General features: G+C 40.2%; 6 protein-coding genes across 10 annotated transcripts; 4 read left to right on the top strand and 2 right to left on the bottom strand.

The window, feature by feature from the left end:
* Positions 1-33979: 33979 nt before the first annotated feature.
* On the top strand, positions 33980-40614 carry TEX30 (testis expressed 30). 2 transcript variants are annotated; one of them, XM_031613730.2, is made up of 5 exons: positions 33981-34304; positions 35052-35282; positions 36716-36767; positions 38267-38475; positions 39195-40614. In XM_031613730.2, exons 1-5 carry the CDS (start codon positions 34287-34289, stop codon positions 39366-39368), a joined length of 684 nt encoding a protein of 227 aa, XP_031469590.2. In that variant the 5' UTR covers positions 33981-34286; the 3' UTR covers positions 39369-40614. The 2 variants fall into 2 exon arrangements, with proteins under 2 accessions (XP_089985283.1, XP_031469590.2); XM_090129157.1 differs by lacking the exon at positions 36716-36767 and having other exon boundaries at positions 33980-34304; positions 38263-38475.
* A 418-nt stretch (positions 40615-41032) lies between these two features.
* POGLUT2 (protein O-glucosyltransferase 2) lies at positions 41033-51015 on the bottom strand. Its single transcript, XM_031613728.2, has 10 exons — positions 50557-51015; positions 48574-48779; positions 47920-48125; positions 47092-47169; positions 45322-45494; positions 43460-43697; positions 42680-42889; positions 42126-42215; positions 41482-41586; positions 41033-41267 (listed from the first exon to the last, which is right to left on the bottom strand). The coding sequence occupies exons 1-10, from the start codon at positions 50733-50735 to the stop codon at positions 41250-41252; spliced, it is 1503 nt and encodes a 500-aa protein (XP_031469588.2). The 5' UTR covers positions 50736-51015; the 3' UTR covers positions 41033-41249.
* A 3535-nt stretch (positions 51016-54550) lies between these two features.
* On the top strand, positions 54551-77429 carry BIVM (basic, immunoglobulin-like variable motif containing). Of its 4 annotated transcripts, none has more exons than XM_031613709.2 (11): positions 54551-55067; positions 56099-56693; positions 58129-58255; positions 59135-59230; positions 59326-59430; positions 61226-61320; positions 62119-62251; positions 71649-71720; positions 72478-72561; positions 74393-74489; positions 75561-77429. In XM_031613709.2, exons 2-11 carry the CDS (start codon positions 56204-56206, stop codon positions 75849-75851), a joined length of 1590 nt encoding a protein of 529 aa, XP_031469569.2. In that variant the 5' UTR covers positions 54551-55067; positions 56099-56203; the 3' UTR covers positions 75852-77429. The 4 variants fall into 4 exon arrangements, with proteins under 4 accessions (XP_031469569.2, XP_031469568.2, XP_031469571.2 ...); XM_031613708.2 differs by having other exon boundaries at positions 54551-55139; XM_031613710.2 differs by lacking the exon at positions 54551-55067 and adding an exon at positions 55150-55691.
* LOC149920098 (uncharacterized) lies at positions 67213-69952 on the bottom strand. The gene has a single exon (XM_090129089.1). It carries the CDS (start codon positions 69508-69510, stop codon positions 67489-67491), a length of 2022 nt encoding a protein of 673 aa, XP_089985215.1. The 5' UTR covers positions 69511-69952; the 3' UTR covers positions 67213-67488.
* Positions 77430-77757: 328 nt separating the features above from the next.
* On the top strand, positions 77758-92650 carry ERCC5 (ERCC excision repair 5, endonuclease). The gene is made up of 16 exons (XM_090129078.1): positions 77758-77949; positions 78053-78153; positions 79160-79335; positions 79841-79956; positions 80046-80138; positions 80770-80830; positions 81721-81864; positions 82782-82989; positions 83247-84188; positions 84654-84886; positions 85237-85356; positions 86747-86960; positions 88412-88556; positions 89591-89793; positions 90589-90671; positions 91996-92650. Exons 2-16 carry the CDS (start codon positions 78066-78068, stop codon positions 92533-92535), a joined length of 3366 nt encoding a protein of 1121 aa, XP_089985204.1. The 5' UTR covers positions 77758-77949; positions 78053-78065; the 3' UTR covers positions 92536-92650.
* Positions 92651-92739: 89 nt separating this feature from the next.
* Positions 92740-112340, top strand: LOC116242757 (methyltransferase-like protein 21E). Its single transcript, XM_090129135.1, has 5 exons — positions 92740-94880; positions 96586-96702; positions 107152-107309; positions 110880-110997; positions 111916-112340. Exons 2-5 carry the CDS (start codon positions 96615-96617, stop codon positions 112338-112340), a joined length of 789 nt encoding a protein of 262 aa, XP_089985261.1. The 5' UTR covers positions 92740-94880; positions 96586-96614.
* The last annotated feature ends 27789 nt before the right edge of the window (positions 112341-140129 follow it).

Genomic DNA, 140129 nt, shown 5'->3' with positions numbered 1-140129 from the left:
TGCTATAATGGGACGATAATGGCAGAGTGGCAAAGTCGTTGGCTACAACAAATGAGAACAAGCCCAAATGCAACAGCCACAGATATAGAAAAGAAGGAAAAGAGCTGCTTATCTTTGGAAGATCTCAGATAGACAGAGATCTCCAGCAAGTAATGCCTCTCTTTCCCTGCCAACCCTTAAATGAGGTCTGGGAAGAGGTGGATCCTGGCTCCACCCCATTTAGTCACTCAGGTGCATTGCATGCAGCTGTGCTCCCCTGGTTTGGCCCTGCCTTCCCACCAGGTGCTCAATCACTGGTTCAGGCCATCACTTACCATTTCCACTATGTTCTGGAATAGTAGTCGGCTTAAATATTCATAAAGGTGCTTTGCCATTTTTATTAAAGCCCTTCTTAAAAGGGTCAAGAGATCTGAAAAATAACCATCAATTACACTGGTGGGCCTGGTCTGGCCCTGAAGTCCCTCAGGTGCCCAAGTTCTCAGATGGCAGTCTGGGAGAAGAGATTATGCACTCTGCATTTATTCATAGTGATAGATACATCATGCCAGGCTTCTGGATGCCACAGTAACATCATTCATATCTTTTGGTAGGTGTTGCTTTTGCATAATAGGAAGTTATTATTTCATGCATCCTAATGCCACAGCTATTAGTGATTCATAAATTGAAGGGGTTTTTTTAGTTGTTTATTTGTTTTTTGCTACAAACTACATTTACTCTGGATTCAAGTATATTGATGTATGAACAGCTTTTGTTTATTACTGTAAATGACCAACTCTACCTGAGAGCTGTGGGCACAGGTCACTACTGGGTGCTCTTGTTGCATGTGGGCAGTATCTGCATCATCATGTGCAGGATGGTCAAGTTGCTGCTGTCTTACTAGAATGGATATTTCATACAGTTTTGACAGTTTTTCTGATCCATATTTCACTGAAAGTGATACATCTCTTATAAACATTTAATTTGGGGAAGACAGTATGGCAAGCAAAATCTGTTCCCTTAGAAACTGCTGGCTCTTTGTGGTGGTTAACAGGTCGTTTATTGGCAAAGTGTTTCTGAAGGGTATCATCACCTAAATTCTGTGGTTTTCAAAGAGTTTAAACTCATGGGGGCTACACTAACAGTCTTTGACTTTGCTGCCAACAAAATAAGTTGCAACACCACATTTGATTTCTTCAGAACTTTAAAAAGATGGAATAAGTCACAAAATTATATCTATCTGACAAGGTAATAAGATGCTTCAGACTAAATTGTAAGATGGTAATAAACCTTATGGTAACGCTTTAAAGAATCATAGAATCCCTCAGGTTGGAAAAGACCTTCAAGATCATCGAGTCCAACCATGACATAACCATACTAGTCTAACAACCCTCCGCTAAATCATGTCCCTGAGCACCACATCCAAACGGATTTTAAACACAGCCATGGATGGTGACTCAACCACCTCCCTGGGGAGCCTATTCCAGTGCTTAACAACCCTTTCTGTAAAGAAATGTTTCCTGGTATCCAACCTAAACTCATCCTGGCTCAACTTAGGGCCATTTCCCCTCGTCCTGTCACCAGTGAGAAGAGACCCACCTCGCTGTCGCTGTAAGCACCTTTCAGATTTTGGAAGAGAGCAATAAGGTCTCCCCTCAGCCTCCTTTTAGTTTATCAGCTTTAGCTTTATTCAGCTTTTAGCTTTATTCAGCTTTATCCCCTCTAATAAATTTTCTGCCTCAACTCCTGAGATTCATGGCTTGGAAAGAGTTATGGGATCTGACCGCATGGCCCGAAATAAAAAAAGTAGGTTACTGAGCAGTAGTACTGTGTCACTCGGTTCTTAGCTGTGAGCACAGCTCTACTGAAAGGCTTCTCCCTTTTCTTGGCACAAGGTCACACTGCATTGCTGGTTGTAGTCAGAATTACCAGGCAAAAGTCACTTCCATCTGCTCGAAAGGGAAGCGCAGTTGCACTGCAGTGTGAGTTAGGACTGGGCATGCACTCTGTTTCTGAGCACTCGTGCAAAGTTCCCATACACTGCCTAATATGCACGTGTGTGTGTATGTATATATATGCCTAGAGCACTGCTGTACGCCCTTATGATATTTGAGCCCACAGGGTACATGCATCCAAATGCAGAAAACCAATGGGTTAGGTTTTCTTGGGCAGAGCAGGCAAGGAGTGCAGAGCTGAGTTCCTTTGTTAGTCAGCAGGAAGCAGCCACGTTAGGGTTAGGGCAGTGGAGCAGTGCCATTACCTGTTGTGGTGCAGGGTGCTGGGAGGCTCCCGCAGGCCGATGCCTGCTCCAGAGGTTTTTATACTGCCGCGCACCTGGAAGCAGCCACGCTGCCCGCCAGGGCTGGTGGGTTATTTACAGCAACATGACCAGGCAGCGTGCGAAGGGCTCGCTGCCCCGTGCTCAGATCTTTTCCACTTGCGGCACGAAACAAAAATGCTCCTGAACCTCATAGTCCCGAGTGCTGCAGCCTCAGAAGCAGAACTCTGGGGCTTTTCCAGCCTCTCATTTTCCAGGCTGACTGTGCCCTGTTAGGATCTCCAGTCTTGACCCAAGGGAGCAGCTGCGTGCGGGGGGGAGGCACAGCCCAAGCGTGGAGGAAAGTGAGGGGTCGGAGGCGGCTGCGAGGGAAGGTCAGGGCCTGGCGGCCTCCCTGCAACAATTCCTGCAGCCAGGAATCGGGAACAGCAGCGATTTGCACAGGCAGTGCCTGCTAGCAGCGATGGGAGCTGTACTCCCTCAGGGAGCTCTTGTTGCTCTGCAGCACTAACAGGAGTTATAGACGTCAGACATACACCAGATGTGGGTTTCTTGCACACGTTAAGAATCGAGCAGTTGTGTGCATTTTCTGTGGCTGCCTTTCTGTTATCTGTCCCACCCCCCACCCCACCCCCCCCGCCCCGAAAGGATTTTTAAGGAAAAAAAAATCAGAGTAAAAATGTTCAAAAGGAGCTGTGAAAGCCAAAGGGACGGAAGGCAGCTGCAGGATGGAGCGAGAGAGGAGGGCAGCAATGCATATTTGGCTCAGCGTGTAAGGATGGGCACCTTTTGGGGGAACAGCCTGTGAATTTGGGTCTCATTCTCCCATGTAGGGACCTGAGATGAGCCCTTTGGGGCTGTGCATTTCCCACCTCAGCCACAGGAAGGCTCCAACAGTTGCACTGAGTGCGGGAGATGCCTGGATGCTTGCACCAAGGCACCCTGATCTCCTTTCTCTGGAATACTGAAAAGAATATATCTATTTATTTATTTATGGATCGAAGAGACAGAGCATTAACTTAACTAAACTATGTCTTAAATACTGCGCCTGGTCCTTGAGCACTACACAGCCCCCCTCCATTTCCCCTCACTGTGGCCCTGAGCTAGGTGAGAAGCTGACAGCAGAAAGAAGGCAGGTATGTCACTGTTGGAGTGACTGTCATCACTGTTGGAGTGACTCTCGTCCCTGTTGAGCTGGGTTTTTGTTGTTGTTTTTTTATGACATGATCTTTCAAGCAGGCATGTTCCTGGCTCTCGTACCAATGTTCTGCCATCCACAGATGGATGTAGCTCAGGCCAGTACTGCTGCCAGTGCTCTGCCTTCAGCTTTGGCACTGGGATTAGTGCTGAGCACAGGCACTGCACTTTTCAAATCAAACTGAAGGAAAAGGCACGCTCCTTGTTCTGTCTTGTGAGGGCAGTTGAAAAGCAGCTTTAGGATCAGTGGTACAGCATGGTTAGAAATAATTTAGGTGTGGCTTCACTTCTTGCTTATAAGTTATGCAAGTAGCAACACTAGATGCTTGAAATACAGGCGTTGTTCAAATATACTTTTTTGATTATTTCTACAAATGCTTCTACAAGTGCTGCAGTCTTTCTCCAAGCACCTTTTGTTCAGTGCTGCAAATGAGCCTCATCTGGTCATCTTCATGGCCCTCCTCTGGACTCAGTCCAATAGCTCTGCATCCCTCCTGTGCTGGGAGCCCCATCCCTGGGTACAGTACTTCAGGTGGATCTTAAATGGGCAGAGTAGAGGAGAAGTGTGGCTTAAGGTTCATTTGCTTGTTTGAGTTCTATTTATGTGAAGCCCTGCTGGTTGTGTGGGTCTTTTCCCTTTGCTGTGCTTTCAGACTGCCAGCAGTGTAGGCAGTTTCCTTCTGCTTGTCAAGGAGATTGGTCACAAACTGCCAGGGCGTTGCAGGGATGTTACCAGCTGCCACCTGGAGCAGGGCTTGGCACTGAGGAGCAGCAGTGCTGGTGGGAGCTGATGAAGGCTTCCTGTGGAAAGGGAAAAGGATTTAAAATGTCATAGAATCATAGAACGGTTTGGGTTGGAAGGGACCTTTAAGACCCCTTAGTTCCAACCCCCTGCTATAGGCAGGGACACTTCCCTCCAGACCAGGTTGCTCAAAGCTCCATCCAGCCTGGCCTTGAATGCTTCCAGGGAGGGGGCATGCCTTTCTGGGCAACCTGTTCCAGTGTCTCACCACCCTCACAGTAAAGAATTTCTTCCTAACAATGTCCTGTGAAAGGGTCATCAACCTTGTAGTTTAGCATCCTGCATTTAATATCATGGCCTGTGAATTTTCACAAACTTTTGCAAAGGTACACGCTAAAGATCCTTAAAGAAATTGAACTTTGGTGGGATGAGAAAAGAGTTATCTTTTGGTTTGATAATTTGTTAACAATGAGGAAGCAGTAAGTTGGCAAGTGTGCAGTACATCATGGGGAGCGGTGCTGCTGAGAGTGCCCAGGAGATGTGCGAAGGAGATGGCATGGTGATGATGTAATGTAATTATTTAGGATAGTGAAATTAAAAGTAAGCTGAAGAATTGCAAAGGGATCTCTGATACATTGTGAGAGGTGCGAAAATGATAAATCAGGCTCTGTGCTGACAGGCACAGCATAATGCATACGGACAGGCTTGAGCTTGGTGTCACTTAGGAAAGAGATATTAGTGGCACTGGCAACTGCTATACTGCTTTCCAAAGTATATCAGTAGTCAAAAAGATAAGGGAGCTGTTGGGTTCTTATAAGGAGGGGAAAAAAAGATTAAAAAAAAATATTGGGAAAAAAAAACAAAAAACAAAAAAACCCACCATCATTGCAGTGCTACTGTAGGAATCCAGATTCTTGCTCCCTTTGAGGGTTTGCTGGTGGTCCTTCATAGAATCATAGAATTATAGAATGACCTGGGTTGAAAAGGACCACAAAGATCATCTAGTTTCAACCCCCCTGCTGTGTGCAGGGTCACCAACCACCAGACCAGGCTGCCCAGAGCCACATCCAGCCTGGCCTTGAATGCCTCCAGGGATGGGGCATCCACAACCTCCTTGGGCAACCTGTTCCAGTGCGTCACCACCCTCTGTAAGAAGAACTTCCTCCTAATATCTAACCTAAATCTCCCCTGTCTCAGTTTTCCCCTTGTCCTATCACTATCCACCCTCGTAAACAGGCATTCCCCCTCCTGTTTATATGCTCCCTTCAAGGCCACACTGGAAGGCCACAATGAGGTCTCCCTGGAGTCTTCTCTTCTCCAAGTTATGCTGGGCAATGGCTGAACTACTGAAGAAGAACGGCAGACACCATCCCAAAAACAGATTCTCATCTTTTTTGCTGTAGGCACCTGCTGAGTTCTTCTGGAGATGGGAAGCATGTCTTTATTCTCCAAATTGAAGGGCCTCCTTAGCTGCTGACAAGCAGCCAACTGCCAGCTGAAGCTCACTCCAGGTTAACATCCTCAGAGGGCCACACTCCCTATTCCCATGGCAGTGGGATGAGCCCTCAGCACCCAGCTGTACCAGTGGCCTTCCAAATCAGCAGCAGTCACAGGAGCAGCATGGAGGGAATCCTTAAAGTAACCCTGGTATTTTTATTATGTTTTTAGAATGAAAAAAAAACCTTATCCTTGACACAGGCCTTCCATTGAGCACCTAACTGAAGGGGGTGCATTCCTTAGTGACAAGGGTATGGCTTCTTCAAAGGCTATTGATATTTTGACACCAGCTTCTGTAAGTCTCTCCTATCATGGCAAAGGCCCGTTAAATGCATCGTAGCAATTTAATTTGGTAGAACACTGATGTTAAGGAGTTGGCTGGAGAGGGAAGGTGGTGGTGAGTATGTGGGGAGGGAGGTCAAATACCTGGTACAGCTGGGTGTGCAGAGTGCAGTGGGCTGCGTGAAGTTTCTGGTGAACCAGATCATTCAAGTTTGTATTGGCACTATTGACAGCGGAGAAAAGAAAGATGCCTGTGGCGCTTGTTGCAGCTGATGATGTCCTATTTACTGTGTAAAGCCACATACTCATGCTTCTCTCAGCAATGAGTTATGGTGATGTCTCCAGTTCTTGCCTAGGCAATTTTACAAAAGTCGAAGCTGTTTGCACTTCCTCATTGATCTCAGTTCTCTATCACGCTCCCTCTGTATTTATTGGGGTGGCCCTGTCCCTCACAGGACATCTTTCTCCCCCAGGGTCACCTTCTTCTCATTGTTTGTTCTCCTCTTTGCCTGAAGATACACCACTCCCTGGGGAGGAAGTCTGGAGCTGGACTGCCTGTTGCAATTTTTAAGTGAAGAATTCTACCCCTTCACCAAGGAGCTCTCAGCCCTGCTGCGGGCAGAGTACTGCCTTACTTTCTTGGTCTCCTCTGCCATTTCTCAGCTGGTGTCTCAGAAAAAGACCCAATGCCATCTGCTATTTTTTCCTTATGGCAAGGGAAGAGATCATGAACTAATTCCACAGAGCTTTTTATAGAACAAAGATTGCGATGGTCTTAATTTACTGAACTGGAAGTTTTACAGCAGGGCTGATTTATTTGATCTGTTTGGGGCTGGTTACTATATACATAGATGAGGAACCAAATAGAGCTAGTTACATTAAGGGTGAACACACCATTCACAGCACTATAGGCTTTGGTCAACTGCAGCCAACACCACATGGAGATGAAGCTGGCAGGGTGTTTTAACAATCTTTGTTTGGCATGGGATGCACGGTTATATTCTGTTGTAATAGTATTTGCCTGAGATTAAATTAAGCAAGTCCTTATTCAGTAGAAGTTACTGAAGTCAGGGAGTTTTGCTGTGGTAAGAGCTCATGGAATTGTTCATTAGTGGAACCCAACCAAGATGCTCATTGCCTAACTGTTACTTGTGAAAAATGTGGGGTTTCCTTGAAAGGAAGGCAAAAATGGATTTGAAGTAGTTTCAGTACAACAACTAATGAGTAGCTCAAGCAACATTGTAATTAAGCAATTAGTTCTGCAACAAGAGTTAAGTTTAGAAGTTATGTTTTCTGCATACTAGTAGGAGTAACTTGGCCTTATTAAAAAGCAAATCAGATGGAAGGAGCTCTATTGACTTGACAGCCACCTGAGTGCAGTGTTTTTTAACAAACCCAGCCTTGGATGAGCTTGACTACAAATTCCAAGAGCAATAGAAGATCTCTTTCCATAAATACTGTGCATTGAAATAAAAAATCAACTGGAAGTCAGTCAGATCAGCTCTGTGCCTGAGTTAGTCCTCCAGCCTGATGATGGTATTGATACTGAAGTGATAATGTTGTACTGTGACTGTGAGGTAAAATATTGTGTAATTTAGAGTCAGTGTGACTTTTGCCTTGAACTCAAGGAATGTAAGACCTCAGACACAGCTGTAAGATGGTTCTTGTGTATCTGGTATTTTGTTTTACTTGTTGTTTTGCTTTGCTGGTTGTTTTTGTTGTTTTTCACTTGTACATGGGCCTCCAAAAGTCATAGAGTCATAGAATGGCTTCGGTTGGAAGGGACCTCAAAGATCATCTATTTCCATCTCCTCTGCCACAGACAGTGTTGTCAGCCACTAAATCAGGCACTAGACCAAGTTGCCCAGGGTCCCATCTAAACTGGCCTTGAAGACCTCCAGTGATGAGGCATCCACAGTATCTCCGGGCAACCTATGCCAGTACCTCGCCAACATCTTAGTTAATTTTTTTCCTGATTTCTAATCTAAATCTCCTTTCTTTTCATTTTAAACTGTTCCCCCTTCTCCTGTCACTATTGACCCCTGTAAAAATTGAATTTCCTTCGTGTTTACAAGCTTCCTTTAAGTCTTGAAAGGCCTGAACTGTCTCTTCTCAAGACTGAGCAAGCCCAGCTCCCACAGCCTGTCTTCACTGGGGAGGTGCTCCAACCCTCTGATAATCCTCGTGGCCTTCTCTGGACCCACTCCAACAACTCTATGTCATTCTTGTGCTGGGGGCCCCAGGCCCTGATGCAGTTCTCCAGTTGGAGCCTCACAAGGGCAGAGTGGAGGGAAGGAGAACCCTCCCTCTCCCTGCTGGCTACCTCTCTTTTGATTTATCCCAGGATATAGTTGGCCTTCTATGCTGCAAGCGTGCATTTGTGGCTCATTTCCAACTTTTTGTCTTCCAGAACCCCCAAGTTCTTCTCCACAGGGCTGCTCTCAAGATGTTTTTCTCTCTGTTTGTACACATACCTGTGATTGCCTCAACCCAAGTGGAAGACCTTGCACTTAGGCTCATGTGAGCTCACTTTTCAAACTTGTTCAGGCCCCTTGGGACGGCATCCCCTCCTTGTATAGCATCAAGTGCATCATTCAGCTTAGAGTCATCAGCAAATTTGCATAGGATGCACTCAGTCCCATTGTCTAGGTCATTGATAAAGATGTTGAAGAGCCCTGTTCACAAGATGGATCTCTGTAAGACACCACTCATGACCAGTCTCCACCTGAACGTAGAGCCATTTACCACAACTGTCTGGCTGTGGCCATCCAACCATCTCCTTATGCACTGAATAGTCCATTCTTTGAACCTGTATCTCTCTGATTTGGATGTAAGGATGTGGTGTGGGACCATGTCAAAGGTCTTGCAGAAGTCCAGGGAGATTGTATCATTTGCCCTTCCTTTGTCCACCAGTGCTGCCACTCCATCATAGAAGGCCACCAGATTGGTCAGGCACAATGTCATGAAACAGTGCTGGCTGTCTCAGATAAGCTGCTCATCCCTCATGTGCCTGAACAACTCTTCCAGGAGGATCTGTTCCATGATCTCCCCAGGCACATACATGAGACTCAACAACCTGTAGTTTCCCAGGTCTGCCCTTCTCCCTTTTCTAAAAGTGGGAGTGATGTTTCCATTTTACCAGTCCCTGGGAACTACTCTGGGCAGCTGCAACTTCACAAATATGATGGAGAGTGTCTTGGCAATCACATCATCCATCCCTCTCAGGACCCCGGGATGTTTTCTATTTTATTGTATCGGCCTGTGATGTCAGAATTATATGTTGGTATGGCAGTAAAAATTGAACCTTCCCATCAGTATTCCATTCAGTTGTGTTGCTGTGTGACAGACGGAGCAGAGGGGCAGTCTGACAGAACGGCGTCTGACATTCCTCAGCTCCATTCCTCCACATAGAAAAAAAATTGCACCCATTAACATTCACTGATGCTTTCTGAATGTTTATGGAGACCAAACAGTGGATGTGAGTACAGTGCAGTGGTGGGTGGTGCATTTCAGCAGTAGAGGCAGCAACAGCGGGTCACCTCCGCTAGTGCAGATTTTTATGAATGCAGCATGCAGGCTTCTGTTAACCACTGGTGAAAATGCACAGCAGTGGTGGTGACTGTGATGAAAAGGAGTGTTTTGTAGCTGGGAATTTGCTCTATCAAACAGTGTTACTGTGCTCTTTGTATCTGTTGAGGTTTTCATGGAAATAAATAGCAGGGGACTAAGACAGATGTTGTGAAGCACCAATTGGGCTATGTTGCCTTTTGGGGACATACAGCAAGGTCTGAGTGTTTGAAAGGAAGGGAGAGTTTGGGCATGGTTTCTATCAGTGGGAACCCTTAATCTGGGTGAGTTTCCTTGGCTTGCCCTGTTGCAGTGTGTGCAGGTGTGAGGTGAGAAGTCCCAGTAGCACAGCTTCAGGAGTACATTGGGATTGGCAGAGCTGTTGCTGTCCCTGCAGTAATGCTGTTTTTTCTGGCCTGGAGAATACAGAATTACGTTATCTGGAGAGTACCAGTAATGCTTAAAGCTGTGAAAGATTTGCCTGGCAGCTTTTGTAAGGTTATTCAGAGACATTATTTTGACATGGCTATTGCCACAGGATTAGAGCTGCTTCCCACCAGCAGTGCCATATAGAAGAGGGAATCACTTCCTTCATTTTAGGCCCAGCAAATTGTTTGCCTGCTCAGCCCCAGAGAAGGCAGTCCAAGGCAGGTAGAGATGATGGTGAAGGGTATTATTTTTTTCATCCACTCATCCTTCATATAAATCACTCAGTAGATTGGCATTCAGACAAAAAGCAATGGCATTTAACTATTCAACATAAGCCATTGGTCAAATACTGAAATGTGTTACTAGAATGGCAAGCAACCCTCTTAAGCTATTTTATATGGAAACAGTCATTGCAGATGCTGTATCATAAATGGAAGGAAGGAAGGAAGGAAGGAAGGAAGGAAGGAAGGAAGGAGGGAGGGAGGGAGGGAGGGAGGGAGGGAGGGATGGAGGGGGGAAGGGGGAGAAGGAGGAAAGGAGGGACGGGAATGGAGGAGAAAGGAAGGAAGGAGAGGGAAAGGGAGGGGAGGGGAGGGGGGGGGAGGGGAGGGAAAGAAATTGGACTAGGTAACTACTAAGGGTCCCTTCCAACTCAAGTGATTCTATGATTCATTAACTACTGAGGATTCATGTAGCACTGATGCAGGCTGAGGAGGCTCTGCCTTTTTCAGTGCATCTTCCTGTGGTCAGCAGTAAGCTGCCCACTGGCAGATGCTGAAGCTTCCCCAGCACCTTGTCTGGCCTCTATATGATGCTCTCATTTCCTAAGCCTGTACTGAAGAGTCACCAACATAACTTCTAGGGGAGGCATCCTTTAAACAATCCGACCATAGCTGCTGAAATTTTCTGAAACACCAAATTAAGGAATTTCTTTCTGAAGGAGTTGCTTCTTCTTTCTTCTCCAAGGTGGTGATAAATTGTGGTTTGGTTTAAATGAACCAAGTGCAAAGAGAAAAACAATCTGCTGTCCCAGAAATCCTGAGCATAAACAGTATGTTTTTGTGCTTGCATCCTCCTAGTTTGAACTAGAACTTCTCTTTTTGTTTGTATTTTTTTGTTTGTTTTTAAATGATGCATCTGAGTTCTTATGTCATAATGTCCTTTGACATAAATGCCATGTTGCAGCTGAAAGTGGCAGAATTTATTCCTTTTAGTTAATTGATTATTTTAGCGATACAGAAGATAGGTTCACTTTTATCTGCAAATAGGAAAATACTTCCCACGTCCATTGCCTGTCACAGTGCAAAGTGTTAATTGAAAGCTTCCATTTTTGAAGCAGCTGGGATAGGGCCCAAGGTTCTCAGGTAACAGGTTTCTCCACACTGGTCCCAGCTCAGTTGTTGTCTTTACAACCCCATATTGCTCAAATGGTTGTGCCTGGATCTGTCAATGGAAAGTTTTCATCACCTCAGCACTGAGATCGCCTTTTATCCCTTTGCCAGACACGAAACAGCAACACAGCATTAAGGGCTTTGTTGGAGTGAATTTGTTATCCTCTCACCTGCTTGGTGAGATAAAATAAGGGATCAGAGCTGTGTGAGCTACTATCACAATGGAAAGACATGCTCATAAGCAAGAGTATGTATGAGTGCTTATATGCACAGAAAATCGTGTGTATTTGCCAAGTAAATCTCACTGGAAAGTTGCTGAAGACATACTGTGAATAACAGTAAACTAGGGTGAGCCATTCCTGCTCTCCCTTCTCATCCAGGGTTGACTCCTGTTATTTTTACATCCTCTGTTTCTTTTGTCACAGTGTTAATAAAGCCACTTTAACAAGATCACTAGGTTTAAACAAAACAAATAAATAAATGGAAAATTGAATTTTCAATACCAGCTACCAGTACGCTTTTTTAAAGTAGACAGTGGTGTAAATGGCACAAAATCGGCATGGAGAGACAGTCAAGCCACCCCAGACAGCAGGCACGACAAAAGACTTCCGCATGAAACCAGCACACTGCTGCAGGATAAACCTGCCCTTCCCACCCCAAAGACATTCAGGCTGCTCTGATGCTGAGCATGCTGACCCACAGCCTTCTCAGCAGTGGCTGGGATCCTGTTGGGGCACCCAGCATACCCTTGCTGCTGTATTTCAGCCACTTATTCCTGCCAGAAGAGGAGACTGAATTCCAGCTGATAACACTGGCATTCAGGTAAAACCAATGAACATAGAAATAATTCCTCTCTCTAGAATCAGGATTGTGAAACATTCCTCAGTCTAGCACCATAACTGCCACCCTGTGCAGATGTCTCACTTATCCTGGAGTACCAAATAGCATCAAGGAGCCTATGCTAAGGAAGTGTCTCTATACTGCCTTTCTCTTATCTTCCAAACTGGTTGTCCAGTTTTCAGGCTGATTATTATTTTTAAGTCAGTTTTTTATAGTCTGCCCTGATGTAACCAACGCCCTTGTATGAAGAGGCTCAAGCATCCCTTGTGGGCTAGAGGTGGGTGTCAGAGCACGTGTTCAACCAGGCAGCCAGGGAGAAGTATGAAATAAAGCAAAGGTTAGGCTTAAAAATAGGTCTTCAAATGTGCAATAGCTGGGAAAGCATTTCTTTAGGAAACCCTGTGGTCTTGTATTCAGACAGAAGTATTTGTATTTGTAACTATGGCCTGCACTGATGAGACAGAGACATGTGGAAATGGAGCTACATGGTAGATTTTGCTTAGTGAAATAGGCAGCTTAGAGCACAACTCACAGGATATACATTTTGGATTTAGCTGCCCAAGTGGGACTTAAAATTGCCATTTTTGCTTTAGATTTTTTCTGTCTAGGAGACAGAACCCTTGGGAGAGATTACAAGTAAAAAGAGACAGAAAGTTTTCTCAATCAGTAGGTTAAAAAAGCAATTCTCATTCTTGCAGTCTCCTCTTCTTGGAGAAGCTATCTAGAGAAACTTTGAAAGGCTGAAGAGCTTCAGAAAAATCTGCATAATAAATGTCATTGTTTTTAATTATGACCAGTAAGTTAAGTTGTAGCTGTATTTGTCATTCATGTAACAATATGACAATTACTTAGTGTAATTTCCTAGAAACCACAGCAAATTGGATTGCAGTTGCATGTAGAAAGACATTCTTCCAGCCCAAGGCAGAAGCAACCATTCTTAAACACGACTTAGTCTTCATTTTATTAGGGTCTACAATAAACAGTGGGTTACAGGTGCAAGAGTCAGATCAGATTTGGAAAGTCTTGTACAGCCTCTTGTTGAAGCTCTACATTAGAAGATCACTCAATGGTAACACAGTAATTAAGGGCGTTCAAAATCTAATTAAAGTCAATAAAATTAAATTGAAAAATACGTGTTAGTACTTTGCTGAATGACAGCTACAGATGTGTTTGAGCATAGGGCAGCTTGCCACCTTATCATGTCACTAGCCTCGATATCTAGCACTGCTAGATCCAAAAGGCAAGTGGCAAGTATTTCCAACACCTAATAAGCCAACAAGTTTCACAGGGGATGGTAAGTGTTGAGTGTTGAGTGTCCTCTGAGTTGAACAGTGCTTCTTGGCAGTATTATATAGAAAATATTCATTTAAACAGAACAAATTATGTGGATAGATAGATACACTATTCTATTCACATTTCCCACTGTGTTTCAAAACTGCAATCTATTTCTAAACTAAAAAGTGTATATGTTGCCTACTATTGTAGACATCTATGCTGTCAGAAGACTGCATGGCAGGAAACATTGGCAAGTTGTGTTTTTTTTCAAACTGCAGCTCTGAAGACCGGACAAGAATGTGCTCACTCTTCAGTCTTGGAAGGAGACTCTGCAAACAGTGCTATATCCAGCAAAGTTTTATAGACTCAGGATTATCTCCAGCATCTGTGCAGGAAACATGAGAAAGGACATTCTCTCTGGTTTAAGATGTTGCTAACGAGGGTAAGGTTGCTCCCATTCCCTCACATCAACTCCCCCAGGCACATTCAGTCTATTTCATCATTTCAAGCCTCCCCCTTCAATAACAAACTGCAAAGCACTCTTTTCTGAAGTCTACAGTCTAAAGCATGGGATGTATTGTAGTGTGCTTGTAAATGTGAAAAAAAAAGACTTCTCTGAGAGCATTCTCTGGCATCTGCTGCAAAGATCCCTTCTCCATATCACTGGTTTGTGTCTTACCTGACCAGAAAAATGTTTCCCTGCTCCTCTACTGGCAGAAGAAATTGGGAACAGTAAGTTCCAGGGTGATGGAATACATTTTCAAAGATCAATGCTGGCACAACTTTAGGAGTATTGCAGCACAGATCTTTTCAGCCACTGTTATCTGGGACCAGAATGGCAAGAGTAGATGACCAGAGTCAACTGGAAGCAGCAAAAAGAACATGAAATCCTTTCAGAGAATACCACTTTCAATTTTTTTTTTTTTTTTTAATGACTGAAAAAACAAATATAACCTCAGTTGAAGGGGACAACTTTCACAAACATACTTCTTAAGTCATAGAGTTCTAAATGTTTACTTCTGCACTGCTCTGAAGACTTGCTCCTGTGCTCAGAAGCTCCTTGAAACAGGTTCTTTGATTTGCTGGTTTTAAATTACCACTAACAAAACATCCAAATTCTTATTTGCTTCTAAGTAATAATTAAGAAACAGCAAAGGAAAAACACATATACAGCAAACTTCGTTGTTTGTAATATCTTTTCATTTAAGCTCACCAAAACTAACATTATTTAGGAGGATGCCTTGCTCGTATTTGCTAATCACTCTTCTTTACTGTAACAGATATCCTGGGTGGCCCAACAAGTTGTAAGCTAATCTTCAGGTTGAGTGCAAAGCAATATCCTGAAAGAAAAATGACTTGGACACATTGTGATCAGCAACTTGAATTACAGCCCTGATACTCCGAGCATCACACAGTTTCATTTAAAAAGCATGACCACATGTTTGCAAACTGACGACTGGTTTTTGATTTCATTGCAGAAGCCAAGTTGGAAATTGTAAAGATAGCATGATAGCAACAGCTTGCCACATCCAGAAGAAGAAAAATCAAAACCTATCTTTTGCGTATGAGAGGAAAATGCTGATGTTTGTGTAATGAAATATAATAATGATATCCAATGTTTATGTTTTTAATAATTTTTCTATTGTGATATATAGTATACATTATAAGGTATTTTATATGTCATGTATATAATACTAATTATAACATTGGTCTGATGGGCTGCTTAAGAAAAGAGTTTTGTACTCATTTCATTGCTCTGATCTCTGAATACAAATGTGGTATTCAGTATTTCCATTAAAGAAACCAATTCCTATATTTTTACTGGACACATTTAAATGATTGGTGACACCTATCTCCAGCTAGGTCCTTTCATTTCAACTTGAGCTCTGTAGAATTGATCAAGACCAATACAGAAACAAAGACAGGACCAGGAGCTGCCCCACCTCATCAGCTCCTGCTGGTGATAGGAAGGATGATGCTAACACAGCCTGGTCTTACCTCCACAGCTAAATTTAGCTCAGGACATGGAATTAAACCAAACAGTGCCCAGCGTATGTTTCTGTGATTCTTTTGCAGATAAGCCAGGCTCAGGCAGGGAGAAACCTGGATGAGTTGTGAGCAAATTAGTGCAAATTTAGCAGCTTTTGCTCAGTGAGCAGCAGATTCAGTCTCTCAGTTCTAGATCTGGCCTGCTAAATCCATCATGGAACATGAGAAAAGAACGTCCACAGATGACTGAGTTTGTTACCAGTGGCTTGGCACTGGAGTTTGAGGGTATGTCAGCAGGCCAGGGCTCATAGCACCAGTCACCACCACATTCAGAACCTTCTCGTAGAGGAGGTTAGGCTCTCCACATCTAGGCCTGCCTCCCCAGTCAGCTCCTGGCCAGTATGTGGTTGCTTGTGATATCGCCCAACTTTCTAACCCTCTCCCCACAGGAGAAGGTTCACACGTGGGCACTTGAGTGTGGGCAAGCAAAAAGCAGGACCATGTGGTGGGAAACAGAGTGAAGAGGAGCAGAAATAAAGCAGGAAGAAAAGGCACATCTTCCCTCTCTTGTTTTCTGCAACTGCCTGTTGCTTCCATTTACCATCCTGTGCTGGCATACAGACTCCAGTCTTGCCAAGAGCCCTGCAGCTGACTCATTTAAATCAATTAAATGGGACACTCATGCACTGGAAATGAACCCTCTGTTTTGAAGGCCCTATTTGTGTTTTGCAGAAATGGTGCAGCAGGCTTTTCTCCAAATGGATTCAGGAGTACATGGATCCAACACATTAATGTACATGGAAAGCAATAGGGATGTTAGGAAGTCATCTCTCTCACCCATTTTTCCCATCATCCCCCTTACTCTGTTGTGTTTTCAGAACACATTCCTTACTTCTTGGCTAAAAAAAGTTCATTGGTGTAATTATGCATTTTTAAACACTTACTTACCTAATCTTGTCTTCTTCCTGCATAGTTGCACCTATACCTCTAAGTGCCTAGTTAGTTATGGCTGTTACTGGATTTCTAGGACAGCAAATAACGCACACTGTCTTTTCTTCTGGACTGCTGGACCAAGAAGACATAATCCGTTCAGAGATGCAGACACAACACCCAACCTTGGTGCCGTGTTTTGACCATGTCAAAAAATTGGATAATGCAGCCACCACAGTCAGTTTTCCCTATTTTGAACAGGGAGTCAATGCTGGAAAGCCCCAGCCAAGAACTAGTCACAATTTAACATAAGCATGCCTAAGAGATGCCCAACTGCACTTCTCACTGCACATAAAATTCAGCATGGCCTCAGCAGATGAGAGCAGACTTTGGCCCTTCTAAGCTTGCTGAATTGGTACCTAAGCAATTTCTTTATTTATGTTCATCTTTCTACTGTCAGTTACTTTTTCTTATTGACTCAAATCTACTGTTGAGTTTCCCAGTGTGGGACCATATCTGTTTGCCTGCTAACACTTAGTACAGTGATCTTTCCATGGTTGACAATATCAGTAATACTTCACATACTCTATTCCCCAGTTGGCTCTGGTTTTAAGTTTTTTCCATTTTTGTCCTCACAAACAATGTCAGAAGGCATTGTGGGCATCAGACTGGATATGAATCAAGAGCTGGAGATGTCCACCACATCATGTATACATGTGAAGAAACCATTCCAACAAAACTTAATAAGACAACTCACTATGCATCATCTACGAACAAAAAGCAGTTAACAGACAAATATGCTATTGTGCTAAGTCACTGGATAGGAAAAATAAATTCACTGATGATATTATACCATAATGGCTATTCCTGCAGTAATTCACAGATGCAGCTGCTATCTCAAGGAAGATTTACGAGTTTCCTGGCCTCTACCTGCACTGGAGCTTGTGCTTAGACAGCGTAAGAAATCTACCTAACTCCAGCTTTGTGCAACAGCTTAGATGAAAACTAGGACTACTTCCACTTCATCCCCTCAGACAAGTTAGTGAGCTCCAGTTTCACTTTTGATAATTGGTAGCCAGAAACGAACATACAGAAACTTTACTAAGCATGTTCGTGAAGCTGTTGCTGTTTACCAACATGCTCTATTGCACACTAGTTTATAGTAGGTTTTGTTGTTTGTTTTTTTAATCCCTCAAATCTTTTCTGGAAAGAGTCCTGGAAACATAAAATGAGGGCTAAAGGCGCCTTCATCTATGCTTCTAAGAGAGCAGATTCAAATGTTAGAAATCATGGATTTTATGCATGGAAATCCTTATTCAACACAAGGTATCACTGTCTAACACTATCATCTAAGTACATGCACTGCTCTTTGAAAAGCTTTTGTGTTTGCAGTCACTTGTTGAGCCCATCCCTTGTGCATTAGTTTGCAAGAAACCTTTTTAATTCTACAGTGAAAACAAAACAAACAAAAAACAGCAGATGAATATGCTCAGGCCACAGTGCATATCGCTACCATAATACCACAGGTATGCATCCCTGTGTATCTCAGATCATCTTGCTTTTTAGCTACTATAGACATCTGAAATAGAAAAGTGGTTTCCCCTTAATCCAGAAAACATTAGGAGAAGTGTCACCATGATGGAGAGGGGCCTTCGTGAACAGTTATCCTTCCCATTTGTTTCAGGAAGTTTGGCAGGGTGTCTTTTCATCTCATGCAGTTGCAGATGTCCTATCAGGATGGGGATTTCCTCTCCTCCTTCAGACCCGGGGAAGGAGGATAGGGAGGTGATAAACCCTCTAAATGCCAGATTTCAATATACAGGCAGCATCATCTTTCTGATTCAACGTAGCCCAGTGTAATGGTACCCATTCATCTTGGAACGGAAACACAATCCTGATAGAATAAAGTTTACTACAAAAACCAAGCTTATTAATTCAATGGTTTCATTTCACTAAACCTGCACCCCAACTTTTAATTCAGCAAAATTCATGGTGCCACAGGTATGACTTATCACTTGGGCGTGTATAGTAGTAAGAATCAAGCAACACGTGGTATGCTGAAGTGATACAAGAGCTTAAAAGCTTGTGGTTGACCTTAATCCCTAGAAGCAAACTCCTTGAGATCTGAAGTGGATATGATCTAATTGTAAGAAATCCCTTCTTCAGTTCAGTATCACCTAGAAAACAGCTGTTTACTAGCTGCAAATTCTGTTAGGGAAGGTCTCCACATTACTTCTCGTTTTATAAGAATGTGGGAATACTTATATTCATCAGAGTGCAGCATTTCAGAAGTTTTCATCTGATTATCTTGCTTTCTTAAACAGCTTTTTCTAAAATCGTTTGACTTCATTGTACAGAAGGGTCTTGAAAGCATTGGGGTTAATCTTCTTCCTTATGCTGATGCACTTAAGATGTATCATACTCCTGGAATAGCCCTGACATCATAGTTAACCTTCCTGTTTCTACATATGTTTAAAAGAAGTTTAGGTTGAAATATGTGTATGCTTATGTGTGCACTTGGAGTCTACACATATATATGCAAGCACAAATATTAAAAATATATGTATGAAACACATATCTATTTAAAATTGTGCAGTGATTTTTGAATGCAGGTGAATATTCAGGCTCAGCTCAGGCAGCCCCAAAACCGATCTAGATTTTTAATTCTGCAGCAGAGACCCAACAGCAGCAGGAAGCACGCAAAATTTAGCTACCTGACCTGGCCAGAGACCATCAGGCCAACTCTCATCTGATTTTTCTCCCCACACCTTAGATCAAAGAGGAAATACTCTGGCATGGTCCTTCCTCAGGAAACTGACACCTGAAGTTAGAAGCATGAGTTAAAGCATTGCCGTAGGCTGCACTGGAGATCAGTCAGAATGGTGCCAGGATGTCGTCTGTGATATCTGTCACAGTGTCAGAGAAGCTAACATCTGATTACAGGAAAAAATGAGGTTTGCAACCAAGGAAAAAGTGAAGGCTGCCTTTCCATCATTATGAGACACATTTGCTCCTGGGAGAAGGGTGGTTTTGTTAACTATACTATAAATAAAATTACTGTGAGATGTGATGTGTTTTCCATTAAATTGAAAGCTGCTTGTGTGGTTTTTGTTTGTTTGTTTGTTTGTTTTTTCATTGTGCAGATATTCTTCCAAAGATCAAGGGATATTGTGCATAGGAAGATTTTGCTACTGAACGAGGAAATTAGACTGTTCGGTACGTATGAAAAAAACTAAAATTATCTTAATCAATATCTGCGACTCACTAAGGTTTGACAACAAAATTTCTCTTACTCCATTTTTTACTGTGTTCATTTGACATATTTTTGGCAAGTTTTTTTCTACTTGCAGTTTTCAGGATTCATGGTGAGCTACGTTACATGAGCTAAAATGGCTGAGTAAAGAATGGCATCAGATTTGCAGACTGGTATTTAGGATCTCCCTGCCTCTGTGGGGATTAAGTTACTGGTGAGTTAGAAAGCCTTCATGGTCAAAAATATCCTGGGGACAGTCCACTTCCCAACTTTCCAAAATAAGCAGCAATGAAACAAAATCTGCTATGGGCACATGCAAACATAGCTGCTTTCTTCACTGTCTAATAGAAGTCTGGGGTCTCTGCCTCGCTGAGAAGTCAGCTGAGCTGCAGTTCCTTCCTTTACCCTGGGAGAAAGTGGGAGATGTTGTGTCTTGTGTTGTGTTCCCATGTGCAACCCAAGGGTGATGGAAGCTATGCTGTCCATTTGGGAATTGTCACCTGTGAGGCTAGGCTGCTCCCACTGCTCCCATCTGCTTCTGTGACAACACAGTGAGCTGATGCAGAAAACAGACTAGGCAGAAAACTAGTCCCATAGGGCAGAAAAAGTCATACTCTACTCTAGCTTTTTGGCCATTTGGTTCCCTGAATTCAGCAAGACTTCCTACAGAAACACCTCAAAGCAACACATTTTAGAAATAGAAATAGAAGAAAGCAGGAATAGGCTCAAATAGCATTCACAGAGGCAGGCAAACTGAAGGGATGATAACCTTGCATTTCCACCTTACAATAGGATACAGGCATCTTGTCTCATCAGGGGCAAAAAAGTCAGAAGAAAAAGGAAACTGAAATTTCAAAGACTTGTTCCACCAACAACTCGTTCTGTCTTGTTCTTCTTGTTCTGTGAGACCTTCACATAAGCACAAAGTCTCACTTAAGTCTTATTGTGATTAGGAAAAATCTTGATAGCTGGGCCACCTGGAAGCCCTGTGAACCAATTTAGGTTCAACATACAGAAGAGAACTTTTTCCAAACACAGAAGAAAGGATAAAGAAAGAAGGGGCAGCTGCTGGACCATTCCTTAAAATTACTTGACAAGCGAAAAGTGCCTGGCTATGGTCCTGACCTAGTGGTAACAACACTTAATGCTGATGTGGACATGATGATGCATGCTCACTCACCAAGGAAAGAAGGATCCAGCCAGGGAACCAGAGATATGGGACACGATCCAGTTGGGCTTCTATGGATACCTCAACTGCCTGGGGGACGCTTAGACATAGCTATGATAGAGGTCATCTTGTGCTCTTGACCTTCCTTCTCTTCTGCAACTGTACTCAGCACTGCTTTGCTTGTCCTTCCTGCAATTTCTTGATCATATTCTGACATCGTTTCAAAATTCACTATTCTACTGGGCCAGGTACCATCAAACTGTGATTTGGGATATTGATGTGGGATACAGTGTAAGAGGCTCCTCTAGACATTACATCTAGGCAATACAAGAAATTAGGGAAGTGGGCCTTGAGGGCACAGAAGAGAGTTGTGCTACATCTAGACTGCTGTTATCTCAAATATAGCCTCAGATATTATTTGACATCAACACTGCAAATTCTTTAGTCTGCCTACCTTCTGTCACAAGGCTGCCTACCAATACTATGTATATTAAGAGTGATCTGAGGAGTATATCTAAAAAAGCATATTCCCCAGTGAACACACAACTTGCAACTTTTGAAAGCTCAAACCTAGGACACAACTACTGTCACATGCAGCCCTGCCAAGATGCAGGCATTTTCTGAGGTTACTTGGAAAACTTGCAGTGCATGAGAGGATGTGCTGTGGTTGCATTCTTGGGATTTGGAATACACATTTTAACTAAGTCACACACTTAGATGCCTTTTGTAAAAGTGGTGTCCCTTGCACAAAGACATCTATTTATATATTACTGACTGATTGATCCCAAAGGACGGGGATACCAGGGAGATATTGGACCTGTGTTTCTTTCCTGTGAACACACATTCAAGCTCATTACACTAAGCACTGTTGGCTAGCTACCTATGGCATCATGGGTTCAGCTTGGGCTTCAGAACCTACCCCACAGATGAACAAAACAACTCAAGCTGAGCTCCATGTCCCATGAAGCATATTGCTGTTTTTATGCTACTAACCTGGAGGTGCTTCTTATGGGTTGATCTGAAATGAGGGTGCTACAGACACAGTTCTGTCTGGTTTTGCAGCACCTCTGCTCCTTCCCTTCTAAATGCTATTTTGATGGAGTTTTCTGCCCTCCAGGGAGTACCCAAAGAATAATTTTCTAAAATGAGCAGCTGACCAGCAAGAGATACAGCAATCCTCAAAGCTGTCATGTGAGATTTTTCAAAGCATTCCAGAGAGGGCACCAAAATCAGCAAGATCACACACTTCCAGGCATGGATTCCTGGTCACTCCACCTGTAACTATTAACACCAGCATTACTTCACAGTGAATGAACTCTACCTTCTCCCCTTGCAACTTCTAGTGCTATTTAAACTCTCAAAATAGGGCATTAATGGTTCAGGGGGAAGTTAATAAATTTCTACAGGCTTCACATCATGAATTAGAAAGCAACAGTTGTATAAGTTTGTTTGTTTGTTTGTTTTTTAAAAATGTTTCTTAAAACTCTAAAAAATTATTTTTATATGTGTGTATGTGTCTGTGGATACACCCATGTCCTGATATTTGAAAATGCACCCCATAAAGCTTTTGGCCAAAAATAAATGGTAGAAATATAAGCATGAAAGGAGGTGTTTGTTTTGTTGTTGTTGTTGTTTTATTTTCCTTTTCTGCTATATTTTATCATCTCCAATAAACATGATATCAGCACTGCAAGTGAAGAACAGGAAGCTCCCTGAATGCAAACATAGCCCATCAATGGGCATGCATTGCAAGCCTCCATCTGTACTCACACATTGGACAGTGTAGAAAACATTTCCAATGATGCCTGTGGTGCTGTGATGCTCAAGTTGTTCTAACTAATCCTTGCATCTTGGAAAATCCTTCTATCATTCGCTGAGAGATCTGCTGATATATAAATGTAGGTTTCTTCCAAACATGTGATCTTATTTTTACAGCTCCATTGAAATTGGGAAAAGTAAACTGGTAAAGGGAAAACCTTTTTATTAACATTTCAGTCATTTTCTTCCTTTGCTTTTATCAGCAGTTTCTCCTCCTCTCTAAGATGCAGACTACACATATTACACTCCTGCAGTTCTGGCTAACACAATAACACCACAGGATCAGGAAAGACCATGTGCTCCTGTGTCCAGAGCCAGCAATGGGCTTTCCATACGAACACAAAACTTGTAACATTTATTTGCTTTAGTAGCACGGCTGCCACTTTGGTGGTATACTTGAAGTATTATTATAAAAGGTGGCCAGAACAAAGGAGCCATAAAAACAAGAACTTAAAGGAGTAAATCTCCACAAGGCTGTGAAACCTTCATCTTCCCAGAGTCTTGGTGTTTGACTTTGGTGTTTGACCAAAGGGCTAGAGAAACCTCTTGGGAAGACCTGCAAGTCATTGCTGGTTCTACACAGTTGTCAGTGTACCCAATAAAGAGGGCTGCCACATAGTTTGGTTGCTGACTCACTGCAATTAATTTCCTTGGGACATTTCCCGAACTCAGAATGGAACTTAAGTATAAGCCAGTATTAAACTTTATTAGACATTATTCAGTACTATGAAGACAAGCCCTGTGACTGGAACTTGGCCCATAAATGCTTCAGCATACAAACACAAAAATAAATATGTAATAAGCTGCACTGTATGTGCAACTAAAAAACAATCAATTTCAAAAGAAGACACAAAGTTGCACATTTCCCCTTGGCAAGGGGAAACAAACATCGTATTAATGATGTTCTTTAAGCTTACGGGGAGGGAGAGGGCTGAAAGGACTTAACAGATTACATAGTTTGTTTGTACTGGCACAATCTCTTCCTTCCCCTGTTTGGAGATGTGTTTCTGCAAGCATGACTACTGCTGTCATAATGAAGTTCTCCACAGATACTAGAATGCATGTCAGACATCAATAGAACAGAAATGACAAATTACCTCATCAGTGATTATGTCCATTCTGGTAAATAAGAGCCTTGGGCTTTGGTTCAAAAGATAGATGAAATTATATGGAAAGCAACTATGACATTCATGTCTTTCTCTGCAAAAAGCAGGGTAACCTCATCCTCATGCTATGTCCCAAGTTATGACTGGAAGAAGGCTAGTTGGCATTAGCCAGAACTGTGCCAAGGCTCATACCAACAGTTAAACAGTGAGAATGATTGTCAGCTTGAGGGTACACACTGGTATTGCCTCATTCACTGATACAGATATAGCTCTGGATATAAGGAATTATTTAAATAGACCTATTGTGTGAGTTTCTAAGATTTTCTGTGTTACCATGATACAATGTGTTGTGGTCAAAGTATTTAAATAGTCATTTTATTTCAAAAGAGATGTAATTCTTTGATGACTTTATTTGGGAAAGAGTATATTTACAACTTTCAGTTGTATATAAATTGTATATAGTTGTATATAAATTTCAGTTTACAGCCCTTTTTCTTACATATTTTTACATGAAATATGTAAAAATAACAAGCTGACTTGATCAGTGCAAGAGTACTAAACTTTCCTTCAGTTGAAGACAAGTGCCATGACAGCAGCAGATCCTCCTGTTACTAGAGAGAGTTAAACTATGGTCATGTAAGGACCTTGTCAGTATTTGTCATCTTCTGCATGATGAAGGAGAAAACTCACAAACTCTTCATAACACAGGAAACTCACAGTGGATGCAGCTAAAATGCATGCATCAGGGCTAGGGCTGATGCATTCTGTAAGATAAAAGGACATGATCCCTGCTTTTCTCCTGGGGCCCTCTCCACATTCTTGCTGGCATTGTAAAAAGGTGATTCTCCACTCCCAATTCTTCCCAGTGCCATGCACTAGGAAGTGTGGTGGGCCTCTGCTGCCCAGGAAGGCATCTCACAGATCTCAACACATCTGGTACAAAGAGGGGCATGCAAATACTTTCCAGAGAGAAGTGCTGTACCCAGTTTGACTATGGAAACAGTAAATGGTACAAAGGCAGCAGCCATGGAATGTGCCACATCTGATATGCTGTTATGTTTAGCAGTGGGTGGAAAAAAAAAAAAAATCCTATTTAGGATTTAGATGATGTGTAGTCCACAAGATGTTCATAGCTAATAATGTCACAGCTCTCTGATGAGAGCTCCGGAGGTGTGAAAGGTGTGGTTTTAAACCTCTGAAAAAACAGAGATGCCAGCAGAGCATTGCACCAAAGAATAATTATCAAGATACCTGATTATCACGCAAAAAATCTGGTAATATGCTGTAGAAGTGGCATCATCACAGAATCACAGAATGACAAGGGTTGGAAGGGACCTCAAGGATCACGAAATCTCCAACCCCCTGCCACATGCAGGGCCACCAACCTCCACATTTAATACTAGACCAGGCTGTCCAGGGCCCCATCCAACAGCCTTGAACACCTCCAGGGATGGGGCATCCACAACCTCTCTGGGCAGCCTGTTCCAGCACCTCACCACTCTCATAGTAAAGAACTTCCCCTCCCCAACCTAAATCTTCCCTCCCTCAACTTAAAACCATTTCCCCTTGTCCTGCTGTTATGCAGTTACTCAGGGAAATGGCCGCAAGTTGTATCAGAGGAGGTTTAGGTTAAACATAAGGAAAAACTTTTTCTCTCAGAGAGTGGTTAGGCACTGGAATGGCCTGCCCAGGGAGGTGGTGGAGTCGCCGTCCCTGGCACTGTTAAGAGAAGTCTGGATGAGGAGCTGCGAGATATGGTTTAGTAACTTGTGGTAACAATGGTAATGAGAAGACGGTTGGACTAGATGATCTTATAGGTAGTTTCCAACCTTGTGATTCTATGATTCTATGATTCTATCTACCCTTTCAAAGAGTTGATTCCCATCCTGTTTGTAGGCTCCCTTTAGGTACTGAAAGGTTGCAATGAGGTCACCCCGCAGCCTTCTTTTCTCTAGCCTGTCTTCGGAGGGAAGGTGCTCTAGCCCCTGATCATCTTTGTGGCTCTCCTCTGGATCCTCTCCAACAGCTCCCTGTCTTTCTTGCATTGGGAGCTCCAGACCTTGACACAGTACTCCAGATGGGGCCTCACAAGAGCAGAGTAGGGGGGGACAATCACCTCCTGTCCCTGCTGGCCACCCCTCTTCTGATGGACCCCAGGATACCATTTGCTTTTCGAGCTACAAGGGCACACTGCTGACCCATATTAAGCTTTTCATCCATCAAGACCCCCAGGTCCTTCCCTACAGGACTACTCTCAAGGACCGCTCCTTCCAGTCTGTATGGATGCCTAGGATTCCTCTGGCCCAAGTGCAACACCTTGCACTTTGTCGTGTTGAACCTCATTAGGTTCACCCGGGCCCACCTTTCCAGCCTGTTGAGGTCCCTCTGAATGGCATCTTGTCCTTCCACCATGACAACTGCACCACTCAGCTTGGTGTCATCAGCAAGCTTGCTGAGGGTGCGCTCAATTCCATCATCAATGTCATTGATAAAGATGTTAAAGAGCACCGGTCCCAAGACAGACCCTTGGGGGATGCCACTCATTACCGGCCTCCACTTGGACATAGAGCCATTGCTGACCACCCTCTGTCTGCGGCCTTTAACCAATTTCTTATCCATTGAGTGGTCCACCCATCAAATCCACATCCCTCCAGTCTGGAGATAAGGATGTGGTGGGGGACCATGTCAAAGGCCTTGCTCAAGTCCAGATAAATGACATGATAAATGTCACCTTTCCCTTGTCCACCAATGCTGTCACTCCACCATAGAAGGACACCAGATTCGTTAAGCATGACCTTCCCCTAGTGAAGCCATGCTGGCTGTCTTGGATCACATGCTGATTCCTCATGTGATCAAGCATGTTGTCCAGGAGGATCTGTTCCATGATCTTCCCAGGCACAGAGGTGAGACTCACCTGCCTGTAGTTCTCTGAGTCCTCCTTGCTCCCTTTCTTGTAAATGGGAGAGGTATTTCCTCCAGTCATCTGGGACCTCACCTGACAACCACAACTTTTCAAATATGATGGAGGATCATGAAGTTAGTGCTGGAGATACAAGGCTTCAAAATATTCAGACTTGAAATGGGCCGGTGCTGCACTTGCAGTAGAGAAGTAGATTACCTAAGTGGTTTCTGATTCTGTGGTCCTAGAAAAATGCCCTACTACTTACAAGGTCACAACCACAGTGATGTCACAGAATCACAGAATCATAGTGACTGGAAGGACCTCTGGAGAATATCTAGTCCAATCCCACTGCTGAAGCAGGTTCCCTGGAGTAGGTTACAGACGAAAGCATTCAGGTGGATTTTCATTATCTCCAGAGGAGACTCCACAACATCCCTGGGCAGCTTGTTCCAGTGCTCTATAACCCCCAAAGTAAAGAAGCTTTGCCTCACATTCAGATGAAATTTCCTATGTTCCTGTTTGTGTCCACTGCCCACTTGACTCTCACCCATTAGATATTTATAAGCACTGATAAGATCCCCTCTCAGTCTTCTCCAGGCTGAATAAACCCAGTTCCCTGAGTCTTTCTCCATTAGAGATATACTCTCTAGGCCCCTCTCTAGAAGTTCCCTATCTTTCTTGAACAGTATTCCAGATGAGACCTCATCAGGACAGTGAGAGGGTGAAGATCACCTCCCTCAATCTGCTGCTGCCCATGCTCATTTTAATGCACTCCAAGATGCCACTGGCCTTCTTGGCAACAAGGGCACACTTCTGGCTCGTGGCCAATTTATTGCCTGTCAGAACACTCAGGTCCTTCTCTGCAGAGCTTCTTTCCAGCACATCAGCCCCTAACCTGCTGCATGTGGTTATTCCTCCCCAGGTGTAGAACTTAACATATTCTCTTCTTAAACCTCATAGAGTTCATCTCTGTCCATCTCTTCAGCCTGTCCAGATCTTGCTGAATGGCAGCACAGTCTTTTGATGCGTCAAAGCATCTACTGAGATAAAGCTCTGCTGCATCTCCTCGCATGGTTCCCACTAAAATAAACTGAAATAAAAATTGTAAGAGTTTTAACAGAATGATGCATTAGTGCAAAAGTGACAGAAAAGCATTAGTTTTTTTCAACTCTTCTTTGACAACATAGCTGACAGATCTCACCATTCACTAGTCTGATCTCATCCTGTGCTTATAAAAATTGTTATATGACTTCTGGTTTGAATTGAGTACAATCCATGTGAGGGCCCATAATCTCAGCCCAGCATTTGGATGGGGTAAAGAGCTCAAAGAAAACCCAGCATACAAAAGAATAAAAAGTTTCAAGCACAATCTGACACCACTGGATCCTAAGACCAATTTTGAAATAGTACAACACTGGTCTACCTGATCTCAGTCCAAACTGAGGACTGATAGATCTCCCTAAATCTGGAAGTGACTTGCTATCTTAAGGGGCAAAAATCTAAACTCACTGCCTAGAAACTTTTCAGTTATTCACTTTGGAAAATGAGAAAAATAAAAATAAAAACAAAAAATAAAAACACGGGGAGAAAATACTCCCTCTGGAGTATATAAAAATGGAATGACTGAAAGCAGTAATTAAACTACAAAATAAATAGCACTATAAATTCCAACCTGTAGACGATCTTTTTCCAGGTCCCCTTTTCACCACCCCTTTCATCAGTTCTGCTCCTGTCCATCATGCTATAAAGCAGAAGGCCAAAACCTTGCTGCGTGCACCAGACCAAGTTGGCACAGGCATGATGCAGTTTGCCAAGCCTGCCTCCTTCTGATTTTATCAAGCTTGCCTCTTGACTTCAGGGTCATTGTGCCTGATGTCATTGCTCAGGCATCCTCTGATTTGCTGCCATTGGCAAAGACATACAAATTTCCTATCGCAATATGTTCTTGTAACTTCAAAGTGTAATGTTACTATCCTTAGCATTTTCACAAAAGGCTAAAGTGCAATGAACTTTTTTTGAGTTGTTTTTCATCTAATGAGATTAATTGCAAAACAGACACGAGGGATCTGTGATCTTTGATACAGTCTCCAAAGATTGGGCTTAGCTAAAGTAACAAAGTGAACAAGGCAAGGCTGCTTGTCCACTTCAGAGGTTAAAACTGGGACGACTGGTCCCTCATATATAAAACCTGTGTGATACTTCTTGGATCTTTGAAGTATTCACTGTGGATGAAGTCCTGTTTCGTCTTTCTTCTAAGCATTCATGTCATATAATCTATTGATTTATAAGTGCCAAACATTTCTGAAGCTGAAAGTTGTCATGTGGATTCTGCCCCTGCAGAATTTCATGGAAGCGATTAATACCACTTGGCACTAAGCCTTGTAAAAGGAAGGCAGATTTTTTGACATGCATCCTATTACTTAAAGTAGAAGTCAGAATACCTGACACGATTAACTTCACAGAGCATTAAGCTTAAAAAATAAATAGGTCAGGACACATTCAGGGTTGTATCAGAGATACTGTTATCAGGCTTAGCTTTATGTAGAGTCTTTCCCTACTTGGAAGATGAGATAATATACACTGTGTATTGTATCTGTGGTTTGCTGAGATGGAGAATACGGGTAAAAAAAGAATGCACAGTAGGAAATGATAAAGAAGACTTAGAAGGGATAGTAAAATAGTCTAAAAGCAACAAAATGATATTCAAGTTGAAAAATTTATTCCAAAAGGATACCCATGGGAATAAGGATATTGGAAAATGCCAGTAATGACATGTGAGAGGCCATTGGGCAGTTTTCTGAGAGCCAAAGATGGTCTTTTTTTTTTTTTTTTTTGCTATTTTGAACTTTGTAGGGAGACAAACAGCATCCGCGAATAGCACTCCAGAATCTGATGAAACATTTTTGCAAGATGTATTTTTGCTGCAGTTCTGTGTGACCACTTCAGCAGCAAAAAGGCCTGCAAGAGTAACTTAATACAATAGAGATATAAAACATTTCTTGCTATGAGATAGTGCCCCAAACTGCACTTGTGCCAGCAAACAGAAGTATACAGATCTTAAAAAGAAGCAAAGTTTGTTTATTAAACTGAAAGCATTTGCTCAGTCGAGAGAGATATCATGAGAGGTCACTATCTCAAATCTTTCAGAGTGTTGTTGATGCCTCCTTTCTCACTTTGGGATCCACTCAAGGTTATTTTTATAGGTTTGCTAACACACTGTACACTCTCTTCATAAGGCCCGGTACACCTACATTTACCACTTATGGTGTGTTTTATCTATGCCTTTGTTGCCTTTGATATCTCTAAGTTTGATATAACTGCATTTCTCTGATGCCCAGTAATTGCCATCTGTGAGTTGTTTATAGCCCTGGCACTTCCAGCATTCTCCTGTCTGTGTTCTGAAGGCCCCTGCTGCCAGTTCTGCACTTCCATACACTGCACTTTAATAAAATCACAGCTCAACCTATGCAAAACAATTGTTCATCATTGCTATATTAGCACGTGGCAACAAATTTACACAACACAAACTTACAAAGCTTATAAAAAGCTAAAACAAAGTAGGTGAATGATCACTTATTTGTTTTATGCTTGTTGCTACAAGCTAAAACAAATGTCTAGGAGGTGAAGAGAAGTCTAGACAAAGCCCTGACAAGCCTTGAGTCCTGTGCCAGTAAATTAACACATAGCCTGTGGCTTGAGACAAAACACAGTGCAATTTTAGGGTTATAAGACTACAGATATATGGGGAGGTAATTTCACAGGGAGAATAATTAAATATTGGAAAAGTTGGTCAGGGAGGTTGTGCAAGTTCCATCCCTGGGGGTTTTCAAGATCTGGCTGGACAAAGTCTTGAGCAACCTGGTCTGATCTTGCAGCTGGCCCTGCTTTGAGCAGGAGGTTGGACCTCCTGGGGTCCCTTTCAGTCTGAGTGATCCCATCGTTCATGACACTACGAGAATACTCTTGGAGACGGTAGTCAGATTCTACTTTCTCTTCTGCTCTCTGCCCTCCTCTCTTCAAACCTGTTGATTTTAAATGATCCACATCTACAATGTATTACTATCTGCAGCATTCCCAAATATCCTCTTCCAGACTACCAAAGACTTTGAAGTTGCTTCAAAAGCCATTTCTATACAATTTTATATCTGCTTTGACCCATTAATCTCAGCTGAGTTCTAGCTGATTGATGCCAGCACAAGATAGAAACAGCACTGTCAGATGAGGTGTTTCAGCCTTACTCAAAGAGCATCTTTGTCTGGTCACCATATATTATTCAAATTTCTACTCACCTCTTTCATAAATTTTGCAACTAAAACTACAGAACACAAAGAAATGGAGTAGTAATCATTGATGCCATACTATTGCTTTGCAAGTAGCTGTTGAAAAACGTGAAGCACACTTGTAAGAACCAAGCTGATGGTAGAGTTGACAGGTGACATGATACTGAGAGGGGTTGATAGAGTACTTTGGATAACAGGGTTGGAATTCAGTGGTTTTCATAAATGAAATAAATGATCTGGAGAAATGGTAACTGTGGAAGATATGATAGACATCTGTAGAATGCTCAGGATTACACAGCCATTGCCTATGCTGACAATTGAGGAATAAATAAAAGGCTTTATTTTCTAATCCAAGTGATTTTGTGCGAGTTAAAGGTAGAGAGTCATACTGTCATTTTCTGTATCTTAGAATGAATCAGTTTATTAATGGAAATGAAAATGGCCTAAGAACTTACTGTGAGAAGGAAAATGTACTGAGTTCTCATGTTTAGGGTCTGTAACACAGTGTTAAAAATTATAAGTAGCAATAACATCTAAATAGGTAACTCATTTAGATTGCTGATGACAAGACTGCAGGGGGTATTAGTTTTTTTTTGTTTTGGTTTTTTTTTGAGTGAGAATTAAATGCTAAAAGGGTCTCATATCTTATAATTTTCTTATAATGTTCTTATAATGTTCAAATAAAGGTAATCCTAGCAGTGACAATAGTGTTTGTTACCATTCCTGAATGTGCTTATTTACCTGGTTAAGAAATGGAGTGAAATTTCAGAATGAAAACATGTATGGAACAGAGTTTAGCATTTGCAGATTACATGAGCATGCCAAAAGTATTAATTCTTCTGATGCAGCAGTGGGAGCAGATAAGTTTGTTCCACTGTTTCCTAGCCAGGTCAGTTTACTGACAGCCAAGGAAAGAATAGCCAGGACTACCTCCTGCCAGCAATCCCCAGCTCAGTGTACTAATGAATTGTAGCAGCTGCTACTCGAAAATGAAGTGGTTGCATTTATCAAAAAATAATCAATATCAAAAAAAAGAACACAAAATCCCTCATAGAGACCAAAAGAAAGGTATAGGGTCCAAAATTTGCGATTCCAGAAGCACATATTTTGATGGCACATCTCTACTCAAAGCATAGACCCTCTGTTTAGCACTACACTTACAAAGCCAAAAGTCTTCCCCAAGAGTTTGGTGCGGCTAATTAATGATGGATGCAATGAGTAAGCTGAGATCACAATAAAAACTAAAACAATAAAACAGTGATGTATCAGTGTTAAATGAACAAATCATCCAATAAGCACAACAGCTTGCTTATTACTTTTTTTTTTTTAACTCACAAAATTACCACTAGTAGAAAAGATTTAAGTTCAGCTTGAGTAATTCACCTTCTGATTCATCCCAAATGAAGTTCTAACCAAGAAGCCTACTGACTTTGTTGGCAGATGACATTACTACCTGCAGAAGATGAGCATCTGTGTGACGCAGTCCCAAAATTTAACAAGTCCCAGGTTTAGATTCTGGATAATGTCATTCTTTGATAAACAGCCACTGTTTTTTCAAACCCAGCTGTCCTTGGCATATCAAATCTGTCACAGGTGCCTACAGCAGTGCATATGTTATTATAACACACAACATATATTCTCAGTGACACATGTCAAACCACATATCTGAAATAATTTTCATATTTGATGATAAACTTATATTATCATGCATCATATATTGTTTTGAGAATAAACTTCTATTTCCAGAAGTGATGTAAGGTTAAAGTTATGAAATGAAATTCATATTTAAGCATGTAAAGAAAAATAGTCTAATTTTAAAGACCCCTAGTTGTGAATACTTAGATTTCAGAGGAGTTACTCAGCATACTTGAAAATCAATCAGAATCTGCTTACATGTTTCCCTAAAAACACTGGAACCTAACCTTGAGTACCTAGATAAGGAAGCGTTGCCCTATAGCACAAAATTTAATTAAAAAACAAACAAACAAACCCTTAAAATCCTTACATGCAAATGCAATTCTAAGCAACGTATTCATTAAATATACAGAAATTCATGAAAACAGAAAGCATCCATTATAAATACATATTCCCAAATTTGAATCTAATATACATGCTTCTGATTTGAGTTCCTATCCTCTGAAATACTATCAACCCTTGTGTCACAGTGAAGGATCCTTATCTTTCAGAAGGAAAGCAATTACAGAAAAAGTGCAGCAAAGCAGGTCAGGATGACTGTACTCCCAAAGGTCAGAGGCTACAGAATGGCAGCAGCCCTCCTTCCTCAGCTCGAGACTGTACTGGATATTAAGCTAGCCTACCTTGAACACTGTGTATGTGCAGAGAAGAGTTTTAAGTACTGTAATGAAGCTGGGTTAAGAAAATGATGGAGAAAATAGGAAATAATCAGATACCAGATATGGAAAGCATAAGAAAACAGTTTTCCAGTGGGAAGGAGTTAAACGTGGAGAGACTTAACGCAATAAGTGTTCCACGAGAACTGCTCTAAAAACAGAAAGCTGAATAATCAAAAGCAGGGTAAATAAGGTAGGTGGACTGAGGAGCTTAGACCAGTCAGGCTTCCTGCCTGCAGTTACACATGGACTTCTCAGGAGGACAAAATACCTGGGTCAACAGTATAGTAACGCCCAGCTGGCAGCATGGCAGTGGTGTAGAATCACAGAAGTGTTAAGGCTGGAAAAGCTCTCTAACATAATGAAATCCAACCATCAGCTCATGCCGTGGCTGTGTCCCTCAGTGCCACACACACAGTTCTTGAGCTCCTGCAGGGACGGTGACTGCACCACCTCCCTGGACAGCCCATGCGTCTGCCTCACAGCTCTTTCTGAGAAGAAAGACTCAGCACACAAGGCACAGCACGTTTGTTTTCTAACAGGTGAACGTGGGTCCATTTGGGATGGCACCCCTGAACAGCTGAGAAGGTGTCCTGACCTACATGCATTTTGTACACTGCTAATGGAAACAAACTGACCAATGATCTCTAACTTGCCAGGCAATTTTAGAACACTATTTTGAATGTATCCGTGAAATACTTAATACGTAAAGCATGGCGTTAAAAGTATTGGCCCTTTCTTTCAACAAGAAAAAACTACGGGGGGGGCCGTTCCTGCCCGCGGGCCAATCAAACACCACAGAACCACCGGTGGGGACGGTGATGGGGGAGACGAGCTGTCACTCAACGTGGGGCGGGATCACCTCAGGGATTGCTGCGCGCGCGCATGCGCTCTTCCCGCTTCAGGCGTGCGGCCGTTGGCGCATGCTCGTGCTGCGCAGTGCCGTTGTGCTGCTGGCCGCGGGCTCGCGTCTCTGCTGTAGCTTGGATCCCTTCCTTCCCCCCGTCGGAAAGGAATGAGCGGGCACGCAGAGGTATGGCAGGCCCTCCTCCCTGTCCTCTCCAGCGCCCAAGGCCCGGAGTTGCGGCTTTTGCCTTGAGCCTTTGAAATTAGTGGAAAAAGTTGAAAGGAGAAGTGTGAGGCTCGCGTGTGCAGGAGCTTTGGGAGCAGCGTCCCTGCAGAAGCGCTGGGCGTTCAGACCTCTGTCGCTGTCTGTATATACAAACGTGACCACTGACAGCCATGCAGTTCGTGCGGCTTGCCCTCCACGTGGCGTCCTGTTTATGCATTCAGGTGATGAGGAAGCCACGTGGGTCACAGCACTGTGAAGCAGCAGGTGGTCACCTTCAGTTGTCCCTCTGTTGCTCTTTGCCAAGGGAGCAGCAGGCAACAGTGCCAGTAGGGTTCTGTGGTGCAGAACAGGCTTTTCATCCCAGCCCCAGTTTCCTTTCCTTTACTTTTGAGAGTTTTAGTGTATATGGTGGCATGCATGCTCTCCAGTCCCCTTTTTGTCAGCTGGCCTTTCAAATCACAGAATCAGAGAATGATATGAGTTGAAAAGGACCACAATGATCATCTAGTTTCAACCCCCTGCTGTATGCAGGGTCACCAACCAGCAGACCAGGCTGCCCAGAGCCACATCCAGCCTGGCCTTGAATGCCTCCAGGGATGGGGCATCCACAGCCTCCTTGGACAACCTGTTCCAGTGCGTCATCACAGTGTGCAGACTGGAAAAATAATTTTTACTTCTTATTGACTTTTTTTTTTTTCTCATTTGTAGGTTAAAGTGAAAATACCTTTTGGAAGCAAACAACTGGATGCTATCTTTAATGTCCCGGAGAAGAAATTAAGATATGGAGTGATTCTTACCCATGGAGCTGGAGGAGATATGAATTTCCCTCAGTTAGTTTCTTTGGCAGCCTACCTTGCATCACAGGGAATTCTGTGCCTGCGGTTTACTTGTAAAGGCCTTAACATTGCTTATAGAACTAAAGCTTACAAAACAGTTGTGGTAAGAAGTGACCAAATGCTGCCAAAGCTTAGACCCATGGATGTAAAGAGTTTACATATATATTTAAATATATAAATGTATTTACATTCTTTCTGATTCCGAGTTTCTTAATTTACCAGCAAAGATTATTCAAGCAACAATGGGAAGATGAGAAGTGATAGTTAGCTAAATGGAGCAGTGCTAACGTGCAAAAAGAGCAGGGACAGTTCTCATATGAGCTTAAGGAGAGAAAGACAAACTTGAGAAAAGTATTTGAAGAGAGCGAGGATGTTCTGTAGGGCAATCTGTAGGTGGGAAAAATGAAAAAAAATTGATTAGGGTGAAAATGGGAGGTAGATATTACAGAAAGGTTTGGTTGAGGAGGAGAGTAAATGAAAATATATGGCTTTAGGAGAGGTTTTTCAGAAGAAGGAAGCTGAGCTGGGTATTCTGGATCTCTGAAGGTTTGGGAATGAGAGGAGAAGACTTCAAGGTGACAGATGAAGGACGGCGGATGTGTAGGGAACAGATGCAGGAGAATTTGAGGCAAGAGGTTGGGTGTAGTTGAGCGTAGCATATGAAATCCCTAAAATCTAAGTAGTTTTGATTTCAAAATCAATTTAAATTGTTATATGGCCATGTTCATCTATTCTGCTCTTCTATATATTCATCTATTTCTGCTGCTACTATGTTATTTAAAATGTTTTTCTATACCTAGCTTTTGTTAAAATGAACAATGTTTTGCTGTAGTTATATCAGCCTAGAGTCTCTTGTTCTGGAGTGTGGAGGAGGGAGTGGAAATGCTCCCCTGATTATCTGGCTACTTTTGCTAGGGCATAAGAAGGTAGCTTGGGCATTTTGTATCTGGCATCAGACACTTCCATTGTAGAACTAAGTTCAGTTAAGGAATTAATTTGCATGATGTCATTGTAATTATATTACATAGTTGTATGTTACCTTGAAGTTGGGCTTTGCTAGCTTTAATGTGGGTCTGTTTTGTATTTTTTTTTTATTTTTTGTGTGCGTGTGTGTGTGTAAACATGGTGTTGTTGAGTTTAATGCTGATGTGTAAAGATAATTTAAGGACCTCTGTTAAGATAACATCCAATTAGTTAGCACTTGAAAACAGAAAAAAATTGTTGCTGAATTTTTTCTGTTCTGTCTGACTGTATCTTAAATGTTTTTTTTTTTTTTTGTTGGAAAAATGTTACCGTAAGCCTCAGGGTTGGATATTTGTATTACCTCTTTTTTTTTTGCATTTTACTGGACTAAGAGTATGTAGGTAGGTAAGCTGATACACTTAATACTTGAATCGCTCAACATTTTGTTAACTTGATGTGTGCTGAAAGTGCTTCCCATTTTGTGTTTTAGTGTCTGCAAACAAACAAAAATGCTCAACCACTTAGCTGTCTTAATTTTTACTGTAACATTTCTTTCTTCTTGCATTTTTTTAGGAATACTTGAAGCTTTCTGATGATTATAAGCTTTCAGGTGTCTTCCTTGCAGGTATGGTTTTTGTTATCCATAATTTTCTTGTATACTGACTGTAATGAAAATGATCTGTAATTCCTCCATTCTTGGAGTCTGTCCTGCTTTGGTGAGAAGTGAAAGAACAGATGTGGGTGACAGTTTTCAGTTTTCAGAAGGCACCTAAATCTCGGTGTCTAACATAGGCACAAGCTGAAAAAACTCCCTGGTCAATATTGCTTAGGCAGAGCAGTTCAGCTAGGAGCATCTTCTTCACAGAGAATTGAATGCCCTGTAATCTTTGTAAATTGACTACAAGTCCAGTGATTGCAGTGGGAACATAGATGCCAAGCTCATTTAGAGATCTGGATTTGGGTGTCCTACAAGCTCTTTAACTGATGGATGAGCCCAGTGGGTGTACAGCTTAGCTGTCTCATGGCTGGTTTTTGAACAACACTGCTTCTTGGATCACAGGTGGGAATATCTAGCCTGATATTTTCCCAGAATTTTTTTTTAAATGTGATCATCTGGATCTATTCACTGTCCTCATGATACTGGAGATCTCTTAGAAGGATGAGGAAAAGTTCAGAAGACTTAGTTTTGCAGATAGTTTGGGAGAAAACTTGCTTATCACTTGTAACTTGCAAGGCTGTTCTCTGATAGAACTCTGAGTTCTCTGATGGTCCCCATGGACTTTCCCAATTAAACTTCTTGAAGAATCCTAGTTAACTGGTAAACAGCTATTTTCCCAAAGCAGATTTTGATATATAATTCTAGTGGCAGATAGAATATCAACTACATTGTGTGAAAATGGGAAGTAGATGGGAGTAACTAGGAATAACTTGATACTGGAAACTTAGAATGTTGTCCGACTAAGCGAAACCAAATCTGCCCTGATGCAAGTTAATCCCACTGGAATTCAACCACTTCTGACACTCAATTATAGAGCATTGTCAGCTCGTACGGTTCTTCTTTGAGGAGATATTTTGATATCTACTCAGTGTTATTAACTGACCTCATGTTTACAGGTTCATTCTTTTTTTTTTTTTTTTTTTAACCCTTTTTGCATTTAAGTTGAAATTTGTTGTGTGCATAAACAGTTGTTGGATGAGTTTTGGTAGTAAGGAGCATAAAACTTTGTTTTGTTCTATGATATTTAAGGCTGTTTGAAAAAAATCAATGGAAGGTAATTGCATTGTTGTTTGAAATTCCAGGGATCTGTAGTGTAGGACCTGTCTTTCTCTCCCTCTCCTCCACCAATAGCAAGAGTTGCTGTTCTTCTCAGTATTACAAAAGATCCCTGTCCATTTATCTTCTTTTTCTTTCTTTTTTAAATGAAATCATACTACAGCCAGACAATTATCTTTAGCAGAAATATGCTAAATTTATAATTTGTACTTTTCATAGAGTAGATAAGTATATCTACCAGTTCACTAAAATACATTCATTTTGATTGGTTTTATAAGTTGTTAACACTAAGAATGCAGATGAGGTGATGGTGAATATACTTTTTTCCTTTATTTCAACATGGGAGAAAGGCCGTTCTATGGGCTCACGAGCTGCTGCCTCTGTGATACATCAGCTGACCCAGGATGGTAATAATGATGACTTCATTCAGGGTCTGATTTGCTTATCATACCCTTTGCATCAACCAAAACTGCAGTCCAAGCTCCGGGATGAAGATTTATTATTTATCAGGTGCCCGGTGCTGTTTGTCTCAGGATCAGCAGATGAGATGTGTGAAAAAGTGAGTATCCTTGTAAATCTCTCTGTGACAGCATAGTGTGGAGAAACAGGAATGAGTCTGAGTGATGTTTGTAGTGATATCCACAGCTGTAACTTTGATTAGCAATCTTCTCTAAATATAGATCTCTGATGGAAGATTTAGGTAGAAAACTTCATCGGATTTAGAGAAACCTGAGCTGATTTCTTTTATATTTTAGCATGTCTGGATCATGTTTGATCATCTGCTTTAGGAAATTTATCTTTTTGTAAATAAATAATTCTGATTTTAATGTGTTGTCCTTTTTTATTATGATAGATTTTACAAATTAAGCAGCACGTGGAAGAGGCAAGTTATTTGCTGTTCCATTTCTACCATTTCAAGTCACAACAACTGAGTGCTGCTCTTGTACTAATCTACCTTCATCACATTTTCGTGACATTCTTCTAGCAAAGCAGTTCTACCTGCAAGTCAGCCATTTATGATAGTACTGTTTTTGTTGAGAACAGGTGTGCAGTGATCAGAATGCAGTGTTTTTCTGTCTTGATTTCTTGCGAGGTAGATATCTTTTCTTCTTGAATACTTCAGCTTGAATTTGGGACAGTGTGTAATGTACATGCAAAAAAACCATTTTGTTTTTAAAAGCTGCCTATTATGTTTTGCATAGGCAAAGTGAGAGATGTGTGCATTCTACAATTAATAGCAGCTAATTTTCTAAATTTCTCATTCTTATTTGCCTATAGCAATTGTTAGAACGCGTGGCAAGCAAAATGAAAGCCCCTAAAAAAATCCATTGGATTGATAAGGCAAACCATGGGATGGCAGTTAAAGGCCGAACAGAAGATGATGTCATGGAAGAAATAAATGTACAAGTTTTTTCTTGGCTTAGAGAGAATATTGAACTGGAGCACCAATGATTTGCAGTGGTTGAGTAATATCTTCAGTTGGCTTTTCTGAAATGCAACACATCAGCTGGAGTTGTGTTTTTGAACGCAAGTATTTTCCAAGGACTAAAATGTATATTTTTTATATTCATAAAAAATATTTACAAGACAATAAAGAACATTTTAAAGGAAAGATGGAAAATCTATCAAATTAGTCTGAACAGTACTGTTTTTAGTAACTCCATTTGAAAAGTATGTAATATTTAATGTGCCGCATTACCAAGTAAATATCGTTGGTGTCTTTTATGTATTCAAATATTATTTTAAAACCAAATTTTTTGATGCATTTATCAGCTGAATTAATACGTGTGAGCTGAAATGGCTGGGTTGGTCCTGAGAAAAGCATCTTGATGCTGTCTTCTGAGGTGATTGTCTCATCCCCATTGCCAAGAGTTCCCCAAAACCTCTTTTGGTTTTGAAAAGTTAAGCATGTGAACCAGATATAATAGTCTTTCATCACAAGATGCCTCAAGAATGCTGATAATCCCAACAATAACATGCAGTAAGCGTGGTACATATCTGAATGTTTACAGCCAATTTCTAAAGGAACATAAAATAGCCTTACGGGTTTGAAGGTGGCAGTGTTACAGAGAAAATAAATCCTCACTTTTGATGGGGGAGTTATGTTCAAACTTGAGAACTGGATGAATTTAAACTCAACTTTACATCTGTCAGAACAGAATTTGGAGATGAGGTTGGTATATTCGTAAGTTCAGCTCCTTAATATCTGTGGAAAAACAGCTCCCTCAGCCTTTTTCCATAAGGAGGGGCGCTCCAGCCCTCTGATCATCTTCGTGGTTGTCCTCAGCACTTGCTCAGACAGCTCCTTGTCCTTATGCTGGGGGCCCCAGAGCTGAATCTAAGCATCTATCTCCCACTCACCCCCTTCTCCACCCTCTTCCAAGTGATGCAGCAGAACATGTTATGGAGACTATCATTAGACCCTAACGTTTTGTTCCTTCAACTCTACCACAGTGTTTCTCTGCTCTTACTCCATATAGAGTCCCTCCCATGAAATGCCATCCTTCTCAAACTGATCCTGAGTGGGTTTCCCACAGGCTGCAGCTCTCCAGGCACTGTTCCAACATGGCTCCATAGCATGGGGCCCACTGTGCAGGAGTGGTCTGCTTCAGCGTGAGTCCTCACAGATGGCAGTTCCCACAGCACTCCTTCCCCACTGCAGGATTCTCTCCATGGGCTGCAGCTCCAGTCTGAGACTGCTCCTGTGGGGACTCTGGTTTACTTTTGCTAGTCAGTGCTCCATGTTACTTTTTTTTTTTTTTTTTACATTGTGGTAGCATCTTTGAAAAATCATGGAACTTAATTTTTGTATCTAATATGCCTATAGTGTTCTAAAGTGATGTATTTTTCCTTCAGATTGAAAAATACATTACAAACCCCACAGTCATTGTCTTTGGGAATATTGCCTCTCTCAGAAGGAACAAAATGATGGTCTGAGAAAGAGCACTTTGGATACATACACTGGGGATAGATTTGCAGGTTTCATCTGGACATTTTTGCAGAACATATTTGTAACTAGTCTCAGTATACTGAATATTCTGTCTCAGTTTATTGAGAGTATCTACTTGAAAAGTATCTCAGAAGCGTAACAAATGGCTGTTATAAACATGGTTTTTATTTAAAAAAAATATAAAAATTGTAGTGTTTTTTGAACAAGGCTCCATCACTATTGCATGATAAAAAGGAAATAGGTGGTGGCTGGTTTTCTTCCGTATGTAGATCATGACAGAGTAAACTTTATAATATCCACTGAGGTTTTAATTAAATGTTTCCTTCTTTTCTTAAGAAGTGATTTTGAATGTAGGTAAATACAAAAAAAAAAAAATCTTTCTGTCAGAGTTCATCTTTGGTCTGTAATCAAAAAAGAATAAACATTTTTCAGTTAATTGAAAACTCAAATTTCAACTGTCTAGTCCTGAAAATACAGTAATAAATGTTTCTAACCATTATAACAGTCCGGAAACTGATAAGATACTATGCGGTATCGAGCAATAATTGTTCCAGTCTGGTTGAATCTGAACTAAATACATTCAACACTGTACATTTAACACTTTATGTGTTGTACCTTTTTTCTGTGGCAAGTGCATGGAAAAAGGTCATCCTCAGGCTGCTGCACTTTCTCCATGCCGTCTCTGATTTTTGGCTCACTCACTTGCAAACTGGAGTATTCCTAGGTTTTAGAAAGGAAGGTGACATCAGTTCATAAACTTACGACATTATATACTCAATTGTAAATAATGCAACAGCTCAACTGAATAATTCCATAAAAATTGTAGAGCTACAGTCTGTTACTCCATCCACACTGTGACACAGAAAGAGTAAGCAGATACTTAACTGTTGACAGGAACCCCTTCGGGTGCCTCACTGCAGTTTCAGTATCTTGGTGCTAATGCACAGATATTTTCAGCTGTGGTTCATGGAGTGTGTGTCTGATGTGGAATTCTTTGATCATTGTGAGCAACATATTATTGTACATTACATCAAGATTTATAGGATCTGATTGCTTCTCTCACACCACCAGCATAGTCTCAAGGAGCTTCATAGGAAACAACTGCAAACAATGTTTATATACCAACTGAAGTTTTTAATTGTTGCTGCATGCTTTATGGTTTCAAGTACTGCATTGGCCAATTTCCAGCAGCTGTGTTGTGTGAATTCTCTTTCTGGGATTTCTATTTTTGTAGTGGTAGCAGTTAAAAATATACTTACCTGGAAAAGTTTGAAATAGTAGCAAAAGATGTGATCGCCCATGAGATTGTTTCTTGCAAATTCTTGTCCAGATTTTGCAATCTTTTTTGCCTGTCAAAGATAACAAAGTTTTGTTTTGTTTGTGTGTTTGTTTGTTTGTTTGTTTTTAACAATTCTGTAAAAACAGTTCTTTCAGGGTGCTTGTATTGATTCCAGAGTCATGTATAGCATTGGCAGTTCAGAATAACTTATCACTGATATTTATCTAGTGTTTAAAAGTCCCTGCTCTGAATTGTCCATGAAATGATAAATGTAAATCTCTTACTGATGAATGGAAAGGATCAGAAATTTATGCATTCTTAACCTTATAAGTAAGGCAGTCTCCAAAATACAATATAGTTTCCAAACTAAGGGCAGTATTATGTACTTTTAAAAAGTACTTTTATGCAGTTGATGACATTTATTCTGATGTCCTTTCAGAAGGAAACAATAGGGTTTTTTAAAAAATAAATGCACTTTTACTTCCTTTATTTTGTCAAGAAACATTGCTGAGTACTTCTAAACGTGTATTTTACCTCTTCATCATGCTCTTTCGCCCACTGTAGTTTTTCTAGTAGATCACTCAGGTCACTTTTAAATGGAATGTAGTGTTTCCATGGCTGCAGCTCATTATAAAAATGCTCATAGTAGATGGAGTCTTGCTTTAGCACTACACTGTTTCCTGCTAGTAGATAAGGTAATCTATATGCTGCCACTGTGCCATCAATATTAATTTGGTATTTATACTGGAAAAAAAATGACCATATGTTATTAACAGACAAGATGCAAATAGCTTGGTTAGAGTGTATTAATCTGAGGGCACTGGTATTACTGACTTGCCGATATTGAGAAATGTAGGATTGGCTAGGCAAGCAGCAGTTTTTAAGTAGCTTTTGTTATTTAGTTTGGAATTCATCACAGTGCAGGGTACACAGAGATGCCCTCTTCATCAGTTAAGTTCTCCGGAATTCTTAGACGCTCATCCTTGGATGTGAGGGTAGATGTGCCACTTCATCCACTGATTTTCCCACTATGTTAGTTATGTTAGTAGTCCTGATCGCTGAATCAGGAAAAAGAAATAAAAAGGAACTTGGAGTTATTAGATTACAAAAGGTTCTACAGAACCTTCAGATGTAAATCAAATATCATTATTCTCAATCTTAAGAGCTACACTGCAAGTTAATCCCAGTGGAGGGATGCCTATTCATGCTTGTCATTGGTGTTGTGCTGAAAAACTAAAATCATTTTATTATAACTAATATTTACAAAATTATTTGATAGTGGGAAACATTCTCCAAAAATGATTAGTGGCTTACCTTAAAAAAATCAAAAAATGAAATGTGCTTGACAATGGGGCCATAAAGGTTCTCATCATGTTTAAAAAAAAAGAAGTTTGTGAAAGCAGCATCTATAATCTCTGGATATTTTCTACTGAGCTTTACAAGTTCAAGCCTCTCTTTGCGGCTGTCACGTCCTCTCCAGAATGCTGTGGTATTCTTGTCTTCCCATGATGGGCCAGTATTTGCTTGAACTGACATCATATCCAGACTGACCCTGAAGGAGAAAGAAATGATTTGATAGTGATGCCTCTGGAATTATTTTACATGTGATTTTAATTATTTAAGTGCAGTTACTTGAAATAACTTAGGAGTACTAATAGGAAAATACCAAAGATGAAAGGAAGTCATAAGTACACCCATATATGTATTGTATCAGTAATTCTTACAGTGATAAAAAAGGTAAGGAATGTAGAGTTCATAGAATCGTCACAGAATGTCCTGGGTTGAAAAGGACCACAATGATCATCTAGTTTCAACCCCCCTGCTATGTGCAGGGTCGCCAACCACCAGACCAGGCTGCCCAGAGCCACATCCAGCCTGGCTTTGAATGGCTCCAGGGATGGGGCATCCACAACCTCCTTGGGCAACCTGTGTCACCACCCTCTGTGTGAAAAATTTCCTCCTAATATCTAACCTAAGCCTCCCCTGTCTCAGTTTAAAACCGTTCCCCCTTGTCCTATCACTATCCACCCTTGTAAATAGCTGTTCCCCCTCCTGTTTATATGTTCCCTTCAAGGCCACAATGAGGTCTCCCTGGAGCCTTCTACTCTCCAAGCTAAACAAGCCCAGTTCCCTCAACCTTTCCTCACAGGAGAGGTGCTCCAGCCCTCTGATCATCTTAGTGGCCCTCCTCTGGACTTGTTCTAAGAGTTTGGCATCTTTCTTTTGCTGGGGACCCTAGGCCTGGATGCAGTACTCCAGATGGAGTCTCGCAAGAGCTGATTAGAGGGGCACAATCACTTCTCTCTCCCTGCTGGCCACCAAATTCACAGCTTTGTCCCAAGATGGCATCCAAGACAACACCAATGACAACACTGTGTATGGAAAGAGGACCCATCAGCTGCCCAAGGAAAAAAGTGGCTAGAAGTGGATATGATTGTCAGACAGATGGGTGAGACAGGGTAATGCACTAACTGATAACGGTGACGAGGCAGCCATGATTAGTCCAAAGCAAAGTTTGTATGTAACTAGCTAAATAGAATATAATTAAATTACTTAAAAGCCCCGCTGAATTAAAGCACAAAAACTGTGGGAGTGGGGAGTAAGCAAAGGTTAGAAATCCAAACTTAATGCACTGTAGTAAGGCTAAAAATGACTAATGAAGAAACTGACTTTGTCATGTTCCAAGACAACAACAGGATTGTTATGATGGCCAGTTACCATCAGTAATCAGAGTGGGAGATGGCAGATTGCTGGTTGAGAATTCTGGCTACAAAGAACTATAAAAGACACGGTGTTCTAGAAAAATCAGGGAGAAAGAGTCCTGGCCACTGGTCAGCATGTTTCCTGAGGTGAAACAAAGGAAGCAAACAAAGTATCTGTGCTTAAAAATACACTTTCAGTGCTGTTTTCAGTGACTTGAACACATCTAGACAAATGGTTATTTTTGAAATGAAAGTGTAATAACATTTTTTGAATGAGAGTATGGTTTCATCCATGTAATTTATATGTTATATAATGGACAAATTGATTAATGCTAAGATACTGACTACATAGCTACTGCCTAACTACAGTGTGCCAATGTCTCAATGAATAAATAAAACAGTTAATTTACTGAAAAGATCTTTTTGGAAGATCATTCACTATGAGCTTTGAAAACAACTTAAAAGATTTCTTACCGTCCCATAGTCTCCAAAACCGAATCTGTTAAGTCATATGTTGGCATGACAATGTCTTTCGATTCACTGGACCCACACCATGAGAATATAGGGTGCAGGTTCTGAGGGGGTTTCTTTTTCTCCAGAGGCCAATCCCCCAAGTTAACAAAAAATTCTACATCTGGCATTTTCACCTAGACAGAAGTAAAGGAGGTACAAATTCTCAAATTAAAATATACATATACATGTAAAAATAGAATTAAAACCTACTGCTGACTCCCCACCACATATAAATATCTCAAAGCATTTCTCCTCAAAAAACACCCTTATTCTTCAATGCACAATGGCTGGTTACAGTCTAACATTTCAAAATTGTTCTTTGACTAGAATAAGTTTCATTAATTTTCTTATTAAATTTACAGAGAAATTAATCATGTGTTGAATATAAAAACCCTCCAAATGATTGACAATATTTTTCTCTAATGACTTAGCAGAGACATCCAGAAATTCCAAAGACAAAGACCCAAAACAATACTTCTTGTGTTCAGTACACACCCTGACGGAAAAGGTTTTGCATGCCTTCATTTCAAACACGGTTGGCTACACTTTCTAATTTTTAGCACTTAACTTCATTAGTACAGTGCCATCTAATGGTTATAACGGGCATAGAAAAGTGATGTGTTATATTTCATCTACATCATAAAATCATTGAATCTTTCATCAACCAGCACCCCCAAATCCTTCTCCTCAGTGCTGCTCTCAACCCATTCTCCTCCCAGGCTGTACCTGCGCTTGGGATTGCCTCGACTCAAATGCACAACCTTGCACTTGGCCTTATTGAACTTCATGAGATTGGTATGGGTCCATCTTTCAAGCCTGTTCAGGTCTCTCTGGATAGCATACCTTCCCACTAGCATGTCAACTGCACCACTCAGCTTGGTGTCATCTGCAAACTTGCTGAGAGTGCACTCAATCCCACTGTCCACGTTGCCTACAAAGACGTTCAGTAGCACCAGTCCCAGCACCGATCCCTAAGGAATGCTCAGTGACAAGCATTCAACAGGCTAAATTGGCTTCTTTAGCACAATAGATATACTGCCTTTCAGTGGCACTATCTAATAGAATACTAATTCTGAGCATATAGAAAAAATTACATTTCTTTCATTTATATAGTCTGCTAATGTGTATATTTGTCATAAAAGAAAATTATACAACTTGAAAGAAACATACTTGATTTTTGGATGATAAACCCAAGTTGTTCCAATTGCCTTATCTTTCAAGATGCTTTTAAAAATGTGTTTGTTACTTCTGAATATATTTGCAATGATTAATTTTAGGTAAACAACTCCATACTTCAATAGCTCCTGTCTCTTTCTTTCCTTTTAAAGACAAGTGCTTTGTCTTTTTACAGTCAAAAATAATAGATACTGCTCAACTCCAATATCTCGATATTGCTGTTGCTACTGACATTTCTGTGTGCTGAAACTTCAGCTCTGCTATATTCTGTTAGTATGTACACAATTTTTTTTTTTTTTTTTTTTTTTTTTTTTTTTTAACAGATATTTCCTAGAAAAGAGTCTGTACAGTGCTTTTTTGCTTGAGTTTCCCCACATGCCCTGATGGGACTTTAGTGCTTTCCAACTTAAAGGAAAATTAATCGGATCTTTCCATTATCAAGAAAATAAGAGCTTTTTAAGAGAAACAGCAACAAATTATATTGAAGTATACTTCTTAAGCAAAAGTCTAATAAATTAGAACATACAGAATAAAGGACTATATTGATATACTCACTTTTCTCGTCAAAGAAAGAAGTATAGCATCCATGAAAATTCTGAAGCCAACATGTTCCCCATACGTCTTTATATAAACCTAAAAATAACCCAAAATTTTACTGGTCTGGTATTTTCAACATCAGAGAATGGCTGACACAATTTGTAGCTTTTTTAATAACTTAGTAACTAGTCAGACTGTATGGATTTTATAGATTTATTAATCAGCTGGGACACTTTACAAATCTCTCTCTAATTCATGATGGGAAAGGAGTGTGGTGGAAGACATGTTTTGCTTGTTTTTGTAGACATTTTAGATCTGTCTCATGGAAACAGAAACTGGTTGTTCGTTTCTATTGTATTTTATTGTTCTCACATCCATAACAAACTACTGAAGTAAGTTCAGTTTTATTACAGGGAATTGTAGCTCTCATCTCAGTTGAGCTAGGTGGTATGTCTTCACCTCAGAGTTATGCACAACGTAGTTCACTGATGGATGATCATGACACTCCACGGTAATATTTCAGAGAACAGAAAACAGAACTACTATTCAAGAGACTTAGTTCTGTTCCCAGTACTCATACTGATTGCTCAGAAAGTAATTTGCCTTCACTGTGCTTCAATTGCTTTAGTTGTAACACGGACAAAAAGCATTTTTCAAAGCAGAACAGATATTAATAGCTTATATACAAACTGCAAAGAATTCAGTTACAAGGACAGAGAAGCCAGCAAAAGAAGTTTCTTAAAGAACAGATAACAAGAGGCCTTTCAGCTGGAAACAACCAAGAAGCCTAATTGTATCACTTGCCACCAAATCCCCACAATTACTTCAGATCAACCCATACTGTACCTCATTGTCTTTGATGGTGTAATGACACAAGCTCTGTCTTTGCCCAAACCTCTGTGGGATTTCTATTGCAATCTTATCTGGATCAACAACAGGAAAATTTGCTAGGTCTCTTTGAATCTGTGGAAAGACCTGAGGACAGTTCATCTCTTCCAGCCATACACTGCTCTCCTCCTGAGGGCAGTCACAGTTTTCATGGTAAACCGGTCCTGTTAAGAACATATTTAACAGTTGTTTTTTTCAGTAAGTCACAGTATAAAGCCACTGAGATCAGAAAAAGGAGTCAGGCACTAGGTGCTAGTACTTTAGGGCCAAATCTTCAGCAACTCTAAATAGATATGGGCTGTTGGCTTTTTTTTTTTTTTTTTTTTTTACTACAATGGAATCATGCCTATCTACATCAGCTTCTTTGTGAACCCTCCACATATACTTGCTTGGAATTAGATTCACAGCATTTGTTCCTTTTTACTATAGTGAATAGTACACATAGGACACTTACAAATAGTCCATAATTCCAATGGGATTTGATAGTCATCAACATTTCCAGAGAAGTGCTAAGGCCCTGCATAATTCTATGCTAATCCTTGAAAACACTCCAGGAGACAGTTTCTGAGAAAAAGCCACAATATGAAGTCTATGCAGTGTGCTGCTTCTTACCTTTTAAAATATATGGAGACTTCGCAACATGTTTATCTTTGGTTTTGACTTCTATTTTCAGGCTTTTGTAGCTTGCATACATCCTATACCTCACAATGAAGGAACCATCTTTCCTGTCCAAAACTTGCACACCAACCCGAGTGAACTGTTCATCAGGAGCAGTGATCTTCACCTGGAATGCATTTTCACCTGGTGATGAAGTGAACCTACCAAGAGAATAAGCAAGAGCTTAAATAAGAAGCAAACACACAACAGTTTTCTTATTTTTCTCCATTATTTTTAAAGTCGATGGGTTTCCAGCGACTTCACTGAGCAGTACTAAGTACTTTATCAGCACATCCTAATGTTCACAAAGCAAGCATGATTTTCCTGAAGATAATTTTTGTCAGGTTACCTCAAATGAGTCATGCTCTTAGAAACACTAGGTATCAAAACATTTCCACTCAGATATTCTTGAACATATCTTGAAAACTACTTGGTGCTCTACATACTGAACAGTGTTGGAAATATGTTTTTTGCTTTGAATACTTGGGAACAGAGTACCTTTAAAAATCCAGTGGAGAGTGGAGCTCTTGGTTAGTAATAACTCAGATGTAAAATAAGAAGGTAGAAAGCACAGAAATAAATGGATCTTGGTGAATATAAATATATATATTATATATATATATATCAGAACAAGCTTCATTTTACCAGCTTAGCAATACTGTTTTGTTGTTGTTGTTGTTTTTGTTTTTTTTCATACTTGGAAGCAAAATAATTCCAATTTATTTCTTTTCCAGATATTACTTAGAGAAGTAAAGAACGAAGTTAAACTTCTAATAAAGTTTGCAATCCTTAATCTTTATGGAAGGTTGTGAGGGGAAAAAAGGGATATCACAAATGTTGGTGTTTTTGGTAGGGAAAAAATACTATAGCAGGACCACATTCAACTACAGCAGATCATTCAACTATGTATTTGTCCAGACCTACAAGAGAGCTGCCAGTTCAATTGGAAATATTTGCTCTCCAAGATAAGTCGAATTGGCAGCTGCCAGGCTTGTGAGGTCAGGACTTATCTCCTGTAGGAAGCTGCAGAAGAGGTATGGAGAACCTTGTCACATCCCTGGACTGGGCTGAGGTGTGGCTGAGGCATCTCTCTAGACCTAGGAATTGCGAAGTCTTGGAGTAATCACTATGGAATCAGACTAATGTGGAGTCCATTACTGTAAGGATACCTGGATAAAGCCACGCAGCCCTGGTTAGGGAGGAAATGAGAAGGTACACTGATGAAATGGAAAGCCACATATTTCTCCTGAACACTAAGTTTACCTACTTACATTCCTACAAATCATAGAATTGTTCGAGTTGGAGACAGTCTTAAAGGCCATCTAGTCCAACTCCCCTGCAATGCACAGGGACACGTACAGCTTGATCAGGTTGCTCAGAGCCCCGTCCAGCCTGATTTTGAATGTCTCCAAGGACAGAGCATCCACCACCATGAAGTCACCTAATGGTCTACAGCATACACCCTAAATGACTTTACTCATCTGGAGCCACTGTGTGAGAGAAACACTCATATTTATAACAGTGGAAATAGGCAGGACAGTCACATAGCTAAACTGTAAATTAAACACCCCACGTACTTGCATTTGCTATGTATTTGATAAAGCTGATTGAACCATAAATTGTTGCCTGGACCAACGATAGACTGTTTAGCATTTTAGGTTTTTTCATCTCATCCCATTGCTAGTATACACGCAAACACATCAGAAGCTGCTCGAGGAAGGTCACACCGCCACACGCCTGGTGTGCGGAGGTAAATGCTGGAGGAGGGCAAACAGAAAGCCCTGTTTTTCCCTCCTCGTAATTTATTTCATCATCTTGACCGGCAGCGGGAAGGCGGACGGCTCCTCCGAGGTAACAAAGTAACTTTTCGACCGATCTCTCGCGCTTTTCTTCCCATCGGCGAAGAGCAAAGTCTGCGGGAACAGCTGCCGCACTTACCTCCGCCCCTCGGTGTCCACGGCCTGCAGGTAGAAGTAGCGAGCGGGCAGCACGGCCTCGGCGCGCAGCCCCGGCCCCCATACGGCGCTGCGCTCGGCGCTCAGCCGGCCCCCGCCGCCCCCGGCAGCGCCCAGCGCGAGGACCCCCAGCGCCACGCACCACCGCCAAATGCTACACATTGACAGGGCTACCCCCGACCGAACCGCACCGCCGAGGAGCCGGGGGAGCGCAGCGAGGCTGGGAAGCAGCCGGGAAGGCCGGGACCCTCGTCCTTCCCTCACCGCCGCACCGGGGCGTTCCGCATGGGGGGCGGGGAGGGAGCGGGACGCGCGGCGCCTTGTCCCCTCGCGGGTGGCTGCGAGAGCGGCCGGCCGGCTCTGCTCAGCGCAGCATCCCGCAGCGAGCGAAGGAGAGAGGGAGGGGGGCGGACTCCCGCCTCCTCCGGCGGCCACCCGAGCCGCGGGCGGGCAGCACTTCCCTGAGCGGCGCTGCTGGGAGATGTAGTCCTGCGGGCCGGCGGCGGACCGAGCCGGGATGGCCCGGAGCTCCCGCAGAGCCGCAGCGCCCCGAGCGGCTGAGCAGCTCTGCTGTGACACCAAGGGTCGTCTCGGCGGAACGAGCCGGCTTTGTCTCTGCTTTTTGTGCTGTCGTTGGGTTCTCGGCATTACACATCGAAGTCTCCCAGTGTTTGTGCTGGCTATTTAACGGTGGTGTGAGAAGTGAAAGAGTTTAGCGTCCTATAACCGGGCGCAGCTAAGGGCCATATGGTTATGGAGTCACAGAATCACACAGGATTGTAGGGGTTGGAGGCCACGCTGGAGATCGTTGAGTCTGACTTAAACTGGTCAATGAAGTCTGAGCTACAGAGGAAAAAGTTGAAATTTCTCCAAATGGATGAGCTGGTGGATCAGACAAGACATGCATTGTTGAGATGGTAGTACAAAGGTGTAAGCACTGCTAAGGCACCAGGCATCCAGGTGTGCAGACTGCGTATGTCCGCTGTGTATAAGGACAGCTGTGCCAGAGAAAGTCACAGAATCACAGAACGGCACAGAAGGGATCTCAAGGATCACGAATCTCCAGCCCTCCCACTACAGGCAGGGCCACCAACCTCCACATTTAGTACTAGATCCTACCCTATACTTCATAACACAGTAATGAGCCACAGGTGGGACTGGAACAAATGAGATCCCAGTGGATCTCATATCTGGGTTTCATAGGAATTGTAGGTGTGGCATGTACTGCTTACCTGACTGCTGACTGTGTCCTCGATGAGCTGGATCCACAAGTTTATCAGTATGAACAGCTAAACAGAGAGGGCTTGTCACATTCTCTGTGTCTGAACAATACCAGAGTTGCTTCTCCATTTTTGCCCCTGGAGTGTTTAAGGCCTGCCTCACTGGGATCATGGTCATCCTGATCCAGAGGGTGGCAACCCTGCCCACAACAGAGGGATGGAACTGTATGTTCTATAAAGTCCCTTCCAACCCAAGTCATTCTATAATCCTTTGATTCTTTAGAATAGTTCTTAACAAATACTGAGTATGAAAAACCTGGATTTCCAAATTAGGAAGACACCATGGAAAAGGTTAACAGGTATTTAACCTATCAGAGAAGTTTGTTGTTGTTGTTGTTGTTGTTGTTTTGTTGTTGTTGTTGTTTTTTTTAGGGCTTGAAATGAGGCTCAAGAGGTTTCAAAAGAATCCTCTGTTTCTTGAAAATGCTCATAGCTAATACCAGACTGAAAGCAGAGCAGCTCCATTTGCACAGAAGAGCAAGTACAGAGAGCACGAGACACTGTCATTTTATATATACATATATAACTGCATATGTGTACACATATACCAAAATGCTTTTTTTGGTCATCTATCCATGGTAATATTCTCAAAATGAAAGCTTTGTGGAAGAGCTTCAGTTGCATGAGATACTTACAATTTCTCTTCATAGTTTTTCTTGTCTTAAGGCAAGCAATACGGAACATTGAACCTCATTATTAAAGAGTCTTGAATTTTGAAGAAATTTTACATTTTGAAATACTGCAAATATGTTTGTATATTAAAAAAAAAACAAACACACACACACACAATAAATCAATTGCTTTGAGGAAATCACAGGTCATGATTTTAATAATTTTTAATGAGCATTTTCATCAAAAGATGCCTTAGAAAAATTGTCAAGCTTTAAAAATATAATTTTTACTTCCCGCTGTTCCTGTTGGCATGACTTTTCAGTATTGCATTCCATCAGCAGTTAAAGACTTCCAACCGCTAATCTAAAAATTGACTCAGTTTGCATTTTATGTCCGCAGCCATTTAGCTCCTCTCTTACCTATCTTTACCTTCTTGATGTATTTTGCAGACAGAAATCACACTCCTTCTCAGCTTACGCTTTGCTGTGTGGAAGAAGCTAACAGCCTTATGTTTATTTTAAAATAAATTTCATAACTGTAGAAATCAAAGAATGTACTGCCTCTTCTTGTAAGGAGGTACTGGCACATTAAGGAAAGCAAAACAGACACACTTTACCCCTTCTCTCCCCCCCCTACATCCCCTTCCATCTTTCTCTCCTCCAGTTTTTCTTCCTCCATACAAATACAGCTCAGGGAGTCTGTGTACAGATCTGGCAGTATTTGTCAGCACCCAAACAAGCTGTAAAATAAAATCACACAAGCTAATTTTAGTTCTGGCTGGCAAAGCCAACACTGCTGCTATCCTAATGCCTGTAATTTGGCTCAGAGAAAAATGTTTTGGAGGCAGAATTGTTTAACTCCTTCAAAAACAGTTGGCCGACTGGGGCTCAACAGGCTTCCAGCTGGCAAGAGCACAAGGGATTCTGTTCTCCAATCGAGGTACATCGCTTCTGGATGGAGCCACATGAAATCCTGAATTTGATATGGATTTTGTTGCAAACTTGGATCTACCAGCAAACATTATAAGACTTCTGCCACTATGCTCTAATTAATCACTGAAAACTACCAATTAACTCTAATGTTGGATATTTGATTCTTAGTTCAGTTATTTGCAGCATTGCTCACAGAAGCTACTACATGCGTTAGGGTTCTGTGGTCTGGGAGCACTATGCTGTAGTAGCACTGAATCTTGTCTCAGCAAAATGCTGTAACTTATGATCTTTCTGGTTTTTGTTTGTTTGTTTGTTTATTATTCTAGTTCATAGTAAGCCATGTAAGTGATCATTTAATGGTACAAATAACATTATTTTAATATAGATAATTTTTAAGTAGTTATGGCAGTGCCCCAAGTGTCTGCTTCCCTCCCCCTGAATTCACATCTTCAGAGTCACCGTATGTTGAAAATACAGTAATTGCCAAGAAGACCAGAGGTATCCTGGATTGCATGAAAAAGAGTGTGGCCAGCAAGTTAAGGGAGGTGATTCTCCCCCTTTACACAGCCCTGGTGACTCCACATTCAGAGTGCTGTGTCCAGTTCCGGGCTCCTCAGTGAAAGAAAGATAGGGAACTTCTGGAGAGAGTCCAGTGGAGGGTCACAAAGATGGATAGGGGCCTTAAGTATCTCTCTTATGAGGAAAGGCTGAGAGACCTGGGACCTGTTCAGCCTGTAGAAGACTGAGAGGGGATCTTATCACTGTTGATAAATATCTGAAGTGCAGCAGTCAAGTGGACAGGGCTGGACCCTTCAGTGGTGTGCAGCAACAGAACAAGGGGCAATAGGCACAAATTGAAATATGGGAATTTCCATAAGAATACAGGGAAAAACTTTACTGTGGGGATGACAGAGCACTGGAACAGGCTGCCCAGAGAGGTGATGCAGTCTCCTTCTCTGCAGATAATTCAAGACCCACCTGGATGCTTTCCTGTGTGACCTGCTGTAGGGAACTGCTTTAGCATTGGGTTGGACTTGATGATCTCCATATGCCCATTTTACCCCTACAATTCTGTGATTATGTGAAATATTCCCAGCACCTCCAGACAGCGCCTTCTGAAATAATCTTTTGTACAGTTTTCTCGAGGCGCTGCAGTCACACTTGTGCTGCGCTGATCTCACTGCAGCCAGAGCCATCTATCAGGAGCTCGGAACAAAAGGACAGACTGGGATGTGTGCACCTGGTTCACAGCAGGATCCCACGGTTGGTTTATGCTCCTACGCTATGAGATGCGAAGATTTGGCTGCTTTGTAAGACTGAGACAAGGGCTTCTTGCCATCTTCAAACCGATGCTGGCTTAGGGCAGCAGGAGGCCGCAACCCAAGCTCTGAGCTCAAGCACAGGCGAGCGGCCTCCACCGGACGAAACCACAAGGGCGCAGAGGCGGGGGAGGGCGGGGGGACACAGGAGCAGCGGAGGCGCCTCTCTCCGGCTCCGAGGCTCTGCCGACGCCCCGCCGGGAAACACGCGGCTCCGCCGTGCCAGCCTACAGAGCTCGCGGCGCCAGCAGTGAGGACGCCGCCATCCGCCCCCCCGGCGCGATGCGGCAGGTGGTGCCGCCCGACGGCGGCGGCGGCGGCGCGAGGAGGCGTGGGGCGGCGGGGGCGCAGGTGAGCTCGCTGTGGTTTCTCCCCCCTCCTCCGCGTCGCGCACTGCGTTTGTTTCCGGCCGGCGCCGCGCAGGTAACGGGCCGGGGCCGCAATGCCGCAGCCACGCGGCCTTTCCCCTCTTTGGCCCTCTCCGCTCTGTGCAGCAGGCCTTTCCGGCGAGCCCCGGCCCCGCGGCTGTTAGCTCTGAGCTGAGTGGAGGCGGCGCGGCCTCGCTGCGGTTGTGTCGCTGCCTTCTGTGGGGCACCGCCGGCGGTTGTTTGCGGGCGCGTTTGCGGCAGGGGAGGGCTCGGGCGCTGTCGGCTGCGCTCCGTGAGCAGACGTGGGGGTGCGGAGTGCAGCTCCTGCCTGCTGGGTGCCGGGTTTGTGCTCATACGTGCGAGTTGCTGACATGATGCATAGCAAATACAACCGATTTGCTTGTTGAAGACAGATGATCAAAAGCGATCCAGCCTGATAAATTAGGTTTTGATAATTCTTAGCTGCTATCAATAAAGCCAGGCGCTCTTCTTTTGCGCTTTTTGAAGAATGAGAGGCACGCTGAAAATAAAAGGGAGCCCTTAGTAGTTGTACGAGGAAAGGAGTGAACAGGCTGGTTCCAGTGCTGGCAGTTTGCAATAAGCAGAGGTAATCGGCCATGTAAGCTTAAGCTTTGCTTGCCTGCGAACTATGCAGAATTCTTCCAAATTCAGTGACCTTATGTTTGTTTGTGATTTGTCCATTTGTTTAAGTTGTTTTGCACTATATCCATGAGAGATATTGTGACCTTAAAGGAGCAGAAATGATCAGGCACAATTATATGTGTATTTACTCATGATGTCGTCATCATCATAGCATCACTGTAGCATGTGCAGTTGATGCTTCAGCAGCGATTAAAAAAGTACCGTTTCTAGAATTCTGGAGATGTTTAGGAGAAGACATGATGTGTGTTTGGGTGTATCTTGAAAGATGTTTCAGGTTTGTTGGGATGTGTGTTCAGAAATAAGCCTGGTGTGCATTTTTTAAGTTGACTGAGACCTCTTGTTTTCTTTCAGGTACCTCAGCTTGTGGTAGCAATGGAGGCAGTGATGCAAACTATGTGGTAATTACAAATAAACAAAACCATTCCTTGCAGTACAAGACACTTCCAATATTATTCAATGCCTCACATCTCAGAAGATGAAAAGGAGAATGGTTCTGGAAACAATGGAAACACTGAAAAGAAACCTGGGAAAGAATCCTCAGAAGTTTCTCTTCGTGATCCTATAAAGTCGTACTGCATCTCAGATGCCTCCACTGTTTCTTTGGTGTCCAGAGGAGATGGGCATTACCCATGGGGATGTCCTGTGACTCATACACGAGAGAAATTTTATACCATTTGCTCAGACTATGCTTTTTTAAACAGAGTAACATCTATTTGTAAGAGCCCAAGTGCTTCAGTTAGTGCCTGCCTGTCAGGCAGTGCTGCCTTAAATGTTGGAAATAACACACCTAGCTTGCTGGGCATTCAAACTGGTGCTTCAGAGATAATCTACAGTGAAGATGCTAACTTGGAAACCTTGTCTGGCAGCCTTGGAAAGCTTCCTCTGGCATGGGAAATTGACAAATCAGAATTCAACAGTGTGACTGCGAATCATAAAAACAAAGCAGGTGAGATGGTGATGTGTGATGTGGTAGAGGAAGGGTTGCTTTTCAGAACTTGCTTGTGAAGGGGCATGGTTAAGATATGTATTTCTTGATGGAGTGCTACGGGAGAGCCTGTACGTCATTTCAATTTGCTCATCAGCAAAAGAGAGAGTGAGGTAGGAGGAGTGAAAGCCAAATGTAAGTTGGCCATCAAACAAGACTGATTTGTACTTAACTGTTTGTGTGGTGGCTTTGGTGGCTCTGGTTAGTAGAATCTGATGAATTTTGCAGTGTTTATTTTTGCCTGTTAAATACAGTTTTGTCACTTGAATTATTGCCTGGTACTTCAGAGGTATGTTGGAAATTAAAGGTGTGCTTTATTCATTACAAGAAGTAAATGAGATCATTATAGGTATCTAGGAGAGCAGTTTCTGTTTCAAAATTGTATATGTTTTGATTCTCTGTATGTATACAGTGTTAAGGAGCCAGTTCCATTACAGCTGGCTTTACTGCCGCCTGTGTTCTTTTTGTCAGATTGCAGCTGTGAATCAAGCACCCATATCTGCATGGTTTTCTTTGTTTTGTAATCCCTCTGCTTACTTACAGCTGCCTGTAGCTTTTTTTTTTTTCTGTTGACTAGCTAGTCAAATAGCTGTGTTATTCACCTCATTGTGAAGCAAGTTTAGCAAAACGTGAACATTTTTAAGAAGTTTCTGTTGTATTTTAATATGTACAAGTAGTGTCATCAAATAAAATTAAGAAGCAATGATTACATCTTGCCGGATGGCCAATTTAGCCAAAAATAAAATACATGTAGTATGTTTTATTTGGATATGGTGGCTTCAAAATAGGTTAAATACTTCAACTATTTTTTTGCTGTTCCTCTATCTTAGTGGCTTAAACAGGGTGTAGTATTCTCTCTGACTTTGCCCATAAGTTTCATCAGAAAGAGTAGCTGGTTGTGAAAAGTAAAGTTCAAAAAAAAAAAAAAAAAAAAAAAGTTGGTTGGCTGTGGAAAGCAAATGCTTAATTATATTTTCCTATACATTTAATGTTATGAGATGGGGAGTTTGTGTTAGGCTGTCTGTTTAGTCTGGCAACATACTTTCAGCTTTCAGAGAATATATTTCTGGGACAGCTGATGTAACTCAGACAGAGAGTAATCAGATTGACTGCTTTCTCAGATTAGTTGAGCAGATAATTTTTAATTCTCTTAAAAAAAAAAAAAAAAAAGGAAGTTTCTTACATAGCAAATGGGTTCTTCAGTATTTACAGTATTTACAAACCCTTTGAAAGTCTTGATTGATTATTTGACCTTTCATCAAAGTGTTTAGTCTCAGTTTGCAATTACACAGCCAGCATCTGTTGTTTGAGGTGCATGCTATTTCTAACAATACTTAAGGAATAAGATATAAAAGGTAAGCAAGGTATTGATTTGTTTCTGGAATCTTCTTCACAGGTAACATGAAGAAACAAGTGGCAAAGAAAAAGTCCTCGGACAAAAAAAGCAGACAGTACAAGGAGTGTCCTCAGCTCTCTGCTCTTGAAGATGTGAAGGAAAGGAAAGTGTTGGACCTCCGAAGATGGTAGTATTTATGACATGTATTTAAGATTATCCCCATGCAGTTTGTTGGTAAACACTGTTGCTTATTATCTAAAATTTCTTAAAAATATCTTGTATTTTACTAGAAAGACTGTATTGACTGTGTGCACTAAGAGTATGTACTATAAATCTCATACTTTGTAAAAGAAGGAAAGAATAAGAGCTTCTCATCTGCAGAAATCCTAAAGCCTTTTCTTATTTTTGTAAACAACTTTTTGTTTTAATATGGAATCAATTTATGTGGAAGTTAAGTGCTTAAAACAATGCAACTTTGCTGGCAGGGTCAGGCAAAAACTAACTTGAAGTATAGTACTGATATATTTTACTCCCGATTTTTCTTTTAAGTTTGAAATGCTAGGTAAAAATCTGTCAATTCTATACAGTCTTTGTATACTGTATGAACACAGTTAATTTAGTGAATTCATCTGGTTCTTACCATATGTCTCTTACATGAGGGAGTTGGAGTTAGACTAGAGAATCTGCAACCCAGAATGTCATTTACTAGTAAGTAGTTGGAAATGCAGTTTACTAAAAATTCGTATCTTTAGAAAACATATGTATTGAACCTGTTGTATATTCTTACAGGATCATTTGTACAGAACTTCTGTAGCGCTGTTAGAAATTTAGCTGCTTTTTATGAGATAGGGTAGTAATATCTGACAAGCATTAGTGAATTTATTAGTCTTTTTTTTTTTTTTTTTTTTTTTCTGAAAGGATGTGCTTTTCTGTAGAAGTGAAGTAAGAGATTTAGTATAGCCTGGTCCCTCATTGGGGTGGCACAAAGCAAAGAAGTTCACATTGCTCATATGTGTAACTGGATCAAGAATGTTTACTGATGCATTTGTTGTTGCTGTTGATTTAGGTATTGTATTAGTCGACCTCAGTACAAGACTTCTTGTGGAATTTCTTCATTAGTGTCTTGCTGGAATTTCTTATATAGTACGCTGGGGGCTGGCAGGTGAGTCACACATGGACACCCATTTGCCTCTAGAGAATCTAAAATGTGGTGTCAATTACTTTATTAAATAAAACTTTTTTTTTTTTTTTTTTCAGTTTACCACCGATTACTCAAGAAGAAGCTTTGCATATATTGGGTTTCCAACCCCCGTTTGAGGAGATTAGGTTTGGTCCCTTCACTGGAAATACAACTTTAATGAGGTATACTCAGTTCTTTTGTTGCAGCCAAATAGTTATTGCATGGAAAACTAACATAATATAAACTAAATCATAAAACATCTAAAGATACAGCAGCGATTCATTTATTAAGAAAGGAAAGAAGTTGTGACTGGCATGTGTTAGATCGTAGGGCAGCAGAGAATACGTGTGTGCTCTGAGAATGTGTGAAGAATTTTTATGCTAGCTGTTATGTATGATGCGATGTTACACAGATCATGAGAACATAAATTAAAATGTTTAATTTTTTTAATTCAGTTTGATAAGTGGATACACTTCAGCAAATACAATTTCCTGGTTAGTAAATTTATTGACTCTCATTTTCCTGTTTTTGAAAATGCTTGTTAAGTGCTTATTGGTATCATTAGAACAGCCTGAAATGGCACTTGTTTTAACAGTAGCTTTATGTAAAAAATAAAATTGAGAATTGAAAATGAGATGAGTTAATTTGTTCCTTTGCTGCAACAGAACTCTACAGGATGAGTTTGAGGGGAAAGATAGGGCTGGAGTCACAGAAGCCCTGGACTTTTAAGTTCTCTTATTTCTGCTCTGCTGCTTTCTTATCTTGAGGAGTAAGGTCTAAAATCTGTGCCTTTTCTTTGTTTTATGGAACTCATAAAAACTTTTAGAATTAGATAAGGCTATGAGATTTGAACGCCTTGAAAAGACCTTGGTGTGTTACCCACATGCCAAAGACTGAAAATTTTTTATGCAAGATTGAAAAATTTTGCAGTTTTCTTAATAGCTCTGTGAATCATATTTCATCTAGTTGATATTCTTTAAAGGAGGTGTATATGATTTGCAACTGAATGTGGGTGCTGGATTTGAAAACGTGGCAGCGGTCTGTTCTTAAATAGTGGCATACTGTCTAGATCATTGAAGTGTAGTGAGAACTTCCTTCTCTGCCTGAAAAGACTCAGACCCAGTTTTTTGTTTTTTTTAAAATCTCTTAGGAATATGTCAACCTTTACAGAACAAGCTTATAGGATATTTTGCCACTTTGTGGTAACAGTCTGTACAGCAGAAAGTGTAACTTGGCATTCTTCTTTCTTTTTCCTGTGAGTGCCCAAAGTGCTACAGATAAATACTTTTTTAGTGTTTTTTTTTTTTTCCTAGTCAAATAATGTTTAAACATATGGCTGACTGGAAAACAGGAGGGCTGAGAAACAAACCCATCCTAACATAATTTTATGATTGAGATATTATCTTGAGGGAATATGAATTTGAATCTTCTAGCGCTGCAAGATGAAGTGAATATCTGAGACAGACCTGCTGTTATTTGCTGTTGTGAGGAGTTCTGGCACTGGACTCATGTAATGCTTTGGGAACACGAAGTATATGACAGAAGTCCAGTGTGATATGCAGAAAGTCCTATTGAAGCCTTTTGCCTTCTAATGTTTTAGAAGATTCTCACTGTGTGCCTTACAAATCATGGCTGGAACTTAGCAATACAGAGCTTGGGCCTTTCTGAAGGCTGAATAATTTGAAATTAGATGCAACCAGGATGAACAGAATAGGGCTAACATTTCTAAATCCAATGCTTTGCTAATTATGCATCCCATAAGAGGTCTGAAAAAGCAAAGGGAAAAGCTTTGAGTATTTATTTACCTTCCTAGAATGATTTGTTTGTGTTGTAATTTGCAGTCCATATACTAGTGTTATGGGTACTTAGTAGCACACTGTAACTTCTTTTCTAAACTGGCAAGCAGGGAAGTTAGAAAAAATAAAATTGCATTTAATAACTCTTGAGTCACTGCAATCTTTAAACTTATTGTTTCAGATGGTTTAGGCAAATAAATGATCACTTCCATATCAAGGGGTGCTCATATGTTCTGTATAAACCTCATGGAAAGAACAAAACAGCTGGAGAAACTGGTAAGTAGCTAATCCTAAAGCTTTCACCTTGCTGTATATAAATTGAAAAAAAATCTGCAATGTACTGCATTTGGCAGGGCAAATCATTTATTGCTTCTGTTTTAGGTAAGCTATCAAATAGCTCTGAATTGCCTGATTTTTTTCTGATTTCATTTTTTTTCTTGTATTTTGTGAACACTTTCATTTGAAATTTAAAAAAAGATTAAGATATCCTGTGCTGTAGAATTTTAAGGTAGCCAGGTTTCCTGTCTGTGTTTGCTGTAATACTGGAGAAGCAGCAATTTTTTTTCTTGTTATTATTTCAACAATTTGGAAATCTCTGTATGAAAATTTAGAGTGTACAGTATCAGAGTATTAATATAATAACTAAATTAAATGTTTTGTACTTCTAAAAATAATTTTCTGGAGTTGTACTCATTGATAGTGATGGTTGTATACCATGATAATGACAGGACAAGGGCAAATTGTTTAAAACAAAGACAGTAGAGATTTAGGTTAGATATTCTGAAGAGGTTTTTTCACTCTGAGAGTGGTATGATTTTGATGTATTTACATACTTTATTTCCTTAGCACAGTCTGTGGAAAGTGTTAACTTTTTTGTACCAAGACAGAAATAAAACACTAGGTCAGAAGTTTTGAATCAACACTATTTTACATGTTCCTGTCAGAGCACATACTCTAATTTATAAAAATAAGGGATGTAACTTTTTTATAGTAAGAAGTACAACTTTGTTGTTGTTGAATATGTTATGCTGGATTGAAAGCACTCTGAGCTGTAACATCAACTTTCTTTTGTAGCTGTGGGGGCCCTTGCAAAGCTAACACGTGGACTGAAAGATGAATCAATGGCCTACATCTACCATTGCCAAAACCATTATTTTTGTCCAATTGGATTTGAAGCAACCCCAGTAAAAGCTAGTAAAGCATATAGGTAAGATTGGATGCTTATGCTTATTTTAGCAGAGAAATGTACAGAAAAACTTACTGCAAGTGGATACCATTTTTCTCCTTTAATAATGTTTTAGCGTATGTTGGGAAAGCATTTATGTCTGAACTAGCAAAGCACTCTGTATTCTTAAAGAAATGAGTTAAAGCTAAAAACAACTGAGCAAGCTAGACTGAGAGTACTTAAACAGAAAACCATCAGTGGTAGTTAGAAGTTGCTTAAAGATGTGTATTTGTATGGAGTAGTTACTTACATGAAGGACAAGTAGCAAGTCTGAAAAAAAAAAAAAGCCCATAGACTTAAAAACAAACAAACAAAAAAAAACCCAAAAAACAAGGTAAAAGTGCATGTATGATTTAGGGACTAGAAGTAAAAAGCTTTACAGTGGTACTAATCCATTGTGGAGTAGACATGATGAACTCTGCAAATGCGGAAAGAACTATTTGTTTATGGTGAGAACAAGGGATCTTGTAGTACTGCATTATTGTGATTACATATGTTTGCAGTGTTGAATAAGAATGATGACAAAATTGGAGTGTAAGGCTTAGAAAAACAAGTAAAACTATCTGAATAATTTGTTACTGGGAATCTTGAAAAGAGGGATGGTGAGAAGTTTGAAGAGATTTCTGTCATAGTGTGTTTGGCTTTTATAAACAATTATTATAATGCTGAAACACTTCTTGAAGACCAGGGAAAATGTAATATGACGGTTGTTTTAGAATAAAAATATGATTTTAATTTCAGATTTGTCAGTAATTTGACATTACTCGGGATAAAATAGTGGAACAATCAATACAAGTTTCAATTAATTATAGGTTTAAATGGAAAATGATGGCATTGATATTCATACTTATATTAGGTTAAATTCTGTGCAAAACTACAAATTTCCTCAAGACTGACATTTTTCAGCCCTAGCAAACTTCATCTGAGACTTTGTAATGTTACTAACTTGCTACTATATGATATACTGAGAGTAGTTTTTCTTCTTTGTGCATCATCTACAGAATCATACTCAAATTGTTTTTCCTGTCTCTAAGTGGTTGTGAACAGTATGTGTCAGAGGTTTTCTGTTGCACTTTCTCAAGGTTCATCTGCTGATCAGTATTTAGTAATGGTATCAATAAGATACCATAAGAAAACAATCTCTGACAAAATTAGCAGATCCCAATAGCAGGAAATAAGATGTAATGAAGAGTGTAAGTCATTGGTGTGAGGTGAGCCTCAGTCTTGCACTTTGCTTACCAACCAGTCTGTGATTTGGTTGTGTTGAATTATGTAGCGTCACATCAGGAAATGAGGAAATGTTAACTCTGCTTCTAGAATTTAGAGTGGTAGCTGTATGGGTGCAATAAAACATAACAACCTGAGTCTAATCTGTTCCCAGTGTAAGGCTGTAACCAAGTGTTGCCGTTCTCTCTGCAACACTCGCTTTCCACCCCATAAGGTGCTGCTTTGCCAGCGAAACCGACCCCACACCAGGTCGGGGCCAAATGCTCACACAGACCCCAAGTATAGGTGAAGCAAAATGGCGTTTATTAAAATGTAGCAGGCACTTAAATATTCTCGTCCCTGCTTTGTCTACACCCCTTGCATTCACGCTGTCCTATCGTGGGACAGCACCTGGCAAGCCCTGAGCATAGGGAACCTGACCCCGTCACACACCGTGTCCTCGCTACGCCTACTACATCTCCCCCTCCCTATGCTCAGTAATATCCCGTAACAGCGCGAACGCAAACGCTACAATTGTTCCCGATACCCGTGATACTCTATACTCTATGCATTGGTCCCTAAGCTACTACATAATCCTTAGCAAGCAATTCTGAAAGCACATAATCACACACGGCAGAATAGTGGCAATACACACAATTACTAAAAGTGCTAATACTATGTCCTTAACGATCTTCGCAATCCAACTCCCGAAGTTGCCAAACGTCTTCTTGAACCCGTCTCCGATGGGGTCGTCGTCCACCTGGATCCTCTCCGTATGGTCTCGCAGGGCTTTCAGCGCTTTATGGATGGATACGCTGTGGTCGCTAAGATTGAAGCAACACATTCCTTCTAGGTCTTCACATTCATGCCCCTGTGCCAGGAGCAAGAAGTAGATGGCTGCTTTGTTTTACAGCACCGCATGCCGAATACTGTTTGTGTCCTCTAGCATCGCATTCAATACTAATGTTGTTAAATTCGCCTGCTTAACTGACCAACATGCTAGGTGTTCTATCTGAGCCAAGCTCTGTGCTGCAGCAACCCCAGAGTCGTTCAGAGATTTTATCAAACATGCCGTTTGGCTAGCTAGATCGGTGTTGTTACGGCAGCTGGAATGGTTTGTAGTGTACTTAACAAAGGCTTCTAACGTGTATTGAGAAATGCCCATTAGGCAAGTGCAAAAGAGTGAGGTAGCCGATTGCAAACTAAAGCAAAAGTTGTTTTGGCTCGTCTTATTTACCTAAGTAACCCGTAAATTCCCTGACAGTGACAAAAGGTGAATTCCCTCGCTCCCTGTGATAAAGCAATAACCACCACACACACTAAACATAACATTCGCCTGATAGAAAGGCATTTTCTCGTTGGCAGCAACGGTTGAGTTTCCCTCCACGCTTCTCCCGGCCTTCTTTCGGGGTTCCTGAGCTGTCTCCTTCTTCTTCGGTGTTAACAGGAGCCATACCTGCAAAACTCAGAATCCCCCGTTACTGTTCTCTTTCTTCAGATCTGGTTTGACCTTTCTCGCCGGGATCCACATGACACTTCCCGTACTGACATGTTTTACAGCAGCATACCCTCTACCCCATACTAAAATCCTCCATCCTGACTCCCATATTCCTGCCTCCGTTCTTATTTTGACTAGAGGGCCTTCCTCTAGAATTCTGGGTCGCCAATGCTTTTCTACTGGTGCCCTGCTGGCATCCCCTCTTTCATAGTGATTTAAGGCAAACTGAGCTTTGGCCAGTATCTCTCCTTGTCTTGCTGTTGGGATTCTGTTGTTATATCCCTCCCCCTCCCCAAGAACATAGATCTTTTCTTTGAGGAGGCGGTTGGCTCTTTCAACAATGGCCTGTCCTTGTGAGTTTCCTGGAATACCCGTAGTATGCTGAATTCCCCAGGCCTCTAACCAATTCTTGGTGGATCGTGATGTAAAACATGAGCCGTTGTCCGTTTTAATCTGTACTGGCAAGCCAAGGACCGCAATAGCTACAGCCCAGTGGGCCTGGGCCGAGGTAGAATTAGCTTTTCCGTGTTGGGTAGCCACGATCATCGTGGAGGCTGTGTCAACAGTAACTGCCAACCACGACCGAGGTGACATTCGCGGCTCCCATGTAAAGTCCGTCTGCCATATTTGCAGCGGCCCTAAGCCGCGGGGGTTGACCCCCGCCCCAATAGCAGGAGCTGAATTACAATGAGGGCAGGCCTGCACCACACCCCTTGCAGCTGTAATGGAAATACCACAGGCTCGAGCGAGTGCTCGGGCGCCTATGTGAAGCGTGGAGTGGAGGTCTCTGGCCTTCCGGATCGTCAGGACACGGGACCCTGCAGCCGCATCTGCGGCTGCGTTGCCCTCTGAAAAGAATCCTGGTACATCAGAATGACTTCTTACATGTAAAATTGCTACAGGTTCTATTCGGGTGCACAAAGCATCTTCTAAGATAAGCGCTGCTTCTGTACTAGGGATGCCTTCTTGGCCCATTTTCAAAGCAAGCTTAGCTGCAAAAGCGGAATCTGTGACTATGTTACAGGGAAGGGAGGGCCAATAAACAATTGCCATCGCAACAGCTCTGACCTCGAGCATCTGAACGCTGGCGCCCGGATCTGTGAAGATTATGGAATCCCAGCGACCATTTATTTCCCACACTACTGCCCCTTGCCCCGTTGATGATGATGCATCGGTAAACAGGGTAGGCCCTTCCACGGGCGAGTCTTGCACCCTGCACCGTAACGACAGCTGCAATGGTCTCGCCAGTTCAAAAATAGGGGGCGAGTCCGCAAATGTGAGGGAAGCTGACGTCCCTTCCAAAGCAAGCAAGATGGGCTCTGGGAGTGGTAAAGAATCACGAAATGATGTAGGGAGATAGATAATAGAAGGTTCTTGTCCAAAGGTTCTGACAGCTGTATGACGGCACTTACAGAGAAGCCTAGCTAATATTTCCAGCCAGGAGGAGTACGCACGCGTAGGCTGAACGGAAAAATGCCACCACAACGGTTGTGGTTTGGCTCCCAAGTCATGGCCTATAACAGCAGCCGCCCCACTCTCGCATTTACAGGCAGCCACTTCCAACTCCCTTCCAGGATCATATCGAGACAGAGCCGATTGACAACAGGATTCTGTTATTTCCTTCCATGCCTCTGCCATTTCGGGCGTGATGGAACGCGCCTCGTTCGGATCCGAGCCCTTAAGCTGCTCATAAAATGGCTGCATGAGGCGAGGAGGGATCCCCAGTGCCCCTCGAATCCATTGTAAGGCTCCTACTAGCTTCTGCACATCCCATAGCGTGCGTATCCGGGGTTTGATGTTAACCCCGACTGGGTGGACAGTTTTGTCTCCCAGCCGATATCCTAAAAACTGGACCCCCGATCCTCTCTGGATCTTTTCAGCAGAAATAGTGAAGCCGGCTGATGTCAGGAGCCTCACCACTTGGGCTTCTAATGACTGGAGCCCCGATGGGGTCGGGGATGATAGCAGCAGATCGTCCATATAGTGCAGTAGGAGGAACTGCCTAGGGGACTGTCGGACCGGACTCAAGACTCTGTCAATCACTATCTGACAGATCGTGGGAGAGCACGCCATCCCTTGTGGGAGCACTCGCCAGTGATACCGACGAGCCGGGCCTTGGTTATTACGGACAGGAACCGTAAAGGCAAAAGCCTCCCTGTCTTGCTCAGCCAGGGGTATGGAGAAAAAGCAATCCTTCAAATCGATAACAACAACCCCCCAGCCTGCAGGCACGGCTGAACTACACCAAAAGGCACTAACTGAGCGTTAACTGCGCGCAAATCATGCAGCAAGCGATAGGATCCTGACCGTTTCTTTATCACAAATACAGGAGTGTTCCATTGACTAAGAGAGGGTTCTATATGACCTAAGCGAAGCTCTTGCTGTACTAATGCGTGAAGCGCTACAAGCTTTTCTGTCGGTAAGGGCCACTGATCCACCCAGACAGGTCGCACTTCCTGTCTCCAGCGCAGTGGGATCGCATACTGCTCTGACAATTGGCAGATCGTGGCCCCCATTATAAATTTGTTATGCGTGCCGCCACACCCCGCAGAAAGTCCCTCCCTAAGAGGGTTCCTGGCACCTGTGCCACTAACGGGGTAAGCAGAACAGGCCTTTCCAGGGAGCCATCCCTGTTGATTACGACAACCTCAATCTTCTGGGCGGACCTCCGGGTGGGTGTTGTTCCTCCCACTCCCGCTATCATCTGTGTCGCCCCTGTAGGCCATGTAGAGGGCCAATCGGATTCCGCAATAACCGTCACATCTGCGCCAGAGTCTATCAAGGCAGTGACAAAGATGGACCGTGGCCCCGCTGAATCAAGTGGGAGATCAGTGATCGTAATAGTGGCCTTCACTAGAGGGCGCTCCTCACAACCCAAAGACAAAGCGACCATAGGCTGGCTCAGGTCTCCCAACTGCAAGCGGACAGGGAGGTCCCCGGTCGAACGTGGTCTCCCTCTCGATCTATTGGGCGGCTGCGATCTACTTCGAGCTCTACACTGCGGCGCCTTATGGCCCCTTTTCCCACACAACTGGCATACTGGACTTTCGTTGCTGCCTATTCTGGCCCTACACTGGGCCCTGATATGGCCCCACTGGCCACACCTAAAACATGGGCCTTGAGCCTCTTGATCCACTGCCGGATAGCCGGGGTGATGATAACCAAAGCCTCCGTGCGCCATCATCACTCCAGTCACTGCGGCAGCAACCTCGCCTGCCACAGACGGATTTGACTTTTGTTTCTCTACGATATACTTGATGGCCTCACCAGGGGTGTGAAACTTTTCCGGCGCCGCTCTTAGCAAAGCACGCACGTCCCCGTTCGACTTTTGATAAAGGCAGTCCAGAATAACAGGGTTATGGACCGCCCTAGGAAGGTCTGACCCTTCTACGGCCTTTATCAGCCTATTTGCAAAATCCTGAAATGACTCCGTGGGGCCCTGTGTAATTTCTGTCCACGGAGTAGATGGCTCTGCATTCCTTGCGAGCCTTCTAAACGCCTCTAAAGCGGCGTCAGATGTAGCAATTAATTCCCCAGGTCTCAGGTGGATAACTTGTGCCTGGGCAGTTAACAGACCTGGTGCGCTACCCATCAATCTCTGAAGGTCGGAGTTGTGTAATACGTTCGCTGGATCGTTTTGCGCTATAACCAATAACTGTCTAAGCCGGGCCTGCCACTCCTCCTTCCACAATGTATACTGCACCGGCTTCAAAACCATACGCATCAAATTCTCTATATCATAGGGCAAGAGAGGCCCCTGTGCGGTAAGGTTCTCGAGGGCATTCATCGTCAAGGGGGATTTCAAACCCTTTTTCTCAACTGCCTCAAGCACCCTTGTGATCCCTTTCGGGTCTAAAGGAACCCAAATTGGACCGTTTTCTGAGGCTACAACCGGAAACGCAGCTGGATTCGCTAAGCCCTTTTCTTCTGCTGCCTCTTTAACTTTAGCCCAGTCAGTAACCGGGCCCCCCCACCGGCGCGGGCTCCCTCCCGGGTGCGGGCTCCCACACCGGCGCGCTCCGCCTACCGCCCTATCGCGTTCTTCAAGGGGCGGTTCTGGCTGTGACGTTTTCTCCAAAGAAGGGCATAAAGACGGAGCAGGGTAAGGCGAGGGCGGGGCTGTCGGCTCACATGACTGACTCGGCGACTCCTTCTTCTCCGTCTCTCCGCCTCTGCTCTCCGCCGTCGGCGCCATCTTTGCCTCGCTGGATCTATGAGAAAGCAAAGACCCGCTCCCGGCAGCCCCCGTCGCGCTCCGGTCCACCCCGAACCCTCCTTCTGCCTTTGCCGCTTTAAGAGCCTCAAGTATCAAGCCCCACGTTTTAAGCTCTGAGGCTTTTTGGTCGGACATGGCGCGCTGGCACAGCGCCGCAGTAAGTGAGTCCCACCGATTTGAATCGAGCACCTGTTTAGGGGAGTCCAGCTCACCCTCCTTTTCTAGCCGCGATAACACGGCCGCGATCTCCTTCTTAGAAGGAACGGTTTTACCGCAATAACTTTTACAGAAATATAAAAGTACCTGAATTACTTGATCCATAATTACACACGCGACCTGCCGCCACCTCACAGGTTCCACCGCAGTGTGTCTTCCGTAGGCGACCTGCCGCCACCTCACAGGTTCCACCGCCTTACGGGCACGCCGGGCAGCTACTACTCACAGGGTGAATCACGTCGGGGTCACCATTTGTTGCCGTTCTCTCTGCAACACTCGCTTTCCACCCCATAAGGTGCTGCTTTGCCAGCGAAACCGACCCCACACCAGGTCGGGGCCAAATGCTCACACAGACCCCAAGTATAGGTGAAGCAAAATGGCGTTTATTAAAATGTAGCAGGCACTTAAATATTCTCGTCCCTGCTTTGTCTACACCCCTTGCATTCACGCTGTCCTATCGTGGGACAGCACCTGGCAAGCCCTGAGCATAGGGAACCTGACCCCGTCACACACCGTGTCCTCGCTACGCCTACTACACCAAGGGATTAATGAAAATTTCTATAGACTCATAGAATCATTAAGGCTGAAAAAGACCACTGAGATCATCTAGTTCAGCTGGTGACCCATCATTACCATGCCCACTAAACCATGTCCCTCAGTGCCACATCTACTTTTTTTTTTTTTTTTTAAACCTCAAAGGATGGTGATTCCACCACTACCCAGAGCAGCCTGTTCCAATGGCTCACCACTTCTTTGGAGAATAAATTTCTCCTAATATCCAACCTGGAACTTCCTTGGTGCAATTTGAGGCCATTACTTCTCGTTCTGTCACTGTTACTTAGGAGAAGAGACCAATCCCCATATTGCTATGACCTCCTTTCAGGTAACTTTACAGAGTGATGGTGTCTCCCCTGAGCCTCTTCCAGGCTAAACAATCCAAATTCCCTCATCTGTTCCTTTTGAGTCTTGATCTCTGTACCCTTCACAGCTTCATTGCCCTTCTCTGGTCATGATCCAGGGTCTCAAATCACTTCCTTGTGGTGAGGGACCCAAAACTGAACATAGCACTTGAGGTGTGGCTTCAGTAGTGCTGAGTACAGAGAGACAGTCACCTCCCTAGTCCTGCTGGGTTAGCTATTTCTGATGCAAGCCAGGATGCCATAGGCCTTCTTGGCCACCTGGGAACACTTCTGGCTCATGTTCATCTGGCTATCAACTAACACCCCCAGGTCCATTTCTTCCACACAGCCTTCCAGCCACTCTGCCCCAAGCCTATAGCATTGGATGGGGTTGTTGTGACCAAAGTGCAGGACCCAGCACATGGTCATGTTGAAGCTCATACAGTTGGCCTCAGCCTGTTGATCCTGCATTTCTAGATCCCTCTGTAGGGCCTTCCTACTCTCAGGTAGGCCTTCCTCCCAGCTTGCTGTCATTTGCAAGCTTACTGAGAGTGCATTCAATTTCCTCATCAGTATATGAACAAAAGAGTATATAAGGTGGTTGTGGGTTTTTTCCTTTTTTTTTTTTTTTTTTTTTTAAATTGAGGTTTCATTCACTGACATGTGATGTGGGTGAAAAGGGTGACCCAGATAGAAGTTCAGCACGTTAATCTACTTACGATTACTGAACAGTTAATGACTTGCTTACTCCATCACTTACTAAGAGTACGCACTGGAAGAGCAAAGGAGTTAAAGTAACAAATAAAATGTGCAAATTAGATTGAAAAAGCAGTTAAAAATAAGTAGTGTGATCCAGTGTGTGGAAATTGCTGATGCCTTATAAATCTAGTTTGAATTTATGTTGCTTAGTAGTGAACAAAAGCAGTGATTACGGTATTTTACCCATGATTGAAATGGATTCTCGCTCACTACCATTATTATTTTTAAGTCAATATTGGATTTCTTTTTCTTAACAACAGATCTCTCCTAAAGATGTAATATGAAGTAATGAGTTCAGGGAGCTTTTACAGCCTTATTTTAGGCTGGGACTCAAACCATAGGAGCATCCTGTTTTCTTTCTGTCTTCTAATGTCTTGCTCTGAAAAATCATGTTAGTGCTCCAGAGGTGCAACATTAGATTTCGTAGTAATTCTTGTATACTTTTTGCATTCTAGTTATAGAAAAGCTTTTGATTTACTGTAATACTAAGAGACATTTAAGCTTCAAGAGAAATGGGTAGATAGGTTGCTAGGCTGAGCTTAGTAGACAGTTCTTAGGTCAACCATAGACTTCCTATGATCTTAGGTTGCTGGATTTGGACTCGGGAGACCTGGGTTCGGTTCCCAGTTCAACCACAGACTTCCGTTGTGATTTTAGGTAAGTCAATCTATCCTGTGTCTCAGTTTAACAGGTGTGGGATGATGGAGTACATTGTTACTTTACAGGGAATGTTAGGAATAAATAAGCAAATGGTTGCAAGCAGTAAGGCCATATACTGTTTATTATCTAGGCAGGAAAAAGAGCTTTTGTTACTGTTGAAACTGAAGTAGCTTTTCATTGGATAATTACACACAGGAAGTCACAGGCCTATGTATCTCATCTGTCTGCCCTAATGTCTGTCACAAACTTTCCCTGAAGCAGTTACTACAGGCCTTGAATTTCTGGAAAGTTGCTCGCAAATGTGAATTAGTATCAGTTGAAGGGTTGATTTGCTTCGTTTTTATACATCAGGTGCTCAGGAGGAAGTGACTGAAGTTAGTATTTTCCTATATGTTATCCTATTTCTTTTAATAATAACTGTTAGGTGGGCTGTAGTTTAAAAATAGTGGAAGGAGCTAATTGATGGCTCTGTCAAAACTGGGGTATAAAGTGTTTGTTTCCCTCTCACATGGCTTTTCACAACTCCTGTTTGTATTCTTATAGGTATGTTTATATTTAGATCTTATACTAGATTGCCTTTCAACTGAGTAAAGCTATTTTGAAGATCTGTGTTTTCTCTGAATAGTAAGCAGTAGTACTTCTGTCTTGCTTAGACATACGTAAACATCTCTGTAATTTATATGGAGATTTTAATCTTTCTTTCTTTTTAGTATGCACAGTAAGTCTTACTAGCATTATATCTTCTATTGAACAGAGGTCGTGTTTTGCAGCAAGAAGTAGAATATTGGATCTTAATTGGAGAGCCAAGCAGAAAACATCCAACGATACACTGTAAAAGGTATGTTATTTCATAAGAACTTTTAAGTTAGGCATTTTTAAAAAGCAAGCAATTTGTATGTATTTCCTAAGGGCCACCTACGGACTTTTCTGCTGAATTAATTTCTACTGAATGAATATACTGTAGTTTTAAGAGAAGCAGTTGCTTTAATGGGAAGCTTCATCTTGACTTCAGGCTAGCTTTGCAATTTTAGATGTGGCAGGACAGAGGAATACCAAAGCCTGTTTCTCTTAGATGTGACAGCTTATATTAGTCAGGCAGAGAAGACATGTAATGTACCTGCAATCATATCAGTTGTGATTTATAGGCTGTGTGAACCTTGACTGAGCACTGGATATCTCAAGATCTAGTTTAGATGTAGGTACAGCCTGTAATCTGCTGCATCATTAGTTTACACATGCATAAAACCAATATATTCATGATGAGGTCTGGTCCGTAAGAAGTTGGTGAGTAAACTAGATGCATAGACTAGGACAGCTAGAGGGTTCTGTACTGAAGTTTCATGGATATAATTTATCATGGCAAATGTAACTGTAACTGTTAAACAGTTTTCTCAGCTTTATTTGATGTTCTATTTGGTAGAGCTTAGTATTAATATCTGGAAGGAGAGAACAGTGCAAAAGAACAATATTTCTCAGGAAAGAAGTTCCTTGGCCGAAACAAAAATTTTAACAAATATGCTCTGCCGTGCAGGCCAGTTTATTATGCAGTAGGGTTTTTTAAAATAAATTAGGAAAAGAACTGCTGGGAGGGTGAGGAAGTCACAGAACTACTTTTTCTTTTCTTTATTCTCTCAACTATTTTGAAAGATTATTTGAAAGAGCTTATCTGATATAGACAGACAGATTGATCTGAGTACCTGAAACTCAATTTGTCTTTTTCTTGGTTTGTGATGTGACTGTCCACAACTGTGAATAGCTGCATGTTTTGGACTGGTGAGATTAAGTGCAACAAAACAAAAAATCACACTATGTATGTGTTTCCTGTATTGAGAAGCATAACACTATGCATCCTGCTGACAAACATTGTTCTGTGGTGTATGAACTAGAAGTGGGAAATGCAAACTTGTGTAATACAACAGATGTCACTATGGTAATAACAGTCATTCTTCAGTCCCTCCAAGAGCTAGCAAAAAGTTCTGTGTATTAGGTGGGTTGGGAAAAAGGTTGGGACAGAAATCTGTTTTCTGAACTTGGAAGGTGATATGAAAGAGAAATGTGTAATTTGACATTTGAAGAACTGAAAAAGTGATGTATAGACATAAAGATGTGTAAAAATACAGGGATATTTATTTGCACTGGTCTAGAAAGAGCTATGAAACTGAAGAGCTGAGTAGATGGGAATGATTGAATTGATAGTTTATTAGAGGTGGGACTTGAGCAGAATGGAAGAGTGGGTTATGGGTAAAATTGTCTAGTAGAAACAGTGGATAAGGAAAACAAGGATTTGACTGAAATGCAATACAACAGCAAAAGGTATAATACAATAAAAGGAACTTTTCTCTTTGCCAAAAGCACATCTATCTTCTTCCTTTCAAAAGTTGGTGAGTTGGCAAGCAACACAACAAATGACTTGTGATGCCATTATTCATTTTGGAAGCTGTTAACTAAGAGCAGCACAATATCTGTGAATGCTTCAATTTAAAAAGTTAAGTTTTTATATCTAACTTGATGTCTCCAATACAGAGGTGTTTATATTTTTACACACTTGTTTATCTTTAAATTCCTCTTAAGACTGTTTAAAACCTCAGATTTCTATTCTTCTGTATGTAAGGGAGGTGCATGGTTTTGAGGCTTCAAATTCCCAGCTGAGTAGTAATCTTATTTTGTAGGTGGGCAGATATTGTCACTGACCTAAACACCCAAAATCCAGAGTACCTAGATATTCGACACCTAGAGAGAGGACTGCAACATCGGAAAACAAAGAAGGTAAGGTAAATGCTATTTAGAAGGAAGAAAATTTGTGGTAAATTTTGGCAAACCTGTTCATTCTTAACAGTTAAAAATTTTTCTATGAAGTGATTGCAGAAGGCAAAAGTCAAGTGTGTGTACTTGCATGCAGTCATGAATGTTTACTTGCAGAACAAGACATGATTTAACAGTAGCCTGGCATATGCAGGGCTGTCTGCCTATACCATATATTTGGTAAAAACATTTAACCTTGTTGGCTTAAAATGCAGCTGCAGCAAGTATGGAAATATTCTACAGATAAATTATAGACTGATCATTTGGATCCTCTTGATGCTACATGTAGTCTGGAAAGAAAATACAGTAGAGTAGAGTATCAGACAGAAGAATGCATGTGCGTCTGTTAACTTTATATATCGTTATGTATTATTTATGTATCATTATAACTATATATATTACTGTATTTCTTTCCTATAGATACACTTCTATCTTGTGTGTGGGGGAGGGGACTCTATTTTTAATTTGCGGGTTGGAAGTCTGAGATAATATGCTGGAGAGAGTATTTGAAGAGATCATTGGTTGAGAGTTGAGAGAACATATGGAAGATGGTGTCAGCATGATGACAAGAGACCAGAACAGACAATTTGTGTGAAGATGGCTGGAGAGTAAAAAGACTAGCAGAACATAGGTTATATTAGCGATAGATTGTACTAAACCATGAAGATTAAAATGGATTATTTAAAAAGATAAGAAAGAAGACAGATGAATCATAGACTGGCCAAGGTTGAAAGAGACCATCAACATTTTGGCATAAAACATGTCCCTTAGTAGTACATCTAAACATTTCTTGAACACCTCCAGGGATGGAGACTCAACCGCCCATTCCAGCACCTCTGGGAAATTATCCAAATTGATTGAGCAATGTTTTTGTATTGTGGGTATGGTTTTGTATTGCTATACTTGTTGGTTTGTTTGTTGCTGATGTTTTGTTTTAAGAATTCTGTTACCTGGAAAGATCTTTATTTCAAGTATCTACTTAAGCATGAAAGCACATTTGTAATTTATAACAAAGAACTTTTTAAATTTTATTAGGTTGGAGGAAATCTTCATTGCATCATCGCCTTTCAGAGACTTAACTGGCAAAGATTTGGTCCTTGGAATATTCCATTTGGAAGTGTCAGACAGGATAAACAATCCCTAACACAAGGACAAGGTATTGCCAAATCTGAGAGTGAAGACAATATCTCTAAAAAACAACATGGACGATTGGGTCGATCTTTCAGTGCTGGTTTCCATCCAGAATCTACGTGGAAAAAATCTAGTCTTCGTGAGAGGAGGAACAGCGGGTATCAGAGCTATAATGATTATGATGGAGATGATTAGAATGAACTTTAGGTAATAGAGTTTATAAATCAAAACTAGTTTTAATCAACACAGAGTAGGGGTTTATTAGTCCTAGGATACATATGAATAGAAAATATGGTATAAGATACAGCTTTGTAATCCTTAAATCAGTTATGAATTATATGGTTGCAGTGGATGACATCTGATACATGAACTGACAGATAAGCACAGATTATTGTACTTTTATAATCAAAAGCAGATATGACAGCTAAATCAATCACATATTTTGAAATGACTATACTATATCCTGATCTGTGAGAATAAAACAGCAGATTGAAATTAGCCAATGTAACAAACAGATTTCATTGAAAATACTTGATATTCAGAAGCATGAAAATGTATTATATGACTTTATAAAAAGGCTTATACTGCATATGGTATAAGGATAAAAGTAAACATTTGCCTTCCTTTTTAGCATTCCATTTTGTTAAGGCTGCTGATACGCAGTGAAAAGAAAGAAATTGCATAGGTTAGAAGACCTTGTCAGATTAACAAAATGAATGTATATTCTCAATCTAGTTGTCAGTAGAATTCTGTGAGTCAGATAATCCTGTTTTGTAGGTAGATCCCAGTTACTTTTCCCATAGTGAGATACCTGGTTTAGACTGAGAAGAATTGCTGGTGGCAGGGAAGGTTTGAAGAGGGACACTTGCTGCATTTGCTCTGTGGATACAGTAGCAGATTTCCTATCCTGTGAGCTCTGGTGAGCAGTGACTGCATAACACAAACTTGTGAAAATCAGTTTTATAAAGCTGCATTTAACCTGAGCCCAATGAGCTGGCTGAACAGAGTGTTCTGCTGGCAATTCTTTTCCTTGTTCAGTCTTAAAACTGCTGCTGTTTTTGTGCTGCTCTCTTAATTTTGTATGAAGGTGATGCAAGTGCCGAAAACTGCTGGCAGCCCTTATGATATACCTCTATGCCAGCAAACAATCCAAGTCTTTTCAGGTGTCCACGTGCAGTCTTTTTTTTTTTTTTTTCTTTCTGGTTCATTCAGTTGTTTGCCCAAATGCATCTCAACAGTTGTAACTTTGTGTGCAGATGTTCATACCTGCTCAAGGATTTTTATTTTTTACATAAAATGATTTGTCATGTAATGCAGGGTTTTTGTAGGTTGATGCTATTGTTAACCAAAAATGGGAGGGAGACTTTCGGACTTCTGTTCATTCAATAAAATCTGTTTTCTATTTTGTCTTGTTTCTTTTGTCTTGGGAAGAAATATTTTTGGAAGACTTTCAGGAAAATAGGTAAATGAAAGACTGGATTAGCATACAGAATGATTAAGGTTGGAAAGGATTGTAAGATCTTGAAGTCTAACAACTAGTCCATGTCCACTGCCTGCATGCTCAGGGATGCACACAGTTCTTGAGCACCTCCAGGGCTGGTCACTCCACCACCTCCCAGGGCAGCCTGTGCCAGTGCTTCACTACTCTTTCTCAGAATTTCTTCCTTCTATCCAGCCTGTTTAGCTGACTAACCCTGGGGTCAGGACCGCTTTGCTCAGAAGGCTGAATACCCTTCTACTACTTAGCATCATACAATGCTAAGTAGTATCCACCTTTCAAGCTGGTGGTTGAACAAAGCTCTTGAAAACGTAGGGACTTCCCAGCTGAACCTTTACTTCTGTAAGCTGAATTTGGACTGGGAATTTAACTCTTTAAAAGGTTGAATTCCCTTCCCTAGCGAGAGCCGTATAGGGCGGTACCGCCCCGCCCATCATGGCGCCCGGCTCCACCCCGCCAGCTGCCCTTCCCGGCGCGCAGCGCGGCAGGGCTGTGAGCACGCATGCGCACACCGCAGCGGGAGGCCGCGAGAGGGTAAGGGGTTTCTCGGCTTGGATCGCGCGTCCCCTCTCGCGTCGGACTCCGCCCCCAGGTGAGCGGTGCTGCGCGCGCTGAAGATCGTCCATAAGGCGGTCGGTCCTTCGCTGGGGTCGGACCGGTTAGGCGGCACCGGGCGGCCGCGGGCAGCGCAGAGCCGTGAGGCGCTTGACCGACATCTGGGGGTTGTCGTGTGTTAAACCTTGAGGGAGCCGTCTGAAGCGACGAGGCGGTGTTAGCGGCTTTGGGTTGTTTGTGGTAATAATGCTCTTGAGTTTTCTCTAGTAAAACTTCAGCGGTTCACACGGTTCTGGGGTTATATTTTGAATTGTGCCTCACGGATTCTTCTTTCTCGTGGTAGCTAAGGAAGGGCAATGGGAGTTCAAGGACTTTGGAAACTGCTGGAGTGCACTGGAAGACCTATAAACCCAGAAATACTGGAAGGAAAAATTCTTGCTGTTGGTATCCTTTAAAGTAAGGCTGAGGAACCAAATTTATTAGAGAATTTATTCAAGCCACTTCACTTAATTCTACGTGAAAGCTTTTTTTTAAAGAAAAAATATTTTAAATTGTGACAATACTTTGATATTTTGCCCTTCTACTATGTGCTATTGAGACCTCACCTGGAGTACTCTGTCCAAATCTGGAGTCCTCAGCACAGGAGAGATGTGGACCTGCTCGAGTGCATCCTGAGAAGCACCATAAAAATGAACCAAGGGGTGGAACGCCTCTACTACCAGGACAGGCTGAGAGAGCTGGAGCTGTTCATGTTAGTGAAAAGAAGGCTCCAGGGAGACCTGAAAGCAGCTTTTTAGGGGGGCTGTAAGAAGGAAGGAGATAGACTTTAGCAGTGTCTTCTCCTGTGACAGGACAAGGGGAAATGTTTTCAAACTAAAACCATTTTTAGTGGGATTTAGATTGGAAATAAAGAAAAAGGTTTTTATGATAAGGGTAGTGAAGCAGTGGAACAGGTTGCCCAGAGAGGTGGTGGATGCCCCATCCCTGGAGACGTTCCAGATCAGTCTGGAAAGGTCTCTGACAGTCTGATCTACTGTAAGTGTCCCTATTCCTTGCAAGGAATTGGACTAGATGACCTTTAAAGGTTCCTTCGAGCTCAAATGATTCTGTGATAATTGTAACTTTTATATGAACTTTCCTATCGTATAAACTTGGTTAAATACTGGAAAAATGTTAGAAAGATGTGGAAATAAGTTACCCTTCTTTTATTTATAAACATTACTGGGGAGATAATGCACTGCTTCACAGCAGTTTCAATTTTACTTTTTGTCCAGGGCAAGAGAAACAAGGGTTTATTCTTCTCTGAAGTTCACAAATATATGGATAACAGTGGGTTCAATAGGCCAAGCATGGAACAGTAAGCCACTCAGTCGAATTTGCACTTTACAGAAACTGTTAATATGCAGTCTCACATCTATATCATATTATCTCCTCTTAACCATTCTTTAAGATATCAGTATTTGGTTGAACCAGGCAATAAAGGGAGTCAGAGATCGTCATGGTAATACTATACAAAATGCTCATCTCCTCACTCTTTTTAATCGACTCTGCAAGTTGCTGTTCTTTCGAATTCGGCCTGTCTTTGTTTTTGATGGGGAGGCACCACTTCTGAAGAGACAGACCTTGGTATGTACCTTTTCTGAGTCACTGCAATATAAAATATGATGCATGTCTGTTGATACTGAGTAGCCATTTTAAAATTCCTTGAATTCTGTTTATACTTCTCAGCCATGAGGGTGGAGGGCTTGAAGCAAACTGTTGTGCAGATGTTCTTTCTAATCCCAGTCTTTGTCAGCTCTTGGAGCATGCAGCTTCTCCCTTTTGATTGATAAATTTTCAGGTTTGATTTTCATACCTACCAGATTGTAGAGAGGTGGATGATGGCAAAAGGCTGACTTCTACTTCAGAATGGATCTGCACATGACTATTGCAAGCATTTGTACCCACACGCTGAAAACCACTGTTGAATCCCATGGAGGACACTGACCCAGGTTTAGAGTATTTGAAGGCTATGTGTGTGTAGAATGAGTTAGGAGTTGCTCATAGGCTCAGCATGCAGAATTCTAAGTGTTGTTTACTTGATGCATATCTTCAACATCCAGCAAAATTAACTGGTGTTTTTTGTTCACAGGCAAAGCGAAGACACAGAAAAGAATTGGCTATCAGTGATTCCAGGAAAACTGCAGAGAAACTCTTGAAAACATTTCTGAAGAGACAAGCTATCAAAGCTGCTCTTACAGGCAAAAGGCAGGAATAAAAATTATTTTGCCTTTGTTTATGTTGGCAGATAAGTTTTATGTAGCTAAAAATCATTGTTGTCTTTTTTTTCCCCTAAGCAGTGAAGTCTATCCCAGTATTTCACAAGTTCGAAGAGAAGAAATTGATGATATTTATGTATTGCCCTCTTTAGGGGATGAAGAGAAGAACAGGTAGGTAGAACTAAGAAAAATAGTTTAAATGATTGTAATAAACTCAGATAAGTATATAAGATACTGTTTTTGAAGTTGTTGGAAGATTTTTGATCCATATGATTCCTTAATATGTAACATATCTTCAGTTTGTGTTTTATTTCAATTTCTTTTTGGACAGATTGGATTGTAGCTTGGATCCAGAGGCCTTCTAGTTATTTATTTTAGAGTAACTAATAGAACAAGCTTTCAGCCTGTAGATTAGATTTCTACCCTGAACACTTGTTGAGGGCTAGAAGTGCTCCCTCACTTTCTGTGGCTACATCTATGAGAGTAAATGAACCTGACTTTTCAAGTGGATGGCTGTTGTGTGTCAGCTGGATGCTGGTTCTTGTCCCCTCATCCAGAGGTGTAGATGCACTGAGCAGAAGTAGACACATTTGTCAAATATGTGACATCTTAAATAAGGGCAAGGGAGGTGACTGACCACCACTGCTCTGCCTGTGTGAAGCCCCATCTGCAGAACTGTGTCCAGGCCCGGGGTCCCCAGTACTTTTCCTAAGTGTCAGGGAGGGAAGGCTAATATCCTTTTGCTTAAAATACAAATTTAATTTACCCAAGGAAATGTCTTTTTTCTTGTTGTGATTTTTAGCTCAGAGGAAGAAGAAGAAAAAGAATGGGAAGTAAGAATGACCCAGAAAAGGCTTCTCCGGGTAAATGCATCCTAATTCCCTTGTTATTGTGAACTATCCTGTCATTTAAGTGCTATGTTTTTTTTAAATAAAAAAAAGTTTGGGCTTGAAGATATAGGTGTTACTATAGCATTACTGACCAAGTAAGCAAGTTGATTTTAAGAATGCCATGATTTCCTACAAATCTAAAAATATAAGTGGAATTTTCTTCACTTGAACACAGCAAAATAGGAATTTTTATGGTTTCCTTTTAGACAACTTTCTCTGGAATAAAAGTGTTTCTTTTATAATATCAAAAAATGAAATGTGTGCATTTTTTCACATGTGTATGCGCAGGTAAGACAGCATATTGAACAGAATTTGCATACTTATCTGAGTACAGATTGACATTGAAATGCATTGGTCCTTGAGTTTTCACAGACGAACTCTGTATTCCTTTCTGATGTACTGATTTTAGAGGAAGAGGAGAGAAGAAACACATCAGCTAAGCAGAATGTGTAATGAATTGTAAAATTATTTTTTCTTTCCAAGCAGGAAAAAAAACCAGCATTAAATAAACTCTCTTGGAAATAACTGTCAGTGTTAGAAGTAATTTGCAAAAAAAAAAAAAAAAAAAGAGAAAAGAGAAAAAAAACAAAAACAAAAGCAAAACAAAACCTCTTTGGAAGGATAAAATCAGACTTGCTAAGGCTGTAAGACTGTCTTCTGTGACTCATGCTGAATATATTTTTATAAAAAGAATGAAACCAAGTTTTTATATAGTGTGCTTCAAACAGTATAGGAAATATTAACAAAGATTTTATAGGTTTTTATGTTTTTGTTTTTTAATTTGAAAGGATGATGAAAATATTTCACTGTTTTTAGGCTGTCATACAAAATAAATGTATATATTTTTCCCGTTTTTTTAATAGGAACAATTATTTGAAAACCCTCATGCTATAGATATAGATTCAGAAGATTTTAACAAGCTGCCTCCAGAAGTAAAGCATGAGATCTTGTCTGATATGAAGGAACTCACTAAACGAAATAGAACATTATTTGAAGCAATGCCAGAGGTAATATTTAAAATAGTGTCAAGCCATTGGGGTGGTTTGATTGCAGATGTATCACATCTGGAGAGCTTTACTCTTGTATTCTATTTAATGAGAAATGTTATAATAAGGGGGAAGGAAAAGCAAGCAAGTAATGACTCCTAACAGATCCTTCCCATGTGTGCTTTCAGTGTCCTATCTCTTGATTTCTACTGAAATTGCTAGAGCTAATTCAGTTTGGCAAGAATGAAAAAAGCATGCTGTGTCTCATCCCTTAGCAGCATCATGCACAATGTTTCAGTTACAAGGAACATGCTGCTAATGCAGATAAGTCAGGCAGAATGAGTGCAGCTTGGATTATAAACCCCCGGATTGTTAGGGAAGCTCACAACTGGGAAAAGACCTGCACGTTTGTAACTTAGATGTGATACTAAAGCCATTCAGAGATGAGTGGGGAATCCTACAGTGCTACTTATAGAATAGCTTTCTGGAGCACAAATATTTTTGAAGTACAGTATCAGATGGAATGATAGCTTGTGCCTCAGTGCAAGCTAAGCATCATTTTGTGGTGAACAGCATCTTAAAACCACCCACATGTGGATTCTATTATAATTGCATTGTTGTTAAGATGGGGACTAGTTCTGTTAGCCAGCTCGCTTTTGTTGATCACATCATTTAGATCTCATTGTGTTTAACCAGCATTCAGAACTTCTTAATGGTATCTTTTAGAATTCTATTGTGTATTGCAGCAATAATAGCATTGTCACTTGTGAATGCAGCAGTCAGTAAATGCCAAATGTTACCTACTTAAAGGAAATAAGAAAATACTTCTATTAAAAGGCTTTGCAGAGCATGGTAATTACACTTGCTTTGAAGGTACAGTTAGTGTCATTTTTTGAAAAAATGACTTGGATTTTTTTTTTTTTTTTTTTTTAATTAAGGACTCCAGTGACTTTTCCCAGTACCAGCTTAGGGGTTTGCTTAAGAAAAGTCACCTCAGCCGGTGCATAGAAAATGTAGAAAAAGAGTTGAATCAGCAGCACTCGGGTCAAATCCAAACGCAGTATGAGAATGAAGGTGGTTTTGTGAAAGAAATGGAATCTAGAAGGATAATCTCTGAAGACTCTTCTCACTATATCTTAATAAAAGGTATGTCAGGTCTTTACTGTATAAAACCTTTTATTCACTGTGTGCAGTCTGCAGCTTTTAATTTTGAGAAAAGACCTGAATGTTGTTTACAGGTGTATGTAGTGAATTTTACTGTACTGTTAGACATAATTAACTGTGATTGACAAATGTAGAAAACTGGCTTATTAATCTTCAAATGATGTTTTTTTTTTTCTTATGTAGTATGGAATGCTAGTATAAAATAGCATTTTATCTTAAATAAACCAATTTTTTTTCAGGTTTTCAAGCAAAAGAAGATACTAGTAAAGACTTGGAAGCTACTGCAGGACCTTCATCAGAGAGATCTGAATTGAATAAAATAAATGAATCTCCAGCTAATGCAGAGTTAATTGCATCTGACAAGTTGCAGACAGAGAAAGATAACAGTGTAGAAACAGCACCACCCTCTCCCCAAACATTGCTTGCTATCCAGGCAGCAATGGTGGGAAGCAGCTCAGAAGAAGAACTGGGAGATGAAAATAAAGAACAACTAAACCTGACTCGATCTGTAGTGGAAGAAGGCAGTGTGTCTCCAAGAACACTGCGGGCAATTCAGCAAGCTCTGAATGATGATGATGAAAAGGAGGAAGTTGTTACTGTTAGAACTGATAGAGTGCAAACAGAAAGGTCAAAAGCGAAGGATTTTCTTCTTAGTAGCTCAGATGAGGAAGATCAGATTCCTGAAGGTAAAGAGGATAAAGAAATACTTATATCTACAATTCATTCATCAAACCAAGCAATTGTGCAGGACGTTGAATTTGGACAAAAGAGTCAGGAGTTGGGAAAAAATTGTATTACATCTGAGGGCACCAGTATGTCCACAGATAAAAATTACTCTTGTGTTGATGATACTGAAAAAGGGAAAGAAGTTGTAGACACAGAATTAAGTGGTTCAAAATTAGACTCAACTTATTTGGAAGACAAGGATGTGAACTTGTGCATTCAGAAGTCAAGCTGTTCTACTTCACAAGCTAGTACAGGGCCTTTGATTCACAGTGAAACAGCAGGATTTTCTAAAACCGAGGAAAACTTGAAAATTTGTGAAAGTACAGAGCAAGTTCATTCACAAACAGAAGAGAATGTATGTGAGGTACAAAAGGAAACTGAAATTCTTCCAGCAACAGGAAGTCCTAAGGAGGAAAGAGAAGGGACATTACAGTCTGAAGACAGTGATTCTGATGGTATGTGCATTTTAATTGAGTAAAAAGATAAAAAGATAAAGCCTTACTGTATTTGAAATCAATTGAATTTAACATTTCTTTCCTTGTAAGAAATGCTTTTAGACAGATCTATTCCTACACACACTGGAATTGGGAAGAAAATCTGAGCTATATTTTTCCTATAGTGCTGTGCCTGGGTACACAATATGGAAAAACAGGAAAGATTGTTTTTCTATACCTTGAACTCAATTAACTTATATATGGATGGTTAACTACTTGTTTGTTTGTTTGTTTGTTTGTTTCACAGTTCTTGTATCTCTTTATTTCATATAGCAAAAGCAAAAGAACAACCAAGCCAGCAAACCCAACCTCAAAACAAAACAAACAAAAAACAAACCAACCCACCACCCAACTAAAAAATAAGTTGAAACATGTCTTTTTTTAAGTAAACAGCAAGAAACTGAGCTCTTTGTTCTCCCTTTATAGGAAGCTTTATTGAAGTGGACACTGTGATCAGTAATGAAGATGAATTTTCTACTGAATATGAGGAGAGACTGGGTGATAAAACAGAACTTTCAGAAAACGGGGAAGATGGACTTGATATAGTCACACACAACTTGCTGCATGAGTCTGATGAAGTGCAGCTGATGAGCAGTCAGAATGCTGAAAAAGAAGATAATAATAAAGATGCAGAAAATGAGTGGCAAGACATCAGTTTGGTAACTTTGATGCTTGTCTTAAGCTGGTAGTGAAGTGCTCTGTCTCAAAATACTTTTCAAGGAAAACCATTAGGGAACTTTTTCATAACTTGAATATGTTTATTTAAATTCTGTAGGGTTTTTTTTTTTTAAAGATGACAGTTAAATAATATCTGAAACTGGGGGAAGTGTAAGCTTTTAGCACTCTCATGAGGAGATTTGGGTATGATCTTATAATTTACCGCATAAGAGAAGCTATGACAGTTTCCTGATATGAATTAATGGAGCTTATACTACTCGTTGTGGACATAGATATTATTAGGTAAGGTATAAAATGGTTAAAGTGACCAAACACTTGTTTTATTTTTCAGGAAGAACTAGAAGAATTAGAAAATGACCTTTCTGCTGAGCAGGAAATACTTCAGTCTCAAAAGCAGCAGCAGGAGCGTGTTGCTTCTTCTGTAACAGGACAGATGTTCTTGGAAAGCCAGGTAATTCACTGAATCATTTGACACAATATAAGACATGCCCTCCCACCCTCACAGTCAAATGTTTTCCTTTTCTTCCTCTTAGGAGTTTATTTTCTTCAGTCTGCTTGATTTTTAAATATTTAAAGTACTGAGATGAATCTTCAAGTCCAAGAATTTTAAGTAAATGTTATAACACTATAAAATAATAATAAAATTATGAGTAAATCAACATTTTTAAAGCACCAGATTTTTAAGTATGGATCAATTAGATCTTTTTAAGGAATCTCACCAATAGTATTTGCATAAGCTTCAGCTTCTGTTTGATTATTCACATTGAAAGGATAATCCAGCATAATGCAAGGACTGCTTGAATACAGTGTCTCTGAGATGATACAATATAGCATACTAGTAATGGTATCTATGATGTAATAAAATGATTAGAATAATTTCTGAAACATACACAAACACTTGTATTTTCTTTTGTATAAAAATCACCCTTTGTATAAAAGGGATAATTTGTATGGTTATAAAGTGATGGAAATTTTTCTTTCCTGTGTATTTACTCATTGTTTCTTCAGATTTTTTAAGGGTTAATGGATTGTGCTTTGTAGCATTACATGTCATATAATGGTTTTGCACAATATATGCAGCACATAGATGCATGTATTTAATATATATATATATATATATATATATATATATATATATATACATTTACCAAATATATACTGAATAATTTATATCCTAGGTTTTGCAGTGATTATTACATCTAAATTGGGAGCAGTGGTATAAATGGAAAGTATAATTCGTAGAGATGAAGTAGTCCATAACTTTTTAACTAGCACTTGCCTGTTAACCTGGTGTGTGGGTTATTTAACTGAGGATGAATAATGTATTATATAAAAGCAGATAGTGTAAAATATATCAAAATACGTGTATACCAAAACGTTATCCTCACAGAATGAGTAGTCTGCTTACTATTAGTTGCCTGATACACATATTTCTCGTATACCTTCTACTACTTCTGTGAGCTAAGTTGATGACTAATTTTTTCTTTTTTAAACCTGCATCTCTTTTTTTTCATGGACACCACAAAAATGTATTTGTAATGTATGAACTTCTGTCCATGTGAAAGTAGCAATTATAGAAAGAATGTTACTTAATTTTTTTGTATAATTAAAATAGGAGTTTCTCAGTCTCTGTAGTATCAGTGTGAACCAGCAGTGCTTGACTTGTGTGGTACTATCTGCCTGATGAGTAAGTGGGACTTTTGCCTTAACTGTGCCTAATACTTTTTAGTGGAAATATTAAATACCTCCCAACTGTGAATTTAGCTTTTTTGAGTCACGTATTAGTATATTACAATCCATTTTTCAAATAAAGTATTAACTGTTTTGTCTTCATCCTACAGGAGCTTCTCCGCCTATTCGGCATTCCGTACATTGAAGCTCCTATGGAAGCAGAGGCACAGTGTGCTATATTGGACCTCACTGATCAGACCTCTGGAACAATCACTGATGATAGTGATGTTTGGTTATTTGGTGCACGGCATGTTTATAAAAATTTCTTCAGTCAAAACAAATATGTGGAATATTACCAATATGTTGATTTTCAAAACCAGCTGGGTAAGGACCAGCGATTGTAGATACAGTCTTTGATAAGACACTTAAGACACTTTTGCCATGTATCTTTCTGAAGTTGGATTTCCTACAGAAACAGATAACATATGCATAAAATGCAGCGTTCTTTGGAAAGTCTCTAAAGTCATTCAGTTGGATTACTGTTTTTATTGCCAGATGGAAGTTTATTTTGGATATATTGACACGTAATGATTAAAAAGGGATTCAATGTAATATGTAAAAAGGTTTTGCAGTTAATATTTGACAGCTTTTTCTTCTGATTGTTCCTGAACTTCCTAATCAGATTATTGCTAATTATGTTGAACTGTTGAGCTTTAGTATTATGTAGTATATTGAAGAAAATATGAACTAATTCTGCATAAGCAAGACAATAATAAAAAACAACCTATTACTCTTTTTAAAGTCACTCTGACACTTTTAGGATAGGTCTTTGAAATTAAACCATCTTGAGACAGGTTAGTTTTACCCTACTGATGATGTGTTGTTGCGCTAGTGTGTGAAATTCAGCATGCAGTGGAAAATGTATCTCTGTTTTCTTTTCTCAGCAAAGAGAAGGCTATTATACTTATTATTACTTATTTTAGGTATGCCACTGTAGTTTACTTGGAAAGAAGTTCTATAAAAGCACACGTGTGATTTTTAATCAGTAATAATGTAATAAACAGATTATTTGTTGGAAAAAATAGCCATCATCTATCTTCATGACACATTCCTCTGCAGTTTAATGCATTGAAAAGTAGTATTAAGGTGTAATAGAAGTATAATTCTTTCTTGACAGTTGTTGAATATCATGACTAGCATTCTGATGTCTGCTAAGACACACATCCCTCCTTTTCTCCACAGAAATATTTCTTTTTTTATCTAAACTCCTGAAGCTAGTCACTGAAAATCACTCTGGCTTCGGAAGATCTTGCTGATTACCATGTACAAATGGTCTAGTCAGTTCTTCTTTCTGTCTGTTTCAGAGGCTCTTTTAGTCTGTTGGTCCAGTTTGGGAACTCTTTCAAGAAGTAGAGGCATTCATATTATGGAACTGAGGACTTGAATATTTTTATTTCTGATTTAGGAGTTACTAAATTCAGGTCAGCATTAGATGAGAAAAGGATGGCAAAATGTATGCATATAAGTACATGAGAAAAATATGTAAAATTATCTCTCTTCTTGAAAGCCATTGGGGAAATCTGAGTTTCTACTTTATAACAATTTAATTTTGGCAAGATATGCTAAACTGTGCTTAAGTAGCAAATGCAGCTATGGTGCTTGAGGTAGCAGTAGTATATTAACACTGCTCTAGAATATAATTTAGCAAATCTGGTTGTTAATGCATGTATATTTCTTCTGTTGTTTGTCTTTCAGAAAATACAGTATTTTTAATTTGTAAGAGAACATATGAGGAATCCAGTGGCTATATTTGGTTTACACACTTTCTTTTACAGGGTTAGATCGAAGCAAGTTAATTAATTTGGCATACTTGCTTGGAAGTGACTACACTGAGGGAATCCCAAATGTTGGCTTTGTAACAGCGATGGAGATCTTAAATGAATTTCCTGGACATGGATTGGAGCCTCTCCTAAAATTCGCGTAAGCTTTGCTGGATTTTGTTGATTTTTCTTTCGTATTTATCTGTAATATCAATGTTAGTGAATATACTTTCTGCTACTTAAGTATACAACAAAATGTCTGACCGTCACCAAGGAGGCTAACTTAACTATGAAATATGTAACTCCGTTGTATCGGTACTTGAAATGGCAGGTAATCAAAACGGTGTGTTGATGCAGCAACTACAGCAAGACTAGTGAAGACAATAGAACAGCTTTAAAACTGTGCAACTGCCTCTGAGTTTATTGCAGAGCTGGATCCCTAGTGGAGTCAAGGTTGTTTCTCCCTGAGTATGTGAGAAGGTGCTGTAGCTTGCCCATAGAGAAAAAGAGACTTGATGACCTGGAAAGAGACAGACAGGTAGGCTGTGGGGAAGAACAAAGTTTGAAGTGTGCCAAGCCAATTGTATTGGTAATTGTGAGGATTACAGACTCATAGAATCTTTTTGTTGGTAGGGACCTTAAAGATAATCTAGATCCAGCTCCCCTGCTGTGCACAGGGGTATACCTTCCATCCCTGGAGACATTCAGAGCCAAGCTGGATGTGGCTCTGGGCAGCCTGGTCTAGTCATTGGTGGCCCTGCACATAGCAGGGGGGTTGAAACTAGATGATCTTTGAGGTCCTTTTCAACCCAGGCCATTCTATGAATCTGTGATGCCACTAAACCAGGTTGCTCAGAGTGGTTAGAAGTTTGTTTGATCTCTGGTTTTTATACCAAAAAAACTCCAAAGAATGATTGTTACATGTATAGTATCCTTCCATTTGGCTTCTTAGGTGGAATCCAGGTGGTGTTTGCTACCTTGGCTGACAATGGCTGTGTTTACTGTATGTTTTGTCCTTTTTACTTTCAGATTTTTATGCCCGTTTGACCATTTTTATTTGAAAATCTCCTACCTCATACCTTGCAGTAGCTGAAGTAGGGAGTGTGATTAAAGCCATTTAAGATAGCACAGTGGCTCTTGGCATTTAAAGTTACATTTTATGGGAACAAGTGAATACTTTTCTCTGTTTTTCAGTGAGTGGTGGAACGAGGCTCAGAAGAATAAGAAAATCAGACCTAATCCACGTGATACCAGAGTCAAGAAGAAATTGCGGGAGCTGCAGCTTTCTTCTGGTTTCCCAAATCCAGCAGTGGCAGAAGCATACCTGAAGCCTGTGGTGGATGAGACAAGAGGCTCATTCACCTGGGGGAAGCCTGATGTAGAGCAGATTAGAGAATATCCTTTTACTATAAAACAGGAATTGCTAGCTAAAAATACTCAGGTTAAAGTTCATAAGGCTAGCTAGTGCCTCAGTAACAGAGTGACAAATTCTTAGTATCTCACTGGTGTGAGGGACCTCCTTACCCCATCTGAATGTACTTTCCTACACTGATACTAACTCTGGAATAAAAAAAAAAATGTAGATATATGTGCATGGCATTTGGGGCATTGCTGCCCTTCTGCTTCACTCTGAATACAGGGTCTTACAGCTGAACTGACTGACTAGTGACATTATAATTCTGTAACTGTACTGTCACAAGTAGATTTCAAAACCTGTTTATTCACCATATTCTCTGCAATAATGCCATTTCTTGCAACAATTGTAGCTTGAGCTGCAGTGAATTGTTGAAAAGTAGATGGCAACCTATACAGAGTTAATAGTGTTTTAAACAGTAAACCAAAGTTCCACTGTTTGTAAGTGTAAAAATATGGTTTATTTATAGATGTTGTGTTTTGTGACAGTGCTGCATAGCCAAAATGCACTTTTTCTTTATGAAGACATACTTTTGGAAATGCTGATGTTAGAGTTCTGTAACTAACAGAGATGTAATGTCGTTATGAAAATACATGGCATAATGCTAGAATCATCCACATAAGTTGGCTTTAATAACTTAAGATATTTTCTGCTTCTTTAGTAGTAAAATCTCTGAAGAAACTTTCCTCTAGGCATTGGTTATTTGAGGAATTTCTATTTTGTGTTTACAGAATAGTAGCAATAGCCATTTTGTGATGTTCCTTAGCTTTCTGCATATTCTGTAAAGATCACTTTGGCTGGACTAGGACAAAGACAGATGACATCCTTTTGCCTGTGATAAAACAACTCAACTTGCAACAGGTATGGTACAGAGCGATGTATACCTTAAGGCTAGCTGGAAAAATGTAAGAATCATTTTGAAATGAACAGCAAGGCCATATATTTCTCAGAAACTTGGATTTGGACATTTTTTATCTTAATGTATATTTATATTTTAAAATCTTTAAATGAGTCTCTAGATTTTATTTCTTTATGATTGGGTTTATTGTGAGGCATTCTACTTAATTTCAGTGGTTGTAATTTTAATAGTTGATATAAAGCTTTATCATGTACCTACCTCAAATCCTGGTTGCAGTTTGTTTTCTGGACATAAGTAGAACTACAAGTACCTCCAGTACATTTAGTGCTTTTAAAAGACACTATGTTGTCTCTTAAAATGATTCATAAGAAAGCCCCTCAGATTTTAGTAAAGTGAAATGGACCATTGGGTACCACACTCATTCTTTAAGGAGAAGTGCAGAATGAACCATTTATCAAGAGCCTATTTATAATATTATTGTTCTTCACCAATAAATGTGCTGTGAACTTACATACAACTTAAAAGTGAATAGTGATGCATGCTGTGATACTCTGAAAGTCAGTGGTAGAATGGTTTTCTTCAGCTCATATTCTTTTCTTTTGCTATCAATGAGATGTAGTCTACACCAGTCTTCTAGGCTCTCTCTGTCAGCCAAAGGAGCGAAAAGTACCACAAAACAGGTTAAATCCATATACTTTCAGGCTGACTAAGGCAACCTCTGGAAGCATCTGTCTCTTAGCCAATTTTAGGGATAATATAGAGGACTAGCATAGTCTGTACAGCAAGCCTAGCTGTAGTTAACACAGATCCATTGTGTTTGACTACTTCTAGTTCTACTCTCAAATCTGTTGCAGCATGTGATACAATAACTCCATTCAAATGACATTATTTTGTTGCAGTAGTATATGCAGATACAAAGTGCACTAATAGTATCTTCTTAATAAACATTCTGTTGTTTTAACAGCTTGCAGTTAAGCACTTTTTTGCAAGGATATACTTAAGAGCACTACAGAGATTCTCTGTATCAGGGTTTAAAATAAAATTGTGTTTCTAAGTAAAATCATGCACGCATTGTTAATAAAAAGTTCACTCATTTTGCCCATTATTTAGTTTCTATCAAAGTTCTCATTGCATAATTTATAATAAAGTGCAGTTATTACTGGAGTCATGCATCTGATTATCTACGTGCATTCTGATTTCATTAGTTTTTATCCTGTTTTAATTTATAATGCTTTGTAGTATAACTTAGGTAACAACAGTCTTTCTGTCACAAAAATGTCCAAAGCTGTTTCACTGTTTTTTTCTTTTCTTTTTTTTTTTTAATAGACTCAGCTTCGAATTGATTCGTTCTTCAGATTAGAACAACATGAAAAACAAGCTATTAAAAGTCAGAGACTACGTAGAGCTGTGAGTTGTCTAAAGAGAAAGGAAAATGATGAAATTTCAGAGGCTACTGCTGTTATGGAGAAAGAACTTACTCAGCACAAGGAAAAGAAAGGGGAAAGTGCTTCAGGCTCCACAGGTCATCAAGCTGTGGTGACAGAAATCCAAAGTGGAAAGAAAAGAAGGCATTCAGATTCCAAAAAAGTACATTTACTTGGAGGTGGTTTTGTTGGGAGTTTGCATCTTTCAGAAACTTCTAGTGACTCCTCAGCAGAAGAATCAGAAAGCAGAGATTTAGACAAGAGCAAAAGAAGGAAAATTGCCTCTAAAACAGAGACAGCAGATCACAGAAAGAGCTACAGTAGCTCAAGTGGTGAGGATGAAGAACTGGGTAACATGATTTTGGTGACTGCCAAACCTGTATTTAAGGGCAGAAAACAAAAATCACAGAGTAAGGGAGGAAGAAAAAAGAGGAGGTCTTAAAGGAAAGAAGTCATAAAAAGGCAGACTATGTAAATGGGCTTTATTACTTAAAGTCTGTAAATATTCTAATGATTTTTTGGTATAAAAACAATAAATTATCCTTATTGATCATGCATTTGTCATGAATTGTCTTTGTGTCCAGAATTTAAATAGGGATTTTAAACAAGAAAAAAAAAATACTTTCTTCACAATTGCTCAAAAAAGCTGTACGCTGGATGTCATGTAACTTTAAGTTTAGGCCCAAAATTGTATCTATTCATTTGCATTCTCACTGAGATAAAATAGCTATTAAAGTCACATGCAACCAGTTGCTCCCTGAACTTCAAACTTACATAAAACCTTGTAAATGACTTGGTTTATTTCTAGGTATTGAGAGGAAGGAAATAAGTTCAATTAGTTTTGTTTCCCTTTTTCTCTGCATTATGCCTGCTCAATGTAACGTTGATTATTGAATCATTTGTGGTACAACATAAACCCTCATAATATGTCATGGAAAATAGTACAGTAGAGTAAATTCTGATAAGCAATTATAGATTATATGTTCTGAATGTATATTACACGTTACTAGGCATGGAATTATTTAAGCATAGCCACAGATAGCATTTGTTTCCAAAAGTGATGCTCAGAGGTAGTATGGAGTTTTTCATACAAGTCCCTTAGATTTCACCTTAGAGCATTTATGTGGGTGTGTGTGAAATATTTCCATTTGCTTTCCTGCCCAAACCCTTTGCCATATCAGTTGCTCTTTCTGTTGGTCTTCTCTGTAACTGTCTTAATTCAAGCCAGATTTTTTTCTTTATTCTTGTATTTCCACACAGCAGGATTCTGTCAGCCTGCACCCCACCCTGTACTCAGCATTTCCCTTCCCTGCCCACCCTTGCTTCAGTTTCATCCATGGAGAGGTTTTTTTTAAAAGTGCAGGGCTTCTTCCTGGAAGACTATTTTCTCGCTAATGCTTCAACAACCCAGCATACAGATCCACTGGTTGCAGCACTCTTGTCTGGTTATTTTATGAGATAAATAATTTGTTAAATGCAGACTTTCTTTTTCTCTTGCCTCTCTCTGATTATAGAACTTATTTATAGCTCCTGTGGGTTAAGATGGAAAAACAGGGATTGCTGCCAATCACACGCATGTTCTTAGATTACGTTTTAGTCCTTTTTGCTTTTTGATCTCTCAGTTGTTATTTCTTTGTAAGTTCTTACTGTTTCGTTGCCTGAAAGTCCAATTCCATGCAGCAGAGTTGTGAAACATCAGCCTTTCCTGAAAGGATGAAGGGTTGAGGTGAACTAGGTAGGATTTGGTCCTTCTAGCTGCAAAGAGTCTAATGTATAATGGACAATGTTTGCTGGGTGAAAAAATATCCCTTTTGATAGTACCTTAGTAAAAGATTGTCATATTGTATGAGTAGTCTCAGTCTGGACAGCCAGTTTAGAGCTTTATTTTGCCAATCACTTGGGTGTTGCTGTTTTAACTTTAAAGGGTAGGTCAGGCCTTGTTTAATAGCTTCTAGATGTAGAAATATGATAAAATACATCTTTGATTTCTGTCAGGCTTGTTCAGTATTCTTGTACAATAAATTATTATTCTGTGTCACCTAGAAACATCAGCTGAGGTTGGAATCCTATTTGGCTGAAAAGTGGTAAAGAGGTAGTTTCTATCCTGAATAAATTGTATTCTAAACGAAGAGAGGTCTTACAAGAGGTCTATTTGTTCTAGTGGCAGTAAGTGGTTGCAATCTGTTGAGCAAATCTACATCTTGTATATGTGAAAAGAAGAGTGATGCATTTATATTTATGTCCATTGACAGCTATCTGAATTGAATATTCAACTGTAGGTTTTGTACCTTGCTGCTGCTCTGCATTTTTTTTTAATGAGTATGTGTTAGCATATGCACAAAATGCACTCCTCCTGCTTTGTAAATTGGCCCTTTGTGCTTGGAAGAAGCCTTTGTCTGTGAAGAATTACTTTTTGTTCTTCAGTTCCTTTTTAGTGAAAATGAGAGGTTACTAAAACAGTGCTACTGTCTTGTTACTGCCAAAACTGTTTGGAAGTTGGTTACTTTTTTGGTTGGAGCTCCCCTGTCTAGGTACCTACTGCTTAACCTACTGTTATGAGATCTTCTGTACCCTTACATAAAATAGCCATGGTGCCTTGTGCCTACTTTTGGTTCCTGCTGCAGCTGTCAGGATTTATTACTGCTGCTGGTGTGGGGATGTTGGCAATATGTAATGCACACTTCAGAACTTTTCTATCTGGAACTGCCTGGCAGCTAACTGCGAAGCAAACAATTTGACAAATAAGGATTTTTGTTTGAGTGTGGCAAGATACAAGCAGAGATTCAGGTAATGTTAACTGAAACACAGTCGATGTGACTTGCTGTGTGTTTTACTCCAATTATTTTCTATCATTTGCCTTTCACTATGTAAGTCAGTAACTGAACTGTTCTGCACCTATGTGTTTTTAGCTGCTGGTAGTACTCCTGAATTAATATGCTGAAGTCAGGTGGGATGTGTAGTTCTGTATAACTTAAAGAGTATTTTTAGAAGGGGAAAAGAGTGCACAGAACTAAAATAAATAAATAAATAAAAATTTTCATTTAGAACTGATTGATCTTACAGCACAGCATTGCTTGTACTTCAGAATACTGATAATCAACCAATTACTTTCATCTTCTAATAGGAAGAAAGGTTGTCTTTTTTATACTTCTGAAGTAGATGATAAGCTGATGAATGTCTGTAACACTGCTTCACAGTCGTTTCTAATGCTCCTTGGTGTTCTGAATATAGACTTGATGACTTTCAATTCTACTCAGTCTGCCTTCTCTGTTTCCCACATAATGTTGTTACTATTGCAAAGTTCCTAGATGGACATAAATGCAGTAGCAGTATTTTTGTTTTAACGTGCTACAGTACTGTATAAAAGCCAGCTAACTTTCTTTTCACCTTGAAATAGGTTAATGGCCGCTGGCACTGCTGTGATAAGTTTTAACCCCTCTGCCTTTTGTAGAGTAATGTTAACAGTGTATCATGTATCCTCTCTAACAAGACAGGGTTGTTCTGTGCTATTCACTTTCATCCCATGTCTGTAGAGAGAAGTCTGACTGAAACTTTGCATGGAGAGAATGTTTCCTTGATATTCAGCCCCTACAGTTTTACAATTTATTTATTTATAAAATTAACAGATTCCTTCCTCTTTTGCCTTGGTTATCCCTCCTGGGTGTTTTGGCATATGTGTGCTATTAATTGTATTGTCCCTACAACCATTTCTGGAAAAAAAAAAAAACAAAAAAAAACCCACAATCAAATTTCCACACTGGATTGTAATCCCTTTAAAAATTATCGGAGCACTGATTTTTATTTTTATTTTTTTTCCCCTTTAAACTTGGTGCTTTTTTGATAATAAAGCACCAAGAATTTGAGAACACTGGTTGTCTATTTTCTGCAGATGCTGAACATTGCACTGTTCTTTTTATATCACACTATGCTGCAGCTTCTTGTTTAAATTTTGCCCTGTCATGCTTTCCTTATTACATTTTTCTGTGTGTGTCTTCTGTATCTGTACATTTGCATATACATGTTCAGTTTTGTGCATTGTTAATAGGTCCTGCTTCCTACTTATTTTTATGCACCACTTTTACTAATTGGTTATTCCCTTCCTTTCCTGGCTAGATCAACTACATGAGCTGGTGCAATTTTATTTTTTTTCCCTTCAGGCATTTGTTGCTACCTTCCCATTCAAACAATCGTAAGCCTTCTAATCTTGATTTGAATTGATTCTAATTTTTAACCACTCATAAAATAGTTTTAAACATTTATCAAAGCATTCTTCCCCCCCCCCCCCCCGCCCCCCCTTCCCCCCGATATACATTTTCCCCTCTTTGAGAGTAGAACAGCTAAACTTGCTTGCTACTTCTGGCTCTTAAATGCTCTGATATTCATATTTGTGTATCTTAATACAAGTAACATAGCATAACAAATGCAAACTCTGCATGTATGTTTAAATGTTGTGTTGGGAAAGAGGATGTAAAGCAATTTTATCCATTTTTAGCAGGTAGGCAGGCTTGTGCTTATCTGTCCATGGTCTTCTGGCTTAGTATGGATTTGACATCATCACAACATAATCATCTGCATAATGAACAGAGAAGAAAATTAGAAAGACAAGCAGGTAAAGTGTTTATTATTTCACCATCTTTTCTTGTTATGCTCAGGAATTTTGTTAAGTAGAAGGAACAAGGCACCTTGCTGACAGTGAGCTATCTTATTTATTTCTCCTGAAGAATTGTGTTTATGGCACTTGTGGAGAAAATGCAATAGATAGCGCTGTTGTAATATTCTAGCTATGTAGTAAATATCTGCTATGCCAGCAGTCTTTGGTATGGTGATTTCCTACCAGTGTCTGGCAACTTGCCGCAGCTATTTGCCTGTGACTAGTTCCAGGGAATGAAGCTGTGGCTATGATTGAGCTATTCAGAATAAGTTTGTTGCTGGAGTGACAGTTAGGCAGGATCAGTTATTACAAGCCCAGTTTCTGTGTAGATAGCCTCACATCTGATCTTAACAAGGACTGTTAGCAGCTTTAGATTTTTTTCTTAAGTAGATCTTAAGCTGATCATTTTCAAGATCCTGAAACATTGGGAATAGAAGAGATTTGAACAGAGATTTAAAGCAAAAATGCCCCCAAAACATTAGTGTTGACAGCACAACTACTTCGCATGCACATTGCTTTTAAATTTCTTGCATTAGGTCTGAAAAGGCTGGGAAGGGCAGAGAAGTGAGAGAGGAATCCCTTTCTTCCAGAAGCTTTCTGTTACTGTCTAGAGGGGCTTTTTTTTTGTAACCTTTTTCTAAGTCATCATATACATTACAACTGAAGGGCTAAGAAAATTAAGCACCCAAAATCATGATCTTCTCTGTATATCATGCAAGAAAGTGGCTGATAGAGTTTGGTGTAGATTGCAGTTACAAAATCCCTGTTTTGCATGCCCTTATCTGGAGAATTTCTTTAATGCATTTTCCCTTTCCAATTGTGTAATCCTGACTTGAATGAAAAGCTCAAGTTGATCCTACGTGTGATGAGGCATGATTGGGGTAAGAAATATTTAGAAGTATTAATATTAAAGACCAAGCTATTAAAGGCTGAAATATTGATGAGTCTTATTACATTATAAGCAAGAAGGCTGAGTTCCAGTTGCACAGGTATTGCTATGCTTCTGCAAGTTTGGCTTTCTAATACTGATACTTTCTTCACGCAGGGTTTAGGGCAAGGAGCAGTGAGTCTGCATGTAATTACTTAAGCTTTTGAATTTTTAAAATAAATTCTGGGACATAAGATTGATTTATGCAAAATTAGTAGGTACCACAGAATCCTTAAATCAAATGCAGAAATATATTCCTTTTAGCCAACAAACTTGATAGCAGTAGCAGGTTGCTCACTTCTCTTTCTAATAACTCTTGTTAAAGAGGATGAAGAGACACCAATGGAAAATGGCACATCTTTACAGTTTCACAGTTTAATCCAACATCAGGCTTTAGCATATCAAGTTCCATTCTAGATTCTGGGGGGGAAGTGTATTGAACCTACTGCATGGAGAATTACTGCTTCAGTCACCTCAGCCTGTTCCTTTCTTGTCCTCATTCTTTCCCTCTGCCACATTCTCCATTCCCATTTTATTCACTTCGCCCATCCAGACTCAATCTCTGTTTCTTAGGATTCTTGCTCCGGTTCACTGTCTGAGCTCTTTGTATTCGCTGTTCCACCACCCCATTCTCCTTTTATTCACTGTCATTCCATCACAAGGTTCTGTTTTCTCAATTGGCTTGTCACAAGTTCTCTAGATTAGAAATCCTTATCATAGCTTGTGGTTAGCGTTACTACCAGGTTCCAATTTACAGGTAGATCCTCACCTGGTCTGATCTTTTCTGGTCCCTTTATCCAATCAGTTCTCCAGCACATCTGCATCATTAATGTCTCTTTTCTTTCCTCTCATGACTTCTCTTTCTCACTAGCTTTTATTCTCCTCTGCTGAACTTTTTCTGAAATCAGACTGTACCACTTCTGCCTTTGTTTTTTAGGACCTGAAATTACTTTGCAAGATTTATATTATTTTCATTCACCCCAAAATAATTTTATCTCTGAGACAAAAGGAGAAGAGCAGGTTTGCAACTTGTCCTTGACACTTCATCGTCTCACATTACTTGGCTGGGGCCCAGTTTTTAATCCAGAAATATCTGAGAAAATGCTGACCTGGTAACCTTCACATATCTTCCAGAGCTTTATAACAGTCACGCTCCTTCTCTTCCCCTGCTCAACAGATGTCCTCATTGACGTGATTCCTGTCATCATTTCAAGTCTGGGTGAAGTCCAAAAAGATACCTTAAATGGGACATGGTTGGAATTGAGGCAAGTGAGAAGCAGCCTAACCCTGTAACTTAGAAGTTAAGAAGTTAAGCTGGGATGAGGGAGTGACTTAGTGTCTTATTTCCATTTCCTGGGTTACTTCTAAGGACACTTCTTACCTTCATCTCCTTTCGCTGCAGACCCTTTCCCCCTGACTTCAAAGACTTTTCTACAAGATAGGAAAAACATCCTTGGACCAGACTATAGAGCCCAAGTTGAACTATTTGCAACTGAGTGCCCAGTTTCTAGCTTGGCTTTTCCTTGCTTGTTGTTTTTCTGGACACAAATCTCATAATTCTTATTTCCTTATGGCCCATCTTCAATGGTGGTTGAAAGGAGGGGATCCACTTAATTCTGTAGAATTAACAGATGTGTGCAAGGAGTGAATTTGAGTTTTTCTAAAGAAGGCCCAAAACTCAATTTCTCTGGACTCTGAGTGCTTCAAATGCTAAAAGATTCTGTATAGTGGACTTTGTAATTAACAGTGCTGGTTAAAATGTCAACTTGCTTATACTACATATAAGTGACTCATTTACTGCCACTTGCCTTCCCTTCTCTCATCTTTGACCTGGGCAGGTTGGAAAGTTGTGTAGAGAGGAACCTTATGAAGGCAAGTGTAAAATCCTACACCTGGGGAGGAATAACTGCACACATCAGTACAGGTATTGATGGAGAGGACCTCTGTAGAGAAGGGCATGGGTGTTCAGGTGGGCTACACATTGGCCATGAGCCAGCAGTGTGTCCTTGTGACCAAGAAGATCAGTGGTATCCTGAGGTGCATTACAAAGAGTGTGTCCAGCAGGTCAAAGGAGGTGATCCTCCCACTCTGCTTTGCCCTGGTGAAGCCACATCTGGAGTACTCTGTCCAGTTCTGGGCCTCTCAGTTCAAGAAAGACAGGGAACTTCTGAACAAGGGGGAACAGGCAGAAACTGGAACTGTTAAGGATCAGATGGGACGTGACAAACATAGAAAGTTCCATATGAGCATGAGGAAAAGCTTCTTTACCTTGAGGCTTACAAAACACTAAAAAAAAAAAAAAACTAACCAGAGAGTCTGTGTAATCTCTGGAGATATTCAAGACTCACCTGAAAACTTTCCTATGCAACATACTGTAGGGAACCTGCTTTAGCAGAGGGGTTGATGATCCCCAGAGATCTTTTCTAACCCCTTCAATTCTGTGATTCTGTGATTTTTTTTCTCCCTTAGTTTGAATTATGTTTCTATATTAAAAAACAAAACAAAAAACAAACCCCCAAGACAACAACAATAAAAAAAAAAAACACAAACAGAAACAAAAAAACTTTTTTCCATTAATTGTTAGCTCAAAAGTGTTTTAAAGAGATATAAAGGCAGTATGTCTGGAAGTCATGTCAATAGTTAACAGTATTCTTCGGCTTTGCTGCAGCATCAACCTGAAAGATCAGAACTCAAATTCTATTCTTCATAGCTGACATAGCTACATTTCAACAATTAATGAACTATTTCTCTGTGACCTCATGAAAAGCTCAAGTATTGTCATGGATTGATGTTGTTGGGTAACTTTCAGGTCCCTTCTTCGAAGAAATATTTTAGAAACCCAAAAATACTGATAGGGAAAATTGGCAGACATTATGTTGGAGTCCCTTCTGTTGCACTGGTACATGGATTCTTCTGGCATACTGTTAGAAGAAAATATGAACTTCCAATGACACAAAGCCTTTTTGACCAGGGAAGATAAGAGATGTGGAAGATGATGTTAGACAGTAGTGTGTAAGTTACTCATCCAGATTATTCCCATCTATCAGAAAATTTTCAGTCACCCTTTTATAATGCATAGTAGAGCATGTAACATAGAAAATAGCCTACTTTTATAGTCAAAGGAAAATCATTTAGTTATTATTAGCAATTATATAGATGCTGAGCACAGGCCTGCAGATATTTTCAATGACAGATAAACATGGTTACATAATAAGTAATGGGTACATTTGAATTTATTATATGTTCATGAGATAGTCTGACCACAGTACTTCTATTTTCAGCTTTCTAATGGTTTTAGATGACCCGTGACTTCTATGAGGCTGCGATATCAGTGACATGAGTTTCATGTTGAGAATGCACCTCTAAAACCTGGATAAATCCACTACTGGAGAGCATAGCCTGTCCTCATCTCCTTGCACTCTGTACTAAGGGCATTTTGTCTCTTGGCTGAGATTAGGCTGCTCGTGGGTTACAGTTTTGCATTTCTACATTTCCAAGTATGAAGTTTCAAGCATTATATTACACTGATGTAATACATCACATTAATCTATATAATATACCTTGTCCTTGCCATCACTTCAGCAGGTAGACCCTGGAGTGAATGAACATCACCACCCTCATAGGTAGGCATGAAGACAGGAAAAATTAACTGGGTAGTTTAGATTAGTGAATTTTCTTGATTGATATTTTGATTTATGTTCTTAGAAAGGTGCAGGTTCTGGAAGGTCAAGGAGATGGTTAAATTTCCCTCCTGTTCCCTTCCTTTCAGGGTCCTTAGGCTGCAATGGATTGGAATGAAATAGAAATAGATGGATGGAAATGAAATACTGAAGTGATGTCACCTGGAATTTGGGGACTGTTCTGTGATTCAAGATTGAATCTGTTTCCATGGAGCTATCTGTACTGTTTACAAGACGAGGACTCTGATTGCGAGACATCAGTAGCTCAGTAAAAATTATGAGGCTTCAGTGTCCCTTAGAAATACACGCTAATGTAGATCTGGGAAGTTCTTCTGGGCCCTTAGAAATACCCAGATGAATTTGCAGGGCTACATTTTGAGGTTTCCCATCAGTATTGTGATGTAACTTTTATCCAGTAAGCTTTTACAATTACAGAACGAGTTGCAAATCTGCTCCCTTATAGATCTTTCTGTGCTTTTCTTCTTGGCATTGGTGTGCATGGATATACATTGCTATTACATCTATAATTTCTATCTCATGTGTAGTTGTAAAAATATTTCTAAGTGCAGATCAAAATTGTAAGCCTCCTGTGATTCTTTACTGTGAGGTTTACAGAGCACTGGACCAAGCTGCCCGAAGAGGTTGTGGAATCTCCTTTTATGGAGATATTCAGAACTTGCCTGGAGACTTTCCTTTGTAGCCTACTGTAAAGCAGGGAACCTTCTTTAGAAAGGGGTTTGGACTAGATGGTCTCCAGAGGTCTTTGCCACCCCCTGTATATGTCTTATAACTAAACTCTTCAGGTGAGAGTATGTTGCTTCTGAAGAAGAAAGAATGTGTTTGCTGTAGGGCTGAACTTTGTCAGGTCAAGTTCATGCTGAAGGCTTGGATTTCATTCTTTTTGCCAATTGGAGAAAATCCATGAATGCAGGAGAGACATAGAAGATGATTGGGTCTTATTTCTTTTGCATGCTCCCTTATCACCTTGTTCTGCGACACCATTTGACCTTAGAAAATTAAATAGAGTTAACCCAGCACTTGAAAGAGGCTAATCTATGCTTCCCCTTCTCCCCCCACTCCTCCCCATAAATCACTGGGCGTAACTACATTTTTATGGATTAATGCTGTCTAATGATAGAATCATAGAATCACTCAGATTGGAGAAGACTTTAAAGATCACCAAGTCCAACCGCAAACGCATTAACAAAGTACCTGAAGGATGTTTTGTTACTCAATCTGCTGTTTGTGGGTGAGTCAGAAAATGAAGATATTGACTACAAGTATATTCTTCATAGATTCCATGTGCAGGGATTGTTTTCTTCCTTTATCTTAGTCACGTTCTAATTCAGTTATCTGGATACATTATCAAAGTATTTTAATTCACAACCCTTGCCTTTGCCACTTTTCCTGCATTTTAAGTTCTGTTTAACAGTGCTCATTCTTTATCAGTTCAGTGAAAAATGCATTAACATAGGAAATATCACTAGGTGTATGTTCAGATATTTAGCATGCTAATTATTGATGCACAGTACCCAAGTGAATTTTAAGTTTACTCTTTCCTGGTGGAGCTGTGTACTATCCAAGTACAATTTTTATGTAACTCCTGGTGTAAACAGAAAAAATGATCATGTAGAATATTTAAAAACATACTATTCTATTTCTTCCCTAGCAAAAAGACTCCATGCAGGCAGTGTTAGCCTAAGGCCCATTTATGTAATTTCTGTTATTGTTAAAGACATTGTAATTTGTAACTTGTTTCATCCTAACCTAATCTACGTATTATCTTGCTCTGCCTTCCCCTACTCACCTCTCTAGCTCTGTCTTAGCAGCACTCAGGTCCTTTTCTCTCTTAAGGTTTTGTTCTTGTTTAAAACATTCTGCTTGATATTAAAACACGTCAGCAAAAACCTCTAGTTCTCTACATGAGATTCTGCAGCTTGTCATTCATTTCTGTAATCAGCTTGCCACTAACTTCAGAACACCAGTCTTCCACATGATTTATTATCTCTCTTTGGGAAACTATGTTCTTGTTTTTTTGTTTTGTTTTGTTTTTTAATAATAATAATAATTGTAATTGCTTTGTCTGTAAGAGTGATGTTTTCATGTTTTCATTGCTTTATTAATTATGTCTTTGATATAGTGCAAAATTGTATCAACATACAAGACCGTCCTTCTGCCCTTGTATTAACTGAAAATCAAAGGAATTCAAAGAGTATGCTTCAACAACATTAGGTTTTTATGATAAATGAAACTTTTCCTGGCATCACAGAAACACAGAATATCCTGATATGGAAGAGACCCAAGAGGATCACTGATTGAATCCAACTTGAGTCTCCACACAGGACCTCCCCAGAATTCAAACCCTCTGTCTGAGAGCACTGTCCAAATGCAGCTCAGTGCTCTGACCACTGCTGTGGGGAACCTGTTCCAGTGCCAGCAGCCCTCTGGAGAAGAATTTTTATTTCAAAGGACTCTCCAAGTCATTATCCCATTAGACAGAAAATATTATGAAAGTTACATAAATTCAAATTCTATTTCAGGAAGAATTTACAACTTCTATAGACAGAAATTTCTTTGCAATTAAGATCAACAGTTCAAGGCCAGAGGAGTGCTGTTTTATTAACAAAAATTATCTCAGTCTCAAGATGCTAACTGAATAGGGTCAAACTATCCCTTCTTGATGTAAATATGTTGTAGCACATGAAATTCCAATAGTTTCTGTGTTTGCATTCAAATGCAAAGAGATGAATAAACTGTACATACATTTCTATGTATATGTATATAATGTCTATGTATGTAGATACACTTCTATGTCTCTCCAAAACATGAAGGAAGAGAAAGTGCTAGCCCACTTCATTAAACTCAGGTAAATGAAGAAGGGAGGAACCAGTTCTAGCAGACCTTTATATTCTGATGGTTTATTGTGTGTGCTTGAGTAATATTGCTGGAAATACCCAATATGAAATTCCATTCTTGCAAGTTTTGATTCAGGTCAGTGAAGCCTCCTCATCCCTTTTCTGACCCTTTATTAGTGATGGGTCTTTCTATCTTTAAATATCTCGCTGAAATTCTTTCACTGAGTTGTAACTCAACTTTGCAACTTGAATAAGGACTAACACAGAGATGAACACTTATAGGAGAATAACTTCCTATCAGCTTTTTACATCTGGTATCAAGAAACTAGACTTTAATCAAAGCATAACTAGCAGAACTTTATCACTGCATGTATTTGAAGACTTTATTTCACTTGGATTTTGCTTACACAGATAACAATACTCTTCTTGCATTACGGATTTTCTACTTGTTTGTTATTTTTCTGTTCTGATGGCTCTGAAGGATTTAGCAGAAAAAAAAAGATTTTTGTTTTATTTTTGTTTTTGTGTGTATCTCAGTCACAGGCAGAGTTTAGTTATTCTGAACAATATAAAGTAGAAAATAGAAGAGTGCTTTTTGGATTGTAAGGCAAGATTTATGTGGAAGTAAGCATGTCTGGCTAAAGGTTTGTGGTCTTTACTTGTCATTAGTTTCTTGGTCCTGATTAAATTTCTCACTAAGGTGAGTTTGGAAGTCTGTCTTTCATAGACATATAGTGAAACAAAGAGAAGATTGTAAGTGTTATGTCATCTTCTCCATGTATCCCACCTATGGGATTACTGAAGGAGTAAGAGGGCCAGTGATTTAAGTGGTATTAACTAGAAGATTTGGATCTCTTCTTTCAGGAGTGTGGACAATTTATCCTAGGCAGGCAGCAGTGGTCTACAAACTTTAATAGTGTAGGTACAACACAAGCCTTGAGTAGAAAGATTACTGACAATATAAAAAATAAATGGGAAATGTTTATTGAACACTGGAGGGATAGCTGTAATACTTCTGGAGTTTTATAGATCTTTTGGCTGAAGCTTTGTAAGTTAAGACTTTATAAGTTAGGACTTTTCATCAAAATTGGATCCAAAGCAGAAATCAAAAGAAGAAGAAGAAAAGAAAAATGGCTGTAATTGAGAAGTAATAGAAGGAATAGCTTTTTATTTTGACAGCTAGTGCTAATCACAGAATGAGATCAGACTGCTGTAAGCAGTCTGAGAAGATTAAAAGCAGTCTAGATCTAGTATACTTAGACACAGGATGATAAATTAAATACACTTTACAATATCTGTAATAAGAAATCCTCATATTACTTTTTCATAAGAAAAAATTACTATGGCCCCAAAGCAGCATTTCTATCATGCTTAACTCCTGTTTGTTTAGTTTCCTGCTTGTGGGCTCAGTGACATGTGTGTCTTCTCTTAACTTTACAACTCCTGCAAGCCTCTAATGTTATGTGCTGACTGTACACTATGACTTAGTATCTGACATTTTAAAATATCATAATTTAAAGTTAAGATTATTCTTTTTATGTTACCTTTAAAAAAATATACTATTTAACTTTCTTTCCAGTGGTATATATATTATTTTATTTTTAATTTAGTTGTGTCATAGAATCATAGAATCATAGAATGACTTGGGTTGGAAAGGATCTCAAGGATCATGAAACTCCACCCCCCCTGTCTCAGACAGGGCTGCCAACCTCCATATCTAATACTAGACCAGGCTGCTCAGGGCCACTTCCAACCTGGCCTTGAACACCTCCAGGGATGGGACATCCACAACCTCTCTGGCCAGCCTGTTCCAGCACCTCACCACTCTCTCTGTAAAGAACTTCTATAATGCCAACAGCTGCTGTTTTCTTTATATAGATTTACTGAAGGATGGTAGTCAAGTATATTCATTTCTAATGACCACTGCAGTTTCTGTGCTGTGCTGTGTCATCCAGTTGTGTGTCATTCTGTGTCATCTCGATGTTTCTGTCTGTGATTTGGATGGCAACTGCAGGCCTGATAGAGAAATTCTGCTTTGGAAAAAATGGTAACCCAGTTACCACAACTTTAATGTGCTTTTTAGGAGGTATAGCTTGTAAACATGTTTTGCTTTAGCTAATTTGCCAAGAGATCGTGTCTGGCTGTGAAAGCAAATTTACCATGCAAACTCGGGATGATTCTTGATGTTGCAAAGAAAATGCTCTGGAAAGCTTCATTTACATGTTATCTGCAGCACTGTGGTGCAGCTTTGTGTGATGATTGCAAAAGTGACACTGGCTTGGTATTCAGCTAAACGAATGAATCCTGTCTTGTAGAAGGGTTGCCCTGGATTATGTTAGCTATCATAAATATCCTTCACCTAGCAGCAAGGATGGCATTCAGGATATCAAGCCAGCTGGAAAGAATCCCTTTTACAAGGCTCTGTTGGTGTGGGTGGATAAGCTTTCTTGACAACAGTAGTGCTTTCTCTCTTGTCTGTCATAATTTGCGTTGCTAGGATCTGTTTCACAAGTTTTGTGACAGACTTATATATGATATCCTTTTATTTACATGGGGAAAGCGAACAGTAAAAGGACATGGAAAATAATAAAATGTCCAGGCACAAAAGACCATGAGAATAAATATGAGAGCAGCTGTTCTTGAAATGAAAAAGAATTTTCTGATGGTTTGATGAAATGAAAAGTAATATATGGTAACATTCCACCTTTTCTGAACTTTATTTTTTCAGTAAAGTGGAAAAAATTACTTTATATAGTCATAAACTGAAAACTTCTATTAGAATTTAGGAGACTTCCCATATATCATGCTAACCATTAATGGTAAAATGCATTTTAGTTCACAAACATCATTCCAATTCCTGCTTCAAATCAGCATTTCAACATAAATTGGTAATTTCATTGTCTGGCCTCTCAGCTTATTTGACCTTTTATATTTTTACTTCCAGGGCAAAAAGAAGATGAACAAATAGTTACTGAAATCATGAGAAGACGTTTTTTTCCTGATGTTATAACTTATAAGGCTTGGGAAGGCTTTCACTTTGCTGGCCATGAGATAAGGATTACAGAAGCCACTGATTGTTATGGGGCAGTTGTCTGGCCATCGGTACAATATTTACATACTATTGTTACTTTTAGTTTTGGAGTCTTTTAACACATTTAGTTTGTTTTTTAGTGATAAATATTTTTTTTATTGTGTGTTGTAAAATTAAGGATAATATTCTATGCTTTCTCCATTCTACAGTTTCCAAATCTGAATTTAGCCTGGTTTTCCTATGTCTTCCTGGTTCTCAAAGCTTAAATGATATGCAGGTCACTCCAAAGATATTGCCTCTTATTTATTTCCATGCAATCCACAACAGATACAAAGAGTAAATGACACTGTTTGATAGAGCACATTCTCAGCTAGAAACACTTTTTCAATATAGTCACCACCATTAGCTATGCATTTTTGCCAGTGATGAACAAGAACCTGCATGATGAGCTCAGAAAAATCTGCAGCAGCAGAGGTGACCTACTGTTTCACAACTGCCATGACAATGTCGATGTTAGGAAAACATTGCCTATGCAGTCCACCTTTCATCAGCACAAACAAATGGAATTCAGAAGGCGCTAAATCCAGAACTACATGGTGGGTATGGTAGGACAGACCATCCAAGATTGGCAGTCTGCTCCACAGTCTTCAAACTGGTATGGGACCTGGCGCTATTGTGATGCAAGAGAAAGGTTGTCTTCTTCTCTGATGTTTATCTGGAAGTTTGAACCGTCAGCTCAGTCAGCGTTGTGATATAGCAGTCAGATTTAATGGTTTGTGAGGTTTTCAGGAAATCCTGAAAATCACCACTTATGCTAAAAGACTGCATATCACTCTGTCTGCTGAGGGCTACATCCTGAAACTTTTTGTTTGAAGGAGAAATCATATGTCACCACCCTGTGGACTGCTGTTTAACTGGCTCGTAGTGATGACACCACATCTTATCAATGCTAATGATGTGATCCAGAAAACTGTCACCTTCTGCCTCATATTATTTCAATAGATCTTGACAAAATTGCATATGGTGCTCTTTCTGTTCATGTGTGAGCATTTGTGGGAACCACCTGCCATAAATCTTGTGATATTCAAGCGCTGCTACTGTTTCCAACATATTGAAGCTGATATCCAGCTCCATACACAGTTCTGTGGTTATTATCTGCTGATTTGTGTGGATGAGCTGATTGAGACACACTATTCTGTGGTGTGGCAGCTGTGCATGGCTGTCTGGAATTCAGCTTGTGTTTCATGTTGTTGTTGCCACTGTTGCAACACACTACCTACCACCTCACTGTGCCCACATCCACTGGTTGGTCTCTTTAAATGTTCAGGAAGCATCAAAGAATGTCAACGGATGCAATTTTTTGTGCATGGAGAAATTCAACTTGTCATTGCTTCATATGCACTTCCATGTCAGCGGTCATTTTGTCAGACTGTCCCTCTGCTGCCAATCATCACACAGCAGCAAAATGTAACAGAGTATTGGCAAAAGGTTCAACCTCTACTGCCATACCACCAAAATCCATCTCTGATGTCCTGGACCAACATAATAAAACAGAAGGCATTACTTTTGGAGCAGCCCTCGTATTTCTTGTTTGTGCCTCTTCACACAGCATGTATGATGTGATGCCTTCTCCTCTCCTGTCAAAACTTTCTGGTCCTATTGGCCAATCAGAAGCAAATTTTAAAGGAAATGCAGGTCTTATATGAGAATTATGTTACTATTGGATTGGAAAGGATCTCAAAAATATAAGAACTATCAATGTATCCACCATACAAAGAACTTTCTTCAGTATTCTGAGTTTGTGCAATGCAGCTAATGGACTGTTTTGAAATGATTAAGAGTGAAAAAACACTGCTGCAGGTGAACAGGTGTCACAATGAACCACTGACACTTGCATTGCTCAAAGAATATCTCCAAAACAGATGGATCTCCAAGAGCTCCTATAGAATCAAGAGGACTAAAAGCCAAGAGGCACCATTGTTGTCCCAATATCAGCTTCCTAAGACTGTGCTGTTTTTAAGAAGCATGACCATAATCCAGCTGAGGAGGTTTAGTGTACCCTTCTGCTTTGGATGCCAAACACTTTTCCTTAGCAGAACTCTAGAAGTTGTTTACACTATATCTCTTAGCAGCCCCAGTGAATGTCTTCAAAGCAAGGTTGGCTGGCTGCTAATTATTCTCACAAATCAAGGGCTACACTGAAATGCACATTTTTTCTGTGAGGTTTTAGTCAATTTTTCTGTAAAAGGAAGGAAACCCCCACTGTGTCTCTATATTCTCCCTTCTGTTCCAACCTGCAATATTTAAAATCTTCTGAAAAATGTCAGTCACATTTGTCAAGAATGCAGAAAATTTAGGAGAAGTTAAGCTTCTGCATGGAAAGGAAGCTGAGTTTCAAAGGTTCCCTAAGTTAAGTCACAGAAGTTTTGATCCTGCCAGCTGGTTTCAACAGCAGAACATGTCAAGACACCAAGGGAGGATGATGGGGATGAATGGAGCTAAAAGGAAATGTTGATAGGATTTGTTTTAGAAAGTCAGTCCAATATCACGCGCAGTCTTAAAGAACCTGGCTTTTATTAATATAGTGTGCACAAACTTTCTATTTTTAAGTTTTGTTGATTGAGATATCTGTATGTTCATATAAAAGACCTTGTTCTTTTTGCTCTGATTTAAGAGCTTGAAAGCAAAAACATTGACTTTCTATCTCTTACTAAGCCAACAGCCCTCCTTCTCCATTCCTTCTATATTTTAATCTATTAAAGTAAAACCAAGAATAAAATTTTGCAGAGCCAAACCGAATCACTTCTAATTATTTTCCCAAATGGTAAGCTGTACTGCAAGATAATGCAGCAACTGATATATGCATTTGTCAGTGTAGACTACATAATTTTCTAAGTGTGGGAAATAATACAGGAGACAGGCTGGAAACTGTCTTTGTGAGAGGAGTAAAAATAGCCATTTGTATTTCTAGATTGATCTAAAGAACACTGGTCAGTGTGAGATAGGACAGAAAAGCTGGAGAAGTTTCTTAGTCACAGTTTATAAATGTATATGTAAGGAGTCAATTGTAGAGGGCTATGTGATTTTGTGTACTAAAATGGTTTTTACACTTAACAAGGGATGGACATTAAAACTAGAAAGAAACTGAACAAAAAGTAAAGGGGTGAATTTATTGGCCCTTTTTGAAACGTTATGATCATTAATTCTTGTTTTAAATAATTACTGCAAGAGACTAGCAAGAGTTGTGGATTTTCTCTCACATGCAGTCTGTATATCAAGATGTCTTTGTGACAGACATGTTTTAACTCAACCAGAAGTAAGTGTGGGAATTGCTGACTGGAATTTTACAGCTCATGTTATGCAGTGTGACAGATTAGATAATTGCAGTCATTCCTTCTGGCTGCAATGCTTTGCAAGCCCATATCGAAGCATGTGGTGGCATTTGTTTTGTCAGCCTATATAGCTCAAAGATAGTGAGTCATGATCCTTTCAGGACAGTGTTTGAATGGATATTGCTCATTTAAACAGACATGAAATTATAAAACATTTTTTTTGCATGCTTGTAAATGACAATGTGTATTGAGTGAAAGTTTTTATTTAATTTATTTATTCAGTATATTTATGGATTCCCTCTCCTGCAGGCTCTCGTTTTGTGTTATTTTTTGGAAACCAATTCAAAACAGTACAATTTGGTTGACAAAAATGTGATTGAAATTGGAGCTGGAACTGGATTGGTCTCTATAGTAGCCAGTTTACTGGGTGAGTACATACCACTGCTCTTTTACTCTTGGAAATGTCTCTCAGGTGAATACTGGAAAACAAAGGAAGTACCTTAGTACTTCTAAAACACAGTTATTTGACATTTTCTAAGAGAAAGAAGAAGGGTCTCTTAACAGGGTTTCTTAAAAACTTGTGTTGGTTTTTCTCCCCCTCTAAAACTGTAAAAACAAAGGGTGTAGATGCAATAAAGAAGGTTCCTGTGGATGTTGTTACCATTAGCAGTGTTAAATAGGGGACCAACAAATAAGAAATTAGTGTCTAAGAGAAAGTCAGTGGCAATAGGGTAAAGTCAGACAGAGGCATGACCAACACATCATCTTCCACTGATCAAATAAATACCTCTTGGATGCCAGGTCATTTCCTTCAAACTTGAATTCAGCCTTTTCTTTCAGCAACTGATCCTTGACTTTTCTGCTACAGAAACTTGTTTTCTCTCATGGTAGCCTCCTCTTCCTCAAGAATAATTCAAATCAGTAGCTCCTGTATTTTAACAGAATTTTAGCTTTCTACAGTCTGAGAAAGCTTCTTGATATGTTAAAAGGAAAGAACCTGAGGCCATGCCTAAATCTAGTGTTGATTTTCAGCAGTTAGTAACTGTTACTCTTCAATTCCCAATCTCTCACTGTACTTTCATTGAAAATGACATCAAGATACAGTATTTGATTTATCCCCACCCAAGCCCAGCTGTCTTTAGATTGCAGTCTGTGCAGCAGAACTACTGGGAACCAAATATTTAAGTACAATGAGTAATAACTACTGGGAGCAATAACAGTGTTCTATTCCCCTAGACAGAAAATTTGCTAAAATCGGTTCCTTGTGCAGTGGTTTTTGTAAGTGGGCTTTTACTCAAGTCTGGAAGTATACTGAAAGATTTCTTTTGTTTTCTTCCTGTCACAGGTGCACTTGTGACTGCCACTGATTTGCCAGAACTGCTGGGAAACCTTCAGCACAATGTTCTCCAAAATACAAAACTGAAATGCAAGCACCAGCCCTGTGTCAAGGAGTTGTCTTGGGGAATTGATCTGGAAAAAAACTTTCCCAGAGCTTCATGTCACTTTGACTACATTATGGCTGCTGACGTAGTTTACCACCATCCTTTCCTGGATGAGCTCCTACTAACTTTTGACCACTTGTGCAAGAATGATACTGTCATTATGTGGGCTATGAAGTTTAGGCTGGACAATGAGAACAAATTTGTGGACAGATTTCAGACACTCTTTGATTTAGAGGTGATTTCTAATTTCCCTAGTTTGAACATAACCCTGTATAAGGCAATGAGGAAAGGCAGGATGAAAGTCAGACCTTCCAAATTGTCTGTCTGAAAAAGATAATCTAGGAGTGATTATCTCGGATGCTTTGTAGCTAGTTCTCTTTTTAATAATTTCTACATAAGTAGTTGCCTGCATCTGTATGAATGACATTTTTGAAGCAAGTTCGAACAAAACGTTGGTTTTCCAGTGCATCCCTACAGAATTCCTGAATTCAATTTGCTGAAAGTTTTATATGTAGAAGAAATGTATTTCTGATGTTTTCTTGACTTTTATGTGCTAGATTGACAAAACTAATAACTTTCACAATTCTCAATATTATTTTTATGGGATGTGCAATGAATATTTCCACTGACTTTCAAATGCAGTTTTAAACAGAGTCTGATGAGATTAACCAATCTTTCAAAGATTTACTACAGTCTTACATTTTGTATTTAACAGGTGTGATGTTAAATTTATCTTTCTTCATTCCCACCATAGTGTTTAAATCCTTCCTTCAAATGGTCTTTACATGACATTAACTGATAGGAAAAATGGGAGATATACTATCATAGTAAAGGGAGATAGACTATTAGTTACTCCTTGATTTAATGTTTATGCTTTCATAGAAACATAGAACGGTTTGGGTTGGAAGGGACCTTTATGATCATCTAGTTCCACCCCTCCCCCCCTGCTATAGCAGGGACACTTCCCTCCAGACCAAGTTGCTCAAAGCCCCATTCAGCCTGGCCTTGAATGCCTCCAGCATGGAAGCATCCACACCCTCTCTGGGCAACCTGTTCCAGTGTCTCACCACCCTCACAGTAATGAATTTCTTCCTAATATCTAGTCTAAATCTACCCTCTTCCAGTTTAAAGCCATTTCTTTCCCTTTCACTTTTTATTTAGATTCAGGGATTCTTCAACGTACAGCTGCACATGTGAGGCAACAGGGAGTTAAATATTTGGTTACTTGAATAAAGGTCTGGAATAAGAATAGTACATCACATCCACAGGTGCCCATTGCAAAGATCTTAAATTTTTGGATATCTGCCCCTTCAGAAATAGACTGCTATGTGCACCTCAGAGAACAATGGAAAAACAACAGTGGCATCAGGATAAGTGTTTTGCAGTGTCAGCTGGTGGCGGGTGGAGGTAGAAAATGAAACCTGCTTGCCACATGTGGCTGAGACATGGACAGACTAGAGTTTTTACAAGGGCAAATGGAGCATTTTTCTCCTAGCCTCTCCTAGCTAACGTGTGTTCCCAATTTTAGTGATCAGATTAGTGTACTTAAACACAGATTTTTTTCCTTTGTTCCTACTTCCAGCATTTGGTTTTCTGAGATAAAACTTTCTACCATTAGACATGAAGTGGTGCAGACAGGAGAATCCAAGCCAATTTCCAGTGGGATTTGAGGACCCCAAAGCTGAAAGGAACTAGTGGGAGGATAGATGAGTATTTGGCAGGAAGGATCTGGATGTAGAAGGAGGGCTGTGGAAAAAAGGTAGATATAAGGAGAAGGTGAGGTGAAGAAAGAGAAGAGGTTGCAACAGTGACACTAACTTCAAAATGTTGGATCCGCTGACTGAAAGGGGACATTCTCCGTAATAGCAAGTAATTGAACCATCCAATCCACTATAATTGAAACTAAAATCCTTTCATCCCAAAGAGCATCTCTGTTTACAAATATTTCACAGATAAATGGATTGGCACTGGGTAACGTGCAAGATGGCTCTGCTTGCACCAAAATCCTCCAGTGAAAATATCCTGTGAACTACAAAGCAATGCAGGCTAAGGATGAAAAGAGAGAGTCCAGCAAAGTAGTAAAGTGGGATCACTTTTAATACCAACGAGCCCTTCTATTTTGTCTGAGGCTGTCCCCCACTGAGCTCCTGCTGAAGTCAACAGGAGCTGTGTTTGTAGAGCAGATTCAGAATTGGGCTCTTTAGGCCTAACAGCATGGTAATGTTTAGTGTAATCTAACACTGCTCCCCTTTCTCACAAGTCTGTCTAAGCAACACTGTGTGAAGCTTCCTGGGAAAGCTCCAGAGCCTGGCTGCTCTATTGTATGAAGGCCTTTTGTCCTCTGCTATGATAGGCAGGTTATTAGCCATGACCAACGGGTGGTGGAGGTTATATGTGGCATTTGCCTGTGGAGTTTATTTCTGCTCTTTGAGAACAGATCTCTCAGATGACTGTCAGATATTGCAGTTTCCTAAAGTCGGTTATAGTTTTAGTAATCACTTACCCTTTGGTCTAAAACTTCAAACAAAACTCAAGTTGTTATGCAGTGCACCATGTTGCGAATGCACATGGCATTCGCATCTGTAGTTAAAACTGGGGGTGAAAGAATTCCAACTATATGAACGCTAGAGAGACTGTGTAGGCTTACAGGCTTTTACAGCATATTATGGAATGTTATGGTAATGATATTAATTGAAGATATAAGACATGTACTACATAGGTTCAGTCAATTCCTTGGTTTTCCATACTCTCCTCTATCAGTAACTTATTGAACAATACCAACAATATGCATAAGCAACTTGACAGCATTTTCCACAAATGTTTTACTAACTACACAACTTGCACATGCTAATATTTATTATTACCATTATTATTATTACCTGTGTATATATAAAAAAGATTAAAGAAATTTATTTTGTTGTTAATTATATAACATCTCCATCAAAGTCTTTTATAAGTCATACTTGTTGCTTCTAAACATTAAAGTAACAAAAATTTTCAGCATTGTATTTTTTCTATATGACCACAATGAGTTTTTGTTTCTGTCTCGTTGAATTGTGATATTGCAGCTCTGGGTGACTGGGTTGCATTTTCATTATTAAATTCACTGATTTGTTCTTTTGCCTCTTATAATAGCTGTAAAAAAAAGCTATAGCCATTGAAAAATTATTCATGTGACAGTACAGATTGTCTGAGCAAATTTTTCATTTAGAAGTAGTAAGAGTTGCTCAGACTATGCAGTACAACAGCCAGGAAATATCCAAATAACTATCCATGGCATAAATGGTAGTTGATTAATTGCACTATCACTTGTCAGTATTAGGTGAGCAACAAAGACTCTAGCTGCCATGGGTGTCTTTAATGGTGATTGATATTGAAGATCTATTGAGTGTGTTGATAGATGTGACAATCACCTGAAAGAATACTGCATTTTACAAGCAAAGAACAGAGGATCCTGAGAACAGGATGGGTCTAGAAACCCATTGAACCCTTCAAATTTTGGAGAACCGAAAAGTATAAGATACTTTTCTGTTCATAATTTCTGATACTACACTGGTAACTATGAGGTGACCAGAAATAAATTCAGTGAGAGGAAAATAGTGGCTTTTGAGATGTCATTGCTCCATTGATGTACTTCAGAAATCGATATGTTCATGCTTATAATAGCTCTGTGACGTAAAGGAAATATGGTGACACAGTTGTAGAGCAAAGAGGGAACTGAGCTAAATGTCGAGTGATATAACCATAGTCACTGTACAAAGTACAGTAAAAAGTTCTTTCACAGTAAAAACAATATTTCCTGTGGTGTTTTTTTTTTCTTGTTCTTGTTCATTTGCTCACATGGCGACAATGGAGAATTTAAACTAAATTCATTATTTCCTAAAAAAAGAACCCGTGCGTCTCTGTAAATAAATATGAAAAACATAGGGAGTATAAGCACTCAGATGTCGTGTAGTTATTCCAGCTAACCATATAATACATAGAATGCAGCAGCTACAGCGAAATACTGGAATCATCCAGGTAGAAAGTAATCTCGTTGTTTGCAGACATACGTACTTGGAAATGTCTTCCAGGTGGGTTCATTGCAGTCTTTCTAGGGACTGAGATGAAGCAGACTGGACTGTAGTCTTCCGCTAATGTTTTTATCCCACTGTGTGTCTTCCTCACTCTTTGAATTTTCATACCCCATTACAGGTTCACTGTCTCGCACAGAGTTAGAATATTATCCCTTGTCCTCTCTTCCTGTCCTTTAAGATCTATTAGCCAAAGCATTGCATTTATTCTGTTTATCTGGGAGAAAAGGCTCTAAAATATATCTGCATGACCCTTTTTCTATCTCAGGGGAAGAATATTAGTTGGAAATTGAGAGGCAAGAAAATCAAGGCATGAAATCCCAGAGACTTTTTATTGCTACCCAGACATAAGGTTTGAATGCTCTGAAATCCTGAGCTCTCATGTCCCAAGAGGTCTGTAATTACAGGACTTTTCTACAGAATATTACTCACTGACTATTACAGATGATTAATCTCTACTGTCAGATTATTGCATTATTGGATTATCCAGATTATATATTATCAGATTGTTATTATTAGCCATAGGTCATCTGTCCTCTATGCTATTGACTCCGCTCACATTCCTTTCAGGCTTGAAGACAGTTCAAAAATCAGAAGAGGCTGTTGCTCTCGTGATGCCTGTGATTATTACACCCCCGTGTGAGAGGCAGTGACTGCTTCTTTCAGCCTTGGCAGCAGAGTAAAAGTATCATTAGATATTGGCTGTGTTCCTGCTAGAAGTTCATCAGATTATAGTAGCATTAGAAGTGCATGGATACTCAGGGTAACAAAATGGATTTTTTTTGACAGTGGATGATACCATTTTTATTAGGAACACATGGTTTCTCATGATTTATTCTACTGATCTATCAAAATAAAAATGTTAGCAATATTCTCCAACTGGGGAACAATTGTGAGCAATCACAGAAGTTGCTCTCAATGCCCTGAAAGTGAAATCCCAAAAGGCTCTGCAGTCATGCTGCTGTAAAAAATAAGAAAATCACACCTCTCCCTTCCAGTTTATTGAACTTTGAACAGCACTGCTTTGATTTACAGTGTGAGAACACAGATAGAGGTAGATGGTAAATCTGATTTAGAAGATCAAAGCAACTGTAAACTGACAGAGCACTGTCTTGCCTATTTTTACCTGATATGGATGGCTTCAAAATATTTCAAAGTGCACACCTTCAAGACAGCCTGCTCCCTTCCAGACTGAAGCGCTTCATCAAAGAAAGGAAACTTTTGGGAAGTGTTTTAATCTGAATTAAGATGAAAAGTCTTCCAGGTTCACCCAAATCATTTGGAGTCTGGGTGATGATAGTGAATGCCTGAGGAGCCCTGTACCCAGTGCTGTAGCCTGAAAAACTTCATACACACTGGATGGGGAACTGTTAACTTTTGAAATCTGGTTTTCCTTGCAGCACAATAGGTAAATAAATAATTTCAAAGTACACTCACTGTAACTGAGATATTCTATAGAAGTTATGTTTTGTACTGCGAAATATGTTTGTCTAATTCTATTGCAATGGGAACGAATCTGTTGAACAAATTGTGCAAGAATCTGGAGAGATAAGAAATCACATGGAAATTATTGCTAAGTCATGTAAAATAACACAACAGTATTCACTGTTTGTTTTCAACCTACTGCCCAGTTTTCAGTAAATTCCCAGTAGGTAGTCTTTATGCCAGCCATAAACAACTGAATAATACAGACAGGAGAAAGATCATATAAGAAAAACTGTCTGATACAGCTTGTGAAAAGAAATCTGCCTTTTAATAAGTATGTAAGAATCCCCATTTGTAATTTCAATGCTACTTGTATGGAAAAGGTATAGGCTATCCACAGTGTCACTATGATTTAGCCATGGAAAACGAAAATATCTTCTGTGTGTCTTTCATCATTGTTCTCACATCAATACAAAGAACGGAAATTCTGCTTCTACCCTTTCTCCCTTCAGTTTTTTCCTCACATGCTGTAACAGTTGTGGCAAATAGGGTTGACAGAATTTAGGGTTGACAGAATTTAGGAAAGGGGGAATGAATAGGTCTGGGATTCTTTGTCAAGCAGGTGGCATTGTCCATTTTCCTCCATTTCAAAATAGTTTGATGTAAAATGTATATGCACTTGAAGAGTGATCTGGAGCCCCTTTTATTTTAATCCATTCAAGGTTAAGCTTACTCTTAGGTCTGTGGGATCACTGATCCTGTGACTCCTATATTCCTGAACCTGGAGTATTCCAACCTCAAAAAGAAAGTGGAGATTGTTCCCACTAACTAGCTCCAGGATGAGAAGAGAACTTGAACTTCCATCCTTTATCTTCTCGAGGAGGCACTGCAACATCTAGACCAGTTTACCACAGGAGATGCAGATTCCTTATGCAGATAAGCATCATCACTTGAAGCCGTGGCTATTCTAGAAAGATACAGATACCAACAACTCTGCCGTTAAATCATGTTTGAAACCTGATTTACATTTGGCAGCTAATGCTCCTCATATCAACACAGTTCTTTTTTTTTTTCTTAGCATACAGACAATTGTTTTGACTACTAAACAGTGTTTGTCAGTCTTTCACTGCATAGCATATAGGCTTTGTATGTTTGTCAACTGCTGATTAACTAGTATCACATGCAGTGTTACAAGCTCCATAAATGCAGCCAACACCTTCAGTACGCATATTTTCTCCTACTGTGATAGTTCAGAAATTTCTTAGCTTCATGTCTTCCAAAGAAAAGTGTGAAGCTAACCACTCCTTTTTCATGAAGAGATTCATTGAATTTTCACATAAAGAAGGCTTGTGGTACACAGAAAACTTCCGCTCAATGTCTGTATCTCCAGTTATTTCATTCCAGCTGACCCGATTCCTTGACCATCTTTTTTTCTTTATGATTCCTAATGTTTGTCTTCCTCAAACTATGAAGTTCCCACAGAAACTCAAACTGGTGTGTTGCCTGAGCAACAAGTAATCTGAATCAAATAAAACACTTCAACATATCATGAGCTGTGAATATTATCTTCTCACCTCCTTCCTGACAACAGAAACCTCTATGATACATTTTTTCAAAGTGCAAATGTCTATGTTTTCCTTTGCCTGAAAGTTATTTATCATAGACAAAAGCTACAGTTGGTGTAGTATCTCATAGTTGCACAGCACTGTGTGTGTCTCTTCTGAACCCCAAACCTCATTCCTCACTGTCTTCTTATAGCGATTCTTCTTCTGAGAGTTCTCTCCAACAAGAGGGCAATGTGTCCCTTGGTGCACAAAAAAACCTCATGCAATCTTGTCTCATTATTTGGACTTCATGCTACTCTTCTGCGGTTCCTTGCTATCTAGGCTGACAGTGGTAGATTCCTCTTTCTCTTCAGGCAGAAAGTTGCTTCCAGACAGCTAATGGCTTCTACTTTCCCATGAAGTGTAATCCCCACATAAATGTGCTGAAACACTGGGAAATAAAAGATGGGAGCTGGGTCATCTTTTTGAATGTTCAGGACCAATTTATGTCAACAGAGATACACAGAGATACCAGTATGCTGTGAGCTATACAAACTGGGAGAAGAACTCCAAGTGAACAGCCCAGCAGAGAAGAACTTAGGAGATCTGGTGGACAAAAAGATGAACATGAGCCAGCAGTATGCACTTGCAGTCACTGAATTATAGAATCACAGAATTCTTAGAGTTGGAAGGGCCTTCTGAAGGCCTAGTCCAACTCCCCTGGAAATGAACAGGGAAATCCACAGCTGGATCAGTTTGCCCAGGGCCTGATCCAGCCTCACCTTGAAAATCTCCAGAGATGGGGCACCCACCACATCTCTGGGCAACCTGTTCCAGTGCCTCACCTCCCTCAATGTAGAAGATTAGTTAGATTTTTATATCTAACCTAAATCTACTCTCTTTAAGCTTGAAACTGTTGTTTGGAAGGCCAACGGTGTCCTGGACTGCATCAAAAAGGTATTGCCAGCAGGGAGAGGGACGTGACTGTCCCTCTCTACCCTGCCCTTATGAAACTTTTTACTCAAAGGGTGATGAAGCACTGGCACAAGCAGTGCAGAGAAGCTGTGGATGCCCCCTCCCTGGAGGTCTTCAAGGCCAGTTTGGATGGGGCCCTGGGCAGCCTGATCTACTGGGTGGCAATCCTGACCACGGCAGCATTTGGGACTGGATGATCTTTAAGGGCTCAGGAATGTTTATTGGCTGAAGAATTGGCCTGGGAGCAAATGAAAACAGCTTGATAGAGGAGACTGGGAGATGATACTGCTGTATCCTTTGAAAGCAAGATGCAAGTTGGCGTCTCCCTTCTTCCTCTTATCTACGAACTTAGATTTGCAAGGCCTGGAAGATGGGAGCAAAGAAGTTCTTGTTGAGATTCCAAAGCTGGAAGCTGTCACTCCAAAAGAGCTGGCTCAGCCTCTTCAGACTGTAAGTAACTGTGCTGTCATCATTAGTCATTTTCAACTGAACAACACAAGCTAAGATGACCCACCACTACTAAAGATCAGCACCTGATACCAAGACCTTGCTGGATCAGGGAGTGGTGAACCACTTTGCTTTGCTGTGTTTGTGTCTGTCTGTCTGTCTTTCTTTGCCCGTTTTCTATCTTTTCTCTTTATCTTCTTCTATTCTTTTACTCTTTGTAGTTGTTGATGCCTAAAGTTGTCTTACCTTTAATGCTTACTAATCTTAATTAGCCAATTACACATTTTTACCTCCAAGTAGTAGTGTTAGTTATTAAGAAAGCTCTCGATATATTGCTGTGTAGTATTCCTCTGAGTCTTGGATTTCATCCTCATGGTAGCCACCCCTTGCTGACTAGGAGAGGCACATCTCAGGAGACAAAATATTCCCTCTCTTGAAACCTGGGACAAGACACTTCTCTCGTAGAGGTCAGACATCATGTGTATATCTGCCCCTAGTACACCTTCCCAAAGCTGTGAGGCACAGTACTGACCGGTGAGAGTTATTTCAGTGATGAATCATAGAATCATAGAATGGCCTGGGTTGGAAAGGACTCCATGAAGGCAAAGAATGTCAGAGCATCTAATATATATTGAATGTAACATGGGTTTTTAATAATGGGAGAACAAGGCTGTCCAGGAAGACCCTGCTTGTACTACTCTACAGCTGAATGATCTAGAGGATTTGCCATTTTGGCACAAAGGTTGGATAAAATCCTTTGGCAACTATAAAGAACAGAACCAGCTGTGAGATTTAGAGGTGGATTCTGTCACAATTTGAACAACTTTGCTGCTTACCTTTTGGGGATTTACAAACTACTAGTTGGAGCTTTGTGGTAACATCAAAACTTCTGTTTGATGCTGCCTCTCTTACATTTGTCCTTTAGTGCTTTATTCATCCAGGATGTCTTTCATTTCTCAAGTGTGTGTGCTGCTGGGAGTCACCTGCACAATGGATGCACCTGTCAGCAAGCAGAAAGAAATAATATTTATCCCTTTTAAAGATTCTATGTTTTCTCCATAGATACTCTACAACTTGCCCTATCTGTCTTACTGAGGCCTAGTAAGATATCCTGGAAATATGAGGTTGAGATGGAGGGACATGAAATAACACTCTCCTGACTGCACGTAAGTTTATGGAGGGGAGTTAGAGCCTTTGTATGGCCCTGTATGTATTGCAAAAGAGAAACATTCCTCTCACTTCTTGTGATCGTGTTTGTGAACTCCATAGTATATACATAAATAAAAATCAGGTAGAACTGCTTTTCTATGGCTTGATATCTTCTTAAAACTACTTTTTTTTTTTTTTTCATTAATGCCTGTCAACAATTAATTTAATATCTGTGTTAATAAATCTCCTTGGAAACCACTAGCCTGACAGTAGTATTTGAGTGAGTTGGAAACCATGATGAGTGCTACCTAGAAAAATGGATGTTGGCTTAAACATCCTAAGGCTCCTATCTCAGGCCAAATTTGAGGAGGCTGAACCTGCTGTCTTGGCAGTGCGTGTTCAGCTATGTGACTCTAAATGGCAGAGGCTATTAGTAGAATAGGATTTGTCATACTGTGGTCTTTATAATGGGCTGTGTTGTTCCTATAGTTCTCCCACAAAAGCTCTTCAATCCCACATAGGAAAGTTTCAGCATCTGAGTAAATCTGCTGCACTCATCAGAAGTTGAAATACAAAATACTTTTTAAAATACTTTCTAAATCTAAATACTGAATATGTACTAACATAGACATGTCAGCATTATTCTTTTGGCACGTATTAGCTGTGCATTCTTATAACTTGAATTTTTCTTTTCCCTATTTTATAGTTTCAAGATTTATTTGATAACTTTTGATGTTTTTCATTTTTGATAAGGAAATATGAAATTTGTCTCACAAAACTCTATGAGATGCTACTAGGGAGATTTATAGATTATAGTTAAATAAACTTTGTCAGGTTAAAGGCTTACCTGCTAAAGAAATGGCAACATTATGACTTCATTACCTCTTTCTTGCTTCTTAATACGAGATAACATAGTTAATCTTCAGTTTTTATCCAAGAGTACATGGATCTGTCTCCATTTCCAGACCGACCTGTCACATATGGGCTGTACTCAGGGACAGTTATTGCATTCCTACAAATTTAGAAAAGTAAAAATCTTATAGTGGCCTCTGGAGGTCACTGTAGCTCTACAAAAAGGAGAGAACCACTAATTAACGACTGACTAGGAAAGGATTTGGAGACAGAGTGTTCTGGAATATGTATGTTTACGGTGTGAAAATCGTGTGATAAAAACAATAAAATCCTATTGCAGAATGTGACTTCTTTTTTTTTTCCTTCCCAAATTGTGCATATTTATTTTGAACCAGTAGTGTAGGAGTCCACTTCCCACATGTTCCTTTCCTACGTGCTATGGAAATTTCAAGTGCTTGGTGTGCAGGAGGTGGCTCTATGCTAGAGCCCATTTTCTCATCTTTGCATAAAGAAGGAAATTTCCTATCAAAGAGTATTTGCAGTATTTGTGACTGCTCTGTTTCTCTTAGCTGACCACCTCTCTGGGAGATGTACAGTTGAGGATGTAGGAAAATAGATATTGGGGGGATTTTCTGAAATTTTACCTTTTTCCTTCTCTACAGTGAAGTGCACCATCTGCCCTTCAGAAGATATACAATGTGCTCAGCTCACAGCTGAACACTCCCTGGGGCACCCACCCTCCTGGGGCAAGACTGAAGAGCAGCTTTTGCTACTCCTGGTCACTGATGCATAAGCATGAGAGTAACTGCCTATAGATATTCTGTCACTAAACTGCCTGAAATTTGTTATCTGCGTGTATAACAGGGGCACCAGGTAAGGCTGCAAAAACCTGCCTGAATAGATGGTGAGACTGTCTGGCCTTCACACTGTTCTGACACCCATGCAGTGGCTGTTGCTGCAGTGGCAGTGCTGTCAGCAATTGAGCTGCCAGCTTGAAGCCAGCTCAGGAATGCTGAAGTGTTGGTGGTAATACATAAAGTGCTTTTCTGCTGCAGAACACTTTAACATATGCTCATGCCCAGACTTAGCTATGTGTCTCTGACATCAAATGGAGCATAAGAATTGGAGGACATAAAAACTTTTTAAAAGATGTAGAATCTGTTAAGTTAAGCACCAGAGTGCTTACGAAATATCCCATCTCTTGTACTCTAATAGCTGTTCCTTAGAGCTGTTTCACAGTAAGGCACAGATCTTGCCTCCAAAAAGCCTTCAGCTAAAGATAAACAGCATATGAAAAGTACGACTGAGGAAAAATGCAGAGAGGCTGACGTATATCTCTATCTACTGATACATTCTGATACACTTATACGGAAAGCACTGAGGTCTGGGGGCTCACCCTACCTAAACTACAAGCCTGGTTGCTTTAATTTCCTTTCATAATGTGGCAAAAAAAAAAAAAAAAAAAAAAAGCAGGAAAGGTCACAAATGTGGTATGTTTCAGAGAGAAGCCAGGGTCCTCAATTACCTTCTTCTGAGGGAAGTCATAACAAGACAGTTTAATAAAGAAAAAATCCATGCAAGCTTTAAGATCTGCTGCTTATACATACATTGACATCTGCTTGATAATCTATGCAAATAACCCTCATGCCCATCTCCGGGCACTGATATTACAAGTTGTGGCTTATACGTTTTGAAGACGAGTGTGCTCTGAGTTAAGATAAAAGGCAATCAAATCCTAGAGTGAAAGTCTGTAAGTTCATCTGTCTGCATAGATATTTAGCCTTCAAGCAGACAGTGCAAGTCAGAGTTGTAATGCAAAGCCTCATGCAAAGCACAACAGCCCTTCAAGGTAGCTAGTGTAGGTGTGTACTCTGTTACTATACTGCAGCTGCTAGTTTTATGTCTGCAACACAGTATATCCCAACAAAGAGGCAAAGAAGTTGAGCTTGAGATTTTGACATTTCCTTTTAAAACATGCATTGTCTGATTTTTCCAGGTGAAAGAATGTCCACAAAGTGATTAAGCCTCTTTGTTTCTATTTAGATGCACTCAGAATGATTATTAATGGGGATTTCACGGGTGTTTCATTGACCTTTCCCTTAAGAGTACTGCCCTGCAGACTACACATTTTTAAGGCTGAAGTTATCTGCTAGAGTTTTTCAGTGTCTTCATGAACTCGCACAGCATTTCTCACTTCATCTAAGAATCTGTTACAACATTAAAACTGACATACTTGACTTCACTATGTGCGTAAATGTGATCAATACATCATTAGAATTGAGTCCTGAGCTAGAGCTTGAAGGAAGATAGACAGTTCATTGCATGTGTCCCCTCCACAAAAGATAGTGTAAAAATGCTTTAGAAGGCATCAGGTGAAAATGGAAAAATAGAGGAATGAGCTTAAGACTGGTATCATTGCTGGGCAATGGTACCACAAGCCATAAGAATCCTTTGGCTCAAAGAAGAAGGCACAAATTCCTCCCTGTTGCAAGTCTTGCCTCAACAGGATTATAGACAGAAGGGAGAGGCTGGTGCAAAGGACACCATGTGAGGGTCAAGGTATGAGCTCTGCTGCTTCCAGCTGGCAATAACTGGAGGCTTAAATGCTGACTTTGGTTGATCTGATTTTCTAGCTTTCTGAGCTTGTCTTTTTGAAAATCAAACATGGAAACTTATTTGAGGCTGCAATTCCCTTACCTACATTTGAATCCTATAAAAGTCAAGCAGAGGGGCAGTGACACCAGGTTTTCAGGAAGAGGAGTCTGAGTTGAATGTGGAGTGAGTTTGGATGCTGTACTTGGGTTTCTAGGTCAGACCTGGAGAAAAAGGGACAATGAAGCCATAAGGCAGCACCAGGCAGCAGAAGGGCAGTACCAGGCATTTAAGAAAGTCCAGAGGAAAGGTGGCTGCTTTCTCAATATTGAGGAACCACATTCATTCTTCTTCCGAGACAATATGGGATTCATGCACTTAACAACTCAGCAGCCAAATTGGCTGTTTTCAGAATGCTTTGTGCATGCATTCTTTTCCTACAGATCGATTTGTATATCAGAAGAAAAAAAAAAAAAGATTTTGGAGGAAGAGAGGATAGTTTTCAAGGGATTAACTAAAAGTATTTCACTGTAGAACAATGTGTTAAGGGAAAAATTTTTATAATGGCTAACATTTGATCTTGACCCCCAGTATAATTTGGAAAATCAGTTCTGTAGCTGCTGATTAGGAAGTGTGGCTGACTCCTGTAAAAAGAGTAGCCTTGCTTTAAACAGGAGCTCTAACACCTTAAAGACATTATCAATCAGTCTGTTTTTGATGCCACATCAGCCTCTCCAGGAGAAGCAGGCCAAATGCAGAGTGTCATACCTTGAGCTTGACTTTGCTTATTATTTGTAACTAATTGATTGATTCTGAGCAAACGTCTTCATTCCTGCATCTGTTTTCTGATCAAATATTGTTTTCCTGCTGAGTGCTATATTTTCTAAAGCATTCCAGTATTTCCAGTCTTTTTTACCAGTTCTTCCTTTTTTTTTTTTTTTTCAAAGGACTGTTGCTTGAGCTGTTACCATGTGTTTGGGTTATCTGACAGCCCATAAGCTGCCTTCCCCTTGTATACTGTCTTAAGGAGCCTATTACAAGTCTCATTCTATGCACCTCCTGTTTTACATGGCCCTATGTTCACCACAGTGGCACATCTGAGAGCAAAACCCAAACTTCCTGATCTGTATTTTCAAGCTGCTCATGTTCTTCTGCATTTTCTGTCAATACAAATCCTATTGAAATAGTAGCTGTAACCTCTACCCAACCTTTAGCTGATGGAGATGAGCAAATTATACCAAGCAATCTTTGAATACACTCATGAGCCCTGTTCAAGAAAAAGCTTGAGGTTTTATGGACCCTGAGACATAAGAGACAGGGTGATGGTGCAAACTGGATGTGTCAATTCATGTCTTCAGTGTCACTAAGTTCTGTCTTAGCTCCTTAATGTGAGGCTGCTTTCAGCAGCACAAACTGGTCTCAAGCTTTCTCAGGCTTTCCCCTTTAGTAGATTCAGTCATTATTTTGTTATTACCTTTTATTCCTTTCTAAGCTTATGAGGGCTTTCTGTCTCCACCAGGACTCTACTCTCTCAGTTTAACAGGATTCGATCACAAATGTTACAAAGGCTTAGAAAGAGGGTACAAACAGAAGAATACTTTCAGTCATTCATATACCTATGCTGTGTCTAGCTCATTGCTCTGATAACAAACTCACTTCTCTGGTTTGCACATCTTCTGAGAGCAGTGGAGATACTCTCTGGTGGCTTATAGTGTGTGTGCTCAAAGCATAGAGGGTGGGCAATTAGCAGGGCTTATTTCTAGTGGTTGGAACTTTGGCTGTAGCATGTGTGATTTTGGATGTGCTTCCAAAATACTCTCTCTTGGCATTAAAAGGCCCCAGTAGAATTTCATCTTTTGTTCTGATTTTTCTCAAAAAAACAAACAAATCTTTCTGTTTGGTTAAAAAAGATTGCCGAGGGCTGTATTCTGGACTGCTATGCTCATTTGTCCACAGCAGATACTACAGAAACACATGGTTATACATATCCAGCCCATCTTTTGCTACACACTGTACATGGTGAGCAATATTGTCTGACTCTCGTCCACAGTTTAGAAAACATACAGTTGGGCAATTTGCAGTAAACTTTGGATTTAGACACATTACTGTTAGACTCCATCATTACCAGTATAACAGACAATGGAAAAAGGCATTCAAATAATGAATCGTCCACTGAAAAAGCCATAAATCCAGACTCCGCTCTGAATTTAACACCATAGAACTGCCTTAATGAGCCATAGGCTGCCAGCTACTGACATGATGTTCGGCAGGAGACCGAGGGCAAGAAGGCTGTAGTGTAAGAAACATTACAGGATTCACTGGAAAGCTGCAGATGTATGAAGAAATAGGTAAGGAGAAAAATCATTACTTGGTGTTCAAAGCAAGGAATAACAGCTGCAGCTCAGGGGGGTGGTGTTGTCACTCTGCAACACTGCTCTGCTTAAATATCATATAACTCTGTGATTAGATTTGCCTTTAGGATTTATTCACCACTGCTCTTCACCTTGCAAAATGGGCATGACATTTGGTTGGTGCAGTTGCACTGGGAGATAGGGTACTGCAAGGACATCAGGATTAGTTTGGCTCAGTGCAGCTTGAAACAGCTCAAATCTGAGTCGATATACTCAAAAACAGGAAACAAGAGCCACTGTTCTTGTTTATCAGACGAGTCTTAGGATTCTGTGGACTTGATTTAGCACTGCAGAAATCTTCAAATTATCCATTCTGTAACTGTTCAAACAATGGAGGTGCAAGCAGAATAGCTTAAGAATTTGTACTCCAAGCAGGAAATCAGAAATGCATGTGTTACTAAGGGAATTGTTATTATTCAACATTATATGTGATCTTAATATAGGAATAAATCTTTTACAATATGTAATATCATTTAGATATTGAGCAACATTTGGATTTTCATATTTAAGTATTAAAAGAAATGCAAAATTCCTGTGTTGAATTACAGTGTAAAGAATTACACTGATTGTACCTGTAAGAGACTATTCTTTTACATCACTGTCTCAAAGCTTGCTGGGGACACAGATGAACAAGTCCAAGCAAGTCCTGGGCAAGGGTTGAGAAATCCTTTGAGGGACACAGATGGACAAAGCCAGGGGCAAGGAGAGAGAGATAAGCCGCAGCTTAATGGCCGTGAAGTGGGCTTTTGTGTGGGCTTATCTAGAGGAAGACGGCCATCTCAGAAGGTGCTGCACATGACTCTTACCCAAGCACCCAGGGATGTCAGGTAGGCAGGAATAGAAGCATAAAAAAGAAATCTTGAAACCTAAACCATGAGGTTGAGGTTTTCTGGCAACAGATTCCTCATGAAAAATAAGAGGTTTCTGCCATGAGAAGCCTCTCGACCTGCCTCTCTCCCTCCTGGACTTGCTCTGCGCTCTACCACGATGCTGAAGAAGAACAAAGCTGTCTGCCATCAGATTCCTCACTACAGAATTCCTGCATGCTGATGGACTCTCCTGGGCCTGCTACCTGAGTCCTGCTGCTTCCTCCCAGATTGGTTCTATGACTTCTTCCTGCTACCTGCTTGCTGCCCAAGGCTGGCCATGCTGCTGCTTTCCCCCTGCTGTCTTTGCCTTGGACCTTCGAAACATCGTGCAACGGGACCGCTGCTGGATCCTGGTTGTGGCTATCCCTGCTTTATGCGATTCTTGCTTTTTTCCTATCTTTTCTATTGCCCTCCTTCCCTTCTCTGTCTCCCTGATTAGGATTTATAATAAACTGTTTGGACCAATATTTGAACCGCTGTTTCTTACTCTCACGCCGGGTATACAGATATTAAAAGAACCTCATCTCCCTCCTATAAATTGGAGCGAGACAGTACCATCAGGGAAATTCACCTTCTTCATGAAAGAACCAAATTTTAAGCAGCACAAGAAATGGATTTAAAACAAAAACAAGGGGAAATTATCTTTCATTTCCATTTAATGTCTGCCATTATGGAATGCTCTGCAGGAAACGATTAGATTACTACCTGTGGACCTGGACTGGGATTTATCTTGCTGAGTTTCACACTTTTACATTATCATTTTCTACACTTTCTGTTAGGAAGCAGACTTCCCAAGTTCCTTAAAATAGATGCTTGGAAACGTAATTCAATGACCTTGCTTTAACTGCCCACCTGTGGATGATGGGAACCATGTTCCAGAAGTGTCTGCTCCTTTCTCTTGACTGCAGAGGGAACTGACACAGCAGGCTGTGACAAACCCACTCTTTCTATCTTCGGAGTCCCCACACAGCAGATACAGTTGAAAATGACAGCGCAGCATTTCCCAAAGTACCCCACCATTTTCTCTTGCCCTTTTCTAAAAGCTGTGCAGAAGGAAAGAAGAGGGAGGTTAATTTTTCAAGAAGCACTTCTGTGCAGTTCAGGTGCTGGAGCACTGGCACAGGCTGCCCAGAGGCTGTGGGGTCTCCTCCCTGCAGCTCTCCAGAAGCCACCTGGCTGTGGGCCTGGGCACCCTGCTCTGGGTGGTGCTGCTGGAGCAGGGGCTGGGACACACGGACACAGAGGGCCCTGCTCAGCTCAGTCAGACTGGTGTTGTGGGATAATTTCTCCAGCCATGTTTGCCTAGTCTTTGACAAGTGGCTCTGAGAGCATTTGCTAGCACAGTATGTGCCTTGGCCCTCCAATTCGCTTTCTGGCTTATAGGCTGCAGACTCCATGTGGTTGGGTCCTGGTGCTGAGCTGCCCTCACATGGGTTTGCTCTGCTCATTGGGGTGCCCTTCACTTGTCCCTAGGCAGCTTCTGCCTGCAGGAACTTTGGCTCTTGGTTTCACATGGCTGTAAGCCAGCTCACAAAAACAGTGCAGGAATATTTCTTGTTCTTTCAATTCTTGGCTTTTCTGTTGTCAAGGGAATCCAAAAAGAACAACCAGGGTGATTGTTCTTGTGAGGACACAGAGTCCTGAGAACTTGACTTGAAACAAATAATCATTTCCCAGGTGAGAACATTTCAATGACAAGCTGTGTTAGAATTAGAGAATGACAGGGGCAGAGCAGGGGACATTGTCCATCTAGATAAGAACATGCTTCAGAAACATTCAGTATTCAATGAAAAACAGAATAAAATGTAACCTTATTTTTTCTTTCCTACAATCAGCCTCCTCCCCCCCCCTCACATCTCACAGCTGATCAATAATTTGCTTTGACATCTGAGCTGTGAAAAGAAGAGGGGGAAAAAAGGGAGCTCATGGCAATATGCCACCTAATTATATCTACAACACAAAATCACTGCTTCAGCTGTATCTGACAAACATCAGGGAAGCCTTAAAGCTAACTATGCATGAAATTTCGAACAGACTTACTACATGTGTGAAAATTGTCTGCAAAACATTAAAAAGGATAAATTCTATACTTCATTGTGTTCTAATTAAATAGACAATAAGGTACCGTATCTGTTTTTTTTTTTTTTTTTTTTAAAGCCTTAGATTCTTGCATACCTTATTATAATAATTAACAATACCACTGCATGTGAAAATCAGTTTTGAGAGAGCTGATGCCCAAGTTGTCATGAAAGAGAATGGTGAGGAGAATTGCTTTATACTTGGAGAAAAGGAAGCTGTGAGATTTCAAAAATAATTATCATGACTGTGAAAAATTTGCTTGGCAGTTCATTTCACTTGTGTCTCAGGGCTGCCATTCTTTCTTTTAAGTGATTTCTTGCTAGGTCTAAATACAGGCCTCCAGTCTGAAGCTAATTCCCTACTTCAACTTTTAAACTCGCTTTTGAAGAGAACTGGGAAAGAATTATGTTTGGTGACTTCCATGATACTCAGAGTCTGACTGCACTTCATTTTCACTCTTGGATCGAGACTTCAAAGTGCCACAGAGCTATTAATCCATCCCCCAATGTTAGCCATTTATTATTACTATAAGTTCTTATTTTGCTGTGGTTGGCATCAGAAAACGCAGGCTAGCTTTAGTGGAGGGAATCACGAGCAGCTTGGTTGTCAGTAATATTTGACTTTTCAGAGCTCAGCATGCATCCAAGGACTTCGCAGTCTAAGGTCTTGCTTTTTTGATTGTTAGTGCAAATGCTTAATTTCATTCACCTTAGCCCAATCAATACATTAACTTAAATTATTTTTAATAAAGAGGGAAAAATGAGAAATGCTAGTAAACAGTTTCAAATATTGAGCCTGGTTATAAAGAATTCCTTGGTGTCCTATAATGTAGAAACAGTACTCTGTCGATGACATACATACTGTTTACAGTTTGTTTTTAATGCAGTTCTATAGGATGTGTCAAGAGCATTCCTATAAGGGGAAATGGAACAAGAAGTGCTTGTTATGGGCTCCTGTTAGCAGTACACACTGCAAATAAAACTAAGCTATGCTCTATTACATTTTGTCTTGGCTCCGTCTCCAAGGAAAAAAAGAACTAAACCAAAACACACAGACACAGATATACACAAACATACACAAAAACCACAGGTTAGAATCTCTTAAAAAGAATGGCCTTGAATGGAAAAATTGCCTGTATTTCCCTAAGCTCATTGAAAATGTATCATTCTGTGACATGACATTCTTTATTTTTTTCCTCCCATGCTGTCTCTTTTGAATATTACCTTTTAACTCTTGATGCCAAATCTCTTCTGAGAACATGCTTACAAGTATGTTCATGGCTAGGAGCATGGCAAAGGGCCCCTATTAGGAAACACAAGCAAATGGGGAAGAAGGTCTCTTTTCCCTGAGGGAGGATGTAGGGAGGAAGTGCACCTAGGAGGATGTGGTTTTAAAGCAAAAATGGCTCTGGGAATAGAACTTTATACTCATCAAAAGAGGGCCTCTTGCTTTTGTTGCATTTCTCAGTCCCTTCTATTTGCTGCCTACATTTGTCTTTCACAACCTTGATGATGAACTCCTAGTGATAATGACTGCCTTCTTGTGTTTCTTATGCACATAAGCAGAGAGGGGTGTGATGTTTTCTGTGTTAGCACAGCAGTAATTAATATTGAGATGACTGGCACTGGTGGTAGCAGGGATTCTACTTTAATTTGAAAATGCATAGTGAAATTTTACATGTGTATCTGGATATATTGTAAAATAAATTTGGGAGTAAGAGTGAAAGTCTTTGATTTATATGATGATAATACATCTGCAAACCTGTCCATGAGTACATTTTATATTTCTATATTTTTTACTTGTAGAAACGCATACTGTGTGCTTCAGGGGGGGTGTTTTTTTTTTTTAAGAGATGTGTTACTTATGCTCTCTCTCCACTTGTGGGGTAAAGTTCTGTTTCCATAAGCCCAGATAAGGGATTGTGTTCAGTTTTTCCCGTTCTAGGTAGAAGAGCAGAGAAGATACAGATTTGAACTTTCTGGCCTAAAGACCAAATATCCCAGATCATGGGCACTTGGTGAGACCACTAAGAAGCACTACAAAGTGAGAGCAACAGTCCTTCCCCCTTGCCCTGTTGCACTGTGGGCAAGGAATGCGCAGTCTACAGTTTACTGTCCTCTGCCATGGGGTTCCAATTCCTCCTTGTCCTCCTTGGACTGTCCTGCACCAGGTTATGTGGAAGATGACACATGACAGCTGCTGTTTTGAAGAAAAGCAAATTAAATGTCATAGAGAGCAAAAGTCTCCTTGGAAAACTCTTTTTATTCCAATGAATATATTCTAATTGCTTGCCAGTGGCCATGAAAGTACTGAAAAGAGACCTCACTTATAAAATATGAAGAATAAAAATCCTCCTTGGTGCTCAAACGGCACTGAAATACTGTTTTCCTTGCCTACAGCTCTGAACTGCTCTCTTCTGCTACTGCATTTATTGTTTAAGTGAAATGAGCCCATTATTTAGCAAAGCAACGTGGGAGACAGTTTTTAATAAAAGATATTAAACAAAGTAAAGTTTATTGTATTATAAAGCTTTATGTCGCAACCCAAATGTTACTACTAGGAAACCAACCACAAAACTCAAGCAATGATTTTTACATTCTGCTATTCCCATAAGAATACGAATTTTGCTCTTTAAATGCTTCATACTAAATTTCCCCCTCATTGCATGCTGATCAAGAGCAACAAGAAAGGCATTGCCATTGCTTTTCCAGGGCATTGGACAAATCTCTGTGTATCTACATACTCATGTGCAAAGCATATACTGAGGCGTTGATGCTCACTGCATATAATTAACAGATCCCTCAGTGACTGAATCTCTCAATTTGTAGAAAGCAGAACTGTGTCTATCCCCGTGTCTCCTGTAGCTCTGACTCACCTCTGAGACTTCTGTCACCCCGTGCCAATAACTCTTTTTGCCACATGAGTCTGTCACTTTGGTAAGCACAGGAATACTCTGAAATGATGGCAAATCTACCAAAGTGATGTGTACAAAAATCACCTTTTTGTTTTTCAGCTATTTTGAATATATCCTGTATCAATAAAAATAGAATGATCTGTCTATTACTGATTGCAATAATAGTTCTTGAACAAAAGTGTTCCCAGCACTGTAAACATTTGAAACATGAATATATTTATTACATGTACTTTTCAAAATTAATATGAATCTTAGAACATCGGGAAGAGAGAAGACACCTTTCTCATATTTCTGAAAAAATAAAAACTAAAAGTCTATGTTTGGCATTTTTAATCTAAGGATTTTATTTTCCTTACAGGCATATAAACATTGTGAGGCCATCAAGTGCCTTCTTATTGTCTTTATTTCCCCTGTTTTCCTGCAGCTGGGTGGATCCTACTGTCCCTACCTTTGCGACCTCCCCTCCCTCTCTGGTAGCCTGAGCTTCCTGGAGCTCAGCCCTGGGCCAGATCTCAACACAGGCGGCTGCGTTTGTTTTGTGCAGACGGCATGGCTCCCTAAAGACTTCCTCAGCTCTTTTGGCTGTGCTGCTCTCCTCTTGGCTTCTGGAATTTAAGTATTTGTCTTTAAAATGTGCTGTCTTCCAATCCCTACAGAAACTGGGACAAACAGATGCACAATTTGGTCCTCAGTTTGACTCTGAAATGATTTTAAAAGTCGAGGCTATAAATCCTTGGGCTGGATGAAGGGAGAGTTTATCAGGGAAAAGATTAAGTTTAAATCCAGCATTTCCACGTTGATAGCAGCATTATTATTGCCACCAAGTGCACGCACTGCATATCTCACTGTAAGTAGCTCCAGCATATCACTCTGCTTCAAGGTCTAGTCAAAGGATTTTTTTTTTCCTGATCTTGTTAGCTTTGGATTGACCTTGCTTTATTTCTGTTCAGTTTCTGTTTGTTTAAGGGACAAGTTTTAAAATAAATTTATGAGTATTTAAAAAGAAAATCTGGTCAGACTATCTCATATGCACAAATATTCAGTAGAATTAAGATACTTTAGACAGTTTTATACATATATACATATGTATACACATACATATGTATATATGTATAAATATTTATCAGAATGCTATTTCTTAGTAGCTATTTTGTTTTACTCACGTGTGGCTGCTACAAGGGGAAGAGTATCAGTTTTCCCATTAGCTGAAATTTCTTTGTGGGCAAATACTTATGCATTCTTTCATACTTTCTCTTGGTCTCAGCAGTTAACCTCAGCAGTTGCCCACAACACTTCTTGGTGGCCAGCCAAAGTCCTGGGGTGTGAAGCTGGGCTTCTGTCCAATGTGTCTGTATGATTTTTGATGCAAATACAGAGAATATTTGTGAATACTCTTCTTTTTTTTTTCAGATTATACAGTCTGATGTCTTTGGACATTTACATCATGTCCTCTTTTTTGGCCTCCAACTGCGCTGCTCATTCTGAGACTTCTCAGCAATTTCTCTCTCTCATCTTCATAAAGGGCAAAGCTTTTTCTTAGCTCCATCTATGACGTCTTTTTTTAAGACCAGTCATGCACTGCAGCTGTTTCTTGTACCACATGCTGAAGGTTGGAGTGACCGGACCTCTACAGACCCATTGTACTTTGGCTGATTCCATAGATTGCATCTGGTCAATGCACAAACGATCTTCTTTCCACTTGTTCAATATCGTGCACAAGTGATCTTCTGTGCAGCTTATAAACAAAGCACATTCACCTTCACCAGCTACATAATGATTGTAGCAAGTAAAACATGCTGGAGCATATGCCGATTAATTGAACTGATTTAAACACACTACACGTGGGTGATATTTTGGTATTGCTGAACACAGAGGAAAGAATAGTATGTTTGCATTAGGTATATTAATTAAATAAATTAAACTTCTATTGTCTTGAATCCTAGTCAGGTTGGTCTCAAAAAAGGGTTTGAAGGTTATCAGCACATATCTCTTCATCTCGAGATTTTACAATCTGGTATCCTGAGGTATTCTGACACAGCTTTCAAATTATTTTTATCCTTGCTTGCTTACAGCTACCCAGCCATTTTCTACAGGTCTTTCAATATTAACACTTCCATCCAGTCTTACTCAGCCTCCCAATTCCATGTGGCAAGGGGTTAACCTGAGATCTAACTTTAGATATTTAACATAGGTGAGTAAGTTAGGCAGCCTGTAAAGGTAAGACACAGCTTATCTGTGCAGTTGTACTTGGTTTCCAGCTCAGGAATCTGCCCTCAGTTCCTTAAAGAGGATTGTGCTGCAGCAGGATGGAGCAGCTGACTGTATGCTTTGGAATTATTCAGTTGTTAAACGTGCTTTTAAAGATATGTCATTATCTACTGAGTGTAAATCAGATGAACAGTGATCAGTCATGAAAATAATCTGTCTAATCTCACACATTCGTTTACATGAAAACCTGCAATTGTAGTGACAGACTATTGCATTTTTCTTGGCAAAGTCTTGCTGATAAACTTGGTGGCCACTGTTACAAATGTCATTGCAGTCATATAGAATCGTAAATTGCTACTTGAGTTGAAACTATATTTGCTGAATGATTTTTCTTCAATACATGGGATTTCAGGTGGCTTGAAAAATGGACAGAAATTGCTCTTTTTTGTACAATGACATTGATCCTTGTAAGATGGAAAACCTCTCATATCTCCTTTTAAGAGCCTTGTATGTTGCCATGAAATGAATTATTTCACGTGAATGTCTTAGTTCTATGATTAATGATAAAAATGAAGAATCTTTTATGCTACAGGAAAACATTTAGCTCTATTCAAAAGAAAACACCAGAAGTACAAGAGTGAAGTTCATCAAATTGATAGAAAAATTTGAGACAGAAGAATTTTGTAGTGACCAAAAATGATAGTTTTGCAAATACTGCTTTTTTGTTTTGGTTACCTGTCTCCCATTAAATGTAAACTGTATAGCTACCAATGTCAATAGATATAGAAAGAAAAATGCTGCAAGAAAGGGATTTTGTGCACAAGTGACTTCATATATGTTGGGAACAATTTCAGGCAAATAATTTGAAATACAAGCTTTGTAGCTCCAATATCTGAACAATTACCTGCTAGCATTAAAGTGCCTCATTTAAGATCAAAGTGAGCTCCATACTTACAGCTCGTTCAGCGATAGCTGAGTGTTTGGCTCTCTTTCATGGCTTTAGCATTTACCACTTCTGTTATCCTTCACTCATGGCTACAGCAGTGCCCCAGAGACCCAGACTTGTGTTTTACAGTTTCAGGCCCTATCTGAAGCACACAAAACTTGTTCAGGCACAGCGCATACATGTCTGAAGCCTTCTGGGTCTCTACAGGACACTTGAGACACCTGGTAGATATGGCACAGGACATATGATAGATCAGTGCTCTTCCAAAGGGTCAGGTGGAGGCCAGGTGGGTACTTTGGAGCACCCAAAATAGTCCTAGCTACCAATGCTCAGGCAGCTAAATGACACTCTCAGACTCCTCAATAGTCAAGGGGGACCAATAATCACTGGAGGCTGGTTCAGATTTTGAGTAAGTTGAGTCATGCTGCTATTTCTTTTTTCTGTCAACTGTAGAAGACTCTTCAGCTGATAATGCTCCTAATGCTAAGCATTTCAGTTTGATTAGGTCTGGGTTTGTATATCTAGCTGCTGCAGATGACACAGTAACTGTGCAGAAAAGCATATGCTGATTTTAATTAGTTTCTGATTAGACCGAGGCAAAGTGTTTCTCTCTGAATAACGTATTTACAAAAAGAAAAAAAAAAAAAACCCAAAAAAACAACCTAGAGATTCAAGCTGGCTGAAAATAATTCATGGCATTTGTCTCAGTTTTGCTGAGAGACTAGCTTACATAAAAGTGACAGCAAGCTGTAGAGGAAAGGCAGAGTTTAGTCAGACTTATTTTCAAAATGGTTGTTTCTCACATTTGTTGACTGTGTGAGGTTCCCACATTGATTGGAGCAAAAAAAGGACTACCACCAGATTTCCAGAAGAGATGTGCTGCCTCTTCTTCCTCGTACCTCTTCAGCTTGCTATCTCCTAATCATTTAACATCTTATTCTCTTTATTCTCCTTCAAATCCTGATGTGAAGCTCCCTAGTCCTACGCAGTGGTGAGTTACCAAAGCTGCAGTACATTTTGCAATTTAATGCTGTTTCTACTTCTGGTTTGTTTTTATTCTTGCTGCCTTGGAGCCGATGTTGCTCAATGGAGGTGGGGCTGGCCTCCGAGCTGCTTCTGTATCTCTGCATCTTGTAGGATACTGCCAGCAAAGGTACACCTTCTTTCTCTGCCTAAAGATTGTTACTCTTCTCCCTGGGGTTCTGTGATATACACAAAGATCATCTGACTGTTTCCTCAGCCTCCTCTGCTGACGCCTTTGTGCAGTTCAGCCAAGGAAGACTTGCTAAATCGAGGTTGGAACTTTTCTCTTACTGAGCCATAAGGTCAGCTCTAGTTCAACTTTGAGTATCAGAATATTACAAAAAACAAAAAGACATAAGCAGGAATGGTTGTAGCCTACCAAGAACAGTCAATAGCCCACTTACTAGGAAGCTCTCCTGTCAGTCCCTCCTGGGGATGTAGCCCTTGTGTGGGCTGTGTGCCTGTCAGACAGAAGGCCTGCTCTCTCCTTCAGCAGGCTTGCAAGCCTGACCGCTTGTTTTCATTTCCTTTTCCTGTTTTCCTCTGGAAAGCAAATGTCAGAGTGACAGCACATTTTTTCAGGGGTATTGTTTTGCTGGTTTGTTTTGACAAAGATTGGCTCATTGCATGGCTCCATCCCCAGCAATGTCATTGTGTGTGTGAAATAATGAGTAGCACTCACTGCAGAGATTTCAAGCTGCACTCATAGAAGGCAGAGGTAACCCAAGGTATCTCAGACTAAGCAGCCAGTGCTGCTGGGGCTTTCAGAAGCACCTAGTGATCTCCATTAACTACTCAGGGAATAAAGAGTTTCTCTGGGGCAGAAGGACTGCTTCCATCAGTGCTGATCCTGTCTACATACAAGATTAACATCTGGGGAGGGAGGGCCAGATACTCTTCCCCCACCTTTAATACATACATAGGCAAATGCTAGCAAAAGGCAGATAGTGACATTAAAATACAGTAATAAAATATTAGTAAGAGACCTTAGGGAATCAGTTCACTGGGGAATGTGACTAAATTGCTTTTACAGATTTTCTTTGTGTCATCTGGGATTGCTGTAGAGGGGATGTTTAATTTATTTACTTGCCATATTAAATTAGATAATTTACACAAATTACCAGCATAAATTTGCCATGGAGTAAATCAACCTGATCTCTATGAATTAGTTTATCTGTGACCTGTTTTAAGCTACCTGATAGGATTTTGAAGCACAATTAATTAATTAAACAAGACAAACGTTGCCACTCTGAATGAAGTTCTATCTTACTCATTTCAGGAATCACAGCTGTAGGTGTTCATCTCATTGGCCATGCATTGCTCCGCAATATACTTCTCATCTGAAAGACTGCTGGCTCTCTTCAAAAATCTATAAAATATTCTGTTTGATACCCATCGACCCAGTTGCTTGTTTCTATAGTGCTGAACTCATTTCCTTGGAGGTAATTGAGGCAATCAGTTTCTCATTATTTAGCTGATCCAGCTTTGGCATTTTAATTTTAGATGTTCAATAATTTCTAGTCTGTTAGCTGCTAACTTTGATGTACATATCTGTTTAAAACTATATATTAACAGTTTCCTTATTAATTTTGATGTGAATTATATATTATCACTAAGAAACACCTTACCAGTACTTGTGAAATTTTTCTATGTTTTGAATTATGTTTGTGCTAGTTTCATTATTAATGGATAAAAATAACTTGAATTATAAAATGCGGACATTTATATTCAAAGTTATGGATACTAGATTTCACTTTGGTGGAATGTTAAAATAGCTATCTGGAGGTTGTTCTAATTAAAGAATAATCAGATATTTAAATATCAATATTTCAATAAAAAGAAAATACGAGAAATTTGTTCATTTGCTCATTATCAGTTACACAGCACTATTTGCAACTACTGACACGAGTTCAGAGTGACAGGTACTTAAAAGTATGGAAAGTTATGATATGCACCATTTACGATATAACTTTAGACATAAATTGATAAGCATGTGTGAGAAATTGGTGTGAAAGAGGGAATGGAGTGTGAAGAGAAAAACATCCCTATCATGCACTGTTGTCATTTTTTAAATAAAGGTTCTTTTTACCAAGGAACTTCTGCCTCTTTTTTTTTCCACCTATCTACTGAACTGTGGAAAATTTCTATATGGATTCACAGAAAAATCCCTTGCAAAACTGTATAAGGATTCCTTTACATGGAGCAGGTTTAGAATGCCACCTTTTGAGTATCCTAGCTTTTGAAAATTTTACATCCTTGTCTTTAAGGATATGCCTGGGATAAATTACCACCAGAACAACAGCCTTTCTAGTGAACCTTGAGCTACTGCAAGCTCGCTTAGTGAAGCCCTGAAGCTATATGTTGCCACAGATATGCAGAGTTGATGCATTCCAGTTGTAAGCTGTTTCTTTGTGACTCATGATATAAACATACTTTCATTTCACAGCACCTCAATCTGGCTGAGGCGGGCAGGGCCCTCTGTGTCCCAGTCCCTGCTCCAGCAGCACCACCCAGAGCAGGGTGCCCAGGCCCACGGCCAGGCGGCTTCTGGAGAGCTCCAGGGAGGAGAACCCACAGCCTCTGCACAGCACTGCTCCTGGTGTTCAGAGA

The sequence above is a fragment of the Phasianus colchicus genome, chromosome 1 (assembly GCF_987193195.1).
Source record: "Phasianus colchicus chromosome 1, bPhaCol1.hap1.1, whole genome shotgun sequence".
NCBI lineage: Eukaryota > Metazoa > Chordata > Aves > Galliformes > Phasianidae > Phasianus > Phasianus colchicus.
This window is presented reverse-complemented; position numbering and strand designations above follow the sequence as displayed.

Bases quoted from the DNA above. Each gene is read 5' to 3' on its own strand.
- TEX30 (XM_031613730.2), top strand. The intron at 35,283-36,715 runs GTAAGAAGTGAC...GCATTTTTTTAG, and splicing joins AAGCTTACAAAACAGTTGTG to GAATACTTGAAGCTTTCTGA. The intron at 38,476-39,194 runs GTGAGTATCCTT...ATTTGCCTATAG, and splicing joins CAGATGAGATGTGTGAAAAA to CAATTGTTAGAACGCGTGGC.
- POGLUT2 (XM_031613728.2), bottom strand. From the start codon at position 50,735: ATGTGTAGCATTTGGCGGTGGTGCGTGGCGCTGGGGGTCCTCGCGCTG. The intron at 47,170-47,919 runs GTACAGTATGGG...GGTTATTTTTAG, and splicing joins ACACCATCAAAGACAATGAG to GTTTATATAAAGACGTATGG. The intron at 42,216-42,679 runs GTAAAATACACG...TATCTTTGACAG, and splicing joins CGAAAGAGCATGATGAAGAG to GCAAAAAAGATTGCAAAATC.
- BIVM (XM_031613709.2), top strand. From the start codon at position 56,204: ATGCCTCACATCTCAGAAGATGAAAAGGAGAATGGTTCTGGAAACAAT. The intron at 58,256-59,134 runs GTAGTATTTATG...CTGTTGATTTAG, and splicing joins GTGTTGGACCTCCGAAGATG to GTATTGTATTAGTCGACCTC. The intron at 62,252-71,648 runs GTAAGATTGGAT...CTATGATCTTAG, and splicing joins AAAGCTAGTAAAGCATATAG to GTTGCTGGATTTGGACTCGG.
- LOC149920098 (XM_090129089.1), bottom strand. From the start codon at position 69,510: ATGGATCAAGTAATTCAGGTACTTTTATATTTCTGTAAAAGTTATTGC.
- ERCC5 (XM_090129078.1), top strand. From the start codon at position 78,066: ATGGGAGTTCAAGGACTTTGGAAACTGCTGGAGTGCACTGGAAGACCT. The intron at 85,357-86,746 runs GTAATTCACTGA...TTCATCCTACAG, and splicing joins AGATGTTCTTGGAAAGCCAG to GAGCTTCTCCGCCTATTCGG. The intron at 86,961-88,411 runs GTAAGGACCAGC...TTTCTTTTACAG, and splicing joins TGATTTTCAAAACCAGCTGG to GGTTAGATCGAAGCAAGTTA.
- LOC116242757 (XM_090129135.1), top strand. From the start codon at position 96,615: ATGGTCTTCTGGCTTAGTATGGATTTGACATCATCACAACATAATCAT. The intron at 107,310-110,879 runs GTACAATATTTA...CCTCTCCTGCAG, and splicing joins GGGCAGTTGTCTGGCCATCG to GCTCTCGTTTTGTGTTATTT. The intron at 110,998-111,915 runs GTGAGTACATAC...TTCCTGTCACAG, and splicing joins TATAGTAGCCAGTTTACTGG to GTGCACTTGTGACTGCCACT.